This window comes from Heterodontus francisci, chromosome 43 (assembly GCF_036365525.1).
Source record: "Heterodontus francisci isolate sHetFra1 chromosome 43, sHetFra1.hap1, whole genome shotgun sequence".
Classification (NCBI taxonomy): Eukaryota; Metazoa; Chordata; class Chondrichthyes; order Heterodontiformes; family Heterodontidae; genus Heterodontus; species Heterodontus francisci.
Genome location: NC_090413.1, coordinates 9,424,598 through 9,568,776, shown reverse-complemented (window position 1 = coordinate 9,568,776; position 144,179 = coordinate 9,424,598). Strand labels below are relative to the sequence as shown.

The window sequence follows — 144,179 nt, the reverse complement described above, 5'->3', positions numbered from 1 at the left end:
CTGGTGGGAAAGTGGAATTGAATCTGAAGATCAGCCATGATCGTTTTGAATGGCGCAGCAGGCTCGATGGGCCATATGGTCTACTCCTGCTCCTATTTCTTGTGCTCTGGGGATTGAGTGGGTCAAGCAGATCAAGTGTCAGTAGGGGAACATTTAGGGGACAGTGATCAAAGTATCATAAGGTTTTGGTTAAGTATGGAAAAACACAAGGAGCAATTTAGAGTAAATTTCAATAGGGTGAGAACAAATCTAGCCCAGGTAAATTGGAATCAAAGATTGGTAGGAAAAACTGTAATGGAACAATGAGCTGCCTTTAAAGAGGAGATAGTTCAGATACAGTCGAGGTACATAACTGAGAGGGGGAAAGGTAGGACAAACAAAGCCAGAGCTTCCTGGATGGCAAAAGAGATAGAGTGTGAGATGAAGCAGAAAAAGGGCATTTATGACAGATGTCAGGTTAATAATACAAGTGACAACCAAGCTGAATATAGAAAGTACAGAGGGGAAGTGAAAAAACAAATAAGAAAAGCAAACAGAGAGTATGAGAAGAGACTGACAGCTAACATAAAATAGAATGCAAAAGTTATTTATAGGCATAGTAGTAGTAAAAAGTTAGTAAGAGGAGAGGTGAGGCCAATTAAGGACCAAAAAAAAGGATTTACGCACAGAAGTAGAATGCATAGCTATGGTACGAAGTAGTACTTTGCACCTGCCTTTACCAAGGAAGATGATGCTGCCAAAGTCAGAGTGAAAGAGGAGGTAGTTGAGACACTGGATGTAGCATATCTGCATGGAAGTACTTCTGATCCTGAAAACAAAGATATTTCACTTATTTGAGTTGGCCTGCACGCAGGGACAGTAGCAAAGAGCCTGTCCTTGCACCTTGAGGGGCGGTGGGGGGTGGGGGGGGGGGGGGGGGGCTGAGGGACGGCGGTGGGGGGGGGGGGGGGCTGAGGGACGGCGGTGGGGGGGGGGGGGCTGAGGGACGGCGGTGGGGGGTGGGGGGCTGAGGGACGGCGGTGGGGGGGGGGGGCTGAGGGACGGCGGTGGGGGGGGGGGCTGAGGGACGGCGGTGGGGGGGGGGGCTGAGGGACGGCGGTGGGGGGGGGGGCTGAGGGACGGCGGTGGGGGGGGGCTGAGGGACGGCGGTGGGGGGGGGGCTGAGGGACGGCGGTGGGGGGGGCGCTGAGGGACGGCGGTGGGGAGGGCGCTGAGGGACGGCGGTGGGGGGGGGGCTGAGGGACGGCGGTGGGGGGGGGGCTGAGGGACGGCGGGGGGGGGCTGAGGGACGGCGGGGGGGGGGCTGAGGGACGGCGGGGGGGGGGCTGAGGGACGGCGGGGGGGGGGGCTGAGGGACGGCGGGGGGGGGGCTGAGGGACGGCGGGGGGGGGGCTGAGGGACGGCGGGGGGGGGGCTGAGGGACGGCGGGGGGGGGGCTGAGGGACGGCGGGGGGGGGGGCTGAGGGACGGCGGGGGGGGGGCTGAGGGACGGCGGGGGGGGGGCTGAGGGACGGCGGGGGGGGGGCTGAGGGACGGCGGGGGGGGGGCTGAGGGACGGCGGGGGGGGGGCTGAGGGACGGCGGGGGGGGGGCTGAGGGACGGCGGGGGGGGGCTGAGGGACGGCGGGGGGGGGGCTGAGGGACGGCGGGGGGGGGGGCTGAGGGACGGCGGGGGGGGGGGGCTGAGGGGGGGGGCTGAGGGACGGCGGGGGGGGGGCTGAGGGACGGCGGGGGGGGGCTGAGGGACGGCGGGGGGGGGGCTGAGGGACGGCGGGGGGGGGGGCTGAGGGACGGCGGGGGGGGGGCTGAGGGACGGCGGGGGGGGGGCTGAGGGACGGCGGGGGGGGGGGGCTGAGGGACGGCGGGGGGGGGCTGAGGGACGGCGGGGGGGGGGCTGAGGGACGGCGGGGGGGGGGCTGAGGGACGGCGGGGGGGGGGCTGAGGGACGGCGGGGGGGGGGCTGAGGGACGGCGGGGGGGGGCTGAGGGACGGCGGGGGGGGGGCTGAGGGACGGCGGGGGGGGGGCTGAGGGACGGCGGGGGGGGCTGAGGGACGGCGGGGGGGGGCTGAGGGACGGCGGGGGGGGGCTGAGGGACGGCGGGGGGGGGGCTGAGGGACGGCGGGGGGGGGGCTGAGGGACGGCGGGGGGGGGCTGAGGGACGGCGGGGGGGGGGCTGAGGGACGGCGGGGGGGGGGGCTGAGGGACGGCGGGGGGGGGGCTGAGGGACGGCGGGGGGGGGGCTGAGGACGGCGGGGGGGGGGGCTGAGGGACGGCGGGGGGGGGGCTGAGGGACGGCGGGGGGGGGGCTGAGGACGGCGGGGGGGGGCTGAGGGACGGCGGGGGGGGGCTGAGGGACGGCGGGGGGGGGGGCTGAGGGACGGCGGGGGGGGGGCTGAGGGACGGCGGGGGGGGGGCTGAGGGACGGCGGGGGGGGGGCTGAGGACGGCGGGGGGGGGGCTGAAGGACGGCGGGGGGGGGGGCTGAAGGACGGCGGGGGGGGGCTGAAGGACGGCGGGGGGGGCTGAAGGACGGGGGGGGGGCTGAAGGACGGGGGGGGGGGGCTGAGGGACGGCGGTGGGGGGGGGGCTGAGGGACGGCGGTGGGGGGGGGGCTGAGGGACGGCGGTGGGGGGGGGGCTGAGGGACGGCGGTGGGGGGGGGGGCTGAGGGACGGCGGTTGGGGGGGGGCTGAGGGACGGCGGTTGGGGGGGGGGCTGAGGGACGGCGGTTGGGGGGGGGGCTGAGGGACGGCGGTGGGGGGGGGGCTGAGGGACGGCGGTGGGGGGGGGGCTGAGGGACGGCGGTGGGGGGGGGGCTGAGGGACGGCGGTGGGGGGGGGCTGAGGGACGGCGGTGGGGGGGGGCTGAGGGACGGCGGTGGGGGGGGGCTGAGGGACGGCGGTGGGGGGGGGGGCTGAGGACGGCGGTGGGGGGGGGGCTGAGGGACGGCGGTTGGGGGGGGGCTGAGGGACGGCGGTTGGGGGGGGGGCTGAGGGACGGCGGTTCGGGGGGGGGCTGAGGGACGGCGGTTGGGGGGGGGCTGAGGGACGGCGGTTCGGGGGGGGGCTGAGGGACGGCGGTTGGGGGGGGGCTGAGGGAAGGCGGTGGGGGGGGGGCTGAGGGACGGCGGTGGGGGGGGGCTGAGGGACGGCGGTGGGGGGGGGGCTGAGGGACGGCGGTGGGGGGGGGGCTGAGGGACGGCGGTGGGGGGGGGGCTGAGGGACGGCGGTGGGGGGGGGGCTGAGGGACGGCGGTGGGGGGGGGGGCTGAGGGACGGCGGTGGGGGGGGGGGCTGAGGGACGGCGGTGGGGGGGGGGCTGAGGGACGGCGGTGGGGGGGGGGCTGAGGGACGGCGGTGGGGGGGGGGCTGAGGGACGGCGGTGGGGGGGGGGCTGAGGGACGGCGGTGGGGGGGGGGCTGAGGGACGGCGGTGGGGGGGGGGGCTGAGGGACGGCGGTGGGGGGGGGCTGAGGGACGGCGGTGGGGGGGGGGCTGAGGGACGGCGGTGGGGGGGGGGCTGAGGGACGGCGGTGGGGGGGGGGCTGAGGGACGGCGGTGGGGGGGGGCTGAGGGACGGCGGTGGGGGGGGGGCTGAGGGACGGCGGTGGGGGGGGGGCTGAGGGACGGCGGTGGGGGGGGGGCTGAGGGACGGCGGTGGGGGGGGGGGCTGAGGGACGGCGGTGGGGGGGGGCTGAGGGACGGCGGTGGGGGGGGGCTGAGGGACGGCGGTGGGGGGGGGGCTGAGGGACGGCGGTGGGGGGGGGGCTGAGGGACGGCGGTGGGGGGGGGGCTGAGGGACGGCGGTGGGGGGGGGGCTGAGGGACGGCGGTGGGGGGGGGGCTGAGGGACGGCGGTGGGGGGGGGGCTTGAGGGACGGCGGTGGGGGGGGGCTGAGGGACGGCGGTGGGGGGGGGCTGAGGGACGGCGGTGGGGGGGGGGCTGAGGGACGGCGGTGGGGGGGGGGCTGAGGGACGGCGGTGGGGGGGGGGGCTGAGGGACGGCGGTGGGGGGGGGCTGAGGGACGGCGGTGGGGGGGGGCTGAGGGACGGCGGTGGGGGGGGGCTGAGGGACGGCGGGGGGGGGGGGCTGAGGGACGGCGGGGGGGGGGGCTGAGGGACGGCGGGGGAGGGGGGCTGAGGGACGGCGGGGGAGGGGGGGCTGAGGGACGGCGGGGGGGGGGGCTGAGGGACGGCGGGGGAGGGGCTGAGGGACGGCGGGGGGGGGTGTGAGAGGGATGGGCGGAGCGGGCTCAGGTTTGCTCCACCCCCTACCCTCTCGTGCCGGGTTCCTGGGTTAACCTTTCCTCTCCCGGGCAGCTCCATCCTCCCGCGGCCTGCACCCTTGCTCCCGCCCCAAGCTGAGTTTCGGTACCTACCGGCACCTCCTCCTGCTACCAGCGGCCGCCGCGGCCCCTTGTCACAACATCACCTGGTCAACGCACCAGAAACACACGCCCCAATGCGTCTGACTGACTGCCGCTCCAGCCAATAGCTGGGCAGCATGTCGCGATAACTGGCAGCGAGCTGCACCAATAGTAGCGCAGAGAAATGGTCAATTGGCAGGCCCGCTAACCAATAGAGACACGCAGTGTACAGGCCCCGCCTTCCCATCCAGCAATTAATCTTGGAGTGAGGGCGGGATTCTGTTCTTTGATTGACAGTTCGGGTGCCTGGATGCTGCAGGCTGCAGAGATGGAGGCATTTAAGATTGCCAGAGATCCTGGCTCTTGTGACTTTCCCCAAAGAGCCTATCTGACTTGAAATGGTTTCAAAATCCAAAACCTTTACTGGCAATGATAAAATCAAAAAAGGAATTGGATATATACTTGAAAAGGAAAAAAAATATTGCAGAGATCTGGGGAGCAGGGAATAGGGACTAATTGGTTAGATCTTGCAAAGAGCTTGCACAGGGCTGAATGGCCCACTTCCACGCTGTTCCAACTCACTTGTCCAAAATCCCAAATTTGCATTGAAGGTCTCAATACAATACACATGCCGAACATCAGCTTTTTATTACATTTTATGACATCAAAATTTTCCATATCAAGTTATTATTCTAAAGAACCATTAGTATGTTGAGGGGAAGTCTGAGGTGTTTATAATGATAAAGGAAGTGGATAGATTGATAGAAACTATTTCCACTAGTGAAGGAATCCTGAACAATAGCCTTAAAATTAGAGCAAAACGGTAGTGGAAATCTGGAACAAAAACAAGAAATGCTGGATTCACTCAGCAGGTCTGGCAGCATCTGTGGAAAGAGAAGCAGAGTTAACGTTTCGGGTCAGTGACCCTTCTTCGTGGAAATCTGGAACTCTCTCCCCAAAAGGCTATGGATACTGGGTGTCAAGGGATCTGGAGAAAGTCCTGCTAAATGGAGTTGAGATGCACATCAGGCATGTTCTAAATAAATGGCGGAACAGGTTCGAGTAGCTAAATGCCTCACTCTTGTTCCTACATAAAACTCATATGTAGAACTGTTATCCTGTCCAACTATTTTATTTAGCACTATTGCTTTGAGGGGTGGCTTACCCTTTGACCCTAGTGACCCCTGGTAAAGTCAAGGACTGATGGATTGAAGATGTCTGGTTCTGGGCATCCTCTGTGACAGGAGTTCTGAAAGCTCATAATGTGGCATCAAATTTTCAATAACAATCTCACTCAACAGGCTGGATGGACAGGGAATTGCAGTCACATAGTACCGGACCAGGAGGTGGTGCATTTTTAAAATTGAGCGAAGCACCTCATTTCAGGGAATTGAGGGGACTTTACTCTGCTTCTAAACTGTACTACACTTAATTCTGACACTCAATGGGAAAAGTATTGGACGTACAGATGTTTAGTCAGTAAGAACACCATAACACTGAACAGATTATTTGCATAATTCCGTAAGGGGTGACTATGAGCAGATGTGAGTGAGCTATTCCTTCCTGCACTAGCCTCCCAGTGATCTATTACTGCATTTCTTTCACCCAGTCACCAATTTTTCATAAAAGTTTATCTGCTTATAATTTTATTGAGGGTGAAAATTTTGTCCGATGTATAAATGACAAATCCAGCCTGGCTATCTACTACCCCATCAGTCTACTCTCAATCATCAGTAAAGTGATGGAAGGTGTTGCGACAGTGCTATCAAGCGGCACTTAGTCAGCAATAACCTGCTCAGTGACGTTCAGTTTGGGTTCCTCCAGGGCCACTCAGCTCTTGACCTCATTACAGCCTTGCTCCAAACATGGAAAAAAGAGCTGAAGTCAAGAGGTGAGGTGAGAGTGACTGCTCTTGACATCAAGGCAGCTTTTGACCGAATATGGCATCAAGGAGCCCTAGCAAAACTGAAGTCAATGAGAATCAGGGGGGAAAACTCTCCGCTGGTTAGAGTCATACCTAACGCAAAGGCAGATAGTTGTGGTTGTTGGAGGTCAATCATCTCAGCTCCAGGACATCACTGCAAGAGTTCCTCAGGGTAGTGTCCTAGGCCAAACCTAGGCTGCTTCATCAATGACCTACCTTTAATCCTGAGGATAGAAGTGGGGATGTTCGCTGATGAGTGCACAAATTTCAGCAACATTCGCAACTCCTCCGATAGTGAAGCTGTCCATGTAGAAACACAACAAGACCTGGACAATATCCAGGCTTGGACTGATAAGTGGCAAGTAACATTCGCGCCACACAAGTGCCAGGCAATAACTATCTCAAACAAGAGAGAATCTAACCATCTCCCCTTGACATTCAATGACATTACAATCAATGGATCCCCCAATATCAACATCATATCAACCAGAAACTGAACTGGAGTAGCCATATAAATATTGTGGCTACAAGAGCAGGTCAGAGGCTCGGAATCCTACAGCGAGTAACTCACCTCCTGACTCCCCAAAGCCTATCCACCATCAACAAGGCACAAGTCAGGAGTGTGATGGATATTCTCCACTTGCCTGGATGGGTGCAGTTCCAACAACACTTAAGAAGCTCAACACCATCCAAGACAAAGCAGCCTGCTTAATTGGCACCCCATCTACAAACATTCACTCCTTTTACCACCAACGCACATTGGCAGTACCATCTATACAAGATGCGCTGCATAAACTCACCAAGGCTCCTTTGACAACACTTTCCAAACCCGTGACCTCTACCACCTAGAAGGACAAGGGCAGCGGTTGCATGGGAACACCCCCAGCTGCAAGTTCCCCTCCAAGCCACACACCATCCTGACTTGGAACTATATCGCCGTTCCTTCACTGTCACTAGGTTAAAATCCTGGAACTCCCCTCCTAACAGCACTGTGGGTGTACCTACCTCACATGGACTGCAGCGGTTCAAGAAGGCAGCTCATCACCACCTTATCAAGGGCAATTAGGAATGGGCAATAAATGCTGGCCTTGTCAGTGCAATACTGTACCAATGTGCCAATTGGCTTGCCGTAGTCATGTGACCTCTACCATGAGGTACTCTGACTGGGGGCAGTCATTACAGTCGGTTTCATTAAAGACAGAGTCCACACCAGAGTGGTGTCCTGTGAGTTCGTAACATGGTGTCAGAAGTGAAAAGCGGTTGAGGAAGCACAGCTAAGGAACAAAGGCCACAGGAACGGTCAGAACTGATAAAAGCTGCTGAAAGCCACAGGAAGCCACAGAGAAGGAACAAAGAAACAGCTGAAAGCACAGGGTAAGACAATGGCTGCAAATGTTTCTCTGCCTGCACCTGTCGAAATGAAAGGTGATATGAAACAGAACTGACATTTCTTCCACTCACAAAGGCAAAATTATGAAATTGCGACAGATTTAATTTAAGAAACCAGAACAGCTGTGAGTAGCTACACTTTTATCACTGTTAGGGAGAGACTGTTACAAAGTGTATTCCAACCTAAATCTCTCTAAAGAACAAAAAAAAACAACAGAAATTTTGAAAGTCTTGACGGCACGCTTTGAACCCCAAGTGAACGTAACCTATGAACGGTATGTGTTCAATATTAGGGCCCAAGGTGAAAAAGAGTCCACTGATCAATATGTGCTTGTATTCACACAGCTTGCAGAATCCTGTGAATTTGCACAACTAAAAGATAATCTAATTAAAAACAGGATTGTATTAGGCATAAGAGATCCTGCAGTGACATCACAGCTACTGAGAGAGGAGAAACTGACTCTAAGGAAAGCGATTGATATGTGCAGAAGTGCTGAGGTTGTAAATCAACAGCTCGAGCATATTCATGGCAGAACAGATCAGGCCTTGCATCATGCTGATAGACAGTCCAGGCCGAAAGGGCAGAAAGATCACAAAGGGCAGGATGCAAACACTGCAGAGGACATCATGCACAGGAGAAGAAGGCATGTCCAGCGTGGGGAGAGCAGTGTTCTCACTGCAAGAAGCTAAATCATTCTGCACACAAGTGTTTGGCTAGAAGGAAGTACAACAAGCAGGTATGGATGGCCACTGGAGAGATATCAGCCGAAGATTCTGATGAATCACTATACACCATGCAACAGGTTGGTTCAGTCAGGTCGATAGGTGACCAATGGTTTGTGACTGTTGGAATGATGACTGCAGAGGTGAATATCAAGTCAACATAAAGTGTCAGATAGACACCGGTGCTTCATGCAACATCATGACCTTCACAGACCTGTGCCAAGTGGTTCAACATGGCGATCCAAAAATGAAGCCCTCAAAAGTAAGGTTGAGGCTATGTGATGGCACCATATAGTGCCAAGAGGACAAATTACTCTGAGAGCCCAAAGCAATGGCAAGAATGAAGACTTGGAGTTCCAGATCATAGACAGCAAGCAAAAGCCACTCATCTCAGCAGAAGCAAGTCTATAGCTTGGACTGGTAACCGCCAAGGTGCAAAAAGAGATTTGGAATGTGTCGCAGCGCACTAAACCACTGACCGCGGAACAGATCCCAAAGGATTTCTTCTTCTTCTTCTTTTGGCCTCCTTATCTCGAGAGATAATGGATACGCGCCTGGAGGTGGTCAGTGGTTTGTGAAGCAGCGCCTGGAGTGGCTATAAAGGCCAATTCTGGAGTGACAGGCTCTTCCACAGGTGCTGCAGAGAAATTTGTTTGTCGGGGCTGTTGCACAGTTGGCTCTCCCCTTGCGCCTCTGTCTTTTTTCCTGCCAACTACTAAGTCTCTTCGACTCGCCACAATTTAGCCCTGTCTTTATGGCTGCCCGCCAGCTCTGGCGAATGCTGGCAACTGACTCACACGACTTGTGATCAATGTCACACGATTTCATGTCGCGTTTGCAGACGTCTTTATAGCGGAGACATGGACGGCCGGTGGGTCTGATACCAGTGGCGAGCTCGCCGTACAATGTGTCTTTGGGGATCCTGCCATCTTCCATGCGGCTCACATGGCCAAGCCATCTCAAGCGCCGCTGACTCAGTAGTGTGTATAAGCTGGGGGTGTTGGCCGCTTCAAGGACTTCTGTGTTGGAGATATAGTCCTGCCACCTGATGCCAAGTATTCTCCGAAGGCAGCGAAGATGGAATGAATTGAGACGTCGCTCTTGGCTGGCATACGTTGTCCAGGCCTCGCTGCCGTAGAGCAAGGTACTGAGGACACAGGCCTGATACACTCGGACTTTTGTGTTCCGTGTCAGTGCGCCATTTTCCCACACTCTCTTGGCCAGTCTGGACATAGCAGTGGAAGCCTTACCCATGCGCTTGTTGATTTCTGCATCTAGAGACAGGTTACTGGTGATAGTTGAGCCTAGGTAGATGAACTCTTGAACCACTTCCAGAGCGAGGTCGCCAATATTGATGGATGGAGCATTTCTGATGTCCTGCCCCATGATGTTCGTTTTCTTGAGGCTGATGGTTAGGCCAAATTCATTGCAGGCAGCCGCAAACCTGTCGATGAGACTCTGCAGGCACTCTTCAGTGTGAGATGTTAAAGCAGCATCGTCAGCAAAGAGGAGTTCTCTGATGAAGACTTTCCGTACTTTGGACTTCGCTCTTAGACGGGCAAGGTTGAACAACCTGCCCCCTGATCTTGTGTGGAGGAAAATTCCTTCTTCAGAGGATTTGAACGCATGTGAAAGCAGCAGGGAGAAGAAAATCCCAAAAAGTGTGGGTGCGAGAACACAGCCCTGTTTCACACCACTCAGGATAGGAAAGGGCTCTGATGAGGAGCCACCATGTTGAATTGTGCCTTTCATATTGTCATGGAATGAGGTGATGATACTTAGTAGCTTTGGTGGACATCCGATCTTTTCTAGTAGTCTGAAGAGACCACGTCTGCTGACGAGGTCAAAGGCTTTGGTGAGATCAATGAAAGCAATGTAGAGGGGCATCTGTTTTTCGCGGCATTTCTCCTGTATCTGACGAAGGGAGAACAGCATGTCAGTGGTCGATCTCTCTGCACGAAAGCCACACTGTGCCTCAGGGTAGACGCGCTCGGCCAGCTTCTGGAGCCTGTTCAGAGCGACTCGAGCAAAGACTTTCCCCACTATGCTGAGCAGGGAGATTCCACGGTAGTTGTTGCAGTCACCGCGGTCACCTTTGTTTTTATAGAGGGTGATGATATTGGCATCGCGCATGTCCTGGGGTACTGCTCCCTCGTCCCAGCACAGGCATAGCAGTTCATGTAGTGCTGAGAGTATAGCAGGCTTGGCACTCTTGATTATTTCAGGGGTAATGCTGTCCTTCCCAGGGGCTTTTCCGCTGGCTAGAGAATCAATGGCATCACTGAGTTCCGATTTGGTTGGCTGTATGTCCAGCTCATCCATGACTGGTAGAGGCTGGGCTGCATTGAGGGCAGTCTCAGTGACAGCATTCTCCCTGGAGTACAGTTCTAGGTAGTGCTCAACCCAGCGGTCCATCTGTTTGCGTTGGTCAGTGATTATGTCCCCCGATTTAGATTTGAGGGGGGTGATCTTCTTGATGGTTGGCCCAAGAGCTCTCTTCATGCCATCATACATTCCTCTGATGTTTCCGGTGTCTGAGGCCAGCTGAATATGACTGCATAGGTGTTGCCAGTAGTCGTTTGCGCAACGCCTAGCTGTTCTTTGTGCAGTACTTCTGGCTCCCTTGCTGTTCAACTCTATCCATGGCCATCTGCTCCCATCCCTAACGTTTTCTCCCCCAATCTGCCCTCTTAAACTGTTTAAATTCCCCTGGCTCTTTAAATCAGTTCATTTTAGCCCTATCTAAAAGTTAACAGTTAGTTTAGTGTATGTTACCTGGGCCCACTGCCCTCCCCCAGCCACACCTGCTCTTTGTTTTCTCAATGAAATTGATCCGGATGAAACTGACGAGAACAGCTGTCGATACTTTAATCTCCGATCCTGATGTCTTCACAGTCCAGAGTGTCTGCAGCCACGGCATGCGGTAAGTCCATTGAGGTGAAGAAGGAGCTGCGGGACCCGAGAGAAGTCTTGAGAAAAGGTGCCCCGAACACCCAAAAAATCCACGAACGGCCCCCCCGGCCGCAACTTCAAAGCGCCCGCGGGAGATGGCTCGGAGAGCATCTGCAGCGCACTGTCGGCAATGCTGCATGCCTTTATTTAAACCACTGCAAAAAAAAACCCCTTAGCAAATGTAATCACCTCTAAGTCTGCCAAATGATGCTTCACCTCCCGAAGGACGTGGATGAGCTTTCCGGACGTCGATGGTGGGCACTGAGGAAATGGCTTATTACCTGCACCAGCTTTCCCCCCCCCCCCCCTTTACCACCCCCGCCCCGCCCCCCCGTCCCCTTCCCTGCTCCGCCCTCTCAGCTCACCCCCTCACAGTCCCGTCCCAGCCCGCCCCCCCCTCGCACCATCTTCACCCCGCACCCCCTTCCCCTGCACCCCCCCCCCCCCACCCCCTCCCTCTACCCCTCCCCCTTGCATCCCCTCCTCCCACCGGCACCATCCTACACCTGTGTCGGGGCCCCAACAACCCCACTGCCTTGTGGGCGTCTCGGGAGAGACCAAGGCTAAGGGAGTAAACCCTAACAGATAATCCGGAGCGGAACCCCGTAGGCGCTCATGTGTCACCTTTGGCATGTTTCCGGCAGTTCCTGCAGCCATACTGGTGCCAAACGTCGTGTCCTGCACTCCTTTGGACCCCACCAGAAAGGCTGAGAGGGGGGTTTTGACGACTGGGCAACTCTCAACCTCCATAAATTTGCCCAGGCATGCGCCATGGAGAGGTCACTCCATAGTTGCCTCACAGCGACTAAAACAACACGGAAGGCAGCAGTTACGGGTTATAAGTCCAGATAAATTGGCATAGAAACTGGGCGCCACGGGTTGCCTTTGTCGGTGGGAGAGGTCATTGCACCTCACTGGACAGCTACCGCCCGCCTCAAACCGGGCAGCCCCCGGTCAATAAGGTTCTGTCCCGCCACAGTCTGCCTGCTTCAGTGGGTGCTTGGAGCTCAGGGTCATTGCCCGAAAGGTGGACTGATACACCGCACCAAACAACATGAAAAAAGGAAAGAAGGTACCAGCCCTTCGCTTTGCAAGCTGGAACGTCAGAACTATGTGTCCTGGCCTGTCGGAAGACCTTACACAAATCAACGATTCTCGGAAGACCGCCATCATTAACAACGAGCTCAGTAGCTTCAATGTGGACATTGCAGCACTTCAGGAGACTCGCCTCCCCGCGAGTGGCTCTCTAGCAGAGCAAGACTACACCTTCTTCTGGCAGGGCAGGGATCCTGAAGAACCAAGACAGCATGGAGTGGGCTTCGCCATCAGAAACTCCTTGCTCAGCATGATAGAGCCTCCCTCAAATGGCTTGGAACGCATACTGTCCATCCGACTGCTCACCACCTCTGGTCCAGTACACCTACTCAGCATCTATGCTCCAACACTCTGCTCCCCACCTGAAGCTAAAGACCAGTTCTATGAACAACTCCATAACATCATTAGCAGCATCCCCAACACCGAACACCTATTCCTGCTGGGGGACTTTAATGCCAGGGTTGGGGCCGACCATGACTCATGGCCCTCCTGCCTTGGGCGCTATGGCGTTGGAAGGATGAATGAGAACGGGCAGAGACTGCTTGAGTTGTGTACCTATCATAACCTCTGCATCACCAACTCGTTCTTTCACACTAAACCCTGTCACCAGGTTTCATGGAGGCACCCAAGATCGCGTCGTTGGCACCAGCTAGACCTCATTGTCACAAGGCGAGCTGCCTTAAACAGTGTTCAAATCACACGCAGCTTCCACAGTGCAGACTGCGACACCGACCACTCCCTGGTGTGCAGCAAGGTTAGACTCAGACCAAAGAAGTTGCATCATTCCAAGCAGAAGGGCCACCCGCGCATCAACACGAGCAGAATTTCTCACCCACAGCTGTTACAAAAATTTCTAAATTCACTTGTAACAGCCCTTCAAAACACTCCCACAGGGGATGCTGAGACCAAGTGGGCCCACATCAGAGACGCCATCTATGAGTCAGCTTTGACCACCTACGGCAAAAGTGCGAAGAGAAATGCAGACTGGTTTCAATCTCATAATGAAGAGCTGGAACCTGTCATAGCCGTTAAGCGCATTGCACTGTTGAAAGGAGTTCTTCTTCTTCTTCTTTTGGCCTCCTTATCTCGAGAGACAATGTATACGCGCCTGGAGGTGGTCAGTGGTTTGTGAAGCAGCGCCTGGAGTGGCTATGTACAACAATGTAATTACAGGTTTAGGATGTCTTCCTGGAGAATATCATCTCAAACTAGATGAGAGGATAAGACCTATTCAACAGCTGCCGAGGAAGGTTCCAGCTGCCCTCAAGGCCAGCCTGAAAGACAAGATAGACGAGTTGGAAGCGAAGGGTGTAATGAAGAAAGTGACAACCCTTACAGAATGGATTAGCAGCATGGTAGCAGTGAAACAACCTGGAAAGCTGAGAGTATGCATCGACCCAAAGGATCTAAATAAAGCTCTGAAGAGACCATGCCAACCGTCGAAGGAATTTTGCCACAACTTGCAAAGGCAAAAATATCTTCAGTACCTTAGATGCGAAGGATGGTTACTGGCAAGTAAAGCTGGGTGAAAGCAATAGCTTTCTGACCACATTCAGGACACTGTTCGGGAGATATAGATGGTGCGCATGCCGTTTGCATTTCCACGGCTACAGACGAGTATCACCGCAGACAGCATGAAATAGTTAGTGATCTTCCCGGAGTGGAAGCTATAGTGGATGATCTGCTAGTTTATGGATGTGGAGACTCAATGGAAGAAGCCATTGTTGACCACGATCAACATCTCGTGCGACTGCTGGACAGAGCTCACCAGATGAATCTGAAGCGGAACGAGAAAAAATTGCAATTAAAGATGTCCGAAGTCAAGTACATAGGTCATGTACTGACAGCAAAAAGTCTTCGCCCGGATCCTGAAAAGGTGAGAGCAGTAGCAGCGATGAGGCGACTGACAGATGTAAAGGCAGTGCAACGATTTGTTGGATTCGTCAACTGTTTAGCAAACTTCTTGCCCAATTTGTCATCAGAGTGTGAACCATTACACCAACTCACTGCCAAGGACATGCAGTGGTATTGGGGCACGGAACAAGAAGTAGCCTTCACTAAAATCAAGCAACTAGTGACTGCAACGCCAGTGCTGAAATACTATGATATAAATGATGAAGTCACCCAGCAGTGTGACACCAGCAAGACAGGACTTGGAGCAACCCGAATGCAGCAAGAACAACTGGTTGCATTTGCATCCAGGGCATTAACTCAAATGGAACAACACTACGCTCAGATTGAGAAAGAGTGCCTGGTCATTGGCTTTGTTTGTGAACATTTTCATAAATACCTACTTGGAAGAGACAAAGTGACAGTCGAATCCGACCACAAGCCACTTCAAAGCATTTTTCTCAAGCTGCTACTATCTGCTCCAAAGCATCTGCAAAGGATGTTACTCCGGTTACAGAGATATCATGTGGATGTGACATACAACCAAGGGAAACAGACGTACATCACTGACATGCAGTCGAGAGCAGCACTCCCTATGAAGAAAGTAGAGGATGCTACGACAGAGTGTGGAATCTTCCAGGTCCAACATGAAGCTGCAGCTCGACATGCTCTGGAAGTCATCAACCCAACAAAGACACACGCCTTGTTCAAATCAAGCAAACTACCCAACAAGACCCAACTCTACAGGTGTCGCAAGAAGTAGTGATGAAAGGATGGTCTGAGACCATCAAGAACACTCCTGTGGTCACAAGAGTGTATTTTTATTTAGAGAGACAGCACTGAAACAGGCCCTTCGGCCCACCGAGTCTGTGCTGACCAACAACCACCCATTTATACTAACCCTATAGTAATCCCATATTCACTACCACCTACCTACACTAGGGCAATTTACAATGGCCAATTTACCTATCACCTGCAAGTCTTTGGCTGTAGGAGGAAACCAGAGCACCCGACGAAAACCCACATGGTCACAGGGAGAACTTGCAAACTCCGCACAGGCAGTACCCAGAATTGAACCCGGGTCCCTGGAGCTGTGAGGCTGCGGTGCTAACCACTGTGCCACTGGGCTTATAGAGATGAATTGACGGCCCATGATGGCATCTTGTACATAGGAAATAGAGTCATTATCCCTAAGGAGTTGAGAGGAGAGATGCTAAAGCGCATCCATGCAAGCCACCAAGGAACTGAGTCAATTCTGAGGAAGACAAGAGAAGTGTTCTACTGGCCAAACATGAGCAATGAAATCAAGGGCCACATCAGCCAGTGCTTGTAACGAGTACCAAGCTAAGCAGGCTAAAGGCACAGTGGCGCAGTGGTTAGCACCGCAGCCTCACAGCTCCAGCGACCCGGGTTCAATTCTGGGTACTGCCTGTGTGGAGTTTGCAAGTTCTCCCTGTGTCTGCGCCGGTTTCCTCCGGGTGCTCCGGTTTCCTCCTACATGCCAAAGACTTGCAGGGTGGTAGGTTAATTGGCCATTATAAATAGTATAGGTGGTAGGGAAATATAGAGACAGGTGGGGATGTGGTAGGAATTTGGAATTAGTGTAGGATTAGTATAAATGGGTGGTTGATGGTTGGCACAGACTCGGTGGGCCGAAGGGCCTGTTTCAGTGCTGTATCTCTAAACTAAACCACTGATGACACACGACATCCCAGACAGATCACGGATGAAGCTGGGAGTAAACCTCTTCATTCTCACGGGAACTGATTATCTTGTCACCATAGACTACTATTCTGACTCCCGGGAGGTGCATCAGCTGACCTCAATGACTACTGGCGAGATTGTAGAATGCCTGAAAGCACACTTCGGTCCGTACTGCATTCCAGACATTGTGATGAGCGACAATGGCCCTCTGTTCACGAGCAAAGAATTCAGCCACTTCATAAAGGATTGGGAAATTCAACACCATACATCATCTCCACACTGTCCCCAGTCGAATGGAAAGGCTGAGGTGGCAGTGAAAATCGCCAAAGAAATCATTTAAAAAAATCAAGCAAATCTGGCACAGATATATACAAGGCAATCCTCGAGTAGAGAAACACACCTCCCGAAGGCATGGAAAGTAGTCCAGTACAAAGTCTAATGTCACGTCACACCCAAACTACTCTTCCAATAGCAAAAATGCTACTGAAGCCAGATGTAGTAACAGGCGTGAGTGACAAAATCAAGGTGGAACGGCAGAAAGCCAAAGTTCACTTTGACAAAATTGCCAAACCATTGCCAGAATTGAGCATTGGAAAGCCAGTCAGGGTATAAACCTTCAACGCTCTTAACAAGAGTCAGCCCAAGTGGGACCTGCGTAGACCAGTTGTCACCTCGGTCACATGCAGTGGAAGTGAATGACCAAATACACTGTAGCAACAGCAGACACATACGCACAACTGGAGAAGCTGTTCCGTCACACAGCAGGCGGCCAATCAGGAAGATATGAACTCACCAACTGCACTGACCACAGATCAACCATCAGTCCCAGAGCACCCCAACAACGGACGTGGAACAACAACAGTTACCGCAGCAACAAGTGACATGGGAACGACACTCGCTGGAGAAGGAAAATCAACCGAATGAACAACCAATGACAACACGCACGCGGACCATTAAGAGACCGCACGATTTAATAACTATGTGTGCAATACATGTGCAGAGACTGACAAGAATAACGAACTACTAATGCATGAGAACAGTTGTGTGCATAATGGATAACTTGGGCAACTCACAGTGTCAATGATAATGCATTCAAATTATTTTTGTTTTGTTTTGTCTGAAAAGGTGGATGTTTGGGATAGGAATGCAATACTGTACCAATGTGCCAATTGGCTTGCTGTAGTCATGTGTCCTCTACCACGAGGTACTGTGACTGGGGGCAGTCATTACAGTCAGTTTCATCAAAGACAGAGTCCACGCCAGACTGGTGTCCTGTGAGCTTGTAACAATCTGTTTGAACGGCGGAGCAGGCTCGATGGGTCGAATGGCCTATTCCTGCTCCTATTTCCTCTGATCCTATGGTCATGTGATTCCAGATTGATGTGCAACTGAGAGGGAACTTGCTTAATAATGAATTCCAGCCAACTGATGTCAGGCTAACAGGCCCGAATTTCCCTGTTTTCTCTCTCCCTCCTTTCTTGACTATATCTAATTCCCTTTTGAAAGCAATTATTAAATCAATTTCCATTGCTCTTTCATGCAGTTCATTCCAAATTGTAAATGCTAGATAAAAAAAGAAAAATTCTCCTCATCTCCCCTCTGTTCTTTTGCCAATTATCTTAAATATCTCTTGTTTACTGATCGACCTGCCAGTGGAAACAGTTTCCTATTTAGTCACAGAGAGGAAAAATCCTGGCAAGAAGAAAAAAATTGCTTACGTTTATATATAACCTTTCTAAATGTTGCAAAGCACTTTAACAGCAAATGAAGTACTTTCAAAATGTTGCTAATGTTGTATTGTAGGAAACTCAGCAGTCAATTTGTGCACAGCAAGCTCCCACAGAGAGCAACGGGATAATGACCAGATGGTTTGTTGAGGGATAAATATTGGCCAGGGAGAACTGCTCTGCTCTCTCTTTATGCCCACCTGAGAGGACGGATGTCTGCCAGTTTAACGCCTCATCTGAGAAACAGCACCACTGATGAAAGGTCACAGACGTGAAAGGTTAACTCTGCTTCCCTCCCAACAGGTGCTGTCTGACCTGCTGAGTATTTCCAGCACTTTGTTTTTATTTCAGATTTCCAGCATCTGCAGTAATTTGCTTTTATTCCTGATGTCCTTACCTGGTCTGGTCTGTAAGTGACTCCAGACCGACAGGAAAATGGTTGACTCACCTGCCCTCTGAAATGGCCTAGCACTCAGTTATATCAAAAAGGCTGCTCACCACCACCTTCTCAAGGGCAATTAGGGATATGTTGCCCTTGCCAGTGACGCCCACATCCCATGAATGTATTAAAAAAAGTGTAACTTGTTTAAAAATCTAATTGTGGTTACTACTAATTTTTTTTATTCATTCATGGGATGTGGGCGTCGCTGGCCAGGCCAGCATTTATTGCCCATCCCTAATTGCCCTTGAGAAGGTGGTGGTGAGCCGCCTTCTTGAACTGCTGCAGTCCATTTGGGGTAGGTACACCCACAGTGCTGTTAGGAAGGGAGCTCCAGGATGTTGACCCAGCGACAGTGAAGGAACGGTGATATAGTTCCAAGTCAGGATGGTGTGTGACTTGCAGGGGAACTTGCTGGTGGTGATGTTCCCTTGCATTTGCTGCCCATGTCCTTCTAGTTGGTAGAGATCGCGGGTTTGGAAGGTGCTGTCTAAGGAGCCTTGGTGCATTGCTGCAGTGCATCTTGTAGATGGTACACACTGCTGCCACTGTGCGTTGGTGGTGGAGGAAATGAATGTTTGCAGATGGGGTGCCAATCAAATGGGCTCCTTTTCCTTGATGGTGTCAAGCTTCTTGAGTGTTGTTGGAGCTGCACCCATCCAGGCAAGTGGAGAGTGTTCCATCACACGCTTGACTTGTGCCTTGTAGATGGTGGACAGGCTTTGGGGAGTCAGGAGGTGAGTTAGTCGCCTCAGGATTCTTGGCCTCTGACCTGCTCTTGTAGCCACGGTATTTATATGGCTACTCCAGTTCAGTTTCTGGTCAATGGTAGCCCCTAGGATGTTGATAGTGGGGGATTCAGCGATGGTAATGCTGTTGAATGTCAAGGAGAGATGGTTAGATTCTCTCTTGTTGGAGATGGTCATTGCCTGGCACTTGTGTGGCGCGAATGTTACTTGCCACTTATCAGCCCAAGCCTGGATATTGTCCAGGTCTTGCTGCATTGCTACACTGACTGCTTCAGTATCTGAGGAGTCGCGAATGGTGCTGAACATTGTGCAATCATTAGCGAACATCCTCACTTCTGACCTTATGATTGAAGGAAGGTCATTGATGAAGCAGCTGAAGATGGTTGGGCCCAGGACACTACCCTGAGGAACTCCTGCAGTGATGTCCTGGAGCTCAGATGATTGACCTCCAACAACCACAACCATCTTCCTTTGCGCTAGGTATGACTCCAGCCAGTGGAGGGTTTTCCCCCTGATTCCCATTGACCTCCGTTTTGCGAGGGCTCCTTGATGCTATACTCGGTCAAATGCTGCCTTGATGTCAAGGGCAGTCACTCTCACCTCACCTCTTGTGTTAAGCTCTTCTGTCCATGTTTGAACCAAGGCTGTAATGAGGTCAGGAGATGAGTGGCCCTGGCGGAACCCAAACTGAGAGTCACTGAGCAGGTTATTGCTAAGCAAGTGCCGCTTGATGGCACTGTTGATGACACATTCCATCACTTTACTGATGATTGAGAGTAGGCTGATGGGGCGGTAATTGGCTGGGTTGGACTTGTCCTGCTTTTTATGTACAAGACATACCTGGGCAATTTTCCCCATTGCAGGGTAGATGCCAGTGTTGTAGCTGTACTGGAACAGCTTGGCTCGGGGCGCAGCAAGTTCTGGAGCACAGGTCTTCAGTACTATTGCCAAAATATTGTCAGGGCCCATAGCTTTTGCAGTATCCAGTGCCTTCAGTCGTTTCTTGATAACACACGGAGTGAATCGAATTGGCTGAAGTCTGGCGTCTGTGATGCTGGGGACTTCAGGAGGAGGCTGAGATGGATCATCAACTTGGCACTTCTGGATGAAGATTGCTGCAAATGCTTCAGCTTTATCTTTTGCACTGATGTGCTGGGCTCCCCCATCATTGAGGATGGGGATATTTGTGGAGCCACCTCCTCCAGTTAGTTGTTTAATTGTCCACCACCATTCATGGCTGGATTTGGCAGGACTGCAGAGCTTAGATCTGATCCGTTGGTTATGGGATCGCTTAGCTCTGTCTATCGCATGCTGCTTACGCAGTTTGGCACGCAGATAGTCCTGTGTTGTAGCTTCACCAGGTTGACACCTCATTTTGAGGTATGCCTGATGCTGCTCCTGGCATGCCCTCCTGCACTCTTCATTGAAACAGGGTTGGTCTCCTGGCTTGATGATAATGGTAGAGCGGGGGATATGCCGGGCCATGAGGTTACAGATTGTGGTTGAGTACAATTCTGCTGCTGCTGATGGCCCACAGTGCCTCATGGATGCCCAGTTTTGCATTGCTAGATCTGTTTGAAATCTATCCCATTTAGCACGGTGATAGTGCCACACAACACGATGGACGATATCCTCAATGTGAAGGTGGGACTTCGTCTCCACAAGGACTGTGCGGTGGTCACTCCTACCAATACAGTCATGGACAGAAGCATTTGCAGCAGGCAGATTGGTGAGGACGAGGTCAAGTATGTTTTTCCCTCATGTTGGTTTCCCCACCACCTGCCGCAGACCCAGTCTAGCAACTATGTCCTTTAGGACTCGGCCAGCTCGGTCAGTAGTGGTGCTACCGAGGTACTCTTGGTGATGGACATTGAAGTTCCACCCCAGAGTACATTTTGTGCCCTTGCCACCCTCAGTGCTTCCTCCAAGTGGTGTTTAACATGGTGGAGTACTGAGTCATCAGCTGAGGGAGGGCAGTAGGTGGTAATCAGTAGGAGGTTACCTTGCCCATGTTTGACCTGATGCCATGAGACTTCATGGGGTCCGGAGTCGATGTTGAGGACTCCCAGGGCAACTCCCTCCCTACTGTAGACCACTGTGCCACCACCTCTGGTGGGTCTGTCCTGCCGGTGGGACAGGACCTGGGGATGGTGGTGGCAGTGTCTGGGACATTGTAAGGCATGATTCTGTGAGTATGACTATGTCAGGCTGTTGCTTGACTAGTCTGTGGGACAGCTCTCCCAACTTTGGCACAAGCCCCCAGATGTTAGTAAGGAGGACTTTGCAGGGTCGACAGGGTTGGGTTTGCCGTTGTCGTTTCCGGTGCCTAGGTCGATGCTGGGTGGTCCGTCCGGTTTCATTCCTTTTTATTGACTTTGTAGTGGTTAGATACAACTGAGTGGCTTGCTAGGCCATTTCAGAGGGCATGTAAGAGTTAACCACATTGCTGTGGGTCTGGAGTCACATGTAGGCCAGACCAGGTAAGGACAGCAGATTTTCTTCACTAAAGGACATTAGTGAACCAGATGGGTTTTTACAACAATCGACAATGGTTTCATGGCCATCATTAGACTAGCTTTTAATTCCAGATTTATTAATTAATTTCAAATTCCACCTTCTGCTGTGATGGGATTTGAACCCATGTCCCCAGAGAAATACCCTGGGTCTCTGGGTTACTGGTCCAGTGATAATACCGCTACGCCACCGCCTATTCACTTGTTCTACCAGCATGATTGTTTGTCCGTAATATGGTGTGCTGTTATGTTACTCTACTACTTCCTCAAGGTGGTGAGGATTTTGTGAAGGCAAGAGAGAGAAAAAGTCCCTCCGTTCATTACAAACTGTACCTGAATATCTGAGAGACAGCAATCAGCTGATTTACACCATTGCTCCAAGTCAAAATGACCTCTCTTTTCTCTTGTCATACTCGGAATAGATCTGCTATTTGTAGTAGTTTTTATTCATTCTCTTTTACTCTTGAGGCGCTCATGTAAAGTGCAGCGATTGAAACTATAAGAACTCAACCTGAAGATTTATAAAAATTGACTTTTTTTTAAAAAGTGGATAATGTGCTTAAAAAATGGCCTCTGAAGGTTCAAAGACCTTGCCTTTGTCTTTTCAAACTGTCTGGCAAGGACAAATTAATACATTCAAAGCTAAGAAGTGTCAATTACACCCATCCTGAACCCATCAAGAGACATTTTTGAATTGAATGGGTTCTCCTGAAACAAAGAAGGTGTGAAGTAGCCACATCCTGGGCCATTGTCGGTCACCACAGGGAGGAAAATCTCTGCCTCCCAATAGAGGCAAGATGGGAGAGACTGTTAGCTTACAGGTAGATCTCTGGAGAGAGACCCAGGAAGAAGCATCACCAAAGCCTGTCCTGCAGAGAGCTGACAGAAAATCCAGCAAGCCAAAAGGAGAATTGGAAGTGATCCATGTCTTCAAACTGAACTTTCAACCAACAGAGAAATCTGCAAATACCTCAGGCCTGCAACTAAAGAGAACTTGACCTCCTAGAAAATTCAACAGGTTTACCATGAACCCCGAAACCGTACTCACTTCAAACCCCTTACCCCTTTTCCTCTCTATCTGTCTCTTCTGTGTGTGCATGAGTGAATGTGTGAGTGGGTGCGGTTGCAACAATTTCAGGATAAGGCATATTACTCAATAAATAATTAACCTTCTGTTTTAAACCAACAAGAAACCCTGTTGCTGTCTATTTATTTGACAAATAAAACACAAAGAGGTTAAAACCCTAATAAAAACACTATCTGTGGTTAGGTGGGAGTTGAACAGTGGGATCCACCCACACCCCTCACCCCGTGGTTGTAACACTCTTGTTCAATTTTTGATGATTAATTATAGCCAAGTCCTCGAGGAAGTGAGGCACAAGACAACTGAAAGAATTGTACTTTATTTTATTGAAGTTGTCTGATCCACATTGTAAACATTCCAAATAAGCAGGAGTTACATCCTTTCACACATTAACTGCAGAGATTAAGCCGTATTCAAAACAAAAAAGTAAACGCATGGCGAAGTCAGGGATAATTTGCTTTGCAACGTGCTGATGTTTCATTTCAGCATGACTGTCATTTGCAGCCTACGCACATCTGATCTCCAGAACACAAAACAATTGATCCATTAAAAAGAAACCTTTATATAACACTCAGAGTGACAGTCGTGTCGTCAGCAGTGACGTTTGATTATCATAATCTGAATTCCACAGCAGAACTGCTCAGCAACTTGGAAGTTGAGTGTGACCATAAAGGGGAGGTGCCCTGAAGCGATAGGTGTTCATCGTTTGTGCCACTAACCCATCTCTGGCCGATTCTACACACATTGATAAAATGGACGCCGCTGAAAATGCTAAGTTTTTGCTTAAGAGAATTAATCACAGAAACCAACTGTCACAAACCTGGTTTTAATCATCAGAGACATTATTACAGTTATACATTAAGCAGAATTTAAAAAGTCTGGTTGAAATAAGCTTTCTAGCTAGAAAACATACAAAATTAAATTCCATCAAACCTTTTTCCAATGTGCCTGAAACGGGTTAGAAATGTTGAATTTTTTTTGGAACATTTGAGCAATCTAATTTCAAGAGAGCTGTTGTATCTGGGGGTTAGGCTGACCGGTTGCAACGAAGCTTGTATCTGGGATCAGAAAACAGATTCTGAAACAAAAGAAGATTCAGGCCTTTGCCTTTGACTGGGTGAAGAGTTACTTAAAATGACAGAATACCGGTCGTTCACAGATAAAGTTAAATCTTTGACTACATGAGTGAACGTTCCATTTCCCATCGCTCTTCATACCGACACATCCTTCATAACTTCCAATGTCCTTGGGCTCACCCGGAGCCCAAAACCTAAATAATAAAACCATGAGTCAGAAAGACTTGCATTTATACAACACATTTCACAACCTCAGGATTTCCCAAACTCTTCACAGCAAATGAAGTAGTTTTGAAGTGTAGTCACTGTTGTAATATTGAAGACTCATATATTAAAACAGTGCCAAAGCACCTTAGACAGCACCTTCCAAACCTGCAACCTCTACCACCTAGAAGGACAAGGGCAGGAGATGCATGGGAACACCACCACCTGCAAGTTCTACTCCATGTCACACACCTTCCAGACTTGGAACTATATCGCCGTTCCTTCACTGTCGCTGGGTCAAAATCCTGGAACTCCCTTCCTAAAAGCACTGTGGGTGTACCTGCACCACAAGGACTGCTGCGGTTCAAGAAGGGAGCTCACCACCGCCTTCTCAAGGGCAATTAGGGATGGGCAATAAATGCTGGCCTAGCCAGCCATCCCAAGAACGAATAAAACAAAAGCACTGTTGGTTCAATAGTATGGTGACCGTTACAGGACACTTACTGGGTATCCATCTCGCATTGTAAGAATTCCCTTGCACCTGAAGCATTAACTCTCTTTCTCTCTCCACAGATGCTGTCTGACCTGCTGAGTATTTCTAGCACTTTCTGTTTTTGTCAAGGATTTCCACCATTTTGCTCATACACAGGACCCGAGTAGGCTTTTATTGCCATCTCTCTACCCGCTTGACAGCCTTTGGGACTTTGGTTCATATCCAGTCTAAACAGCTGGAATGAATGTCTCTCCTCTGTTAGTTGCATACGGGATCCTGGGCTTGATTAATTGAGGCATAGAGTATAAAAGCAAGGAAATATAGTAAACTTGATAAACCACTGGTTCAGCCTCAGCTGGAGTTTTGTATCCAAGTTCTGGGAACCGCACTTTAGGAAGGATGTCAAGGCCTTGGAGAGGAGATTAACCAGAATGGTAACACGGATGAGGGACATCATTTATGTGCAGACATTAATGAAGGTGTAAACAGTAATGTGATAAATGATCAGGTAAGCTGTTTTTAGTGATGTTGGTCGAGGGATAAATATTGTCCAGGACACCAGGGAGAACCCCTCTGTTAGTCTTCGAGTAGCACTATGGGGATCTTTTATGTCCAGCTGAGAGGGCAGACAGGGGCCTCGTTTTAAAGATGATACTCCCTCAGTACTGCACTGGGAGTATCAGCCTAGACTTTGTGCTCAATTCTCTGGAGTGGGATTTGAACCCGTGACCTGCTGACTCAGTGGAAAGAGTGCTACTCATTGAAACATGCCTCATAGATTCCGAATTCCCACTCGGGAAGGTGCAGGGTGCAGCAGCAAGACTGAAGAAAGGAGGCTGGAGGGTCTCCCCTTGAAGGTACATGGCTATTCAATTCCTGTGCTTGGGTTAAAGGACCATTAACATGGACATAAACCCAGGATAGATGTTTTGAAGGTGGCAAAAAGTGCGAGAAGTAAGGAGCCTTCCTCTGCAATCCACGCTTGACAATCGCAGGCGTCACTTTATTCCCCATCCCCATGAGATGAGTTCACCTAAAAACCTTGCATTCACGTCAAAAGTCAATCTCCCCTGTCCCCATCCATTGTTAGAGAAGGAGGGCGGACCCTGTAAAATTGAACTGGTCTGTGTATCTAGGAGCTTTCCCAGTACAATAATACACGCAGCACAATTCAAAACCAACAGGAAAAACAGCAGAGAGTTGTCCTGCTGATAGGAGGCCACAAAACCTGGCCCCGGATGTGTGAAGAAGACATTGTGAAACAGGAAGTGAAGGCTCCAGGCAGCATGGGGCCATGACAAATATTTCTGTGTGCAAACCTGGTTTTATGCTCCGGCCAATTTCACTTCCCATTGCAGTAAGTGGAGGGTAACATTGAATAAGTTGCAAAAGCAGCCTCCGCCCGATCCTGTGGCTTTCCCGCCCGGTGAGTTGGGTTAAAATGGGCTCCAATTATGTTTCTCCTGATTCTAGATGTGTGTCACAGAGTTACAAATTCAGCAGGAGCATGGCTCCACAGCTTGCTCGAGTGTTTTATTAAAACAACAACTTGCATTTGATATAACACAGTAAATTGTCACAAGGCACTTCACAGGAACATCATCAGTCTCAGTTTGACACTGAACCACAACAGATGATATTAGGACAGATGATCAGAAGCCCGGTCAAAGAGGTAGGTTTTGAGGAGTGTCTTAAAGGAGGAGGGCGAGGTAGAGAAGCAGAGAGGTTTAGGGAAGGAATTCCAGAGCTATGGGACTAGGTAGCTGAAGGCACAGCCGCCAATGGTGGAGCAATTAAAATTGCAAGAGGCCGGAATTGGAGGTGTGCAGGCATCTCGGAGGGTGTTGGGGCTGGAGGAGATTACAGAGATAGGGAGGGCCGAGGCCATAGAGGGATTTGAGAACGAGATGTGGTCCTGCTTAAGCTTTCACTTTCGTTCAAACCTGATAATATTCACAACTGACCATCTAAATAAAGCCGCTCCCATGTTTCTATTTAACGTACAGCAATAGAGCATTACAGGAAGAACCATTTGGGCCATCATACTGCAAAGATTGTGCAATTAAAAAGATAACTTACGTCTGTGTGGAAGCATAGTCTGTACCATCCACCCAAACCCATTCCCCCTTGGTGTCTGACTCATTGAGGCCAATCCAGTATCGTGTTAATTTAATCTCTTCTTTCAGAAATCCCTGTGGTATAAATAAAAGTATATCACCATGAAGCATCCGATACTGTGACAGAGCAATTTGCTAAAACTATTTGAAAATGTTTCAACTCTAACCTGTTCCTCGGCAGTGTCAATCACAGCCAGGTTGGACATCTTTGATGAGCAGAATCTCTGGGACGATGTCCAATCTTCCACGTTTGGTGAAAAATAGTAACATTTTTGACGGAATAATGTCCATTGGTCGGGACATTCGAACCGGGGCTGACCTGTGAAGGATAATCAGTCACTAATCCTCCCCGACAGAACAGTAACAACATGTGCCAGAACCTATGTTACAGCAACACCAAGTCTCAGGTGACTTCCTTACCTGCAGCCGAGAACATTGAATACTGGGGCATTGCCTCGCCTCGTAACAGGTCACTCTTAAAGGAAATAATTCAACCTGGACCAAATCATCACCCAGTGACAGAGTAGGACAAGGTGTAAGGAGATTGGATGAGAACTAGAGAGAAATGCTCTGAGAAGCAGTGACCATTTATGTGCTCAGAATATGTGACAGAAGGAGAGGGGCTGCAGGTAAGAAACAATGAGAAGATGGCAGAGAATTCGACAGCCGCCCAACCTGGCGGTCAGTTGGTAGAGTGATTGCTTGGTGTGCTGATCAGTGCCAGCCCGAGGCCCAGAGGCAAACTCGACACGGACCTCAACCAAATTGAAATAGTAACAGCGGGCACCAGACAGGCGTCATGAAAAGCCACTCACTGGTCGCTAGTTGCTGGTCAGGCAGAATGGGCAGACAGTTGGGAGATGGAATTTAATACAGACAAATGTGAGGTGATGCATTTTGGCAGAAGGAATAGGGCGAGGCAATATATACTTAATGACACAGTTCGAAAGAGCATGCAGGAACAGAGGGACATGGGGGTGCATGTGCATCGATCTTTGAATGTCACAGGACATATTGGGAGAGTAATTAGCAAAGCATATGGGATCTTGGGCTTCATTGATAGAAGTATTGAGTTCAAAAGCAGGGAAGTTATGCTGAACCTTTATAAAGTTCTGGTTGGGCCCCAACTATAGCAGTGTGTCCAGTTCTGGTCACCACACTTTAGGAAGGATGTGAGGGTCCTTGAGAGGGTGCAGAGGAGATTTACCAGAATGGTTCCAGGGATGGGGGATTTTAGTTACAAGGTTAGGCTGGAGAAGCTGAGGTTGTTCTGCTTAGAGCAAAGCAGATTGAGGGGAGATTTGATAGAGGTGTACAAGATTATGACAGGCTTAGATAAGTTCGACAAGGAAAAACTGTTCCCATTAGCTGACGGTACAAGGACTAGTGGACACAGGTTTTGGTCAAGAGATGCGGGTGGGAGTGTGAGGAAGAACTTTTTACGCAGTGAGTGGTAATGACCTGGAACTCGCTGCCCACAAGGGTGGTGGAAGTGGAGACAATCAATGATTTCAAAAGGAAATTGGATGGGCACTTGTAAGTACTTCAGGAGATGCATCAAACAGTTCCGATAGCTATTAACACTCACAGTTCTCCTTCATCTCTGCCAGCTGAGTCGAGATACCACTGTGTGATCTACGTGTTTGATCGGTCAGCCTTGCAACTGAAAATAAAGCTGTGTGTTAATGCTGATTGTAACGTGAGGGCATTTTCATCAGACTTCCAGGTCTAACTTTGCAGACTCCATTAACCTCAGACTTCACATTACAATATTCTGAAGCAGGGTGCCACTGAAACAACACAGGCCCTGAGATAACTAGACAACTAGGTATCTCCTGACAACCCTGGCGACTATTGGAAATATGTGGCAGAGGCATTGATTAAACATTGGAGCAAAACACCAAGGGCTGTTGGGAATCCAACTTCTCCACGTGCAGCGGAGGCTTCCAGACCAGGAGGAGGCCAGATTCCAGAGTCCGAGGATCAACAGAGGTTGAGCAACTGGTCTTGATATCTAAGGGCAAGAGAAAGTTCAAACCAGTCATGGTTCAGCTGTGATGCCACCCATTGCCGAACAGCCTGCTGGCCTTGGTGTCTCAGATCACACGTGAGGAAGGGCCAGGCAGCAGTCCATGAACTCGTACCCAGCCTCACTTTGCATCTTCAGCACGGTGGGGGTGGGGTGCAGTGGCCGGGGTGGGGGGGGGTGGTGGTAATCGAGGGCAAGGCATGTCTATGGTACATTAGTGAACTGATTAGTAGTGTATGTCACCCTGGTATCAGCTGTGGCTCAGTTGGCAGCATTCTCACCTTTGAGTCAGACATGTTGTGGGGTTCAAGCCCCACTCCAGGACTTGAGCACAACAATCTAGGCTCACAGTGCAGTACTAAGGGAATGCTGCACTGTTGGAGGTGCCGTCTTTCAGATGAGATGTTAAACCAAGGTTCTGTCTGCCGTCTCAGGCGGATATAAAATAACTAAATCCCCTTGGCGCTATTTTGAAGAGCAGGGGAGTTATCCTCAGTGTCCTGGTCAATATTTATCCATCAGTCAACATCATAAAAAAACCAGATTATCTGGTCATTGTTGCAGTTTGTGGGAGCTTGCTGTGCACATATTGGCTGTTGTGTTTCTTACATTACATCAGTGACTACACTTCAAAAGCACTTCATTGGCTGTAAAGAGCTTTGGGACATCCTGTGGATGTGAAAGGTACTATAGAAATGCAGGTTCTTTCATTCTTACCCCAATTGCTTGTGGGTAAAGATAATTGTACTTGCCTATGGTATAAGCAACTGTACTGGACAATGAGCATATGATGTTTTACTTATCAATGGCCCATTACTTTGCTGTGTATGTGAATGAGTACCAGTGCACTGACCAGTGGGAGATACACTCTATAAAGAGCAGTTTTCTAGATGTGTGTGTTGTACAGGATGTATACATTTAACCGCAGGGAGACACATACCAAGTTTAAACTCGTGTTTCCATTCATCTCAAAATGCCAATACTTTACACCAATCTCAGTGTTCTGGTTTCAGATTCATCCACCAGTGAGGTAGGGGGGCTAAGAATCTTGGGTGTCCTTGTTCATGAGTCACTAAAAGCTAGTATGCAGGTGCAGCAAGCAATTAAGAAGGCAAATGATATGTTCATTGTCAGGGGATTTGAGTACAGGAGTAAAGATATATTGCTTGAATTATATAAAGCCTTAGTGCGACCCCACCTGGAGTATTGTGTACAGTTCTGGTCTCCTTATCTAAGTAAGGGTATACTTGCCATAGAGGGAGTGCAACGGAGGTTCACCAGACTGATCCCTGGGATGGTGGGATTGTCTTATGAGGAGAGATTGCAGAAACTGGGCCTGTATTTTCTAGAGTTTCGAAGAATGAGAGGTGATCTCATTGAAACTTAGAAAATTCTTACAGGGCGTGACAGGATGGATGTGGATGGGATGTTTCCTCTGGCTGGTGAGTCGAGAACCAGGGGACACAGTCTCAGAATAAGGGGCAGGCCATTTAAGACTGAGACGAGGAGGAATTTCTTTATTCAGAGGGTGGTGAATCTGTGGAATTCTCTACCCCAGAGGGCTGTGGAAGCTCAATCATTGAGCATGTTCAAGACAGAAATCGATAGTGGTTGCTGCTCACTGAATTGCAATATATCCTGAGAAAAGCCTAACATTGAAATAAAACTCCTCTGTTTGCATGTATTGATTATACTGGCATCACACAGAGGGAGTTGAGAACAAGGTGAAATGGAGTTGATGGACACACATACCACATTTTAAAGTCATACATTCAGTCCTTATTTTTATACTTCTAATATTAATGCCTAGGTCCATAATGTAAACCAACTATGTGAACGGTCACACTGCAGTTACATCCTTCTGCCAGTGGTGGCACTGCAGCACCTCAACAGGAAGAAGGGTGTGATTATATTGTGACCAGTTTACATTGGCAATTCCCATTGTACATGGAGACATAGGAATTTAGAACAGAAAAAGTTGATGGTAATTTCAAACAAAGATTTAATTAAAGTTTATCTTAACTCCAGAATTTGGAGGATGGACAGACTGAATAAAATAGAGAAATGCATGTGAAAGAATTGGAAAGAAATCTTTGTCATTAATAACTTACTGTCATTCGTCATCTGTACCTGACCACTTTTCAGTTCCGTGTGCGCACTTCCCACATCTCCAGACAGCATTACAACTGCAAATAAAACCAAATCTTAATGCAGGGTCAGCTGTTTGTATTGTGAGATTATTGTCGCATTTACACTCTAGACCTACAGGGAGAAGTGATTTTCCTCTACCATGCATTTATCTCCCACAGTAGAGTGAAAATGGAGTGTAGACATATTCCACTGCCCTCTGCCCCTGTGTGCATCATCTGAAGGGTATCCAGGGAAAGTGCATAAAGTCAGGATTGTGATGGAATACTCTCCACTTGCCTGGATGAGTGCAACTCCAACAACACTCAATAAGCTCAACACCATCCAGGATAAAGCAGCACACTTGATCGGCACCCCATCCACCACCTTCAACATTCACTCCCTTCACCACCGATGCACAGTGGCAACAGTGCGTACCATCTACAAGATGCACTGCAGCAATTTACCAAGGCTTCTTTGACAGCACCTTCAAAACGCGTGACCTCCACCACCTAGAAGGACAAGGGCAGCAGATGCATGGGAACACCAGCACATGCAAGTTCCCCTCCAAGCTGCACACCAGCCTGACTTGTCAGTATTCAAGAAGGTGGATCACCACCTCCTTCACAAGGGCAACCAGTGATAGGCGATAAATGTTGATCTTGGCAGCAACGCTCACATCCCGACAATGAATTTATCAAATAATTTCCCAGTTTAAGAGCTTGAAATAATTGAAGTGAGGTGGAAGTGATGTCAGCAGACCTCCTGTGTCATTTCCTTCGTCCTTCGGCCAGAGTGGTAGCCTCATATCCAGTTGCCAGGCCATCTGATCGGAGGTTGTGAGCAGGGCTATTAAACCTCCTACCACCTCCATATTCGGATAGTAGATCTAGAGCCCACTGGCTACTGCTTTTGGAGAGGAACCATTAATTGCAGGCTGATACCCCACCCAACACCAGGCTGACTGATCCTGTGTCTACCCTCATGGGGACATGCCTGACCTGAGCTCAATGTCCCCATCCTCCCCACGCCCCGTGGCCCCAATATGTGAAGAGTTGTGGGTTCGATCCCATCAGCTATGACTCAGGGGTTCACAGCCGGGGGTCTGTGATCCCCTTGGGGTCCATGAAAAGGTTTCATTGGCTCACCAATAAAAGACCAAGACAAGTTGAAGCTGATGCTTTAATATCAGTGATTGGACCTAAGATGCTGCCATCCACTGGCTGCCCCTGGGAACTGCTCACATTGAGCATCGTCTCAGTCTCTTGAACAGAATTGCCGAGTGTTCCTCACACTGAACGACACTGGGGTAGAAAATCGATCTACAGCCAATACCCTTAGTTAGTAGTCACCATGATTGGGTCTGGTGAACAAGGAGAAGCAGATTAAACTGCCTCACTGACCTGAAACGTTAACTTTGTTTCTCCCTCTCCACAGATGCTGCCAGACCGGCTGAGTATTTCCAGCACTTTCTGTTTTTATTTCAGATTAAGCTGGCTCTCAGCTTCATCCATTTATTTTGTGTTCTCGATGTCACACCTGATACTTTGTGCAAAATATACTGAAAAAAACATTGGGATTTACAGTCGCAGGGTGAAAGAAAAACTGAACCTATGAATTAGGAGCAGGATTAGGCCACTCGGCCCCTCGAGCCTGCTCCACCATTCAACAAGATCATGGCTCATCTGATTGTAACCTCAACTCCACATTACCACCTACCCCCAATAACCTTTCACCCCCTTGCTTATCAAGAATCTGTCTACCTCCACCTTAAAAATATTCAAAGACTCTGCTTCCACTGCCTTTTGAGGAAGAGAATTCCAAAGACTCTCAACCCCCTGAGAAAAAATTTCTCCTCATCTCTGTCTTAAATGGGTGACCCCTTATTTTTAAACAGTGACCCCTGGTTCTAGATTCTTCCACAAGGGGAAACCTCCTTTCCACATCCACCCTGTCAAGACCCCTCAGGATCTTACATGTTTCAATCATGTCGCCTCTTACTCTTCTAAATTCCAGAAGATACAAGCCTAGCCTCTCCAATCTTTCCTCATAAGACTACCCGCCCCTTCCAGAGCCTGCAATCCCAGTGGCCCCTCTGAATTAATTTTTAAATGTAATTTGATACTCAGGAAAGCTCCAGACAAAGAATGGGAACATGTTGAGGGAGAGTAAAGCAAGAATTCAAAACTCCTCAGATCCTTCCTGGAACTGTGACAATTAAAGACACCAACAGACTTATTCAGAGCTGGACAGTGCGGTGCCAGAGCACAAGACGGGCAACTGAGAGATCAATGGTTCCAGGGTCAAAAAACAAATACAGGCTCCAGATATGGATTCCAAACTCTATCCCTGATAGATTCTATTGAGTGACTTCTGAGAGTTTAGATGTCAGTTGACCCAGAACCAGGGGTTACAGAGCCTCAAATATGCCCAAATGTCCCAGTGGAGTTTGGGGCAATTTCCCAGTACAGAGAATTTAATAGGTGATCTGACTGAGGTGTTTAAGATAACTGAACTATTTGAAAGGGTAGAATAAAAATATTTCCTCTGGTAGGAGAGTCCAGAATGAGGGGTCATAACATTAAAATTAGAGCTCGGCTGTTCAGGGGTGACGCAGGAAGCACTTTATTAATAGGGGCATAGAGTACAAGAGCAAGGAGGTTATGTTGAACTTGTATAAGACACTCGTTTGACCTCAGCTGGAGTATTGCGTCTAGTTCTGGGCACCGCACTTGAGGAAAGACGTGAGGGCATTGGAGAGAGTTCAGAAAAGATCACGAGAATGGTTCCAGGGATGAGGAATTTCAGTTTTGAAGATAGATTGGAGAAGTTAGGACTGTTTTCCTTGGAAAAGAGTAGTCTGAGAGGGGATTTGATAAAGGTATTCAAAATCATGAGGGGTCTGGGCAGAGTAGATAGAGAGAAACTGTTCCCACTTGTGAAAGGATCAAGAACGAGAGGGCCCAGATTTAAAGTATTTGGTAAAAGAAGCTAAAGCGACTGAGGAAAAACTTTTTCAGGCAGAGAGTGGTTAAGGTCTGGAATGCGCTGCTTGAGAACTGGTGGAGGCAGGTTCAATTGAAGCATTCAAAAGGGAATTAGACTGTTATATGAAAGGGAAGAATGTGCGGGGTTACAGGGCAAAGGCGGAGGGAATGGAACTAAGGGAGTTGCTGTTTCAGAGAGCTGGTGTGGACGTGATGGGCCGAATGGCCTCCTTCTGCACTGTAACAATTCAGTGATTCTGTGACTTCTTCACACAAAGGGTAGTGGAAATCTGGGACACTCCCAAAGAAAAAGCTGTTGAGGCTGGAGGTCAAGTGAAAATTTCAAAACTGAGATTGAAAGCCTTTTGTTAGGCAAAAGTATTAAGTATTATGGAACCATGGGTCGGCAACGTGTCCGTACACGGACACCAGTGTCCGTGGTAAAAATGTTGAGGTCCGTGACTGCTAATTTCAGGCATGAGAAATTTCCCATTGACTTCGACTTTCAACCAGACCATTAATAAAAAAATCACAGCCGTCAGATCGATGATCAGAGTGGGAACAGCGGCTCCCAATTTGGACAAGTTCGGGTTTTTCCGACAGGTTCCGAATTTTTTTAAATCCCACCAGAAAACCCGAACTTGTCCGATTTGGAGCATTGATCAGCTGTGAAACTAAAAATGACGGTTGTGGTTTTAAAAAAAACAGACCAATCACAAAGCTGAGAGTTCCCGCTGTCTGTAACTAGTAGAGAGAGGGACAGAGAGAGAGAGAGAGAGAGAGGGAGGGAGAGGGGAGAGAGAGAGGGAGAAGGAGCGAGGGAAAAGGAGAGAGGGAGAAGGAGAGAGGGAGGGAGAGAGGAAGAGAGTGGGGGAGAGGGGCAGAGAGGGAGGGAGAGGGAGGGGAGGGAGAGGGGAAGATGAAGGGAGAGGGGGAGATGGAGGGAGAAGGGGAGAGGGGGAGAGAGGGAGGGAGAGGGGAGAGAGAGGAAGAGTGGGAGGGAAGGGGCAGAGAGAGAGAGAAGGGGCAGAAAGAGAGAAGGCGGAGTGGGGAGAGAGAAAGGGGGGGAGAGAGAGAGGGGAGAGTGAGAGGGGAGAGGTTGAGAAAGTGGGGAGAGAGGGAGAGAGAGTGAGGAGAGGGACAGGGGGTAAGAGAGGAGGAGAGAGAGAGGGAGGGGGAAGAGAGAGTGATAGGGAGAGAGGGATAGAGAGGGGAGAGAAAGTGGGTAGAGAGGAAGAGAGAGGGAAGAGAGGGGAGAGAGAGGGGTGTAAGAGGGGAGAGAAGAGGGAGAGAGAGAGGGATGGGGAGAGGGAGACAGAGAGGGCAGAGAGAGGGGGGCAGAGAGAGAAAAAGGTGGCAGAGAGTGAGGGGGGACAACATAGAGGGGGGCAGAGAGCGAGAGAGGGAGACAGGGAGAGAGAGAAGTGGGAGAGAGAGCGATCAAGATCACTGCTGACAATGGATATCTATCCAGAATACTCTGCATCGCTACAGCAAGTGTGCAAGCAAACAATGACTACTTGTGCAAGCAAATAAATGCCCGGAGTCTCACTAAATCAGTGTCCAACATAGTGACCAGAAAGTAAGTCAATAAATTAATCTTCTCATTTAAAGCTTCTTGACAAAAATGCACCTTTGTTGCTGTTTTGTTGAATAGTAAGATAAATTATTAATGCCTTTATCTTTCTGCAATTGTCTCACCGGTCCTCCATGTAATACAAAAATTGTAATGCTGTCCCCCACATGAAAAAGTTGGGCACCCCTGCTTCAAGCCTTTAACCTTGTGTTCAAAAATAACCTTGCAGCAAAGTAACTGCAAAAGTAATGCAAATTGGGATTGCATACTACTTAACTTGCTTGCTAGCTAATACAATTGTGCTGCTCTCCATTGATGTTTGTATCCTTAGCTACTTTATATATAGGGAGAAATGTGTTTTAAATTGGGCTGTGTTTCGATGGCATTAGATTGACTATATACTTTATATACAGATTAATTGCCCATGCCCATGGCTGAGTCAATAATTTGGTCAAATGTCTGTGATGTGATATGTTGGTGCCTATCCCTGTATGGAACCAGGGTGGGTAAATGGAGATAGGATGCAGATCAGCCATGATCTTATTGAATGGTGGAACAGGTTCGAGGGGCTGAGTGGCCTACTCCTGTTCCAAGATTGATTAAAGTTGATGAGATAGAAAAGCGCTGCCAATCGTTAAGATTCCCCAACTGTGCCAAGGTCTCTCTGTCACCGACAATATTGCACATGATGTTATGATAAGACTGCTGGCACCTCAATACTTGGCCGAGCCATTAATTAGGAACCACCAGGTGTCATAGCAGCATTCCCCTGGTGCAATGTGTGTGATTCTCCCATGAAAAGTTTTCTGGGATGTTTACTATCCAGGACTGGTTTTGAATCATTTGTCCCCCTCAGTTGATTAATAGAGAGGGCAGAGTGGGCTCTGTGAAAAGCTGATCATTATTAACTTACGTTTGTTGTCTATCTGCGTCTGTCCTCTCAGTAACTGGGCGTGTCCATTTCTTATTTCAGTGCTGAGCTCTGCAAAGAAAGTCAAACATTAGTTCAGAACTTCTGCCAACAGCGATCTCCGCACAGTGCGATCCAAACACACTCCACACTGTGCGACCCAAACACACGCTGCACAGTGCGATCCCAATGCACGCCGCACAGTGCAATCCCGACTCACTCCGCACAATGCGATCCTGACAGACTCCGCACCGTATGATCCAAATACTCCCCACACAGTGCGATCCCAACACACATACGAACATATGAATTAGGAGCTGGAGTAGGCCACTCGGCCCTTCAAGCCTGCTCTGCCATTCAACAAGATCATGGCTGATCTGATTGTAAACTCAGCTCCACATTCCTTCCTACCCTAGATAACCATTCATGCCCTTTCTTATCAGGAATCTATCCACCTCTGCCTTAAAAATATTCAAAGACTCTGCTTCCACCACCTTTTGAGGAAGAGAGTTCCAAAGACACAACCCTCTGAGAGAAAAATTTCTCCCCGTCTCTGCCTTAAATGGGCAACCCCCTATTTTTAAACAGTGACCCCTAGTTCTAGATTCTCTCACAAGGGGAAACATCCTTTCCACATCCACCCTGTCAAGACCCCTCAGAATCTTATATGTTTCAATCAAGTTGCCTTTTACTCTTCTAAATTCCAAAGATACAAGCCTTGCCTGTCCAACCTTTCCTCATAAGACAATCTGCCCATTACAGGTAATAGTCTAGTAAGCTGTCTCTGAGCTGCTTCCATTGCATTGACATCCTTCCTTAAATAAGGAGACAAGTACTGTACACAGTACTCCATATGTGGTCTCACCAATGCCCTGTATAGCTGAAGCATAACTTCCCTACTTTTGTATTCAATTTCCCTCGCGATAAACAATAACATTCTATTAGATTTCCTAATTACATGCTGTACCTGCATACTAACCTTTTACGATTCATGCACGAGGACACCCAGATCCCTCTGCATCTCAGAGCTCTGCAATCTCTCACCATTTAGATAATATGCTTCTTTTTTATTTTTCCTGCCAAAATAGACAATTTCACATTTTCCCACATTATACTCCGTTTGCCAGGTTTTTGCCCACTCACTTAACCTCTCTATATCTCTTTGTAGCCTCCTTAAGTCCTCTTCACAACTTACTTTCCTACCTATTTTTGTGTCATCAGCAAATTTAGCAACCATACATTCGGTCCCTTCATCTAAGTCATTTATATAAATTGTAAAGAGTTGAGGCCCCAGCACAGATCCCTGTGGCACACCACGCGTCACATCTTGCCAACCAGAAAATGACCCATTTATACCTACCCTCTGTTTCCTGTTAGCCAGCCAATCTTCTATCCATGCCAATATGTTACCCCCTACACCATGAGCTTTTATTTTCCGCAATAACCTTTGATGTGGCACCTCATCAAATACCTTGGCACTCCGCACAGTGTGATCCCGACACAGTCCGCACTGTACGATCCTGACGCACTCCGCACAGTGTGATCCCGACATTCCAGCATGGATTTATAAAAGGAGGGTCATGCTTGCCGAATCTGATTGAATGTTTTGAAGATATAACTAAAGTAGTGGACAAGGGAATGTCTCTGAATGTTATTTAGATGGATTTCCAGAAGGCATTTGATATAGTCCCGTATAACAGACTGTCAGCTGAAGTTGAAGCTCATGGAATTGAAGGAAAATTATTGAGTTGGTTCGGAAATCAGTTGAGCGGAAGAAGACAGAGTAGGGATAATGGGAGGTACTCCATTTGGCAGGATGCGACTAGTGGTGTCCTGTAAGGATCTGTATTGGGGCCACAACTATTCACTGTATTCATTAAAGACTTGGGTGATGGGATAGAAAGCCACATTTCCAATTGTCAATGACACAAAGACAGGAGACATTGGGTGGAATCTCATGCTCTTAGGGTATGAGCGTGAGTTGGGACCATTTCCAGGTCCTGACCCCTTTCTGGCTGTCAGGGTCCTGAGAGATCTTCCCGGAGGTGGCCAATTAAAAGGCCCTCTCTGGGTCCACCATCCAATCAGTGGGCCGGCAGTCTTGGAAGGGCAGAAGCCATGCTGCCGGAAGTGCAGTCTGCCACTGTCGGAGGGAAACATGAGGGCGCCTCCATCTTGAGGTGCCCTCTGAAGAGATATTAAATCGAATAAAATAAATGGTGGCCACAGCTGCCAGGCCGCTCCTTTGGAGGGTCCACTGATGGCTGCAGCTCCCGTGGGGCGGTGGGCGGGGCCTGGGGGTGAGTGTTGAAGGCCTTGCGGGACCCCCGACACCAGCTGCTGGCAAGCTGTCTCCAGGCACCTGCTGAGCTTGCCCTTCAATAGGGAGCCCATTCACCTTTTTAGAGATACAGCACTGAAACAGGCCCTTCGGCCCACCAAGGCTGTGCCGACCATCAACCACCCATTTATACTAATACTACACGAATCCCAAATTCCTACCACATCCCCACCTGTCCTTATATTTCCCTATCACCTACCTATACTAGGGACAATTTATAATGGCCAATTTACCTATCAACCTGCAAGTCTTTTGGCTTGTGGGAGGAAACCGGAGTACCCGGAGGAAACCCACGCAGACACAGGGAGAACTTGCAAACTCCACACAGGCAGTACCCAGAATTGAACCAGGGTCGCTGGAGCTATGAGGCTGCGGTGCTAACCACTGCACCACTGTGCCGCCCCTGGGAAGATCATAGTGGTGACTTCAATCAGCCCACAAATGGGCAATTAATTATGCAGATTGGCTCGCTGCTGCTATCGGTGGGGTGGGGAGGGGGGGGGTCGTCTCTGCCAGTGACCCACCTCTGGGAAGATCGCCTGGAGGCAGGAACGCCTTGGCCTGCTGATCCAAAGCTTGCATCTCTGAAGTTCCTCTCAGCACTGCCTTCAAGTGCCCCCCCCACCCCCCGATAGGATCGGGAAGATTCCGCCCACTGAAAGCACCGTAGGTGGAATTGTAAAATTGCAAAGAGATATTGATAGACAAATGAATGGCTCAAATGTGATCATTGTATTTCAGTGTAGGCTGATGTGAGGTCATCTACTCTGGACCGAAGAAGAATAGAACAGGGTACTTTGTAAATGGTGAAAAGCTAAAAACACTGGAGGGCCAAAGAGATTTGGGGATTCAGGTACACAGATCTTTAAAATGTCATGAACAGGTACAGAAAATAATCAAAAGGGGAATGGAATTTTGGCCTTTATATCTAGACGACTAGAATACAAGGAAGTAGAAGTCATGCTTCAGCTTTACAAAACCCTGGTTAGACCACACCTGGAGTTACTGTGAGCAGTTCTGGGCACCACATTTTCGGAAGGAGATATTAACCTTGGAGGGAGTGAACATAGATTTACCAGAATGATACCTGGACTCGAAGGGTTAAATTACGAGGAGAGATTACACAGACTGCGGTTGTATTCCTTGCAATTTAGAAGGTTAAGGTGTGATTTGATCGAAGTTTTCAATATATTAAGGGGAACAGATAGATAGAAACTATTTCCATTAGTTGGGGAGTCTAGGATGAGGGACATAGTCTAAAAATTAGAAGCAGACCTTTCAGGAATGAAATTAGGAAACGCTTCAACACACAAAGGGTGGTAGAAGTTTGGAACTCAATTCCGCAAATGGCAATTGGTGCTGGATCAATTTCTAAATTCAAAACGGACGTTGATAGATTTTTGTTAACAAAAGGTAAGAGTAGACCCGGAGACCATTAAAGAGCGGAGGTGATGGGGAGGAGTGAGACAGAGTGAGACCCAGAAACCACTAAAGAGCGGAGGTGATGGGGAGGAGTGAGACAGAATGAGACACAGAGACCATTAAAGAGCGGAGGTGATGGGGAGGAGTGAGACAGAACGAGACACAGAGAACATTAAAGAGCGGAGGTGATGGGGAGGAGTGAGACAGAACGAGACCCGGGGACCATTAAAGAGCGGATGTGATGGGGAGGAGTGAGACAGAGCGAGACCCGGAGACCATTAAAGAGCGGAGGTGATGGGGAAGAGTGAGACAGAGCGAGACCCGGAGACCATTAAAGAGCGGAGGTGATGGGGAGGAGTGAGACAGAGTGAGACACAGAGACCATTAAAGAGCGGAGGTGATGGGGAGGAGTGAGACAGAGCGAGACCCGGAGACCATTAAAGAGCGGAGGTGATGGGGAGGAGTGAGACAGAGAGAGACCCGGAGACCATTAAAGAGCGGAGGTGATGGGGAGGAGTGAGACAGAATGAGACCCGGAGACCATTAAAGAGCGGAGGTGATGGGGAGGAGTGAGACAGAGCGAGACCCGGAGACCATTAAAGAGCGGAGGTGATGGGGAGGAGTGAAACAGAGCGAGACCCGGAGACCATTAAAGAGCGGAGGTGATGGGGAAAGTGAGACAGAGTGAGACCCAGAAACCATTAAAGAGCGGAGGTGATGGGGAGGAATGAGACAGAGCGAGACCCGGAGACCATTAAAGGGCGGAGGTGATGGGGAGGAGTGAGACAGAACGAGACACAGAGAACATTAAAGAGCGGAGGTGATGGGGAGGAGTGAGACAGAATGAGACACAGAGACCATTAAAGAGCGGAGGTGATGGGGAGGAGTGAGACAGAACGAGACACAGAGAACATTAAAGAGCGGAGGTGAGGGGGAGGAGTGAGACAGAACGAGACACAGAGAACATTAAAGAGCGGAGGTGATGGGGAGGAGTGAGACAGAGCGAGACCCGGAGACCATTAAAGAGCGGAGGTGATGGGGAGGAGTGAGACAGAGCGAGAACTGGAGAGCATTAAAGAGCGGAGGTGATGGGGAGGAGTGAGACAGAGCGAGACCCGGAGACCATTAAAGAGCGGAGGTGATGGGGAGGAGTGAGACAGAACGAGACACAGAGACCATTAAAGAGTGGAGGTGATGGGGAGGAGTGAGACAGAGCGAGACCCGGAGACCATTAAAGAGCGGAGGTGATGGGGAGGAGTGAGACAGAACGAGACACAGAGACCATTAAAGAGCAGAGGTGATGGGGAGGAGTGAGACAGAGCGAGACCCGGAGACCATTAAAGAGCGGAGGTGATGGGGAGGAGTGAGACAGAACGAGACACAGAGACCATTAAAGAGCGGAGGTGATGGGGAGGAGTGAGACAGAACGAGACACAGAGACCATGAAAGAGCAGAGGTGATGGGGAGGAGTGAGACAGAGCGAGACCCGGAGACCATTAAAGAGCGGAGGTGATGGGGAGGAGTGAGACAGAACGAGACACAGAGACCATTAAAGAGCGGAGGTGATGGGGAGGAGTGAGACAGAGCGAGACCCGGAGACCATTAAAGAGCGGAGGTGATGGGGAGGAGTGAGACAGAGCGAGACCCGGAGACCATTAAAGAGCGGAGGTGATGGGGAGGAGTGAAACAGAGCGAGACCCGGAGACCATTAAAGAGCTGAGGTGATGGGGAGGAGTGAGACAGAGCGAGACCCGGAGACCATGAAAGAGCGGAGGTGATGGGGAGGAGTGAGACAGAACGAGACACAGAGACCATTAAAGAGCGGAGGTGATGGGGAGGAGTGAGACAGAGTGAGACCCGGAGACCATTAAAGAGCGGAGGTGATGGGGAGGAGTGAGACAGAGCGAGACACAGAGACCATTAAAGAGCGGAGGTGATGGGGAGGAGTGAGACAGAGCGAGACCCGGAGACCATTAAAGAGCGGAGGTGATGGGGCGGAGTGAGACAGAGCGAGACCCGGAGACCATTAAAGAGTGAAGGTGATGGGGAGGAGTGAGACAGAGCGAGACCCGGAGACCATTAAAGAGAGGAGGTGATGGGGAGGAGTGAGACAGAGCGAGACCCGGAGACCATTAAAGAGCGGAGGTGATGGGGAGGAGTGAGACAGAACGAGACACAGAGACCATTAAAGAGCGGAGGTGATGGGGAGGAGTGAGACAGAGCGAGACCCGGAGACCATTAAAGAGCGGAGGTGATGGGGAGGAGTGAGACAGAACGAGACCTGGAGAGCATTAAAGAGCGTAGGTGATGGGGAGGAGTGAGACAGAGCGAGACCCGGAGTCCATTAAAGAGCGGAGGTGATGGGGAGGAGTGAGACAGAGCGAGAACCGGAGACCATTAAAGAGCGGAGGTGATGGGGAGGAGTGACACAGAGCGAGACCCGGAGACCATTAAAGAGCGGAGGTGATGGGGAGGAGTGAGACAGAACGAGACACAGAGACCATTAAAGAGCGTAGGTGATGGGGAGGAGTGAGACAGAGCGAGACCCGGAGTCCATTAAAGAGCGGAGGTGATGGGGAGGAGTGAGACAGAGCGAGAACCGGAGACCATTAAAGAGCAGAGGTGATGGGGAGGAGTGAGACAGAGCGAGACCCGGAGACCATTAAAGAGCGGAGGTGATGGGGAGGAGTGAGACAGAGCGAGATCCGGAGACCATTAAAGAGCGGAGGTGATGGGGAGGAGTGAGACAGAACGAGACACAGAGACCATTAAAGAGCGGAGGTGATGGGGAGGAGTGAGACAGAACGAGACACAGAGACCATTAAAGAGCGGAGGTGATGGGGAGGAGTGAGACAGAGCGAGACCCGGAGACCATTAAAGAGTGGAGGTGATGGGGAGAGTGAGACAGAGTGAGACCCAGAAACCATTAAAGAGCGGAGGTGATGGGGAGGAGTGAGACAGAGCGAGACCCGGAGACCATTAAAGAGCGGAGGTGATGGGGAGGAGTGAGACAGAACGAGACCCGGAGACCATTAAAGAGCGGAGGTGATGGGGAGGAGTGAGACAGAACGAGACACAGAGACCATTAAAGAGCGTAGGTGATGGGGAGGAGTGAGACAGAGCGAGACCCGGAGACCATTAAAGAGCGGAGGTGATGGGGAGGAGTGAGACAGAGCGAGACCCGGAGTCCATTAAAGAGCGGAGGTGATGGGGAGGAGTGAGACAGAGCGAGAACCGGAGACCATTAAAGAGCAGAGGTGATGGGGAGGAGTGAGACAGAGCGAGACCCGGAGACCATTAAAGAGCGGAGGTGATGGGGAGGAGTGAGACAGAGCGAGACCCGGAGACCATTAAAGAGCGGAGGTGATGGGGAGGAGTGAGACAGAGCGAGACCCGGAGACCATTAAAGAGCGGAGGTGATGGGGAGGAGTGAGACAGAGCGAGACCCGGAGACCATTAAAGAGCGGAGGTGATGGGGAGGAGTGAGACAGAACGAGACACAGAGACCATTAAAGAGCGGAGGTGATGGGGAGGAGTGAGACAGAACGAGACCCGGAGACCATTAAAGAGCGGAGGTGATGGGGAGGAGTGAGACAGAACGAGACCCGGAGACCATTAAAGAGCGGAGGTGATGGGGAGGAGTGAGACAGAACGAGACACAGAGACCATTAAAGAGCAGAGGTGATGGGGAGGAGTGAGACAGAGCGAGACCCGGAGACCATTAAAGAGCGGAGGTGATGGGGAGGAGTGAGACAGAGCGAGACCCGGAGACCATTAAAGAGCGGAGGTGATGGGGAGGAGTGAGACAGAGCGAGACCCGGAGACCATTAAAGAGCAGAGGTGATGGGGAGGAGTGAGACAGAACGAGACACAGAGACCATTAAAGAGCAGAGGTGATGGGGAGGAGTGAGACAGAGCGAGACCCGGAGACCATTAAAGAGCGGAGGTGATGGGGAGGAGTGAGACAGAACGAGACACAGAGACCATTAAAGAGCGGAGGTGATGGGGAGGAGTGAGACAGAACGAGACCCGGAGACCATTAAAGAGCGGAGGTGATGGGGAGGAGTGAGACAGAACGAGACCCGGAGACCATTAAAGAGCGGAGGTGATGGGGAGGAGTGAGACAGAGCGAGACACAGAGACCATTAAAGAGCGGAGGTGATGGGGAGGAGTGAGACAGAGTGAGACACAGAGACCATTAAAGAGCGGAGGTGATGGGGAGGAGTGAGACAGAGTGAGACACAGAGAGCATTAAAGAGCGGAGGTGATGGGGAGGAGTGAGACAGAGCGAGACCCGGAGACCATTAAAGAGCGGAGGTGATGGGGAGGAGTGAGACAGAGTGAGACACAGAGACCATTAAAGAGCGGAGGTGATGGGGAGGAGTGAGACAGAACGAGACACAGAGACCATTAAAGAGCAGAGGTGATGGGGAGGAGTGAGACAGAGCGAGACCCGGAGACCATTAAAGAGCGGAGGTGATGGGGAGGAGTGAGACAGAGCGAGACCCGGAGACCATTAAAGAGCGGAGGTGATGGGGAGGAGTGAGACAGAGCGAGACCCGGAGACCATTAAAGAGCAGAGGTGATGGGGAGGAGTGAGACAGAACGAGACACAGAGACCATTAAAGAGCAGAGGTGATGGGGAGGAGTGAGACAGAGCGAGACCCGGAGACCATTAAAGAGCGGAGGTGATGGGGAGGAGTGAGACAGAACGAGACACAGAGACCATTAAAGAGCGGAGGTGATGGGGAGGAGTGAGACAGAACGAGACCCGGAGACCATTAAAGAGCGGAGGTGATGGGGAGGAGTGAGACAGAACGAGACCCGGAGACCATTAAAGAGCGGAGGTGATGGGGAGGAGTGAGACAGAGCGAGACACAGAGACCATTAAAGAGCGGAGGTGATGGGGAGGAGTGAGACAGAGTGAGACACAGAGACCATTAAAGAGCGGAGGTGATGGGGAGGAGTGAGACAGAGTGAGACACAGAGACCATTAAAGAGCGGAGGTGATGGGGAGGAGTGAGACAGAGCGAGACCCGGAGACCATTAAAGAGCGGAGGTGATGGGGCGGAGTGAGACAGAGCGAGACCCGGAGACCATTAAAGAGTGAAGGTGATGGGGAGGAGTGAGACAGAGCGAGACCCGGAGACCATTAAAGAGCGGAGGTGATGGGGAGGAGTGAGACAGAGCGAGACCCGGAGACCATTAAAGAGCGGAGGTGATGGGGAGGAGTGAGACAGAACGAGACACAGAGACCATTAAAGAGCGGAGGTGATGGGGAGGAGTGAGACAGAGCGAGACCCGGAGACCATTAAAGAGCGGAGGTGATGGGGAGGAGTGAGACAGAGCGAGACCCGGAGACCATTAAAGAGCGGAGGTGATGGGGCGGAGTGAGACAGAGCGAGACCCGGAGACCATTAAAGAGTGAAGGTGATGGGGAGGAGTGAGACAGAGCGAGACCCGGAGACCATTAAAGAGCGGAGGTGATGGGGAGGAGTGAGACAGAGCGAGACCCGGAGACCATTAAAGAGCGGAGGTGATGGGGAGGAGTGAGACAGAACGAGACACAGAGACCATTAAAGAGCGGAGGTGATGGGGAGGAGTGAGACAGAGCGAGACCCGGAGACCATTAAAGAGCGGAGGTGATGGGGAGGAGTGAGACAGAACGAGACCTGGAGAGCATTAAAGAGCGTAGGTGATGGGGAGGAGTGAGACAGAGCGAGACCCGGAGACCATTAAAGAGCGGAGGTGATGGGGAGGAGTGAGACAGAACGAGACACAGAGACCATTAAAGAGCGGAGGTGATGGGGAGGAGTGAGACAGAGCGAGACCCGGAGACCATTAAAGAGCGGAGGTGATGGGGAGGAGTGAGACAGAACGAGACCTGGAGAGCATTAAAGAGCGTAGGTGATGGGGAGGAGTGAGACAGAGCGAGAACCGGAGACCATTAAAGAGCGGAGGTGATGGGGAGGAGTGACACAGAGCGAGACCCGGAGACCATTAAAGAGCGGAGGTGATGGGGAGGAGTGAGACAGAGCGAGACCCGGAGTCCATTAAAGAGCGGAGGTGATGGGGAGGAGTGAGACAGAGCGAGACCCGGAGACCATTAAAGAGTGGAGGTGATGGGGAGGAGTGAGACAGAGCGAGACCCGGAGACCATTAAAGAGCGGAGGTGATGGGGAGGAGTGAGACAGAACGAGACACAGAGACCATTAAAGAGCGGAGGTGATGGGGAGGAGTGAGACAGAACGAGACACAGAGACCATTAAAGAGCGGAGGTGATGGGGAGGAGTGAGAAAGAACGAGACACAGAGACCATTAAAGAGCGGAGGTGATGGGGAGGAGTGAGACAGGGCGAGACCCGGAGACCATGAAAGAGCAGAGGTAATGGGGAGGAGTGAGACAGAACGAGACACAGAGACCATTAAAGAGCGGAGGTAATGGGGAGGAGTGAGACAGAACGAGACACAGAGACCATTAAAGAGCGGAGGTGATGGGGAGGAGTGAGACAGAGCGAGATCCGGAGACCATTAAAGAGCGGAGGTGATGGGGAGGAGTGAGACAGAACGAGACACAAAGACCATTAAAGAGCGGAGGTGATGGGGAGGAGTGAGACAGAACGAGACACAGAGACAATTAAAGAGCGGAGGTGATGGGGAGGAGTGAGACAGAGCGAGACACAGAGACCATTAAAGAGCGGAGGTGATGGGGAGGAGTGAGACAGAGCGAGACCTGGAGACCATGGAAGAGTGGAGGTGATGGGGAGGAGTGAGACAGAGCGAGTCCCGGAGACCATTAAAGAGCGGAGGTGATGGGGAGGAGTGAGACAGGGCGAGACACGGAGAGCATTAAAGAGCGGAGGTGATGGGGAGGAGTGAGACAGAACGAGACACGGAGAGCATTAAAGAGCGGAGGTGATGGGGAGGAGTGAGACAGAACGAGACACAGAGACCATTAAAGAGCGGAGGTGGTGGGGAGGAGTGAGACAGAGCGAGACCCGGAGACCATTAAAGAGCGGAGGTGATGGGGAGGAGTGAGACAGAGAGAGACCCGGAGACCATGAAAGAGCGGAGGTGATGGGGAGGAGTGAGACAGAGAGAGACCCGGAGACCATTAAAGAGCGGAGGTGATGGGGAGGAGTGAGACAGAGCGAGACACAGAGACCATTAAAGAGCGGAGGTGATGGGGAGGAGTGAGACAGAACGAGACACAGAGACCATGAAAGAGCAGAGGTGATGGGGAGGAGTGAGACAGAGTGAGACACAGAGACCATTAAAGAGCGGAGGTGATGGGGAGGAGTGAGACAGAGTGAGACACAGAGACCATTAAAGAGCGGAGGTGATGGGGAGGAGTGAGACAGAGCGAGACCCGGAGACCATTAAAGAGCGGAGGTGATGGGGAGGAGTGAGACAGAGCGAGACCCGGAGACCATTAAAGAGCGGAGGTGATGGGGCGGAGTGAGACAGAGCGAGACCCGGAGACCATTAAAGAGTGAAGGTGATGGGGAGGAGTGAGACAGAGCGAGACCCGGAGACCATTAAAGAGCGGAGGTGATGGGGAGGAGTGAGACAGAGCGAGACCCGGAGACCATTAAAGAGCGGAGGTGATGGGGAGGAGTGAGACAGAACGAGACACAGAGACCATTAAAGAGCGGAGGTGATGGGGAGGAGTGAGACAGAGCGAGACCCGGAGACCATTAAAGAGCGGAGGTGATGGGGAGGAGTGAGACAGAACGAGACCTGGAGAGCATTAAAGAGCGTAGGTGATGGGGAGGAGTGAGACAGAGCGAGACCCGGAGACCATTAAAGAGCGGAGGTGATGGGGAGGAGTGAGACAGAACGAGACACAGAGACCATTAAAGAGCGGAGGTGATGGGGAGGAGTGAGACAGAGCGAGACCCGGAGACCATTAAAGAGCGGAGGTGATGGGGAGGAGTGAGACAGAACGAGACCTGGAGAGCATTAAAGAGCGTAGGTGATGGGGAGGAGTGAGACAGAGCGAGAACCGGAGACCATTAAAGAGCGGAGGTGATGGGGAGGAGTGACACAGAGCGAGACCCGGAGACCATTAAAGAGCGGAGGTGATGGGGAGGAGTGAGACAGAGCGAGACCCGGAGTCCATTAAAGAGCGGAGGTGATGGGGAGGAGTGAGACAGAGCGAGACCCGGAGACCATTAAAGAGTGGAGGTGATGGGGAGGAGTGAGACAGAGCGAGACCCGGAGACCATTAAAGAGCGGAGGTGATGGGGAGGAGTGAGACAGAACGAGACACAGAGACCATTAAAGAGCGGAGGTGATGGGGAGGAGTGAGACAGAACGAGACACAGAGACCATTAAAGAGCGGAGGTGATGGGGAGGAGTGAGAAAGAACGAGACACAGAGACCATTAAAGAGCGGAGGTGATGGGGAGGAGTGAGACAGGGCGAGACCCGGAGACCATGAAAGAGCAGAGGTAATGGGGAGGAGTGAGACAGAACGAGACACAGAGACCATTAAAGAGCGGAGGTAATGGGGAGGAGTGAGACAGAACGAGACACAGAGACCATTAAAGAGCGGAGGTGATGGGGAGGAGTGAGACAGAGCGAGATCCGGAGACCATTAAAGAGCGGAGGTGATGGGGAGGAGTGAGACAGAACGAGACACAAAGACCATTAAAGAGCGGAGGTGATGGGGAGGAGTGAGACAGAACGAGACACAGAGACAATTAAAGAGCGGAGGTGATGGGGAGGAGTGAGACAGAGCGAGACACAGAGACCATTAAAGAGCGGAGGTGATGGGGAGGAGTGAGACAGAGCGAGACCTGGAGACCATGGAAGAGTGGAGGTGATGGGGAGGAGTGAGACAGAGCGAGTCCCGGAGACCATTAAAGAGCGGAGGTGATGGGGAGGAGTGAGACAGGGCGAGACACGGAGAGCATTAAAGAGCGGAGGTGATGGGGAGGAGTGAGACAGAACGAGACACGGAGAGCATTAAAGAGCGGAGGTGATGGGGAGGAGTGAGACAGAACGAGACACAGAGACCATTAAAGAGCGGAGGTGGTGGGGAGGAGTGAGACAGAGCGAGACCCGGAGACCATTAAAGAGCGGAGGTGATGGGGAGGAGTGAGACAGAGAGAGACCCGGAGACCATGAAAGAGCGGAGGTGATGGGGAGGAGTGAGACAGAGAGAGACCCGGAGACCATTAAAGAGTGGAGGTGATGGGGAGGAGTGAGACAGAGCGAGACACAGAGATCATTAAAGAGCGGAGGTGATGGGGAGGAGTGAGACAGGGCGAGACACGGAGACCATTAAAGAGTGGAGGTGATGGGGAGGAGTGAGACAGAGCGAGACACGGAGACCATTAAAGAGCGGAGGTGATGGGGAGGAGTGAGACAGAGAGAGACCCGGAGACCAAGAAAGAGCGGAGGTGATGGGGAGGAGTGAGACAGAGAGAGACCCGGAGACCATGAAAGAGCGGAGGTGATGGGGAGGAGTGAGACAGAGTGAGACCCAGAGACCATTCAAGAGCGGAGGTGATGGGGAGGAGTGAGACAGGGCGAGACACAGAGATCATTAAAGAGCGGAGGTGATGGGGAGGAGTGAGACAGAGAGAGACCCGGAGACCATTAAAGAGCGGAGGTGATGGGGAGGAGTGAGACAGAGTGAGACCCAGAGACCATTCAAGAGCGGAGGTGATGGGGAGGAGTGAGACAGGGCGAGACACAGAGATCATTAAAGAGCGGAGGTGATGGGGAGGAGTGAGACAGAGAGAGACCCGGAGACCATTAAAGAGCGGAGGTGATGGGGAGGAGTGAGACAGAGAGAGACCCGGAGACCATTAAAGAGCGGAGGTGATGGGGAGGAGTGAGACAGAACGAGACACAGAGACCATTAAAGAGCGGAGGTGATGGGGAGGAGTGAGACAGAGTGAGACCCGGAGACCATTAAAGAGCGGAGGTGATGGGGAGGAGTGAGACAGAGCGAGACACAGAGACCATTAAAGAGCGGAGGTGATGGGGAGGAGTGAGACAGAGCGAGACCCGGAGACCATGAAAGAGCGGAGGTGATGGGGAGGAGTGAGACAGAGTGAGACCCAGAGACCATTCAAGAGCGGAGGTGATGGGGAGGAGTGAGACAGAGAGAGACCCGGAGACCATTAAAGAGCGGAGGTGATGGGGAGGAGTGAGACAGAGAGAGACCCGGAGACCATTAAAGAGCGGAGGTGATGGGGAGGAGTGAGACAGAACGAGACACAGAGACCATTAAAGAGCGGAGGTGATGGGGAGGAGTGAGACAGAGTGAGACACGGAGACCATTAAAGAGCGGAGGTGATGGGGAGGAGTGAGACAGAGCGAGACCCGGAGACCATTAAAGAGCGGAGGTGATGGGGAGGAGTGAGACAGAGCGAGACCCGGAGACCATTAAAGAGCGGAGGTGATGGGGAGGAGTGAGACAGAGCGAGACCCGGAGACCATTAAAGAGCGGAGGTGATGGGGAGGAGTGAGACAGAGCGAGACACAGAGACCATTAAAGAGCGGAGGTGATGGGGAGGAGTGAGACAGAGTGAGACACAGAGACCATTAAAGAGCGGAGGTGATGGGGAGGAGTGAGACAGGGCGAGACCCGGAGACCATGAAAGAGCAGAGGTAATGGGGAGGAGTGAGACAGAACGAGACACAGAGACCATTAAAGAGCGGAGGTGATGGGGAGGAGTGAGACAGAACGAGACACAGAGACCAGTAAAGAGCGGAGGTGATGGGGAGGAGTGAGACAGAGCGAGACACAGAGATCATTAAAGAGCGGAGGTGATGGGGAGGAGTGAGACAGAACGAGACACAGAGACCATGAAAGAGCGGAGGTGATGGGGAGGAGTGAGACAGAGCGAGACACAGAGATCATTAAAGAGCGGAGGTGATGGGGAGGAGTGAGACAGAACGAGACACAGAGACCATTAAAGAGCGGAGGTGATGGGGAGGAGTGAGACAGAGCGAGACCTGGAGACCATTAAAGAGCGGAGGTGATGGGGAGGAGTGAGACAGAGCGAGACCTGGAGACCATTGAAGAGCGGAGGTGATGGGGAGGAGTGAGACAGAGCGAGACACAGAGACCATTAAAGAGCGGAGGTGATGGGGAGGAGTGAGACAGAGCGAGACACAGAGATCATTAAAGAGCGGAGGTGATGGGGAGGAGTGAGACAGAACGAGACACAGAGACCATGAAAGAGCGGAGGTGATGGGGAGGAGTGAGACAGAGCGAGACCTGGAGACCATTAAAGAGCGGAGGTGATGGGGAGGAGTGAGACAGAGCGAGACCTGGAGACCATTGAAGAGCGGAGGTGATGGGGAGGAGTGAGACAGAGCGAGACACAGAGACCATTAAAGAGCGGAGGTGATGGGGAAGAGTGAGACAGAGCGAGACCCAGAAACCATTAAAGAGCGGAGGTGATGGGGAGGAGTGAGACAGAGCGAGAACTGGAGACCATTAAAGAGCGGAGGTGATGGGGAGGAGTGAGACAGAGCGAGACTCGGAGACCATTAAAGAGCGGAGGTGATGGGGAGGAGTGAGACAGAGCGAGACACAGAGATCATTAAAGAGCGGAGGTGATGGGGAGGAGTGAGACAGAGCGAGACCCGGAGATCATTAAAGAGCGGAGGTGATGGGGAGGAGTGAGACAGAGCGAGACACAGAGACAATTAAAGAGCGGAGGTGATGGGGAGGAGTGAGACAGAGCGAGACACAGAGACCATTAAAGAGCGGAGGTGATGGGGAGGAGTGAGACAGAACGAGACACAGAGACAATTAAAGAGCGGAGGTGATGGGGAGGAGTGAGACAGAGCGAGACCTGGAGACCATTAAAGAGCGGAGGTGATGGGGAGGAGTGAGACAGAGCGAGACACAGAGACAATTAAAGAGCGGAGGTGATGGGGAGGAGTGAGACAGAGCGAGACACAGAGACCATTAAAGAGCGGAGGTGATGGGGAGGAGTGAGACAGAACGAGACACAGAGACCATTAAAGAGCGGAGGTGATGGGGAGGAGTGAGACAGAGCGAGACACAGAGACCATTAAAGAGCGGAGGTGATGGGGAGGAGTGAGACAGAACGAGACACAGAGACCATTAAAGAGCGGAGGCGATGGGGAGGAGTGAGACAGAACGAGACACAGAGACCATTAAAGAGCGGAGGTGATGGGGAGGAGTGAGACAGAGCGAGACCCGGAGAACATTAAAGAGCGGAGGTGATGGGGAGGAGTGAGACAGAGCGAGACACAGAGACCATTAAAGAGCGGAGGCGCTGGGGAGGAGTGAGACAGAACGAGACACAGAGACCATTAAAGAGCGGAGGTGATGGGGAGGAGTGAGACAGAGCGAGACCCGGAGACCATGAAAGAGCGGAGGTGATGGGGAGGAGTGAGACAGAGAGAGACACAGAGACAATTAAAGAGCGGAGGTGATGGGGAGGAGTGAGACAGAGCGAGACACAGAGATCATTAAAGAGCGGAGGTGATGGGGAGGAGTGAGACAGAGCGAGACCCGGAGACCATGAAAGAGCGGAGGTGATGGGGAGGAGTGAGACAGAGAGAGACCCGGAGACCATGAAAGAGCGGAGGTGATGGGGAGGAGTGAGACAGAGAGAGACCCGGAGACCATTAAAGAGCGGAGGTGATGGGGAGGAGTGAGACAGAGCGAGACCCGGAGACCATTAAAGAGCGGAGGTGATGGGGAGGAGTGAGACAGAACGAGACACAGAGACCATTAAAGAGCGGAGGTGATGGGTAGGAGTGAGACAGAGCGAGACCCGGAGACCATTAAAGAGCGGAGGTGATGGGGAGGAGTGAGACAGAACGAGACACAGAGACCATTAAAGAGCGGAGGTGATGGGGAGGAGTGAGACAGAGCGAGACCCGGAGACCATTAAAGAGCGGAGGTGATGGGGAGGAGTGAGACAGAACGAGACACAGAGACCATTAAAGAGCGGAGGTGATGGGGAGGAGTGAGACAGAGCGAGACCCGGAGTCCATTAAAGAGTGGAGGTGATGGGGAGGAGTGAGACAGAACGAGACACAGAGACCATTAAAGAGCGGAGGTGATGGGGAGGAGTGAGACAGAGCGAGACCCGGAGTCCATTAAAGAGTGGAGGTGATGGGGAGGAGTGAGACAGAGCGAGACACAGAGACCATTAAAGATCGGAGGTGATGGGGAGGAGTGAGACAGAACGAGACTCCGAGACCATGAAAGAGCGGAGGTGATGGGGAGGAGTGAGACAGGGCGAGACCCGGAGACCATTAAAGAGTGGAGGTGATGGAGAGGAGTGAGACAGAACGAGACCCGGAGACCATTAAAGAGCAGAGGTGATGGGGAGGAGTGAGACAGAGTGAGACACAGAGACCATTAAAGAGCGGAGGTGATGGGGAGGAGTGAGACAGAACGAGACCCGGAGACCATTAAAGAGCGGAGGTGATGGGGAGGAGTGAGACAGAACGAGACCCGGAGAGCATTAAAGAGCAGAGGTGATGGGGAGGAGTGAGACAGAGTGAGACACAGAGACCATTAAAGAGCGGAGGTGATGGGGAGGAGTGAGACAGAACGAGACCCGGAGAGCATTAAAGAGCAGAGGTGATGGGGAGGAGTGAGACAGAGTGAGACACAGAGACCATTAAAGAGCGGAGGTGATGGGGAGGAGTGAGACAGAGCGAGACCCGGAGACCATTAAAGAGCAGAGGTGATGGGGAGGAGTGAGACAGAGCGAGACCCGGAGACCATTAAAGAGCGGAGGTGATGGGGAGGAGTGAGACAGAACGAGACCCGGAGACCATTAAAGAGCGGAGGTGATGGGGAGGAGTGAGACAGAGCGAGACACAGAGACCATTAAAGAGCGGAGGTGATGGGGAGGAGTGAGACAGAGCGAGACCCGGAGACCATTAAAGAGCGGAGGTGATGGGGAGGAGAGAGACAGAGCGAGACACAGAGACCATTAAAGAGCGGAGGTGATGGGGAGGAGAGAGACAGAGCGAGACCCGGAGACCATTAAAGAGCGGAGGTGATGGGGAGGAGTGAGACAGAGTGAGACACAGAGACCAGTAAAGAGCGGAGGTGATGGGGAGGAGTGAGACAGAACGAGACCCGGAGACCATTAAAGAGCAGAGGTGATGGGGAGGAGTGAGACAGAGTGAGACACAGAGACCATTAAAGAGCGGAGGTGATGGGGAGGAGTGAGACAGAACGAGACCCGGAGACCATTAAAGAGCGGAGGTGATGGGGAGGAGTGAGACAGAGCGAGACACAGAGACCAGTAAAGAGCGGAGGTGATGGGGAGGAGTGAGACAGAGCGAGACACAGAGACCATTAAAGAGCGGAGGTGATGGGGAGGAGTGAGACAGAGCGAGACCCGGAGACCATTAAAGAGCGGAGGTGATGGGGAGGAGTGAGACAGAGTAAGACCTGGAGACCATTAAAGAGCGGAGGTGATGGGGAGGAGTGAGACAGAGTGAGACCCGGAGACCATTAAAGAGCGGAGGTGATGGGGAGGAGTGAGACAGAGCGAGACCCGGAGACCATTAAAGAGCGGAGGTGATGGGGAGGAGTGAGACAGAGTAAGACCTGGAGACCATTAAAGAGCGGAGGTGATGGGGAGGAGTGAGACAGAGCGAGACCCGGAGACCATTAAAGAGCGGAGGTGATGGGGAGGAGTGAGACAGAGCGAGACACAGAGACCAATAAAGAGCGGAGGTGATGGGGAGGAGTGAGACAGAGCGAGACCCGGAGACCATTAAAGAGCGGAGGTGATGGGGAGGAGTGAGACAGAGCGAGACCCGGAGACCATTAAAGAGCGGAGGTGATGGGGAGGAGTGAGACAGAGCGAGACACAGAGACCAATAAAGAGCGGAGGTGATGGGGAGGAGTGAGACAGAGCGAGACCCGGAGACCATTAAAGAGCGGAGGTGATGGGGAGGAGTGAGACAGAGCGAGACACAGAGACCAATAAAGAGCGGAGGTGATGGGGAGGAGTGAGACAGAGCGAGACCCGGAGACCATTAAAGAGCGGAGGTGATGGGGAGGAGTGAGACAGAGCGAGACCCGGAGACCATTAAAGAGCGGAGGTGATGGGGAGGAGTGAGACAGAGCGAGACCCGGAGACCAATAAAGAGCGGAGGTGATGGGGAGGAGTGAGACAGAGCGAGACACAGAGACCAATAAAGAGCGGAGGTGATGGGGAGGAGTGAGACAGAGCGAGACCCGGAGACCATTAAAGAGCGGAGGTGATGGGGAGGAGTGAGACAGAGAGAGACCCGGAGACCATTAAAGAGCAGAGGTGATGGGGAGGAGTGAGACAGAGCGAGACACAGAGACAATTAAAGAGCGGAGGTGATGGGGAGGAGTGAGACAGAGCGAGACCTGGAGACCATTAAAGAGCGGAGGTGATGGGGAGGAGTGAGACAGAACGAGACCCGGAGACCATTAAAGAGCGGAGGTGATGGGGAGGAGTGAGACAGAGCGAGACCCGGAGACCATTAAAGCGCGGAGGTGATGGGGAGGAGTGAGACAGAGCGAGACCCGGAGACCATTAAAGATCGGAGGTGATGGGGAGGAGTGAGACAGAACGAGTCCCGGAGACCATTAAAGAGAGGAGGTGATGGGGAGGAGTGAGACAGAGCGAGACCCGGAGACCATTAAAGAGCAGAGGTGATGGGGAGGAGTGAGACAGAGCGAGACCCGGAGACCATTAAAGAGCGGAGGTGATGGGGAGGAGTGAGACAGAGCGAGACACAGAGATCATTAAATAGCGGAGGTGATGGGGAGGAGTCAGACAGAGCGAGACCTGGAGACCATTAAAGAGCGGAGGTGATGGGGAGGAGTGAGACAGAGCGAGACCCGGAGACCATTAAAGAGCGGAGGTGATGGGGAGGAGTGAGACAGAGCGAGACACAGAGACCAATAAAGAGCGGAGGTGATGGGGAGGAGTGAGACAGAGCGAGACACAGAGATCATTAAAGAGCGGAGGTGATGGGGAGGATTGAGACAGAGCGAGACCCGGAGACCATGAAAGAGCGGAGGCGATGGGGAGGAGTGAGACAGAGCGAGACACAGAGACCATTAAAGAGCGGAGGTGATGGGGAGGAGTGAGACAGAGAGAGACCCGGAGACCATGAAAGAGCGGAGGTGATGGGGAGGAGTGAGACAGAGCGAGACACAGAGACCATTAAAGAGCGGAGGTGATGGGGAGGAGTGAGACAGAAAGAGACACAGAGACCATTAAAGAGCGGAGGTGATGGGGAGGAGTGAGACAGAGCGAGACCCGGAGACCATTAAAGAGCGGAGGTGATGGGGAGGAGTGAGACAGAGAGAGACCCGGAGACCATTAAAGAGCGGAGGTGATGGGGAGTAGTGAGACAGAAAGAGACACAGAGACCATTAAAGAGCGGAGGTGATGGGGAGGAGTGAGACAGAGCGAGACCCGGAGACCATTAAAGAGCGGAGGTGATGGGGAGGAGTGAGACAGAGCGAGACCCGGAGACCATTAAAGAGCGGAGGTGATGGGGAGGAGTGAGACTGAACGAGACACAGAGACCATTAAAGAGCAGAGGTGATGGGGAGGAGTGAGACTGAACGAGACACAGAGACCATTAAAGAGCGGAGGTGATGGGGAGGAGTGAGACAGAGCGAGACCCGGAGACCATTAAAGAGCGGAGGTGATGGGGAGGAGTGAGACAGAGCGAGACCCGGAGACCATTAAAGAGCGGAGGTGATGGGGAGGAGTGAGACTGAACGAGACACAGAGAACATTAAAGAGCGGAGGTGATGGGGAGGAGTGAGACAGAACGAGACACAGAGACCATTAAAGAGCGGAGGTGATGGGGAGGAGTGAGACAGAGCGAGACCCGGAGTCCATTAAAGAGTGGAGGTGATGGGGAGGAGTGAGACAGGGCGAGACCTGGAGACCATGGAAGAGTGGAGGTGATGGGGAGGAGTGAGACAGAACGAGACACAGAGACCATTAAAGAGCAGAGGTGATGGGGAGGAGTGAGACTGAACGAGACACAGAGACCATTAAAGAGCAGAGGTGATGGGGAGGAGTGAGACTGAACGAGACACAGAGAACATTAAAGAGCGGAGGTGATGGGGAGGAGTGAGACAGAACGAGACACAGAGACCATTAAAGAGCGGAGGTGATGGGGAGGAGTGAGACAGAGCGAGACCCGGAGTCCATTAAAGAGTGGAGGTGATGGGGAGGAGTGAGACAGAACGAGACACAGAGACCATTAAAGAGCGGAGGTGATGGGGAGGAGTGAGACAGAGCGAGACCCGGAGACCATTAAAGAGCGGAGGTGATGGGGAGGAGTGAGACAGAACGAGACACAGAGACCATTAAAGAGCGGAGGTGATGGGGAGGAGTGAGACAGAACGAGACACAGAGACCATTAAAGAGCAGAGGTGATGGGGAGGAGTGAGACTGAACGAGACACAGAGACCATTAAAGAGCAGAGGTGATGGGGAGGAGTGAGACTGAACGAGACACAGAGAACATTAAAGAGCGGAGGTGATGGGGAGGAGTGAGACAGAACGAGACACAGAGACCATTAAAGAGCGGAGGTGATGGGGAGGAGTGAGACAGAGCGAGACCCGGAGTCCATTAAAGAGTGGAGGTGATGGGGAGGAGTGAGACAGAACGAGACACAGAGACCATTAAAGAGCGGAGGTGATGGGGAGGAGTGAGACAGAACGAGACACAGAGACCATTAAAGAGCGGAGGTGATGGGGAGGAGTGAGACAGAGCGAGACACAGAGACCATTAAAGAGCGGAGGTGATGGGGAGGAGTGAGACAGGGCGAGACCCGGAGACCATGAAAGAGCAGAGGTGATGGGGAGGAGTGAGACAGAGCGAGACACAGAGACCATTAAAGAGCGGAGGTGATGGGGAGGAGTGAGACAGAACGAGACACAGAGACCATTAAAGAGCGGAGGTGATGGGGAGGAGTGAGACAGAACGAGACACCGAGACCATTAAAGAGCGGAGGTGATGGGGAGGAGTGAGACAGAGCGAGACCCGGAGACCATTAAAGAGTGGAGGTGATGGGGAGGAGTGAGACAGAGCGAGACCCGGAGACCATTAAAGAGCAGAGGTGATGGGGTGGAGTGAGACAGAGCGAGACCCGGAGACCATTAAAGAGCGGAGGTGATGGGGAGGAGTGAGACAGGGCGAGACCCGGAGACCATGAAGGAGCAGAGGTAATGGGGAGGAGTGAGACAGAACGAGACACAGAGACCATTAAAGAGCGGAGGTGATGGGGAGGAGTGAGACAGAACGAGATCCGGAGACCATGAAAGAGCGGAGGTGATGGGGAGGAGTGAGACAGAACGAGACCCGGAGACCATTAAAGAGCGGAGGTGATGGGGAGGAGTGAGACAGAGTGAGACACAGAGACCATTAAAGAGCGGAGGTGATGGGGAGGAGTGAGACAGAGTGAGACCCGGAGACCATTAAAGAGCGGAGGTGATGGGGAGGAGTGAGACAGAACGAGACACAGAGACCATTAAAGAGCGGAGGTGATGGGGAGGAGTGAGACAGAACGAGACCCGGAGACCATTAAAGAGCGGAGGTGATGGGGAGGAGTGAGACTGAACGAGACACAGAGACCATTAAAGAGCGGAGGTGATGGGGAGGAGTGAGACAGAGCGAGACCCGGAGATCATTAAAGAGCGGAGGTGATGGGGAGGAGTGAGACTGAACGAGACACAGAGAACATTAAAGAGCGGAGGTGATGGGGAGGAGTGAGACAGAACGAGACACAGAGACCATTAAAGAGCGGAGGTGATGGGGAGGAGTGAGACAGAGCGAGACCCGGAGTCCATTAAAAGTGGAGGTGATGGGGAGGAGTGAGACAGAACGAGACACAGAGACCATTAAAGAGCGGAGGTGATGGGGAGGAGTGAGACAGAGCGAGACCCGGAGACCATTAAAGAGCGGAGGTGATGGGGAGGAGTGAGACAGAGCGAGACCCGGAGTCCATTAAAAGTGGAGGTGATGGGGAGGAGTGAGACAGAGCGAGACACAGAGACCATTAAAGAGCGGAGGTGATGGGGAGGAGTGAGACTGAACGAGACACAGAGACCATTAAAGAGCGGAGGTGATGGGGAGGAGTGAGACAGAACGAGACCCGGAGACCATTAAAGAGCGGAGGTGATGGGGAGGAGTGAGACAGAGCGAGACACAGAGACCATTAAATAGCGGAGGTGATGGGGAGGAGTGAGACAGAACGAGACACAGAGACCATTAAAGAGTGGAGGTGATGGGGAGGAGTGAGACAGAACGAGACACAGAGACCATTAAAGAGCGGAGGTGATGGGGAGGAGTGAGAGAGAACGAGACACAGAGACCATTAAAGAGCGGAGGTGATGGGGAGGAGTGAGACAGAGCGAGACCCGGAGTCCATTAAAGAGTGGAGGTGATGGGGAGGAGTGAGACAGAACGAGACACAGAGACCATTAAAGAGCGGAGGTGATGGGGAGGAGTGAGACAGAACGAGACACCGAGACCATTAAAGAGCGGAGGTGATGGGGAGGAGTGAGACAGGGCGAGACCCGGAGACCATGAAAGAGCAGAGGTAATGGGGAGGAGTGAGACAGAACGAGACCCGGAGACCATTAAAGAGCGGAGGTGATGGGGAGGAGTGAGACAGGGCGAGACCCGGAGACCATGAAAGAGCAGATGTAATGGGGAGGAGTGAGACAGAACGAGACACAGAGACCATTAAAGAGCGGAGGTGATGGGGAGGAGTGAGACAGAACGAGATCCGGAGACCATGAAAGAGCGGAGGTGATAGGGAGGAGTGAGACAGAACGAGACCCGGAGACCATTAAAGAGCGGAGGTGATGGGGAGGAGTGAGACAGAGTGAGACACAGAGACCATTAAAGAGCGGAGGTGATGGGGAGGAGTGAGACAGAACGAGACCCGGAGACCATTAAAGAGCGGAGGTGATGGGGAGGAGTGAGACAGAGCGAGACACAGAGACCATTAAAGAGCGGAGGTGATGGGGAGGAGTGAGACAGAGTGAGACACAGAGACCATTAAAGAGTGAAGGTGATGGGGAGGAGTGAGACAGAACGAGACCCGGAGACCATTAAAGAGCGGAGGTGATGGGGAGGAGTGAGACAGAGCGAGACACAGAGACCATTAAAGAGCGGAGGTGATGGGGAGGAGTGAGACACAGCGAAACACAGAGACCATTAAAGAGCGGAGGTGATGGGGAGGAGTGAGACAGAACGAGATCCGGAGACCATGAAAGAGCGGAGGTGATGGGGAGGAGTGAGACAGAGCGAGACACAGAGACCATTAAAGAGCGGAGGTGATGGGGAGGAGTGAGACAGAGCGAGACCTGGAGACCATTAAAGAGCGGAGGTGATGGGGAGGAGTGAGACAGAACGAGACACAGAGACCATTAAAGAGCGGAGGTGATGGGGAGGACTGAGACAGAGCGAGACACAGAGACCATTAACGAGCGGAGGTGATGGGGAGGAGTGAGACAGAACGAGACACAGAGACCATTAAAGAGCGGAGGTGATGGGGAGGAGTGAGACAGGGCGAGACCCGGAGACCATTAAAGAGCAGAGGTAATGGGGAGGAGTGAGACAGAGCGAGACCCGGAGACCATTAAAGAGCGGAGGTGATGGGGAGGAGTGAGACAGAACGAGACCCGGAGACCATTAAAGAGCAGAGGTGATGGGGAGGAGTGAGACAGAACGAGACACAGAGACCATTAAAGAGCGGAGGTGATGGGGAGGAGTGAGACAGAGTGAGACCCGGAGACCATTAAAGAGCGGAGGTGATGGGGAGGAGTGAGACAGAACGAGACACAGAGACCATTAAAGAGCGGAGGTGATGGGGAGGAGTGAGACAGAGTGAGACCCGGAGACCATTAAAGAGCGGAGGTGATGGGGAGGCGTGAGACAGAACGAGACACAGAGACCATTAAAGAGCGAAGGTGATGGGGAGGAGTGAGACAGAGCGAGACACAGAGACCATTAAAGAGCAGAGGTGATGGGGAGGAGTGAGACAGAGCGAGACACAGAGACCATTAAAGAGCGGAGGTGATGAGGAGGAGTGAGACAGAGCGAGACCTGGAGACCATTAAAGAGCGGAGGTGATGGGGAAGAGTGAGACAGAGCGAGACACAGAGACCATTAAAGAGCAGAGGTGATGGGGAGGAGTGAGACAGAGCGAGACACAGAGAGCATTAAAGAGCGGAGGTGATGGGGAGGAGTGAGACAGGGCGAGACCCGGAGAACATTAAAGAGCGGAGGTGATGGGGAGGAGTGAGACAGAGCGAGAGACAGAGACCATTAAAGAGCGGCGGTGATGGGGAGGAGTGAGACAGAGTGAGACACAGAGACCATTAAAGAGCGGAGGTGATGGGGAGGAGTGAGACAGAGCGAGACCCGGAGCCCATTAAAGAGCGGAGGTGATGGGGAGGAGTGAGACAGAGCGAGACACAGAGACCATTAAAGAGCGGAGGTGATGGGGAGGAGTGAGACAGAGTGAGACACAGAGACCATTAAAGAGTGAAGGTGATGGGGAGGAGTGAGACAGAGCGAAACACAGAGACCATTAAAGTGCGGAGGTGATGGGGAGGAGTGAGACAGAGCGAGACCCGGAGACCATTAAAGAGCGGAGGTGATGGGGAGGAGTGAGACAGAGCGAGACACAGAGACCATTAAAGAGCGGACGTGATGGGGAGGAGTGAGACAGAGCGAGACACAGAGACCATGAAAGAGCGGAGGTGATGGGGAGGAGTGAGACAGAGCGAGACCTGGAGACCATTAAAGAGCGGAGGTGATGGGGAGGAGTGAGACAGAGCGAGACACAGAGACCATTAAAGAGCGGAGGTGATGGGGAGGAGTGAGACAGAGCGAGACCCGGAGACCATGAAAGAGCGGAGGTGATGGGGAGGAGTGAGGCAGAGTAAGACCCAGAAACCATTAAAGAGCGGAGGTGATGGGGAGGAGTGAGACAGAGCGAGACACAGAGACCATTAAAGAGCGGAGGTGATGGGGAGGAGTGAGACAGAGCGAGACACAGAGACAATTAAAGAGCGGAGGTGATGGGGAGGAGTGAGACAGAGCGAGACCTGGAGACCATTAAAGAGCGGAGGTGATGGGGAGGAGTGAGACAGAGCGAGACACAGAGACCATTAAAGAGCGGAGGTGATGGGGAGGAGTGAGACAGAACGAGACCCGGAGACCATTAAAGAGTGGAGGTGATGGGGAGGAGTGAGACAGAGTGAAACACAGAGACCATTAAAGAGCGGAGGTGATGGGGAGGAGTGAGACAGAACGAGACACAGAGAACATTAAAGAGCGGAGGTGATGGGGAGGAGTGAGACACAGCGAGACACAGAGACCATTAAAGAGCGGAGGTGATGGGGAGGAGTGAGACAGAACGAGACACAGAGACCATTAAAGAGCGGAGGTGATGGGGAGGAGTGAGACAGAGCGAGACACAGAGACCATTAAAGAGCGGAGGTGATGGGGAGGAGTGAGACAGAACGAGACCCGGAGACCATTAAAGAGCGGAGGTGATGGGGAGGAGTGAGACAGAACGAGACACAGAGACCATTAAAGAGCGGAGGTGATGGGGAGGAGTGAGACAGAGCGAGACACAGAGTCCATTAAAGAGCGGAGGTGATGGGGAGGAGTGAGACAGGGCGAGACCCGGAGACCATTAAAGAGCGGAGGTGATGGGGAGGAGTGAGACAGAGCGAGACACAGAGACCATTAAAGAGCGGAGGTGATGGGGAGGAGTGAGACAGAGTGAGACACAGAGACCATTAAAGAGCGGAGGTGATGGGGAGGAGTGAGACAGAGCGAGACCCGGAGACCATTAAAGAGCGGAGGTGATGGGGAGGAGTGAGACAGAGCGAGACACAGAGACCATTAAAGAGCGGAGGTGATGGGGAGGAGTGAGACAGAGTGAGACACAGAGAGCATTAAAGAGTGAAGGTGATGGGGAGGAGTGAGACAGAGCGAAACACAGAGACCATTAAAGAGCGGAGGTGATGGGGAGGAGTGAGACAGAGCGAGACCCGGAGACCATTAAAGAGAGGAGGTGATGGGGAGGAGTGAGACAGAGCGAGACACAGAGACCATTAAAGAGCGGAGGTGATGGGGAGGAGTGAGACAGAGCGAGACACAGAGACCATGAAAGAGCGGAGGTGATGGGGAGGAGTGAGACAGAGCGAGACCCGGAGACCATTAAAGAGCGGAGGTGATGGGGAGGAGTGAGACAGAGCGAGACACAGAGACCATTAAAGAGCGGAGGTGATGGGGAGGAGTGAGACAGAGCGAGACCCGGAGACCATGAAAGAGCGGAGGTGATGGGGAGGAGTGAGGCAGAGTAAGACCCAGAAACCATTAAAGAGCGGAGGTGATGGGGAGGAGTGAGACAGAGCGAGACACAGAGACAATTAAAGAGCGGAGGTGATGGGGAGGAGTGAGACAGAGCGAGACCTGGAGACCATTAAAGAGCGGAGGTGATGGGGAGGAGTGAGACAGAGCGAGACAGAGAGACCATTAAAGAGCGGAGGTGATGGGGAGGAGTGAGACAGAACGAGACCCGGAGACCATTAAAGAGCGGAGGTGATGTGGAGGAGTGAGACAGAGTGAAACACAGAGACCATTAAAGAGCGGAGGTGATGGGGAGGAGTGAGACAGAACGAGACACAGAGACCATTAAAGAGCGGAGGTGATGGGGAGGAGTGAGACACAGCGAGACACAGAGACCATTAAAGAGCGGAGGTGATGGGGAGGAGTGAGACAGAACGAGACACAGAGACCATTAAAGAGCGGAGGTGATGGGGAGGAGTGAGACAGAACGAGACCCGGAGACCATTAAAGAGCGGAGGTGATGGGGAGGAGGGAGACAGAGCGAGACACAGAGACCATTAAAGAGCGGAGGTGATGGGGAGGAGTGAGACAGAACGAGACCCGGAGACCATTAAAGAGCGGAGGTGATGGGGAGGAGTGAGACAGAGCGAGACACAAAGACCATTAAAGAGCGGAGGTGATGGGGAGGAGTGAGACAGAGCGAGACACAGAGACCATTAAAGAGCGGAGGTGATGGGGAGGAGTGAGACAGAGCGAGACACAGAGTCCATTAAAGAGCGGAGGTGATGGGGAGGAGTGAGACAGAACGAGACACAGAGACCATTAAAGAGCGGAGGTGATGGGGAGGAGTGAGACAGAGCGAGACACAGAGTCCATTAAAGAGCGGAGTTGATGGGGAGGAGTGAGACAGAGCGAGACACAGAGACCATTAAAGAGCGGAGGTGATGGGGAGGAGTGAGAAAGAGCGAGACCCGGAGACCATTAAAGAGCGGAGGTGATGGGGAGGAGTGAGACAGAGCGAGACCCGGAGACCAATAAAGAGCGGAGGTGAGGGGGAGGAGTGAGACAGAGCGAGTCACAGAGACCATTAAAGAGCGGAGGTGATGGGGAGGAGTGAGACAGAGCGAGACACAGAGTCCATTAAAGAGCGGAGGTGATGGGGAGGAGTGAGACAGAGCGAGACCCGGAGACCATTAAAGAGCGGAGGTGATGGGGAGGAGTGAGACAGAGCGAGACACAGAGACCATTAAAGAGCAGAGGTGATGGGGAGGAGTAAGACAGAGCGAGACACAGAGACCATTAAAGAGCGGAGGTGATGGGGAGGAGTGAGACACAGCGAAACACAGAGACCATTAAAGAGCGGAGGTGATGGGGAGGAGTGAGACAGAACGAGATCCGGAGACCATGAAAGAGCGGACGTGATGGGGAGGAGTGAGACAGAGCGAGACACAGAGACCATTAAAGAGCGGAGGTGATGGGGAGGAGTGAGACAGAACGAGACACAGAGACCATTAAAGAGCGGAGGTGATGGGGAGGAGTGAGACAGAGCGAGACCTGGAGACCATTAAAGAGCGGAGGTGATGGGGAGGAGTGAGACAGAACGAGGCACAGAGACCATTAAAGAGCGGAGGTGATGGGGAGGAGTGAGACAGAGCGAGACACAGAGACCATTAAAGAGCGGAGGTGATGGGGAGGAGTGAGACAGAACGAGACACAGAGACCATTAAAGAGCAGAGGTGATGGGGAGGAGTGAGACAGGGCGAGACCCGGAGACCATGAAAGAGCAGAGGTAATGGGGAGGAGTGAGACAGAGCGAGACCCGGAGACCATTAAAGAGCGGAGGTGATGGGGAGGAGTGAGACAGAACGAGACCCGGAGACCATTAAAGAGCAGAGGTGATGGGGAGGAGTGAGACAGAACGAGATCCGGAGACCATGAAAGAGCGGAGGTGATGGGGAGGAGTGAGACAGAACGAGACACAGAGACCATTAAAGAGCGGAGGTGATGGGGAGGAGTGAGACAGAGTGAGACCCGGAGACCATTAAAGAGCGGAGGTGATGGGGAGCAGTGAGACAGAACGAGACACAGAGACCATTACAGAGCGGAGGTGATGGGGAGGAGTGAGACAGAGTGAGACCCGGAGACCATTAAAGAGCGGAGGTGATGGGGAGGAGTGAGACAGAACGAGACACAGAGACCATTAAAGAGCGGAGGTGATGGGGAGGAGTGAGACAGAGCGAGACACAGAGACCATTAAAGAGCGGAGGTGATGGGGAGGAGTGAGACAGAGCGAGACACAGAGACCATTAAAGAGCGGAGGTGATGGGGAGGAGTGAGACAGAGCGAGAACTGGAGACCATTAAAGAGCGGAGGTGATGGGGAGGAGTGAGACAGAGCGAGACACAGAGACCATTAAAGAGCAGAGGTGATGGGGAGGAGTGAGACAGAGCGAGACACAGAGACCATTAAAGAGCGGAGGTGATGGGGAGGAGTGAGACGGAGCGAGACCCGGAGACCATTAAAGAGCGGAGGTGATGGGGAGGAGTGAGACAGAGCGAGACACAGAGACCATTAAAGAGCGGAGGTGATGGGGAGGAGTGAGACAGAGTGAGACACAGAGACCATTAAAGAGCGGAGGTGATGGTGAGGAGTGAGACAGAGCGAGACACAGAGACCATTAAAGAGCGGAGGTGATGGGGAGGAGTGAGACAGAGTGAGACACAGAGACCATTAAAGAGCGGAGGTGATGGGGAGGAGTGAGACAGAGCGAGACCCGGAGACCATTAAAGAGCGGAGGTGATGGGGAGGAGTGACACAGAGCGAGACACAGAGACCATTAAAGAGCGGAGGTGATGGGGAGGAGTGAGACAGAGTGAGACACAGAGACCATTAAAGAGTGAAGGTGATGGGGAGGAGTGAGACAGAGCGAAACACAGAGACCATTAAATAGCGGAGGTGATGGGGAGGAGTGAGACAGAGTGAGACCCGGAGACCATTAAAGCGCGGAGGTGATGGGGAGGAGTGAGACAGAGCGAGACACAGAGACCATTAAAGAGCAGAGGTGATGGGGAGGAGTGAGACAGAGCGAGACACAGAGACCATTAAAGAGCGGAGGTGATGGGGAGGAGTGAGACGGAGCGAGACCCGGAGACCATTAAAGAGCGGAGGTGATGGTGAGGAGTGAGACAGAGCGAGACACAGAGTCCATTAAAGAGCGGAGGTGATGGGGAGGAGTGAGACAGAACGAGACACAGAGACAATTAAAGAGCGGAGGTGATGGGGAGGAGTGAGACAGAACGAGACACAGAGACCATTAACGAGCGGAGGTGATGGGGAGGAGTGAGACAGAGCGAGACACAGAGACCATTAAAGAGCGGAGGTGATGGGGAGGAGTGAGACAGAACGAGACCCGGAGACCATTAAAGAGCGGAGGTGATGGGGAGGAGTGAGACAGAGCGAGACACAGAGACCATTAAAGAGCGGAGGTGATGGGGAGGAGTGAGACAGAGCGAGAACCGGAGACCATTAAAGAGCGGAGGTGATGGGGAGGAGTGAGACAGCGCGAGACACAGAGACCATTAAAGAGCGGAGGTGATGGGGAGGAGTGAGACAGAGCGAGAACCGGAGACCATTAAAGAGCGGAGGTGATGGGGAGGAGTGAGACAGAGCGAGACACAGAGACCATTAAAGAGCGGAGGTGATGGGGAGGAGTGAGACAGAGCGAGACACAGAGACCATTAAAGAGCGGAGGTGATGGGGAGGAGTGAGACAGAGCGAGACGCAGAGACCATTAAAGAGCGGAGGTGATGGGGAGGAGTGAGACAGAGCGAGACACAGAGACCATTAAAGAGCGGAGGTGATGGGGAGGAGTGAGACAGAGCGAGACACAGAGACCATTAAAGAGCGGAGGTGATGGGGAGGAGTGAGACAGAGCGAGACACAGAGACCATTAAAGAGCGGAGGTGATGGGGAGAAGTGAGACAGAACGAGACACAGAGACCATTAAAGAGCAGAGGTGATGGGGAGGAGTGAGACAGAGCGAGACACAGAGACCATTAAAGAGCAGAGGTGATGGGGAGGAGTGAGACAGAGCGAGACCCGGAGACCATTAAAGAGCGGAGGTGATGGGGAGAAGTGAGACAGAGCGAGACAGAGAGACCATTAAAGAGCGGAGGTGATGGGGTGAAGTGAGACAGAGCGAGACACAGAGACCATTAAAGAGCGGAGGTGATGGGGAGAAGTGAGACAGAGCGAGACACAGAGACCATTAAAGAGCAGAGGCGATGGGGAGGAGTGAGACAGAACGAGACTCAGAGACCATTAAAGAGCGGAGGTGATGGGGAGGAGTGAGACAGAGCGAGACCCGGAGACCATTAAAGAGCGGAGGTGATGGGGAGGAGTGAGACAGAGTGAGACCCGGAGACCATTAAAGAGCGGAGGTGATGGGGAGGAGTGAGACAGAGCGAGACACAGAGACCATTAAAGAGCGGAGGTGATAGGGAGGAGTGAGACAGAACGAGACACGGAGACCATTAAAGAGTGGAGGTGATGGGGAGGAGTGAGACAGAACGAGACCCGGAGACCATTAAAGAGCGGAGGTGATGGGGAGGAGTGAGACAGAACGAGACCCGGAGACCATTAAAGAGCGGAGGTGATGGGGAGGAGTGAGACAGAGCGAGACACAGAGACCATTAAAGAGCGGAGGTGATGGGGAGGAGTGAGACAGAGCGAGACCCGGAGACCATTAAAGAGCGGAGGTGATGGGGAGGAGTGAGACAGAGTGAGACCCAGAAACCATTAAAGAGCGGAGGTGATGGGGAGGAGTGAGACAGAACGAGACACAGAGACCATTAAAGAGCGGAGGTGATGGGAAGGAGTGAGACAGAACGAGACACAGAGACCATTAAAGAGCGGAGGTGATGGGGAGGAGTGAGACAGAGCGAGACCCGGAGACCATTAAAGAGCAGAGGTGATGGGGAGGAGTGAGGCAGAGTAAGACCCAGAAACCATTAAAGAGCGGAGGTGATGGGGAGGAGTGAGACGGAACGAGACACAGAGACCATTAAAGAGCGGAGGTGATGGGGAGGAGTGAGACAGAGCGAGACCCGGAGACCATTAAAGAGCAGAGGTGATGGGGAGGAGTGAGGCAGAGTAAGACCCAGAAACCATTAAAGAGCGGAGGTGATGGGGAGCAGTGAGACAGAGCGAGACCCGGAGACCATTAAAGAGCGGAGGTGATGGGGAGGAGTGAGACAGAGCGAGACACAGAGACCATTAAAGAGCGGAGGTGATGGGGAGGAGTGAGACAGAGCGAGACCCGGAGACCATTAAAGAGCGGAGGTGATGGGGAGGAGTGAGACAGAGCGAGACCCGGAGACCATTAAAGAGCGGAGGTGATGGGGAGGAGTGAGACAGAGCGAGACACAGAGACCATTAAAGAGCGGAGGTGATGGGGAGGAGTGAGACAGAGCGAGACACAGAGACCATTAAAGAGCAGAGGTGATGGGGAGGAGTGAGACATAGTGAGACCCAGAGACAATTAAAGAGCGGAGGTGATGGGGAGGAGTGAGACAGAGTGAGATCCAGAGACCATTAAAGAACGGAGGTGATGGGGAGGAGTGAGACAGAGCGAGACACAGAGACCATTAAAGAGCGGAGGTGATGGGGAGGAGTGAGACAGAACGAGACCCGGAGACCATTAAAGAGCGGAGGTGATGGGGAGGAGTGAGACAGAACGAGACCCGGAGACCATTAAAGAGCGGAGGTGATGGGGAGGAGTGAGACAGAGCGAGACACAGAGACCATTAAAGAGCGGAGGTGATGGGGAGGAGTGAGACAGAGCGAGACCCGGAGACCATTAAAGAGCGGAGGTGATGGGGAGGAGTGAGACAGAGTGAGACCCAGAAACCATTAAAGAGCGGAGGTGATGGGGAGGAGTGAGACAGAACGAGACACAGAGACCATTAAAGAGCAGAGGTGATGGGGAGGAGTGAGACAGAACGAGACACAGAGACCATTAAAGAGCGGAGGTGATGGGGAGGAGTGAGACAGAGCGAGACCCGGAGACCATTAAAGAGCAGAGGTGATGGGGAGGAGTGAGGCAGAGTAAGACCCAGAAACCATTAAAGAGCGGAGGTGATGGGGAGGAGTGAGACAGAACGAGACACAGAGACCATTAAAGAGCGGAGGTGATGGGGAGGAGTGAGACAGAGCGAGACCCGGAGACCATTAAAGAGCAGAGGTGATGGGGAGGAGTGAGGCAGAGTAAGACCCAGAAACCATTAAAGAGCGGAGGTGATGGGGAGGAGTGAGACAGAGCGAGACCCGGAGACCATTAAAGAGCGGAGGTGATGGGGAGGAGTGAGGCAGAGTAAGACCCAGAAACCATTAAAGAGCGGAGGTGATGGGGAAGAGTGAGACAGAGCGAGACCCGGAGACCATTAAAGAGCGGAGGTGATGGGGAGGAGTGAGACAGAACGAGTCCCGGAGACCATTAAAGAGCGGAGGTGATGGGGAGGAGTGAGACAGAGCGAGACCCGGAGACCATTAAAGAGCGGAGGTGATGGGGAGGAGTGAGACAGAGCGAGACTCGGAGACCATTAAAGAGCGGAGGTGATGGGGAGGAGTGAGACAGAGCGAGACCCGGAGACCATTAAAGAGCGGAGGTGATGGGGAGGAGTGAGACAGAGCGAGACCCGGAGACCATTAAAGAGCGGAGGTGATGGGGAAGAGTGAGACAGAGTGAGATCCAGACACCATTAAAGAACGGAGGTGATGGGGAGGAGTGAGACAGAGCGAGACACAGAGACCATTAAAGAGCGGAGGTGATGGGGAGGAGTGAGACAGAGCGAGACCCGGAGACCATTAAAGAGCGGAGGTGATGGGGAGGAGTGAGACAGAGCGAGACACAGAGACCATTAAAGAGCGGAGGTGATAGGGAGGAGTGAGACAGAACGAGACCCGGAGACCATTAAAGAGCGGAGGTGATGGGGAGGAGTGAGACAGAGCGAGACCCGGAGACCATTAAAGAGCGGAGGTGATGGGGAGGAGTGAGACAGAGCGAGACACAGAGACCATTAAAGAGCGGAGGTGATGGGGAGGAGTGAGACAGAGCGAGACACAGAGACCATTAAAGAGCGGAGGTGATGGGGAGGAGTGAGACAGAGCGAGAACTGGAGACCATTAAAGAGCGGAGGTGATGGGGAGGAGTGAGACAGAGCGAGACACAGAGACCATTAAAGAGCAGAGGTGATGGGGAGGAGTGAGACAGAGCGAGACACAGAGACCATTAAAGAGCGGAGGTGATGGGGAGGAGTGAGACGGAGCGAGACCCGGAGACCATTAAAGAGCGGAGGTGATGGGGAGGAGTGAGACAGAGCGAGACACAGAGACCATTAAAGAGCGGAGGTGATGGGGAGGAGTGAGACAGAGTGAGACACAGAGACCATTAAAGAGCGGAGGTGATGGTGAGGAGTGAGACAGAGCGAGACACAGAGACCATTAAAGAGCGGAGGTGATGGGGAGGAGTGAGACAGAGTGAGACACAGAGACCATTAAAGAGCGGAGGTGATGGGGAGGAGTGAGACAGAGCGAGACCCGGAGACCATTAAAGAGCGGAGGTGATGGGGAGGAGTGACACAGAGCGAGACACAGAGACCATTAAAGAGCGGAGGTGATGGGGAGGAGTGAGACAGAGTGAGACACAGAGACCATTAAAGAGTGAAGGTGATGGGGAGGAGTGAGACAGAGCGAAACACAGAGACCATTAAATAGCGGAGGTGATGGGGAGGAGTGAGACAGAGTGAGACCCGGAGACCATTAAAGCGCGGAGGTGATGGGGAGGAGTGAGACAGAGCGAGACACAGAGACCATTAAAGAGCAGAGGTGATGGGGAGGAGTGAGACAGAGCGAGACACAGAGACCATTAAAGAGCGGAGGTGATGGGGAGGAGTGAGACGGAGCGAGACCCGGAGACCATTAAAGAGCGGAGGTGATGGTGAGGAGTGAGACAGAGCGAGACACAGAGTCCATTAAAGAGCGGAGGTGATGGGGAGGAGTGAGACAGAACGAGACACAGAGACAATTAAAGAGCGGAGGTGATGGGGAGGAGTGAGACAGAACGAGACACAGAGACCATTAACGAGCGGAGGTGATGGGGAGGAGTGAGACAGAGCGAGACACAGAGACCATTAAAGAGCGGAGGTGATGGGGAGGAGTGAGACAGAACGAGACCCGGAGACCATTAAAGAGCGGAGGTGATGGGGAGGAGTGAGACAGAGCGAGACACAGAGACCATTAAAGAGCGGAGGTGATGGGGAGGAGTGAGACAGAGCGAGAACCGGAGACCATTAAAGAGCGGAGGTGATGGGGAGGAGTGAGACAGCGCGAGACACAGAGACCATTAAAGAGCGGAGGTGATGGGGAGGAGTGAGACAGAGCGAGAACCGGAGACCATTAAAGAGCGGAGGTGATGGGGAGGAGTGAGACAGAGCGAGACACAGAGACCATTAAAGAGCGGAGGTGATGGGGAGGAGTGAGACAGAGCGAGACACAGAGACCATTAAAGAGCGGAGGTGATGGGGAGGAGTGAGACAGAGCGAGACGCAGAGACCATTAAAGAGCGGAGGTGATGGGGAGGAGTGAGACAGAGCGAGACACAGAGACCATTAAAGAGCGGAGGTGATGGGGAGGAGTGAGACAGAGCGAGACACAGAGACCATTAAAGAGCGGAGGTGATGGGGAGGAGTGAGACAGAGCGAGACACAGAGACCATTAAAGAGCGGAGGTGATGGGGAGAAGTGAGACAGAACGAGACACAGAGACCATTAAAGAGCAGAGGTGATGGGGAGGAGTGAGACAGAGCGAGACACAGAGACCATTAAAGAGCAGAGGTGATGGGGAGGAGTGAGACAGAGCGAGACCCGGAGACCATTAAAGAGCGGAGGTGATGGGGAGAAGTGAGACAGAGCGAGACAGAGAGACCATTAAAGAGCGGAGGTGATGGGGTGAAGTGAGACAGAGCGAGACACAGAGACCATTAAAGAGCGGAGGTGATGGGGAGAAGTGAGACAGAGCGAGACACAGAGACCATTAAAGAGCAGAGGCGATGGGGAGGAGTGAGACAGAACGAGACTCAGAGACCATTAAAGAGCGGAGGTGATGGGGAGGAGTGAGACAGAGCGAGACCCGGAGACCATTAAAGAGCGGAGGTGATGGGGAGGAGTGAGACAGAGTGAGACCCGGAGACCATTAAAGAGCGGAGGTGATGGGGAGGAGTGAGACAGAGCGAGACACAGAGACCATTAAAGAGCGGAGGTGATAGGGAGGAGTGAGACAGAACGAGACACGGAGACCATTAAAGAGTGGAGGTGATGGGGAGGAGTGAGACAGAACGAGACCCGGAGACCATTAAAGAGCGGAGGTGATGGGGAGGAGTGAGACAGAACGAGACCCGGAGACCATTAAAGAGCGGAGGTGATGGGGAGGAGTGAGACAGAGCGAGACACAGAGACCATTAAAGAGCGGAGGTGATGGGGAGGAGTGAGACAGAGCGAGACCCGGAGACCATTAAAGAGCGGAGGTGATGGGGAGGAGTGAGACAGAGTGAGACCCAGAAACCATTAAAGAGCGGAGGTGATGGGGAGGAGTGAGACAGAACGAGACACAGAGACCATTAAAGAGCGGAGGTGATGGGAAGGAGTGAGACAGAACGAGACACAGAGACCATTAAAGAGCGGAGGTGATGGGGAGGAGTGAGACAGAGCGAGACCCGGAGACCATTAAAGAGCAGAGGTGATGGGGAGGAGTGAGGCAGAGTAAGACCCAGAAACCATTAAAGAGCGGAGGTGATGGGGAGGAGTGAGACGGAACGAGACACAGAGACCATTAAAGAGCGGAGGTGATGGGGAGGAGTGAGACAGAGCGAGACCCGGAGACCATTAAAGAGCAGAGGTGATGGGGAGGAGTGAGGCAGAGTAAGACCCAGAAACCATTAAAGAGCGGAGGTGATGGGGAGCAGTGAGACAGAGCGAGACCCGGAGACCATTAAAGAGCGGAGGTGATGGGGAGGAGTGAGACAGAGCGAGACACAGAGACCATTAAAGAGCGGAGGTGATGGGGAGGAGTGAGACAGAGCGAGACCCGGAGACCATTAAAGAGCGGAGGTGATGGGGAGGAGTGAGACAGAGCGAGACCCGGAGACCATTAAAGAGCGGAGGTGATGGGGAGGAGTGAGACAGAGCGAGACACAGAGACCATTAAAGAGCGGAGGTGATGGGGAGGAGTGAGACAGAGCGAGACACAGAGACCATTAAAGAGCAGAGGTGATGGGGAGGAGTGAGACATAGTGAGACCCAGAGACAATTAAAGAGCGGAGGTGATGGGGAGGAGTGAGACAGAGTGAGATCCAGAGACCATTAAAGAACGGAGGTGATGGGGAGGAGTGAGACAGAGCGAGACACAGAGACCATTAAAGAGCGGAGGTGATGGGGAGGAGTGAGACAGAACGAGACCCGGAGACCATTAAAGAGCGGAGGTGATGGGGAGGAGTGAGACAGAACGAGACCCGGAGACCATTAAAGAGCGGAGGTGATGGGGAGGAGTGAGACAGAGCGAGACACAGAGACCATTAAAGAGCGGAGGTGATGGGGAGGAGTGAGACAGAGCGAGACCCGGAGACCATTAAAGAGCGGAGGTGATGGGGAGGAGTGAGACAGAGTGAGACCCAGAAACCATTAAAGAGCGGAGGTGATGGGGAGGAGTGAGACAGAACGAGACACAGAGACCATTAAAGAGCAGAGGTGATGGGGAGGAGTGAGACAGAACGAGACACAGAGACCATTAAAGAGCGGAGGTGATGGGGAGGAGTGAGACAGAGCGAGACCCGGAGACCATTAAAGAGCAGAGGTGATGGGGAGGAGTGAGGCAGAGTAAGACCCAGAAACCATTAAAGAGCGGAGGTGATGGGGAGGAGTGAGACAGAACGAGACACAGAGACCATTAAAGAGCGGAGGTGATGGGGAGGAGTGAGACAGAGCGAGACCCGGAGACCATTAAAGAGCAGAGGTGATGGGGAGGAGTGAGGCAGAGTAAGACCCAGAAACCATTAAAGAGCGGAGGTGATGGGGAGGAGTGAGACAGAGCGAGACCCGGAGACCATTAAAGAGCGGAGGTGATGGGGAGGAGTGAGGCAGAGTAAGACCCAGAAACCATTAAAGAGCGGAGGTGATGGGGAAGAGTGAGACAGAGCGAGACCCGGAGACCATTAAAGAGCGGAGGTGATGGGGAGGAGTGAGACAGAACGAGTCCCGGAGACCATTAAAGAGCGGAGGTGATGGGGAGGAGTGAGACAGAGCGAGACCCGGAGACCATTAAAGAGCGGAGGTGATGGGGAGGAGTGAGACAGAGCGAGACTCGGAGACCATTAAAGAGCGGAGGTGATGGGGAGGAGTGAGACAGAGCGAGACCCGGAGACCATTAAAGAGCGGAGGTGATGGGGAGGAGTGAGACAGAGCGAGACCCGGAGACCATTAAAGAGCGGAGGTGATGGGGAAGAGTGAGACAGAGTGAGATCCAGACACCATTAAAGAACGGAGGTGATGGGGAGGAGTGAGACAGAGCGAGACACAGAGACCATTAAAGAGCGGAGGTGATGGGGAGGAGTGAGACAGAGCGAGACCCGGAGACCATTAAAGAGCGGAGGTGATGGGGAGGAGTGAGACAGAGCGAGACACAGAGACCATTAAAGAGCGGAGGTGATAGGGAGGAGTGAGACAGAACGAGACCCGGAGACCATTAAAGAGCGGAGGTGATGGGGAGGAGTGAGACAGAGCGAGACCCGGAGACCATTAAAGAGCGGAGGTGATGGGGAGGAGTGAGACAGAACGAGACACAGAGACCATTAAAGAGCGGAGGTGATGGGGAGGAGTGAGACAGAACGAGACCCGGAGACCATTAAAGAGCGGAGGTGATGGGGAGGAGTGAGACAGAACGAGACCCGGAGACCATTAAAGAGCGGAGGTGATGGGGAGGAGTGAGACAGAGCGAGACACAGAGACCATTAAAGAGCGGAGGTGATGGGGAGGAGTGAGACAGAGCGAGACCCGGAGACCATTAAAGAGCGGAGGTGATGGGGAGGAGTGAGACAGAGTGAGACCCAGAAACCATTAAAGAGCGGAGGTGATGGGGAGGAGTGAGACAGAACGAGACACAGAGACCATTAAAGAGCAGAGATGATGGGGAGGAGTGAGACAGAACGAGACACAGAGACCATTAAAGAGCGGAGGTGATGGGGAGGAGTGAGACAGAGCGAGACCCGGAGACCATTAAAGAGCAGAGGTGATGGGGAGGAGTGAGGCAGAGTAAGACCCAGAAACCATTAAAGAGCGGAGGTGATGGGGAGGAGTGAGACAGAACGAGACACAGAGACCATTAAAGAGCGGAGGTGATGGGGAGGAGTGAGACAGAGCGAGACCCGGAGACCATTAAAGAGCAGAGGTGATGGGGAGGAGTGAGGCAGAGTAAGACCCAGAAACCATTAAAGAGCGGAGGTGATGGGGAGGAGTGAGACAGAGCGAGACCCGGAGACCATTAAAGAGCGGAGGTGATGGGGAGGAGTGAGGCAGAGTAAGACCCAGAAACCATTAAAGAGCGGAGGTGATGGGGAAGAGTGAGACAGAGCGAGACCCGGAGACCATTAAAGAGCGGAGGTGATGGGGAGGAGTGAGACAGAACGAGTCCCGGAGACCATTAAAGAGCGGAGGTGATGGGGAGGAGTGAGACAGAGCGAGACCCGGAGACCATTAAAGAGCGGAGGTGATGGGGAGGAGTGAGACAGAGCGAGACTCGGAGACCATTAAAGAGCGGAGGTGATGGGGAGGAGTGAGACAGAGCGAGACCCGGAGACCATTAAAGAGCGGAGGTGATGGGGAGGAGTGAGACAGAGCGAGACCCGGAGACCATTAAAGAGCGGAGGTGATGGGGAGGAGTGAGACAGAGTGAGATCCAGACACCATTAAAGAACGGAGGTGATGGGGAGGAGTGAGACAGAGCGAGACACAGAGACCATTAAAGAGCGGAGGTGATGGGGAGGAGTGAGACAGAGCGAGACCCGGAGACCATTAAAGAGCGGAGGTGATGGGGAGGAGTGAGACAGAGCGAGACCCGGAGACCATTAAAGAGCGGAGGTGATGGGGAGGAGTGAGACAGAGCGAGACCCGGAGACCATTAAAGAGCGGAGGTGATGGGGAGGAGTGAGACAGAGCGAGACACAGAGACCATTAAAGAGCGGAGGTGATGGGGAGGAGTGAGACAGAACGAGACCCGGAGACCATTAAAGAGCGGAGGCGATGGGGAGGAGTGAGACAGAACGAGACACAGAGACCATTAAAGAGCGGAGGTGATGGGGAGGAGTGTGACAGAGCGAGACCCGCAGACCATTAAAGTGCGGAGGTGATGGGGAGGAGTGAGACAGAACGAGACACAGAGACCATTAAAGAGCGGAGGTGATGGGGAGGAGTGAGACAGAACGAGACCCGGAGACCATTAAAGAGCGGAGGTGATGGGGTGGAGTGAGGCAGAGTAAGACCCAGAAACCATTAAAGAGCGGAGGTGATGGGGAAGAGTGAGACAGAGCGAGACCCGGAGACCATTAAAGAGCGGAGGTGATGGGGAGGAGTGAGACAGAACGAGTCCCGGAGACCATTAAAGAGCGGAGGTGATGGGGAGGAGTGAGACAGAGCGAGACCCGGAGACCATTAAAGAGCGGAGGTGATGGGGAGGAGTGAGACAGAGCGAGACTCGGAGACCATTAAAGAGCGGAGGTGATGGGGAGGAGTGAGACAGAGCGAGACCCGGAGACCATTAAAGAGCGGAGGTGATGGGGAGGAGTGCGACAGAGCGAGACCCGGAGACCATTAAAGAGCGGAGGTGATGGGGAGGAGTGAGACAGAGTGAGATCCAGAGACCATTAAAGAACGGAGGTGATGGGGAGGAGTGAGACAGAGCGAGACACAGAGACCATTAAAGAGCGGAGGTGATGGGGAGGAGTGAGACAGAGCGAGACCCGGAGACCATTAAAGAGCGGAGGTGATGGGGAGGAGTGAGACAGAGCGAGACCCGGAGACCATTAAAGAGCGGAGGTGATGGGGAGGAGTGAGACAGAGCGAGACCCGGAGACCATTAAAGAGCGGAGGTGATGGGGAGGAGTGAGACAGAGCGAGACACAGAGACCATTAAAGAGCGGAGGTGATGGGGAGGAGTGAGACAGAACGAGACCCGGAGACCATTAAAGAGCGGAGGCGATGGGGAGGAGTGAGACAGAACGAGACACAGAGACCATTAAAGAGCGGAGGTGATGGGGAGGAGTGAGACAGAGCGAGACCCGGAGACCATTAAAGAGCGGAGGTGATGGGGAGGAGTGAGACAGAGCGAGACACAGAGACCATTAAAGAGCGGAGGTGATGGGGAGGAGTGAGACAGAGCGAGACCCGGAGACCATTAAAGAGCGGAGGTGATGGGGAGGAGTGAGACAGAGCGAGACTCAGAGACCATTAAAGAGCGGAGGTGATGGGGAGGAGTGAGACAGAGCGAGACCCGGAGACCATTAAAGAGCGGAGGTGATGGGGAGGAGTGAGACAGAGCGAGACCTGGAGACCATTAAAGAGCGGAGGTGATGGGGAGGAGTGAGACAGAGTGAGACACGGAGACCATTAAAGTGCTGAGGTGATGGGGAGGAGTGAGACAGAGCGAGACACAGAGACCATTAAAGAGCGGAGGTGATAGGGAGGAGTGAGACAGAACGAGACCCGGAGACCATTAAAGAGCGGAGGTGATGGGGAGGAGTGAGACAGAGCGAGACCCGGAGACCATTAAAGAGCGGAGGTGATGGGGAGGAGTGAGACAGAACGAGACACAGAGACCATTAAAGAGCGGAGGTGATGGGGAGGAGTGAGACAGAACGAGACCCGGAGACCATTAAAGAGCGGAGGTGATGGGGAGGAGTGAGACAGAACGAGACCCGGAGACCATTAAAGAGCGGAGGTGATGGGGAGGAGTGAGACAGAGCGAGACACAGAGACCATTAAAGAGCGGAGGTGATGGGGAGGAGTGAGACAGAGCGAGACACAGAGACCATTAAAGAGCGGAGGTGATGGGGAGGAGTGAGACAGAGCGAGACCCGGAGACCATTAAAGAGCGGAGGTGATGGGGAGGAGTGAGACAGAGTGAGACCCAGAAACCATTAAAGAGCGGAGGTGATGGGGAGGAGTGAGACAGAACGAGACACAGAGACCATTAAAGAGCGGAGGTGATGGGGAGGAGTGAGACAGAACGAGACACAGAGACCATTAAAGAGCGGAGGTGATGGGGAGGAGTGAGACAGAGCGAGACCCGGAGACCATTAAAGAGCAGAGGTGATGGGGAGGAGTGAGGCAGAGTAAGACCCAGAAACCATTAAAGAGCGGAGGTGATGGGGAGGAGTGAGACAGAACGAAACACAGAGACCATTAAAGAGCGGAGGTGATGGGGAGGAGTGAGACAGAGCGAGACCCGGAGACCATTAAAGAGCGGAGGTGATGGGGTGGAGTGAGGCAGAGTAAGACCCAGAAACCATTAAAGAGCGGAGGTGATGGGGAAGAGTGAGACAGAGCGAGACCCGGAGACCATTAAAGAGCGGAGGTGATGGGGAGGAGTGAGACAGAACGAGTCCCGGAGACCATTAAAGAGCGGAGGTGATGGGGAGGAGTGAGACAGAGCGAGACCCGGAGACCATTAAAGAGCGGAGGTGATGGGGAGGAGTGAGACAGAGCGAGACCCGGAGACCATTAAAGAGCGGAGGTGATGGGGAGGAGTGAGACAGAGCGAGACCCGGAGACCATTAAAGAGCGGAGGTGATGGGGAGGAGTGAGACAGAGCGAGACCCGGAGACCATTAAAGAGCGGAGGTGATGGGGAGGAGTGAGACAGAACGAGACACAGAGACCATTAAAGAGCGGAGGTGGTGGGGAGGAGTGAGACAGAGCGAGACCCGGAGACCATTAAAGAGCGGAGGTGATGGGGAGGAGTGAGACAGAGCGAGACCCGGAGACCATTAAAGAGCGGAGGTGATGGGGAGGAGTGAGACAGAACGAGACACAGAGACCATTAAAGAGCGGAGGTGATTCAGTTTCAGGGTGTCTAAGCCTAATGCTTTCAACTTAAATAAGGTAATTTTGAGGGTTTGAAGACCGAGCTGGCTAAAGTAAATTGGGAAATTAATTTAAGGGATAGGTCATTAGAATGCAGTGGCAGACATTTCAGGAGATATTTTATAACACTCAGCAAAGATACATTTCAGTGACAAAGAAAGATTCTGGGGGAAGGATATACCATCCATGGCTAGTGAAGGAAGTTAAAGATAGTATCAAATTGAAAGAAAAAGTGCACAATTCAGCAAAGAGTAGTGGCAGGTCAGAAGATTGGATTGAATATAAAAAAACACTAAAGAATGACTAAACGAATAACGAGAGAGAAATTAGACTACGAGAGAAAGCTAGCTAGAAATATAAAAGTGGATAGTAAGAGTTTCTACAGGTATTTAAAAAGGAGAAGAGTAAATAAAGTGAGTGTTGGTCCTCTCGATAGTGCGTTTGGTGAGTTAATAACGGAAAATAAGGAAATGATGGAGGAATTTTTGCATCTGTCTTCACTGTCGAGGATACAAATAACATCCCAGAAACAATTGTGAATCAAGAGTTGAAAAGGAGGGAGGAACTTGACCTAATTACCATCACCAGCGAAAGGATACTGAGAAAATTATTGGAACTAAAAGGCTGACAAGTCCCCAAATCCTGATGGACTTCATCCTAGGGTCTTAAAAGAAGTGGCTGCTGGAATAGTGGATGCATTGGTTTTAATTTTCCAAAATTCCCTAGATTTTGGAAATGTCCCATCAGATTGGAAAATAGCAAATGTAACTCCACTATTCAAGAAAGGAGGGAGACAAAAAGCAGAAAACTACAGGCCAGTTAGCTTAACATTTGTCATAAGGAAAATGCTGGAATCTGTTATTATGGAGATTATTGCAGGTCATTTAGAAAATCTCAATGCAATCAGGCAGTGTCAACATGGTTTTGTGAAAGGGAAATCATGTTTGACTAATTTATTGGAGTTCTTTGATGGAGTAATAAGCAACATGGATAAAGGGGAACCTGTGGATGTGGTGTACATGGAATTCCAGAAGGCATTTGACAAGGTGTCACATCAAAGGTTACTACACAAAATAAGAGCTCATGGTGTAGGGCATAACAGATTAGCATGGATAGAGGATTGGTTAGCGAACAGGAAACGGAGAGTAGGCATAAATGGGTCATTTTCAGGTTGGCAAGATGTAACGAGTGGAGTGCCACAGGGATCAGTGCTAGGGCCTCAACTCTTTACAATCCATATCAATGACTTGGATGAAGGGATCAAATGTATGGTTGCTAAATGTGCTGATGACACAAAGATAGGCAGGAGAATAAATTGTGAAGAGGGCATGAAGAGTCTGCAGAGATACAGACAGGTTAGGTGAGTGGGCAAAGATTTGGCAGATGGAGTATAATGTGGGAAAGTGTAAAATTGTCCACTTTGGCCATAAAAATAGAAAAGCAACATATTATTTAAATGGAGAGAGATAGCAGAACTCTGAGATGCAGAAGGATCTGGGTGTCCTAGTACACAAAGCACAAAAAATTTATATGCAGGCACAGCAAGTGATTAAGAAGGCAAATGCAATGTTGCCATTTATTGCAAGGGGAATGGATTGTAAAAGTAGAGGTGTTTTGTTACAGTTGTACAGGGCATTAATGAGGCCACATCTAGCACATTGTGTATAGTTTTGGTCTCCTTACTTAAGAAAGGACAGAATTGTGTTGGAAGCAGTTCAGAGAAGGTTCATGTAACTGATTTCTGAGATGAGAAGGTTAGCTTATGAGAAAAAGTTGGACAGGGTGGATGTTGAAAGGATGTTTCCCCTTGAGGGAGAGATTAAAACTAGGGAGCACAGTTTAAAAAGAGGGGGTCTCCCACTTAAGACAGAGATGAGGAGAAATGTTTTCTCTGAGGGTCGTGAGTCTGGAACTCTCCTCCCCCGGACAGCGATGGAGGCAGGGTCATTAAATGTTTATAAGGCAGAGGTAGACAGATTCTTGACAAACAAGTGAGTCAAAGGGTATCAGGGAGTAGACAGGAAAGTGGAGTTGAGTCCACAAACAAATCAGCCATGATCTTATAGAATGGTGGAGCAGGCTCGAGGGGACGAAAGCCTACTCCTGCTCCTAGTTCATATGCTCGTATTAGTGGATAAGGGGCAAAGGTGGTAAATGGAGTTAGGTCCAGATCAGCCATGATCTCATTGAATGATGGAACAGGCTTGAGGGGCTGAATGACTGAATTCCAATCTGCAATATCATAGACATGTTAGAAATTCTGAAGCCAATGAGTTTAAAGGGGCAGTGGCTGTGTGGAGATAAATTTGGCTAAGGGACAGAAAGCAGCGAGTGGTGATAAACAATTGTTTATCAGTCTGGAGGGAGGAATGCAGTGGTGTCCCCTAGGAGTTGATGCTGGGACCATTGCTCATTTTGATATATATTAATGACCTGGACTTGTGTATACAGGGCATTACTACAAAGTTTACAGGTGACATGAAATATGTGGAGGATTGTAGCAGACTTCAGACGGACTGGTGAAATGGACAGACATATGACAGATGAAAAGGTTGGATAAATGAGGAAAGGCGATATAAACAAAATGGTACAATTTTACATGGGGTGCAGAAACATTGAGACCTGAGGGGGTGTGTATTTGAAGGCTTTGAAGGTTGCAGAGTCAGGTTGAGAGAGGATCCTTGGCTTTATAAATAGAGGCAAAGAGTACAAAAGCAAGGCAGTTATGGTCAATCTTTATAAAACACTGGTTAGGCCCCAGCTGGAGTACTGAGGCCAGTTCTGGGCACTACACTATAGGAAGGGTGCCAAGGTCTCCGAGAGAATGCACAGGATATTTACTAGAATGGTACCAGGGATGAGGGACTACAGTTATGCGGAGAGACTGGAGAATCTGGAATTGTTCTTCTTAGCGCAGAGAAGGCTAAGGGGAAATTTGATAGAGGTGTTCAAAATCATGAGCGGTTTTGATAGAATGAATAAGTAGAAACTGTGTCCAGTGACAGAAGGATTAGTAACCAGAGGGTGCAAACTTAAGGCGATTGGCATGAGAACCAAAGGTGGGTGGAGTGCCTTAAACTTTCTATGATTCTAAAAAATTCTATACAGTAAGTTATTGTGATCTGGACTGCACTACCTGAAAGGGCAGATTCAATAATAACCTTCAAAAGGGAGTTGGATAAATAATTGAAAAGGGGACATTGACAGGACAATTGGGAAAGAGCGGGGGTGTGGGACTAATTGGATAGCTCCTTCAAAGAGTTGGCACTGGCATGATGGGCTGAATGGCCTCCTTCTGAGTGGTGTCATCCTATGGTCACATTGCTGTATGTGGGAGCTTGCTGTTCTTAATTAGCTGTAAAGCATTTGGGACATCTTAGGTCATGAATGATGCTGTATAAATGTGAGCTATTTCTTCCATTCAGCATCCTAACAACAATCGTGTTAGGCTGACTAGTCACTAGTTACTTAATTTAACCCTTTCTCCTTCTTTGAAAAAAGATGTTACCTTGACAACCCTCCAGTTCTCTAGCACAGCTTCTATATCCAAAGCTGTTTAAAGATTGCGGTCAGGGCCTCTGCAAATTCCTCCCTGACTTCGCTCACTATTCTAAGATACAAACCATCAGTGCCAGATACCATTCCCCCTATACATTCGATGAATTTATTAAAAATTCATGCTCTGCAGCACTAATCCCTCGACACTCCACCTACTACATCTCCGAGCACCAATGCTTGGGACACTCCACACAGTACATCGAGTATCGATTCCTGGGACACTCCACTCAGTACATCGAGTATCGATCCCTGGGACACTCCACTCTGTACATCGAGTATCGATCCCTGGGACACTCCACTCTGTACATCGAGTATCGATCCCTGGGACACTCCACTCAGTACATCGAGTATCGATCCCTGGGACACTCCACTCTGTACATCGAGTATCGATCCCTGGGACACTCCACTCTGTACATCGAGTATCGATCCCTGGGACACTCCACTCAGTACATCGAGTATCGATCCCTGGGACACTCCACTCTGTACATCGAGTATCGATCCCTGGGACACTCCACTCAGTACATCGAGTATCGATTCCTGGGACACTCCACTCAGTACATCGTGTATCGATCCCTGGGACACTCCACTCAGTACATCGAGTATCGATCCCTGGGACACTCCACTCAGTACATCGAGTATCGATCCCTGGGACACTCCACTCAGTACATCGAGTATCAATTCCTGGGACACTCCACTCAGTACATCGAGTATCGATCCCCGGAACACTCCACTCAGTACATCGAGTATCGATCCCTGGGACACTCCACTCAGTACATCGAGTATCGATCCCCGGGACACTCCACTCAGTACATCGAGTATCGATCCCTGGGACACTCCACTCAGTACATCGAGTATCGATCCCTGGGACACTCCACTCAGTACATCGAGTATCGATCCCTGGGACACTCTACTCAGTACATCGAGTATCGATCCCTGGGACACTCCACTCAGTACATCGAGTATCGATCCCTGGGACACTCCACTCTGTACATCAAGTATCGATCCCTGGGACACTCCACTCAGTACATCGAGTATCGATCCCCGGGACACTCTACTCAGTACATCGAGTATCGATCCCTGGGGGACACTCCACTCAGTACATCGAGTATCGATCCCTGGGACACTCCACTCTGTACATCGAATATCGATCCCTGGGACACTCTACTCAGTACATCGAGTATCGATCCCTGGGGGACACTCCACTCAGTACATCGAGTATCGATCCCTGGGGGACACTCCACTCAGTACATCGAGTATCGATTCCTGGGACACTCCACTCAGTACATCGAGTATCGATCCCTGGGACACTCCACTCAGTACATCGAGTATCGATCCCTGGGACACTCCACTCAGTACATCGAGTATCGATCCCTGGGACACTCCACTCAGTACATCGAGTATCGATCCCTGGGACACTCCACTCAGTACATCGAGTATCGATCCCTGGGACACTCCACTCAGTACATCGAGTATCGATCCCTGGGACACGCCACTCAGTACATCGAGTATCGATCCCTGGGACACTCCACTCAGTACATCGAGTATCGATCCCTGGGGGACACTCCACTCAGTACATCGAGTATTGATCCCTGGGACACTCTACTCAGTACATCGAGTATCGATCCCTGGGACACTCCACTCAGTACATCGAGTATCGATCCCCGGAACACTCCACTCAGTACATCGAGTATCGATCCCCGGGACACTCCACTCAGTACATCGAGTATCGATCCCTGGGACACTCCACTCAGTACATCGAGTATCGATCCCCGGAACACTCCACTCAGTACATCGAGTATCGATCCCTGGGGGACACTCTACTCAGTACATCGAGTATCGATCCCTGGGACACTCCACTCAGTACATCGACTATCGATCCCTGGGACACTCCACTCAGTACATCGAGTATCGATCCCTGGGGGACACTCTACTCAGTACATCGAGTATCGATCCCTGGGACACTCCACTCAGTACATCGAGTATCGATCCCTGGGACACTCCACTCAGTACATCGAGTATCGATCCCTGGGGGACACGCCACTCAGTACATCGAGTATCGATCCCTGGGGGACACGCCACTCAGTACATCGAGTATCGATCCCTGGGACACTCCACTCAGTAAATCGAGTATCGATCCCTGGGGGACACGCCACTCAGTACATCGAGTATCGATCCCTGGGGGACACGCCACTCAGTACATCTTCCCATATGTGCAATCGTGGCTCACGCTGCAAGTGACATTCAGACCACGCTCAAACTCTTCGACTCTGCATACAGAAGGGCTAGTCTCGCACTCAACATCAGCAAGATCAAAGTCCTGCACCATCCCTGCCCCTGACGAGCACCTGCATCTCCAGCTTTTGTTATTGATTAGATTTTAGAAGTTGTTGATCACTTCTTGGCAGTTACATTTCTCAAAATGTCACCATTGGGGTGGAGATCCAACACAGAATCAGCTCTGCCAGCGCAACCTTCCAAAAATTGCGTAACCGTGTCTTCAACAACAGAGATCTCCATAAGAGGACAAAGGCTTTCCTCTATAATGCTGTTGTTGTCACCGTCCTTCTCTATGGCAGGGAGACTTGGGTCACCTACCAAAAGCACCTCTGGTTACTGGAGAATTTCTACCAGCAGGGTCTCTGCAGGATACTCAAAGCAGAGTGCATGGACAGGTGAACAAACTCCAGTATCCTCACTGAAGCCAAGTCCTGCAGCATTGCAACCATGATCATGGGAAATTAGCTCCGCAGGTCTGGATATTGCATCTGCATGTCAAATAACCTGCTTGTGAAGCAGTTTCTTTTTTCACAATTACAGCTAGCACCCGATCTCAAGCAGGACAGAGAAAATATTTTAAAGACACCCTGAAGGTCATAGTCATAGAGTGCCTCTGTCATAGAGAGTTAAAGCACTGAAACAGGCCCTTCGGCCCACCGAATCTGTGCCAACCATCAACCACCCATTTATACTAATCCTACATTAATCCCATTTCCCTCAATTATCCTACCACCTACCTACACTAGGGACAATTTACATTGGCCAATTTACCGATCAACTTGCAAGTCTTTGGCATATGGGAGGAAACCAGAGCACCTGGAGGACACCCATGCGGTCACAGGGAGAACTTACAAACTTCGCACAGGCAGTACTCAGAACTGAACCCAGGTTGCTAGAGCTGTGAGGCTGCGGTGCCAACCGCTGCGCCACTGTGCCGCCCCATTGGTCTTATTGAAAAGGGGACGACTTGACATCGGTGTATGGGAGGAACAAGCCACAACAGAATCGGAAACTGACCGCATAAACTCTGCTGCGAAGAAGAGTTGAAAGCTCTTTAGGAGAGAAAGCAGGACCCTGGCTCGAGAACCGCCCTTCCTCAGGGCAATACATGTCCTCTCTGCACAAAGACCTGTGGCTCCAGTGTGGCCTCCTGAGTCACCTGAGGACACAAATCGTGAACCCTGGCAAACATCATCGTCATCTCGAGGGACTTACAATGACAAGAACAGGAAACAGAAATATACACAGTCACTCACACAGATACAGGGAACAGAGATATACATAGTCACTCACATAGATACAGGAAACAGAGATATACACAGTCACTCACACAGATACAGGGAACAGAGATATACACAGTCACTCACACAGATACAGGGAACAGAGATATACACAGTCACTCACATAGATACAGGAAACAGAGATATACATAGTCACTCACAGAGATACAGGAAACAGAGATATACACAGTCACTCACATAGATACAGGAAACAGAAATATACACAGTCACTTACATAGATACAGGAAACAGAAATATACACAGTCACTCACATAGATACAGGAGACAGAGATATACACAGTCACTCACATAGATACAGGAAACAGAGATATACACAGTCACTCACACAGATACAGGGAACAGAGATATACACAGTCACTCACACAGATACAGGGAACAGAGATATACACAGTCACTCACACAGTTACAGGGAACAGAGATATACACAGTCACTCACATAGATACGGGAAACAGAGATATACAATCACTCACATAGATACAGGAAACAGAGATATACACAGTCACTCACATAGATACAGGCAACAGAGATATACATAGTCACTCACAGAGATACGGGAAACAGAGATATACACAGTCACTCACATAGATACAGGAAACAGAAATATACACAGTCACTCACACAGATACAGGAAACAGAGATATACAGTCACTCACATAGATACAGGAAACAGAGATATACACAGTCACTCACACAGATACAGGGAACAGAGATATACACAGTCACTCATAGATACGGGAAACAGAGATATACAGTCACTCACATAGATACAGGAAACAGAGATATACGGTCACTCACATAGATACAGGAAACAGAGATATACACAGTCACTCACACAGATACAGGGAACAGAGATATACACAGTCACTCACATAGATACGGGAAACAGAGATATACAGTCACTCACATAGATACAGGAAACAGAGATATACAGTCACTCACAAAGATACGGGAAACAGAGATATACAGTCACTCACATAGATACAGGAAACAGAGATATACAGTCACTCACATAGATACAGGAAACAGAGATATACGCAGTCACTCACACAGATACAGGGAACAGAGATATACACAGTCACTCACATAGATACGGGAAACAGAGATATACAGTCACTCACATAGATACGGGAAACAGAGATATACAGTCACTCACATAGATACAGGGAACAGAGATATACATAGTCACTCACATAGATACAGGAAACAGAGATATACACAGTCACTCACACAGATACAGGGAACAGAGATATACACAGTCACTCACACAGATACAGGGAACAGAGATATACACAGTCACTCACATAGATACAGGAAACAGAGATATACATAGTCACTCACATAGATACAGGAAACAGAGATATACACAGTCACTCACACAGATACAGGGAACAGAGATATACATAGTCACTCACAGAGATACGGGAAACAGAGATATACACAGTCACTCACATAGATACAGGAAACAGAAATATACACAGTCACTCACACAGATACAGGAAACAGAGATATACACAGTCACTCACATAGATACAGGAGACAGAGATATACACAGTCACTCACATAGATACAGGGAACAGAGATATACAGTCACTCACATAGATACAGGAAACAGAGATATACACAGTCACTCATACAGATACAGGAAACAGAGATATACTCAGTCTCTCACACAAATACAGGAAACAGAGATGCACAGTCACTTACACAGATACAGGGAACAGAGATATACACAGTCACTCACATAGATACAGGAAACAGAAATATACACAGTCACTCACACAGATACAGGAAACAGAGATATACACAGTCACTCACATAGATACAGGGAACAGAGATATACAGTCACTCACATAGATACAGGAAACAGAGATATACTCAGTCTCTCACACAAATACAGGAAACAGAGATGCACAGTCACTTACACAGATACAGGGAACAAAGATAAACACAGTCTCTCACACAAATACAGGAAACAGAGATACACAGTCACTCACATAGATACAGGGAACAAAGATATACACAGTCACTCACAGAGATACAGGGAACAGAGATATACACATCCACTCACACACATACAGGGAACAGAGATATACACAGTCACTCACACAGATACAGGAAACAGAGATATACACAGTCACTCACATAGATACAGGATACAGAGATATACACAGTCACTCACATAGATACAGGGAACAGAGATATACAGTCACTCACATAGATACAGGAAACAGAGATATACACAGTCACTCATACAGATACAGGAAACAGAGATATACTCAGTCTCTCACACAAATACAGGAAACAGAGATGCACAGTCACTTACACAGATACAGGGAACAGAGATATACACAGTCACTCACATAGATACAGGAAACAGAAATATACACAGTCACTCACACAGATACAGGAAACAGAGATATACACAGTCACTCACATAGATACAGGGAACAGAGATATACAGTCACTCACATAGATACAGGAAACAGAGATAAACTCAGTCTCTCACACAAATACAGGAAACAGAGATGCACAGTCACTTACACAGATACAGGGAACAAAGATAAACACAGTCTCTCACACAAATACAGGAAACAGAGATACACAGTCACTCACAGAGATACAGGGAACAGAGATATACACATCCACTCACACACATACAGGGAACAGAGATATACACAGTCACTCACATAGATACAGGAAATAGAGATATACACAGTCACTCACAGAGATACAGGGAACAGAGATATACACATCCACTCACACACATACAGGGAACAGAGATATACACAGTCACTCACATAGATACAGGAAATAGAGATATACACAGTCACTCACACAGATACAGGGAACAGAGATATACACAGTCACTCACATAGATACAGGAAATAGAGATATACACAGTCATTCACACAGATACAGGAAGCAGAGATATACACAGTCCTACACACAGATACAGGAAGCAGAGATATACACAGTCATTCACACAGATACATGCGCAGGAAATAGATATACACAGTCACTCGCACAGTTACGGGAAACAGATACACACGGTCCTACACACAGATACATGCACAGGAAATAGATATACACAGTCATTCGCACAGTTACAGGAAACAAATATACACTGTCCTGCACACAGATACATGCACAGGAAACAGATATACACAGTCCTACACACAGGTACATGCACAGGAAACAGAGATATACACAATTGGACACATAATGTTCCAGGAGGGGTCACAGGTTAGGATAATTCCCTCTCCAGCAAAGGAACGTTGAGGTCGCATGAGGTCACATGCACATCTCTGGCTGATTAGCTATCTAAACACATCCCAGAGACTGGGCCTGGTCTCAATGGGTAGGATCTTAACGTGGGCTTTGGGAACCCGACATCGGGACCAAATAGGGGCCCCGAGCCCACACTTGCCGGCAGCAGGACTGGCTCAGCATTTCCTGGCGGCGGCCTCCTGATTGGTCGCCTCCAGGCTCACTGTCCAATTAAGGATATAAATGCTTCCGGCCCAATCAGAGGGCTGGCATCCCTGAAGTCTCGGCTGCCCTATTGGAAGAGGTGGCCGCTTTTGAAGCAGATCCAGGGATCGGGAAGGTGCCTCTATTTTGAGACGCTCCTAGTTAGGTTAGACAAAAATTAAAAAACAGAGGGGCCAACAGGCAGGCCCCTCTGGGGCCACGAGGATGTCCTTTCCTGTCCCCGGCCCCCTCTTTGCTGCATGGAGCCTCCAGCTCCAATGGTCCCCCCACCCCCTGGATGGCTGCAGGGAAGTTCCCTCAATGAACTGGCATCCTCCCCACCCAGGGGTGGGAAAATCATGTCCAATGTCTCAATCTGATACCACACATTGCATTTCCTCACAAGGCCATCGGGAGCACTACTGAGCCACTGTGAATGTCTGGAATGCTGTGCAATGTCGAGTGTCCTCCAGATGGCGATGATAGGCTCATACTGAAGCTGGACATGCTCACAGGGACTTACCATGCTTCATTTTTGCAAGCTGCATGGTGACATCATCCTTCAAATCTTTGATTTCACTGGATATCTGTTTAACTGAAAATGAAACAGATATTTATCAGCATCAATGGATTCCCGCCTCCAACTTTCTGAAGCAACAGAACTTACTCCAAATGTACGTCACTGGAGTTGATGGTCGAAATTGAACTAGACAAGTAGTGAACTCAACAATGTTTCAAAGTTCGGGCTATTTTAGGAACATAGGAACAGGAACAGATGGTTCAACCCCTCAATGAAGTGACATCAGCCGTTTAATTAGATCATGGCTGATCTGTATGTTAACTTCATTAACCCATCTTTGTTCCATATTCCTTGATACACTGACCCAATAAAAATCTAGCAAACTCAGAACTGAAATTTTTATTTCCCCACCCCCCCCGCGCAATCTCAGTAGCTTCTTGGCAGAGAGATTTCCACTACCCTTTATGCGAATAAATGCTTTCTGACATCACCCCTGAATGGCCCAGTTAATTTTAAGATTATGTTCATTTCCTTATTTATAATAGTGACTGCACTTCAAAAAGTACTGCATTGGCTGCAAATCGCATTGAGACGTCAGGTGGTGTTTACAGGTGCTATATAAATGCAAGTCTTTTTTTTCTTCTGGACTCCCCCACCAGAGGAAATAACTTAGAACCGTAGGACCATAGAAAAGTTTCAGCACAGAAAGAGGCCATTCAGTCCATCCTGTCTGCACCAGCTGAAAAAACTAGCCGCCCAATCCCATCCCACCTTCCAGCACCTGGTCCATAGCCTTGCAGGTTACAGCACGTCAGGTGCATGTTCAGGTACCTTTTAAATGAGTTGAGGGTTTCTGCCTCCACCACCGTTCTGGCAGTGAATTTTAGACACCCACCACCCTCTGGGTGAAACTGTTTTTCCTCGAGTCCCCTCTAATCCTTCTACCAATCACCTTAAATCTGTGCCCCCTGGTAACTGACCTCTCCGCTAGGGGAAACAGGTCCTTCCTGTCTACTCTATCGCGGGCCCTCATAATTTTGTACACCTCAGTTAAGTCACCCCTCAGCCTCCTCTGTTCTAAGGAAAACAACCCTAGACTATCCAATCTTTCCTCATAGCTGCAACTTTCAATCCCTGGCAACATTCTTGTAAATCTCCTCTGTACTCTCTCCACAGCAATTATGTCATTCTTGTAATGTGGTGACTAGAAATGTACACAATACTCCAGCTGTGGCTTAACCAGCATTTTATACAGTTCCAGCATTACATCCCCGCTTTTGTATTCTATACCTCGGCCAATAAAGTAAAGCATTCCATGTGCCTTCTTCACTACTTTATCTACCTGTCCTGCCACCTTCAGGGACCTGTGGACATGCACTCCAAGGTCCCTCACTTTTTCTACCCCTCTAAATATCCTCACATTTATTGTGGATTCCCTTGCTTTGTTTGCCCTCCCCAAATGCATCACCTCACACTTCTCTGGGTTGAATTCCATTTGCCACTTTTCCACCCACTCAACCAAACCATTGATATCATTCTGGAGTTTACAGCTATCCTCTTCACTATCAACTACACGGCCAATTTTGTGTCAGCAGCAAATTTTCCAATCTTGTCTCCCACATTTAAGTCCAAATCATTAATATATACCACAAACAGCGAGGGACCCAACACTGAGCCCTGTGGAACACACTGGAAACCGTTTTATATTTGCAAAAAGATCCGTCGACCATTACCCTTTGTTTCCTGTCATTGAGCCAATTTTGGATCAACCTGCCACATTCCCCTGTATCCATGGGCTTTCACTTTACTGACCCGTCTGCCATGTGGGGCCTTGTCAGATGCCTTACTAAAATCCAAGTAGACCGCACCCACTGCACTACCCTCATCAATCCTCCTTGTTACTTCCTCAAAAAATTCAATTAAGTTAGTAAGACACGACCTTCCCTTAACAAATCTATGCTGACTATCCCTGATTAATCTGTGCCTTTCTAAGTGACGGTTTATCCTATCTCTCAGAATTGATTCTAATAATTTGTCCACCAGCGAGGTCAGACTGACCGGTCGATAATTATTTGGTCTATCCCTCGGACCCTTTTTAAACAATGATACAATGTTTGTAGACCTCCAATATTCTGGTACCTTGCTTCTCTCTATTTACCTAATCAAATACTTTAATATCTTAAACACCTCAATTAGATCACCCCTTAAGCTTTGCTGCATGGGGGAATATAAGCCTGATCTATCCAAGCTAGTCTTATAACTTAACCCTTTTACCCCCGTATCATTCCAGTTTAATTTTAAGGAAGTCCATGAAAGAGGTGAAATTACTGAATAATTTCTCCCCACCTCGGGGGCTTCTTTTCTTCAATGTAAACAATCCCAGGTTCTTCACCCTCACCAATTCCTTGCCTGTTTGGTTGCATTAAGGTTAGTGATGGGAAGGAAGAGATTTGGAAGTTTTTTTTATTTGTTTGTGGGAGTCAGCCAGCATTTATTGCCCATCCCTAATTTCCCTTGAACAGAGTGGCTAGGCTATTTCAGAGTCAAACACATTGCTGTGACTCTGGAGTTACATGTAGGCCAGACCAGGTAAGGACAGCAGATTTCCTTCCCTAAAGAATATTCGTGAACCATATGGGTTTTTACAACAATTGACAATGGTTTAATGGTCACCAGATTTATTAACTGAATTCAAATTTCACCATCTGCCGTGGTGGGATTCAAACCCACATCCCCAGACATTAGCCTGGGCTCTGGATTACTAGTCCAGTGATGTTACCACTACACCACCGGCTCCCCGGTGATGTGGGAGAAGCTTTTAGAATTGTAAAGGAGATGAATAAAGTCCCCACAATGGGCGTTAGACTAACTGGTCTATAATTGCCGCTTCCCTTCCCTAACTTCTTCAAAAGAATGTTGCAATAGTTACAATTTTCATTTTGAAGGAGGATTGAAAACTTGTGAGCACAGCCTCTGATCTCCTCTCTCACTTCCCTCACTAGCTTCAGGCAATGCCACCAGAGCTCAGTGACTCATCCAGCATGAGTTCTGCTGATCTTTTCAGAATCAATTCCTTCTCTACAGTTTTCCAATGACGCAGATTTGTCTGCCTTCCCTCAGATTCCCAACACCATCCAGGTGTTACACGTGTTCAAGAACTTACATTTCAGCATTCCCACGACGAATAATACAGTCAGCAGAATAAAGAGTCCCAGGAGGATGTAGGCAACGAGATTGGGGTATTTCCCCTGAGCTACTCCCGATGTCCCCTTTGCAGGTCCTGAAAGAAGAAATAAAGATCAAAAAGTATGTAAGCCTTGTTTGCAGAAAAACAGATTGCCTATGTGTCGAGGATTAAAGGGCTGAAATTCTGCTCGTGTTTTTCTGGCTATCATCTCATGATTGGGTGCTCAGAGGGAGCGGAAAACTGGCATGAGAATCTATGTGCCAGTTCTGTACTCCCAGATGCTCTGGTGGGAGCAGAAGGGTAAAGCTTGGCACGTGCCACATACACATTTAGGGGCACTGCCCCTTCAATTCCAATACACCCAGTCGGCACTGAGAACCTGTGAATCTTGAAGAAAAGCAGATTCTTATTGAGACAATGATCAGACGTAATTTGGAAACTGGCCCTGTTGAACATTTGAAGGGGTTAGTCCCCATCTTTGGTATGATGGCATTGCCCCAATTCTTGTTTCTTTAGATGATAATTTGTTCCCTTTGTTTGGACTGAATTTTACTTCACCATGCTGTTCAAAATCTTCATAAGATTAGAAGATAAACATAAATAAGGAAGAATCAGCTCCCATATGTTCACTCATCCACGAGCATCCTAAAAACCCCAGTGTCATGTCGAACTACCTCGAAGTGATTCCACGGTATATCTGACCGGAACTGGACACGGTGCTCAGTCTGACCGGAACTGGACACGGTGCTCAGTCTGACCGGAACTGGACACGGTGCTCAGTCTGACCGGAACCGGACACGGTTCTCAGTCTGACCGGAACCGGACACGGTGCTCAGTCTGACCGGAACTGGACACGGTGCTCAGTCTGACCGGAACCGGACACGGTGCTCAGTGTGACCGGAACTGGACACGGGGCTCAGTCTGACCGGAACCGGACACGGTGCTCGGTCTGACCGGAACTGGACACGGGGCTCGGTCTGACCGGAACTGGACACGGGGATAAGTCTGACCGGAACTGGACACGGTGCTCAGTCTGACCGGAACCGGACACGGTGCTCAGTCTGACCGGAACCGGACACGGTGCTCAGTGTGACCAGAACTGGACACGGTGCTCAGTGTGACCGGAACTGGACACGGGGCTCAGTCTGACCGGAACCGGACACGGTGCTCAGTCTGACCGGAACCGGACACGGTGCTCGGTCTGACCGGAACTGGACACGGGGCTCGGTCTGACCGGAACTGGACACGGGGATAAGTCTGACCGGAACTGGACACGGTGCTCAGTCTGACCGGAACCGGACACGGTGCTCAGTCTGACCGGAACCGGACACGGTGCTCAGTGTGACCGGAACTGGACACGGTGCTCAGTGTGACCGGAACTGGACACGGTGCTCAGTCTGACCGGAACTGGACACGGGGCTCAGTCTGACCGGAACCGGACACGGTGCTCAGTCTGACCGGAACCGGACACGGTGCTCGGTCTGACCGGAACTGGACACGGGGCTCGGTCTGACCGGAACTGGACACGGGGATAAGTCTGACCGGAACTGGACACGGTGCTCAGTCTGACCGGAACCGGACACGGTGCTCAGTCTGACCGGAACCGGACACGGTGCTCAGTCTGACCGGAACCAGACACGGTGCTCAGTGTGACCGGAACTGGACACGGGGATCAGTCTGACCGGAACTGGACACGGTGCTCAGTGTGACCGGAACTGGACACGGGGCTCAGTGTGACCGGAACTGGACACGGGGCTCAGTGTGACCGGAACTGGACACAGTGCTCAGTGTGATCGGAACTGGACACGGTGCTCAGTGTGACCGGAACTGGACACGGGGCTCAGTCTGACCGGAACTGGACACGGTGCTCGGTCTGACCGGAACTGGACACGGGGCTCGGTCTGACCGGAACTGGACACGGGGATAAGTCTGACCGGAACTGGACACGGTGCTCAGTCTGACCGGAATTGGACACGGTGCTCAGTCTGACCGGAACTGGACACGGTGCTCGGTCTGACCGGAACTGGACACGGTGCTCGGTCTGACCGGAACTGGACACGGGGCTCGGTCTGACCGGAACCGGACACGGTGCTCAGTGTGATCGGAACTGGACACGGTGCTCGGTCTGACCGGAACTGGACACGGTGCTCGGTCTGACCGGAACTGGACACGGGGCTCGGTCTGACCGGAACTGGACACGGGGATAAGTCTGACCGGAACTGGACACGGTGCTCAGTCTGACCGGAATTGGACACGGTGCTCGGTCTGACCGGAACTGGACACGGTGCTCGGTCTGACCGGAACTGGACACGGGGCTCGGTCTGACCGGAACCGGACACGGTGCTCAGTGTGACCGGAACTGGACACGGTGCTCAGTCTGACCGGAACTGGACACGGTGCTCGGTCTGACCGGAACTGGACACGGTGCTCGGTCTGACCGGAACTGGACACGGGGCTCGGTCTGACCGGAACCGGACACGGTGCTCAGTGTGACCAGAACTGGACACGGTGCTCAGTGTGACCGGAACTGGACACGGTGCTCAGTTTGACCGGAACCGGACACGGTGCTCAGTCTGACCGGAACTGGACACGGGGATCAGTCTGACCGGAACTGGACACGGTGCTCAGTCTGACCGGAACTGGACACGGTGCTCAGTGTGACCGGAACTGGACACGGGGCTCAGTCTGACCGGAACTGGACACGGTGCTCAGTCTGACCGGAACCGGACACGGGGCTCAGTCTGACCGGAACTGGACACAATACTCAGTCTGACCGGAACTGGACACGGGGCTCGGTCTGACCGGAACTGGACACGGGGATAAGTCTGACCGGAACCGGACACGGGGCTCAGTCTGACCGGAACTGGACACAATACTCAGTCTGACCGGAACCGGACACGGTGCTCAGTCTGACCGGAACCAGACACGGTGCTCAGTGTGACCGGAACTGGACACGGGGATCAGTCTGACCGGAACTGGACACGGTGCTCGGTCTGACCGGAACTGGACACGGGGCTCGGTCTGACCGGAACTGGACACGGTGCTCGGTCTGACCGGAACTGGACACGGGGCTCGGTCTGACCGGAACTGGACACGGGGATAAGTCTGACCGGAACTGGACACGGTGCTCAGTCTGACCGGAATTGGACACGGTGCTCAGTCTGACCGGAACTGGACACGGGGGTCAGTCTGACTGGAACTGGACACGGTGCTCAGTCTGACCGGAACTGGACACGGGGATCAGTGTGACCGGAACTGGACACGGGGCTCGGTCTGACCGGAACTGGACACGGGGATAAGTCTGACCGGTACCGGACACGGGGCTCAGTCTGACCGGAACTGGACACAATACTCAGTCTGACCGGAACCGGACACGGTGCTCAGTCTGACCGGAACCAGACACGGTGCTCAGTGTGACCGGAACTGGACACGGGGATCAGTCTGACCGGAACTGGACACGGTGCTCGGTCTGACCGGAACTGGACACGGGGCTCGGTCTGACCGGAACTGGACACGGTGCTCAGTCTGACCGGAACTGGACACGGTGCTCGGTCTGACCGGAACTGGACACGGTGCTCGGTCTGACCGGAACTGGACACGGGGCTCGGTCTGACCGGAACTGGACACGGGGATAAGTCTGACCGGAACTGGACACGGTGCTCAGTCTGACCGGAATTGGACACGGTGCTCAGTCTGACCGGAACTGGACACGGTGCTCAGTCTGACCGGAACTGGACACGGGGGTCAGTCTGACCGGAACTGGACACGGTGCTCAGTCTGACCGGAACTGGACACGGGGATCAGTGTGACCGGAACTGGACACGGGGGTCAGTCTGACCGGAACTGGACACGGGGGTCAGTCTGACCGGAACTGGACACAGGGGTCAGTCTGACCGGAACTGGACACGGTGCTCAGTCTGACCGGAACTGGACACGGGGATCAGTGTGACCGGAACTGGACACGGGGGTCAGTCTGACCGGAACTGGACACGGGGGTCAGTCTGACCGGAACTGGACACAGGGGTCAGTCTGACCGGAACTGGACACGGTGCTCAGTCTGACCGGAACTGGACACGGGGATCAGTCTGACCGGAACTGGACACGGGGGTCAGTCTGACCGGAACTGGACACGGTGCTCAGTCTGACCGGAACTGGACACGGGGGTCAGTCTGACCGGAACTGGACACGGGGGTCAGTCTGACCGGAACTGGACACGGGGCTCAGTGTGACCGGAACTAGACACGGTGCTCAGTGTGACCAGAACTGGACATGGTGCTCAGTCTGACCGGAACCGGACACGGTGCTCATTGTGCGGTCTGACCCAAGCACGGTACAGTTTGACCTTGTATTTTTCAAACATGTTTTCAAATCATCTGGCTACACAGCTCAACATACTATTGGCTTTGCTTACTGCTCTCCATTGGCTGGACATAATTAGCACTAAATCTATTCTAATTCTAAGCTCTCTTTCAGCTTCATTCTCAGTTAGTAATCTCTTCAGGAATTTATGTGTTACTACTTTTCCATCCCAAGTGTGGTGCTTTGCATGAAATTCTAGCTGTTGTTTATCCACCGATATACTTATTTTATCCACCTCACTGTAATTTCTGAGCTGCTTCTACTGATTCCACTGCCCCTCCCAGTTCAGTGTCATCTGCTAATTTAACCACACAGTATGTTCTGAATTTCTGACTACACTTCACTTACATACATTGGAAATAGCAATGGTCCTATCTCTGAGACATGAGTATCCTACTCAGAAAAACCAATGTAACTCTTACAGTGAGTATTTGCTGCTTTCATCCCTCAACCACTTCCATTCCCAGAGTTTATCCTAAATCTGTACAGCTTTGATTTTAACTGATAACCTCCCCCATGGACAGGGGCAGTAGAGGGTTCTAGAGAGGTGGTAATGAGGTCAGTGTACATGTGAAAACTAACGCCGTGCTTTTGGATGATATGACCGAGGGGCAGCATGTAGATGATAGATAGGAGGGGGCCAAGGATAGATCCTTGGGGGACACCAGTGGTAATGGTCCGGGAGTGGGAAGAGAAGCCATTACAGGAGATTCTCTGGCTACGATTGGATGGATAAGAATGGAACCGGGTGAGAGCAGTCCCACCCAGCTGGATGACAGTGGAGAGGTGTTGGAGGAGGATGGTGTGGTCAACTGTGTCAAAGGCTGCAGACAGGTCTAGAAGGATGAGGAGAGAAAGTTTATCCTTTGTCACAGTCACAGAGGATGTCATTTGTGACTTTGATCAGGTCTGTTTCAGTGCTGTGACAAGAGTGGAAACCTGATTGAAGGGGTTCAAATATGGACTTCTGGGAAAGATGGTGTTACAACCAGGTGAGAAAGGGGTCCAGGGGTTTCCTCTCAGCCTTTGCCTGGTTTAGCCGTGACAGAGTTTAATTTTAAGAACACTGTGTTTTTAGCTCTTTGTTCATTGCTTTCCAATTGTAAGGCAAAGAAATCAACCAGACAGGTTTTCTTAGATTTAAACAAGACAGGTGGAAGTTTATTAATCTTAAACACTAATTTGGTTAACAACTATGAATATGTGACTCGACCACGCCAGCATGCATATGCAATAATTACACACGCAGATAGAGACAGAAGTAGAAAGAATAAAGGGGAAAAGTTTCAGTCAATAGCTGGGTTCTATTTACAGTCCTTTGAGTTCGATGTAGAGTCTTTGGTTGTCGGTAAGTCTTGCCGTTTTGTTGGGGCCCAGTTCACACTTTAAAACTTGTTTCAATGTAGGAGTCTTTTCTCTCTTGAGGTGTAAGTGACTTCAGTGGATCCGGAGATTAGTGAGGGAGAGAGAGAGAGACTCTCTTCTTCCAAGTTCAGTTGCAATCTGCAGTCTCTGTCTTTAAACTGTCCTGTGAGCACAATTCAAAACTCCAAGTTGGCCAGCAGGTTAGTCATGTGACTAACCCCTTATTTGGGAACAACTGCTCCTGCGGTTTGTGGATTTCAAGTCTCTCGGTGGGGTGCGGGGGGGGCGGGGGGTGTAGTGCTGTCTCTTACACCGATAAGATGTGGATCACCATTGTCCAGACCAATCTCTGTTAATTGAATCAGTGAGCAGTTCCCATTGTCTTTTCCAGGTGACTGTCTCTTAGAATGCTAATCTTTTTTCAGCCACTGCTGATCTCTTGAAATCACCAGGGGTGAGAAATTGCTTGGTGCAGAGGCTGAGAGATGAAAGCAATAAAGATACTGTAGTGTTCAATGGGTTTATTGATCTGTGTTTGATTGTGTTAGTCTGTTCACTGATCAATGTTCACTCTTCTTAATTGCTTAAGCCTATGGGTGGAGTTTGAAATTTAATGAATGGAAACCATTGAGAAGGTTCTGGATAAAGAGACAGAGTTCAGTAGAAACAATGTGTAGAAATCTTGTAAGTGCTGAGATATTTTAAAGTACTGTAAATAAACTAGTTGTTGACTTAGAACTAGTAAAATCTCTGCATTGTTCTGAGATAAATCATATATATAAAATATCCAGCAAACCGAGGAATACATAACAGATATAAAAACAAGAAATGCTGGAACCACTCAGCAGGTCTGGCAGCATCTGTGGAAAGAGAAGCAGAGTTAACTCCGAAGAAGGGTCGCTGACCCGAAACGTTAACTCTGCTTCTCTTTCCACAGATGCTGCCAGACCTGCTGAGTGGTTCCAGCATTTCTTGTTTTTATTTCAGATTTCCAGCATCCGCAGTATTTTGCTTTTAATACATAACAGATACCTTGGTGATAAACTTAGAGTGGTACTTGGAGGGATCAGTAAAGAACGTGGATTTTGAAGGAGGCATGGAACACTGAGTGAAACAGGGTGAGATGCTGAAAGGAGGGGAAATTGCCTGAGGAGTAGGTGGACAGATTGAGGTGTGATTGGTGATAAGAGCCACACTGCCACCGATGGTCTGGAATAGGTAAGTGGGTGAGTGGTGGAAGGTCCAAGCAGGTGGGGAGGCTTCAGTAAAGGGGAAAGTGTCATCACCTGTGGACCAAGTTTAGATCAAGGCTATGATGTCAACACAATCATTCACGATAAGGTCAAGGATGGCAAGGACCTTGATTGCATGTGAACAGATGAAACTCAGGTTGCATTGGCTGAACATAAACCAGTCTGTTCCTCTTACTGATAGGAAGATTACTTGCCCAGATGGCCTTGTGGGTGAGCATGTGGGTCAACTGCAGTGCTGATCCTGTCTGGTTTGGAAGTAAAGATGGCACATTTTGGGTCAGGGCTAGGGAGGGGAATATAGTCACGTTCTGGATCCTAGTCACCATGAGTGAATCCTGATTGCTAACCAATGAGCTCTACTGGAGAGTGTGTATGCGTGATATAGGGTGCAGATACTTAATGTGATGATTGAAATTACATAAGCAGTGATTGTTATTGGTGGTAGTGCGTCTGATTGGGTGGGTCTGATTGGGTGGTGATCGTGGAGGATGGCTAGGGTAAATAGAGGATCATGGATGAGACCTGGGGGTGAGAAGGTGAAGGGAGTTACGAGACCCCCCCTACATAGTCCACACAAGTACCATTCGCATGGGACTCAATGGCAGTTCCAAGCTCTCAGGCTCACTGCTGTTCTGTTACTTAACATTTTCCAAGGCTTGACTGCCTCGAATCTTTGATTTGACTCGTCTGGAGCTCTTTGCCTCAGTATCAGTGGAGCTGGGCAAGGCACAAATCCCGAAGAACCTGAGCAACTGATTCAGGGCAAGAAATGGGAACTGATCTTCAATTCTTCAAGCTTAGCCCTCTCACCTTTGAATCAGTAAGTCATGGGTTCAAGTCCCACTCCGGAGATGTGAATATATAATCCAGGCTGACACTCCAGTGCAGTACTGAGGGAGTGCTGCACAGTCAGAGCTGCTGCCTTTCAATGCGATGATAAACTGAGGCCCTGTCTGACCTCTCAAGTGGGCATAAAAGATCCCGTTGCACTCTTTTGAAGAAGAGCAGGGCAGTTATCCCCAAAGTCCTGGCGGATATTTATCCCTTAACCAACATCACAGAAAAACAGATTATCTGGTAATTGTCACAATAATATTTGTGGGAACTTGTTGTGCACCAATTTGCTACCATAGTTCTTACATTACAACAGTATCTACACTTCAAATGTACTGGTTCTAAAGTGCTTTGGGATGTCCTGTGGTTATGAAAGGCGCTACATAAATGCAAGTCTTTCCCTCTTGAGAATCATCGATTGATACAGTACAGAAGGAGACCATTCAGTCCATCGTGCCTGTGCTGACTCTTTGGTAAAGCTATCTAATTAGTCACACTTTTCCTGCTCTTTCCTCAAACCCCCGCAGATTCTTCCTCTTTAAGAACTTATCCAATTTCCTTTAGAATGTTACTATAGAATCTGCTTCCACTGCCCTTTTAGGTAGCGCATTCCAGATCACATTTACTGGGTAAAAACAATTTTATTAATGTTGCCTCTGGTTCTTTTGCCAATTACCTTAAATCTAAAATGTAGAAAATGTAGCTGGTTTGATTAGTAAGTTTGCGGACGACACAAAGGTTGGTGGAGTTGCAGATAGAGTTGAGGATTGTCAGAGGATATAGCAGGATATAGATCGGTTGGAGACTTGGGCGGTGAAATGGCAGATGGAGTTTAATCTGGACAAATGTGAGGTAATGCATTTTGGAAGGTCTAATACAGGTGGGAAGTATACAGTAAATGGCAGAACCCTTAGGAGTATTGACAGACAGAGAGATCTGGGCGTACAGGTCCACAGGTCACTGAAAGTGGCAACGCAGGTGGATAAGGTAGTCAAGAAGGCATACGGCATGCTTGCCTTCATCGGTCAGGGCATAGAGTATAAAAATTGGCAAGTCATGCTGCAGCTGTACAGAACCTTAGTTAGGCCACACTTCGAATATTGCGTACAATTCTGGTCGCCACACTACCAGAAGGATGTGGAGGCTTTGGAGAGGGTACAGAAGAGGTTTACCAGGATGTTTCCTGGTCTGGAGGGTATTAGCTATGAGGAGAGGTTGGATAAACTCGGATTGTTTTCACTGGAACAACGGAGGTGGAGGGGCGACATGATAGAGGTTTACAAAGTTATAAGCGGCATGGACAGAGTGGATAGTCAGAAGCTTTTTCCCAGGGTGGAAGAGTCAGTTACTAGGGGACATAGGTTTAAGGTGAGAGGGGCAAAGTTTAGAGGGGATGTGCGAGGCAAGTTCTTTACACAGAGGGTGGTGAGTGCCTGGAACTTGCTGCCGGGGGAGGTGGTGGAAGCAGGTATCATAGAGACGTTTAAGAGGCATCTTGACAAATACATGAATAGGATGGGAATAGAGGGATATGGTCCCCGGAAGTGCAGAAGGTTTTAGTTTAGACAGGCATCAAGATCGGCGCAGGCTTGGAGGGCCGAATGGCCTGTTCCTGTGCTGTACTGTTCTTTGATCTTTGTTCTTTGTTCTATGCTCTTTGGTAACCGACCCTCCTGCCCTTGGAAACAGTTTTTCCTTTATACTCAAGAGTTTGAACCTTCTCTGCTTTGAGGAGAACAATCCCAGCTACTCCAGGCTCTCTACATAACTGCAGTCCTTCACCCCGGTACCATTCTGCTAAATCTCTTCTGTACCTTCTCTAGAACGTTGACATTATTCCTAAAGTGTAGTGCCCAGAATCAGTCACAATATAGACAGGTGCAGTGATTGTGTAATAAGGTGACAGATGGTATATCATATGGGGAAGTGTGAGATTATTCACTTTGGTAGTAAGAATAGAAAAGTAAAATATTTTTTTAAATAGTGTGGAACTTTTAAATGTTGATGTTCAGAGAGACTTGGGTGTATTCATACAAAGAACACAAAAGGTTAGCATGCAGGTACAGCAAGCAATTAGGAAGGCAAATGGCGTGTTGGCCTTTATTGCAAGGGGGATTGGAGAACAGCAATAAGGAAGTCTTGCTACAATTGGATGGAGCTTTGTTGAGACCATACCTGGAATATTGTGTGCAGTTTTGATGGAAGGATATAATTGCCTTGGAGGCAGTACAGCAAAGGTTCACTAGATTGGTTTCTGGGATGAGAGGGTTGTCTTATGATAGGGTGTGTAAATTGGGCCTCTACTTTCTGGAGTTTCGAAGAATGAGGGATGATCTCATTGAAACATACAAGATTCTGAAGGGGCTTGACAAGGTAGGCACTGAGAGGTTGTTTCCCCTGGCTGGGGAATTTAGAACACGGGGGCACAGACTCAGGATAAGGGGTCGATCATTTATGACTGAGATGAGGAAAAATTACTTCCCTCAGAGGGTTGTGAATCTTTGGAACTGTCTACCCCAGAGGGTTGTGGATGCTCCATTGTTGACTGTTGTTAAGGCTGAGATAGATGGATTTTTGATCTTTCAGGGAATCAAGGGATAAGGAGAGTGGGTGCTTCAGGAGCTGTATGGTCTACTCCTGCTCCTGCTTCTTATGTTATGTTCTTAGTCCTGCTGGGATATAACCAGTGTTTTACAAACATATAGCATAACTTCCTTGCTTTTGTACATTTTGCCTTCCATTATAAAACCAAGAACCTGTAACTTGTTTTTTAAAAACATTTGTTCATGGGATGTGGGTATCGAGTGTTTATTGCCCATCCCTAATTGTCTTTGAGAAGGTTCTGCCACCTTCAGAGGCTAGTATACACCGAGGACTCTCTGTTCTGACACACCATTTTAATTTCTAATACCTCTCTTCATTCCTCCTCCCAAAATGAAATAGTTCACCTCTCTGCATTAAACTTCATTTCCTAGGTGTCTGCCCATTTCACCAGCATGTCAATGTCCTCCTGACTACACTTCTGAGATTTATGTCACCCGCAAACTTTGCGGCTGTGCCCTGTATGCCTAAGTGCAGTGGGGGGCACCACTTCATAATTTCCTCCAGTTTGAAAAACAACCATTCACCACTACTCTCTACTTTCTGTCCCTTAACCAATTTCATATTCACATAGTCAATGCCCCTTTAATCCCATGAGCTTCAACTTTGGCAACAAGTCTATATGTGTTATTATATCAAACTCATTTTGAAAGTCCATATATATAATATTAATTGCGCATCAACCCTCTCCTTTAACTTCATCAAAGAACTCAATCAAGTTAGTCAAATCCTTGCAGACTGTCATTTCTCACCCATAATTTTCCAAGTGCCAAGTAATTAATCTTGTCTCGGATTATTGTCTCTAAAAGTTGCTCCACCACCAATGTTAGGCTTGCCTGGCCTGTCATTGCTGGGTTTATCCCTCTCCCCTTTTATAAACAGGGGTGTAACATTTGCAATGCCCCAGTCCTCTGGCACCACCCACATATTTAAGGAGGATTGCAGCCAGAGCCCCCGCAATTTCTGCCCTTACTTCCCTTAGCAAACTGAGATGCATCCCATCCATGCGGCTTTCCTACTTTGCTGCCAATTAAGTACGCCCTCTTTATCTATTCTTGTCCTATCCAATTTCTCTACCACCTCCTGCTTTACTGCTAGATTGACAGCATCCACCTCTCGAGTGAAAATAGATGGAAAGTGCTCATTTAGTACCTCAGCCATGTCCTCTGCCTCCACAAGAAGATCTCCTTTTATGGTACTTCAATAGCTCCAGCCTTCCTTCGACAACTCTTTTGCTATTTAAATCTTTATAAAAAAAACTTTTGAGTTCCTTTTAATGTTACTGGCGAACCTATTCTCAAATTCTTTCTTGGTCTGTCTTATTTCATTTTTCAGTTCTCCTGTGCCCTTTCAGCTTGGTTCTCTATTGAACTATGGAGAAGAATTCTGTCTTTCTGTTGGGGGGTCAGTAAAATAACAAAAGTAATGATCTCTCGATGCGGCCTGATGTGGAATGTAACCCGAACAAACCTCTATCACATCGTGACCTACAGCATTGGAGAAGGGAACAGCAGACGCCAGAAGTTTTATTTCACTTTTGTTTGGAACTGCGGACTTTGTGGCTTTGTGTTAACTGAAAAAAAATTCTTGTCTTTCCAAAACAGAAGCATACAGAGAAGTATTTTGGCAGTCAGCCAGGCAGAACTAAGATTCCATTTTGGAGCCCATCCCTATTTCGGGTTTTCTGTTTCCTTATAGAGAATAACAGCCTGAACGAGCTAACATTCCATTTCAGGCATGGAGCTTGTTCATTCTCGACGCTTTTACATCAATATGATGTCAAGCTAAATTATTTATGCCAAGGGGTTGCCACCTCCAGGATGGTCCTGCAAACTCCAAGGATTAAAGATTAACCTCCTGGATTCTGTTGTAAGCAACCCGAGAGAAAAATGATAAGGTTATTTAAAAAAAAATTTAATTTGCTTTGTATACTTTTGTTTAATTGTTAGAAAAATATTGGTGATGGGGAGAGAGGTGATTGGTGGTTCAGAAATATGTCCAACCGCCATTGGTAACCCTACTTTCCCCTGGTGAAAAGCCTTGTGATCAGTAGGTTTTATACATGGTTATATAACTCACATTCTGACTGAACTGAAAGTTCTGCTTGACCATTTATTTTAAACTAGTTGTTAACCCTTAGAAGTGATAACTTCACAAGAACCCTGAATATGCGATAGAGAAACGTTCATCATACCTATCACAAAAATATATTTGGGACATTTCGAAGTATTTCTTCAAAGTGCTTACGGTCATAGAATCATATAGCCCATAAGGAGGCCATTCAGCCCCTCATATCTGTGCTGACTCCCTGAAAGAGCTGTCCAATTTATCCCACTGTTCCGTTCCTTCCCCATAGCCCTGCATATTCCTCCTTTTCAAATTTATACCCAATTCCCTTCTGAAAGTTACTATTGACTTTTCTTCCACCATTCCAAGCAGAGCATTCCAGATAAAAATGTTCAGAAAAATCATTCCGCTTCCCTCCTGGATTTTTTATTTTTGCCTGTCACTTAAAATCTGTGACCTCTTGTTACCAATCTTTCTGCTGAAACACAGCTACTCTTATCAAAGCCCCTTATGAGCTTAACCACCCCTATTAAATCTGCCCTTAATCTTCTCGACTCTAAGGAGAACAATCACCAACTTCTCTGGTTTCTCCTCATGACTGCAGTCCCTTACTCCCCCGAAGCATTCCAATAAATCTCTTCTGCACTGTCTCTAACAGTGGCACCTTTCCTAAAGTGTGGAGCCTGGAATTAGACACAATACTCCAGCTGAGGCCTCACCAGTGATTTATAAAGTCTACAATAACTTCCTTGCTTTTGTATGCTTTGCCTCTATTTACAAAGCCCAGGATTCTATATGCTTTTTTAAACAGAATTCTCAACTTGTCCTGCCACCTCCAAAGCTTTGTCCATGTTAAACCCTCATGACTCTCTGTTTCTGCACCCCTTTTAAAATTGTATAATTTCATTTATATGGCCTCTCCTCATTTTACCACCCTACCCCCCAAAATCCACACATGCTTAAATAGCTTCTCATTTACTTCAAATTATTTACATGCAAAAATCAGCAATGACAACAAACTGTGTTTATATAGTTCCTTTAACGTAGTAAAATATCTCAAGGTGCTTCACAAGAGTGATCAGCAATAGTTGACACTGAGCCAAAGAAGAGGTTAGAACAGCTGAGCAAAAGTTTGGACAAAGTGATAGATTTTAAGCAGGGTCTTAAAGGAAAGAGAGAGAGATGGAGAGGCGAAGAGGTTCAGGGAAGAAATTCCAGAGATTAGAGTTTAACTGGCTGAGGCATGGTAACATAGTGGTAACATTACTTGGCTTGTAATCCAGAATCCTGGATTGCTCTGATGACACTAGTTCAAATCCCACGACAGCAGCTGGTGGAGTTTAAATTGAATTAATTAATAAATCTGGAGTATCAAGCTAGTCTCAGTAATGGTGACTGTAAAACTACTGGATTGTTGTAAAAACCCATCTGGTTTCGGGAAGGAAATCTGCTGCCCTTACGTGTGACTGCAGAGCAACAGCAATGAAACAGTACTGCTCTATGTTGAACACCACTTGGAAGCAGCACAGAATGTATGCTGGGTGGGGGACTTCAATGTCCATCACCAAGAGTGGCTCAGCAGCTGTCCTTGCTCTTCTAGGTGGTAGAGGTCACGGATTTGGAAGGTGACGTTGAAGGAGCCTTGGTGAGTTGCTGCAGTGCATCTTGAAGATGGTACACACTTCTGTCGGTGTGAAGGGAGTGAATATTGAAGGTGGTGGATGGGGTGCCGATCAAGCGAGCTGCTTTGTCTTGGATGGTGTTTGAGCTTCTTGAGTGTTGTTGGAGCCGCACCCATCCAGGCAAGTGAAGAGTATTCCATCACACTCCTGACTTGTGCCTTGTAGATGCTGGACAGTATCACACCAACGTGCTTTGTTGAATGATAATTTTATTTAATCCACTGACTGGAGACCTGAATTTATATTTTTTAAAGAAATTTAAAAAGGAACAGATAAAAGATGACTTGCCAGCAGCTTAACATGGCTACCTAATTTGCAACACTGTATCCTACATTACAAGGCCTGTGAGGTGGAAATGAAATGTCTGCTCATCCCAGCAAGAACCAAGACCCAGGAAGTTTAAGGGAACTGCCTGTTATTTTTAGCAAGAAGAAATACAGTGCTAACTACCATGCTTGAATCACTGGGTGACTGTCATGTGACACCATTCCCACCCCCCCCCCACCCACATCTGTTGTTTTTAAGCTGTGTTTCTCTGCAGCAGCAAGGAGAAGCATCTGGACCCTGACATGAGTAGACCCAAGTGCGGAGTCCCCCTCTCTCTCTCTCTCTCTCTCTCACTCTCCATTCCAGCTTGCAAGCTTCGAACTCTGCCTGTTGACTGACCACCGTTGCATACTCTGGCTACAACTAGAAACCCCTTTGGAGGAAATCATCTGCGTTGCTGTCTCCAAGAGACTCACCGCATCAGCCATTTATCTTTTCAAACTAAAAGACTCAGGACCACCAAATTCAGCTAGAAGTCAGCTGAATCACCAAATTCCACAGATTGTACACTCCTTTATTCTATGGACTCTAATTTAAGCAATCTACACTTCTCCACTCTGTAACCTATTTGAGTGTGTGTGTACCTCTAGTGTGTGTGTATATGTGAAAGTTGGTGCATAGTTTATTATTTTACTTAGTTTGATTTAAATACATTAACGTTAACCTCTTTCTTTATTAAACTTAGGAGAACCTGTCCGATTGGGAGTTTCATGGTCAACAATGCCGACTAGCTTTCAATTCCAGCTTTTCATTAATTAATTGAATTTATTAATGAATGGAATTTAAATTCCACCAACTGCCATGGTGGGATATGAGCCCATGTCGCCAGAGTATTAGCCTGGGCCTCTTGTTTACTAGTCCAGTGACATTGCTGCTATGCCACCATCTTCACTCAGTGCAGTTAAAACCATTCCCACTGCCCCTCAGTGTACTTTCTCTTTCTCCCTGTTCCACTCCCCATCCCCTCCCTGTACCGGCCCCTTCCCTCCCTGTCCCCCTCCCATCCCTCTCCCTGTTTCACTCCCCCTCCCCTCCCTGTACCGTCCCCTTCCCTCCCTGTCCCCCTCCCCTCCCTCTCCCTGTTTCACTCCCCCTCCCCTCCTTGTACCAGCCCCTTCCCTCCCTGACCCCCTCCCATCCCTCTCCCTGTTCCACTCATCCTCCCCTCCCTGTACCAGCTCCTTCCCTTCCTGTACCAGCCCCTCCCCTCCCTGTACCGCTCGCTCTCCCTCCCTGTTCCACTCCCCCTCCCCTCCCTATTCCAATCCCCTTGCCTCCCTGTTCCCCTCCCACTCCTCACCCAGTCCTTTGCCCAGCCCCAAATCTACCCCTCCCACTCCCATTCCTGCCCCATCCCACCCCCCCCAACTGCACCCCCCCACCCACTGCCCAATGTAAATCCCGCGGATTTACCTCCAACTGGTGCCTCTTGCTTGCCATCTTGCTGTGCATCCTCACCTTTAAAGATAAGGGATAAAAATGAAACAGATATAAGTAAGGGAATGTAGATGAAAACATACATGGAATGTCGCTCCATTTTTTCAGGGTTGTATAAATCAATCCTCAAAGCACCAGGGGACGCCTTTGAATGGAAATGTAATAAATATGGAATTTGACCCAGTGCGACACTGGATCCGACATCATCCTTTACAAGATATCAAAACTCTTTTAGTTATAAACTGACTCCATCGACTCACGCAGGGCAATGGAAGATGCTTATTCATTCTTGGGATGTGGACCTTCCTGCTCTGATCGGCCTTATTTGCCTATCTCTAGTGTGATGGTGACTCGCTGGTGGTAGTTTCGATACAACTAACAGTCCTGGTGCACCAATTCAGATGGTCAGATTTTCATTTCCCGATTTTGAAAACTGATTTCACATTCTCAAACTGCCCTGTTGAGCTCCTGTTCCCTGGACTGTTCTCCAGGCCTACGGATTACAATCACTGTGCTAGCACTCTCCCAACAATCCCAATCAGTTTGTATAAATCCTTCTCTGTTACAAAGTCCCTCAGCATTTATTCAAATTCTGCTACTACTAGGAGGTTAGACAGCTATTTTCGGGTCTCTGTGTGTAATGCGTTCCACATGGTTAAGGCAGGATTCTGAATAATGAGAAACATTTGTGAAATATGTAACTCTTGACTGCTCTCAATGAGTCACAGACTCTTCCGCTGTTCTGCCTAAAGATCTTCTGTAAAGTTGGAAGGGATGGGGGGAGGGCGGGCCAGGGGAGTTAGAGAAGGGGTGGGGTGAGCGGGGGGAGGGGGAAGAGGGGACGTTGGGGGCGGGGAAGAGAGGAGTTGCGAGGGAAGTGGGAGAGTGGGAATGAGGGAGGTGAGGGATAGTGGGAGGGAGGGCCTGGGGAGGGCAAGGAAGAGGGGAGGGGCTGGGGAGGGGGAGTGGGGGTAGGGGTGTGCAGGAGGGGCAGGGGAAGAGGGGGAAAGAGAGGGGAGGAAAGGGAAAGAAAGAGAGGAGGGAGAGAGGGACAAAGGGAAGGAGAGAGGGGGAGGGAGAGAGATGGACAGGGAGTGGGAAGGGAGAAGGAGGGAGGGAACTGGGGGAGAGTGGGAAGGGAGAGAGAGGAGAAGAAAGGGAGGGAAAGAGGGCGAGATAGAGGGAGGGAGGGAGGGAGAGGGGTAGAAAGGGAGGGAAAGAGCAAGAGTTGGAGGGAATGGAGAGAGAGGGATGGGAGTGGGGGAGGGAAAGAGGAAGGGAGGAGGGGGAGTGGGGGAGGGGAGGTGTTGGCAGGAAGCAGCTGGGCACTCGGTTAGAAACAGGCCTTGAATCCAGGTCAGTCACTTGGCTGAAGCTGTCCTGTGTTCTGGCTTGGGGCTCTGTGTGCAATGAGCTTGTGCAGCCTCAGTCCAGGAACTATTAGTCATGGGGCTCCAGCCCCAAACTGTGCCTAATTCAACACTAATTAACATTCTGACTCAGAGAGCAGACGGGAAAGCTGGTGCGGGGAGCAGATCAAATATCACACGAGTCAAAGGGTTTCATTCCCCAGCACGGCCATCCTTCACCTTCTTGAGTACAGATTTAAAAAAAACACAAAAAGGAAAATCCCAGAGAACCCAGAAAAGGGTTTATTAAAAATCAACAGAAAGATCTGATATCTAACAGCAACATTGAACGTCAAGACAGTCCTGCATCCTTATTTTAACACTCCTTGGTGATTGTGTAGAAACCTCCTGCTTGGTTCTTGAATACGACACTATAGTCAGTAACTTTGATGATGTGATACTGAGATGTTTGTGACTGCACATTTATTCAATGTACTGCAGTTTGCCTCAGCACCCTTGGGCTACAGAGAAGATTCTACTGGCATTCCCACTTCTGATCACTGCCTCACTACAAAGTGTGGCATGGAAATCATCGAACGATATAACACAGAAAGAGGCCATTCGGCCCACTGCGCCAGTGACAGCTCTTTGGAAGAGCTTCCTTGCTGTTTTCCCGAGCCCAGCAAATTGTCTTTTGAAAGTCACTATTGCATTTGTTTCCACCACCCTTTAAGGCAGTGCATTCCAGATCACGAAACCTCACTGCGTAGTGTAAAGTCTCCTCATCTCCCCCCTGGATTTTTTGACAACTGCCGTAAATTAATGTCCACTGGTCACCGGGCCTCCTGCCAATTGAAGCTTTGACAAAAAGTAAATTTGATTCAAAATATATGGATTTATTATTTTTTTTAAATGTACCCCCCCCCCCCCCCCCCATGTTTCTGTGTGACCAGAGTTTGGGAGACTCAGGAGGGAAGAATGAGAATCAAAAGGAGCGATGGAAATGGGACTGAGGCTTTGTGCTGAGGGACAAGCACGGAGAAAAAGTGGTGAACTGAGTGACCACAGCTATCTGTGTGACAGCAAGCTCTGGTGTTCCAGTGATAGCTCCCATGACTGAATAGCCCGCAGCCAGTCTCATTGCCAAGGCTCACATGTTAAGATTGGCCATTTGGGTCAGGTATCGTGTGCCCGTACTCCGGTCAGTGTTATGGCGGGAAAGGGTAGATTTTAAAAGCCCATCAATCAACTTTGAAATTTCAGAGCCAATTTTCCGAATGCAGACTCCCAGTACGAAGCCTTGCCCACCGTGTCAAGAAAGCCCTATATGCCAAATGAGAAATATTAATTTCATTGGTTGGAAACTTGCATTAGATTCTTAATGGGAAAAATCCAACAGTAACTTTTAAAAAACTAGCAGCCAAGATGGCCACTTCTATTTGCATCTGAAATACCAGGAGATTGAACTGGAAACAAAAGTCTAACAAAAAGCTGAGCCAGGACAATGGCTTGCTCTAAGTGATTGAATTACTTTGAATAGCCTCATTAGCATAACAGTCAAGGCAATGCTCAAATACTGACTTTGAAAGACCAAACCGCCTTCAAGTGTAAATTGACATCCTGGGGCATGTGAAACTTTGAAAGTTTCATTAGAAAGTTCCAAAAAAACCTGAAGAACCATGTGACTGTCCATCTCTGAAGAAACTGGGAGTAGTTACACAGATAAAGGACACATGCCGTATCTGAGTATGCAGCAGCAGAGAAGGCTGCAGGCTTCCCCCTCTCACTCTCTCTCCTCCCAGAAAACATCAAGTTTGAAAACCGTCTGCGACTGTGAACCCTCCAAGCCTACAGACTGCTACAGCCAGCAACCAGGGGAAGACAGCCAACTACAATTCTGCCTTCAAGGAAACCTAAGCAGAACAGACCAACCTTTGAGCAGTGAGGACTTCAAAAATACAGCTTCAAATACTGGATCGTCCACTTCACAGACTGTGTATTTAAAAGTTCCATTTATTCTGGACTTTAATTCAACTACCAAATCAATTTCCCCTCTGTAATCTATTTATGTGCGTGTGATTCTCATGTGAATGTGTGCATGAATTTGCAGCGATTTTTTTTTAGTATTTTAAAATCGGAGTTAGAGTGTTAAGAATAATAAACTTACCCTTTTCTTGTTTAAACTCAAGAATAGGCCCATTATGGGTGGCACAGTGGCACAGTGGTTAGCACCTTAGCCTCACAGCTCCAGCGACCCGGGTTCAATTCTGGGTACTGCCTGTGTGGAGTTTGCAAGTTCTCCCTGTGCCTGCGTGGGTTTCCTCCGGGTGCTCCGGTTTCCTCCCACATGCCAAAGACTTGCAGGTTGATAGGTTAATTGGCCATTATAAATTTCCCCTAGTATAGGTAGGTGGTAGGGAAATATAGGGACAGGTGGGGATGTGGTAGGAAAATGGAATTAGTGTAGGATTAGTATAAATGGGTGGTTGATGGTCGGCACAGACTCGGTGGGCCGAAGGGCCTGTTTCAGTGCTGTATCTCTGAACTAATCTAAACTTTAAAAAAACCTGACCGATTGGTTCTTTCGCGATCACTGTAAAAGGTTAAAAGGTAAAACGCTCACAGAGGTGGTAAGCACATCCATTGTTTAAAAAGGAATAAACCCTGTTGTGTCAAATAAGAGGAATGGTGAGAGGGGGCAACTATGACCGCCTCCTCCGGAACAACTGGGATAGACATTGGAAATCAGGTGGCGTGCTCCCCAGTAATGTGCCCTCCCCATGTCATGGAGTATAGTGAGGAGCCATCCTCCTGTTTCCTCATACATGCTCCCTCTGCTTGTGGTTCCTCTCCATGAATAGGCCCATTCATTTGGATGGAAACAGAGGGGATTAGAGATCTGGGACACATTCCTTCAAAGGGCTGTTAAAACTGGGGGACAATTAGAACTTTCAAGACTGAGATTGGTAGATTCTTGTTGGGTAAGGGTACCAAGGGATATGAAGCTACGGCGGGTAAATGACACCAGTGTGTCCTATCTACAAGATGCACTGCAGCAATTCAACCAAGGCTTCACAACGGCTTCTCCCAAACCCATGACCTCTGCCGCCTAAGAGGTCAAGGATTGAAGGCTGTTGGGAACACCACCACCTGCAAGTTCCCCTCCAAGCCACACATCATCCTGACTTGGAACTATATTGCTGTTCCTTCACTGTCACTGGGTCAAAGTCCTGGAACTCCCTTCCTAACAGCACTGTGGGTGTACCTACCCCACAAGGACTGCTGCGGTTCAAGAAGGCTGCTCACCACCACCTTCTCAAGGGCAATTAGGGAAGGGCAATAAATGCAGGTCTTGATAGCGACCATCCCAGCAATGTAATAAATAAAAAATATGATCACAGAATATTACTGCATGGAAGGAGGCTGTTTGACCCATCCAGTCTGTGCCAGTTGTCTCAAAGAGCAATCTTAGCATTTGGAATCCACAGCCTGACTGGGTGATTGACATTATTTCAATTGTAGCCTTCAAAAGGGAATTGAATAAATATTTAAAGGAGATAAAAATTGCATGGGGATTGTGAAAGAGCGGGGCAGTGAAATTAACTGAATTGCTCTTCGTAGGTGCCAGCACAGACTCGATGGGCCAGATGGCCTCTCTGTACCGTGCTATTCTATGATTCTATGGTGTGGTTCGACAACCTGTCCTGCCTTCTTCAAAGATTTGCACAGACGCACCCCCAGGTCTCTCTCTCTCTCTCTCTTCTTGCACCCCTTTTAAAATTGTAGTGTTAAGTATGTATTGTTCCTCTTCATCTTCCTACCCAAATATGCCACCTCACACTTCTCTTTGTTGAAATTCATCTGCCAAATGCCCGCCCATTCCACCAGCCTGTCTATGTCCTCTTGACGACTAGCTAGCAGCTCCACAATTTCTACCTCTATGTCCCTTGGCAACATGTGATGTTGGACTGAGTGATTTGTCAATGGTAAGTACTGCTAGCCTTCCTTGTTTCTCCTCTTTATTTTCTTTAACGCATCCAGTTTCCTGGCAACCTCTGCATTTACCATAGCTTTGGCAAGGTCCGCTGACTTGGTGGGCACTGATTCAGGATGCTCACTTGGTATCTTGGCCATGCCTTCTGCCTCCAACATTTTGGTCCCTGATTGGCCCTACCACTCCTCTGACAACCCTTTTATTTTGAATATGGCGATCGAGGAGATCCGTTCCCTTCTGTGTTGGTCTCCAATCTGTTCTCATACTGCCTCTGTGTCTCTCTCATTTCTTTTTTTAAATCTCTCTTGTATTAACACATGACACATGTCATATATCCCTTTATTCTGTTTCATCTTGCTCTCTGGCTCCTTCGTCATCCGGGGTGCTCTGGCTTTGATTGTCCTTCCTTTCCTGGACTGTACCCGGATCACTTCCTCTTTAAGGGCCTTCCGTTGCTCCATAACATTTCTACCTGCCTGTCTTTTGCAAGAGTAGAAATAGGATGATAGGGAGGATCAATGCAGGAGGCATGGGACAGGACAGAGGGCTTTAGATTCCTGGGGCATTTGGACCAGTTCTGGCGCAGGAGGCACCTATTCAAAAAGGGACGGGTTGCACCTCAACAGGACTGGGATCAATGTCCTCGTGGGGAGACTCACTCGTGTTTGGGGAGGGTTTAAACTAAACTGGCAGGGGAATGGACACCAGGACATAGAAGTAGAAAAGAGGAATAATGTGCCTACAGGAGTGAGAGTGTTGGATAGTACTAGACGAGAAATACAAGGACATGTTTACAATGCATGTATGTAAATGCATAAAGTGTGGTGAATAAGGTTGGTGAGCTACAAGCACAAATAACGGTGTGGGAATATGATATAACGGCAATAAAGGAAACATGGTTTAAAAATTGTAAGGACTGGGCACTTAATATTCATGGATACAAAGTGTTTAGAAAAGACAGAAAAGGGAAAAAGGGAGTCGGGGTGGCAGTACTGATTGGGGACGACATTGTGGTGCTTGATAGGAAGGGGGCAAAGACAGAATCTGTTTGGTTAGAATTGAGAAGAAAAAAGGGAATGATAAAATAGTGAGAGAGGGAGAGATAGAGGAGCAAATCTGCAGGGAAATGACAGAGATGTGCAAGAACTAAAGAGGGGTGATATTGGGGGACTTTACTGACCCAAATATCGATTGGGAGAACTTCCTGGACCAGTATGTTAATGGTCCAACTAGGAAGGGGGCATTTTTGGATCTGGTGCTGGGAATTGAGGAGGGCCAAGTGGACCAAATGTCTGTGGGGGAACACTCGGGTAAGAGTGATCATCTTATCATAAGGTTTGGATTAGCAATGGAGAAGAGCAAGGAACAATCTAAAGTAGAACTTCTAAATTGGAAGAGGGCTAACTTCAGTGGGATGAGAGGGGATCCAACCGGGGTAAAATGGAACGAAAGATCGACAGGAAAAACTGTAATGGAACAATGGTTATCTGTAAGGAAGAGAAGCTTCAGGTACATGCTAGGTGCATTCTAACAAGGGCGAAGGGTGGGGGAAAGCAGGGCTGGGGTTCCTTGGATGGTGAGGGAGGTGGAGAATGTGATGAAACAAAAAAGAGGGTGTATGATACATGTCAGGTGAATTTTTTCAAGCAAGAGCCAGGCTAAATACAATAACTTAAGAAGGGAGGTGAAGAGGAAAATACTGCCAGGGTGAGAAAATGAGAATAGAGTAGCAGTCAACATAAAAGGGAATCCAAAAATCTTCTACCGGCATGTAAATAGTGGGTGGGTTGTAAAAGGTGGAGTGAGGCCTATTAGGGACAAAGAGGGTGATATATGCTTAGAGCTGGAGGGCAGAGCTCAGATGCTTGGTGAGTCCTTTTCTCAGAGTTTACTCAGGAAGATGAAGCTGACAAAATATTGGTAGAAGCAGTTATGGTAGAAGTAATGGATGAGATGAAAATTGATAGGAAGGATGTACTGGAAAGGCTGACTATGCTTAGAGTGGATAAGTCACCTGGTCCGGATGGCTTGCATCCCAGGTTGTTTAAGGAAGTGGGGGTGGAGATAACGAAGGGCTTGCCATAATCTTCCAATCTTCCCTAGATATGGGGGATGTGCCAGAGGATTGGAGAGTGGCTAATATGACACCCTGATTCAAGAAAGGCTTTTTAAAAATGTGTTCATGGGATGTGGGCATCGCTGGCCAGGCCAGCATTTATTGCCCATCCCTAATTGCCCTTGAGAAGGTGGTGGTGAGCCGCCTTCTTGAACCTCTGCAGTCCATGTGGGGTAGGTACCCCCACAGTGCTGTTAGGAAGGGAGTTCCAGGATTTTGACCCAGCGACAGTGAAGGAACGGCGATATAGTTCCAAGTCAGGATGGTGTGTGACTTGGATGGGAACTTGCAAGTGGTGCTGTTCCCATGCCTTTGCTGCCCTTGTCCTTCTAGTTGGTAGAGGTAACGGGTTTGGAAGATGCTGTCTAAGGATCCTTGGTGCACTGCTGCAGTGCGTCTTGTAGATGGTACACACTGCTGCCACTGTGTAACAGTGATGGAGGGAGTGAATGTTTATGGATAGGGTGCCAATCAAGTGGGCTGCTTTGTCCTGGATGGTGTTGAGCTTCTTGAGTGTTGTTGGAGCTGTACCCATCCAGGCAAGTGGAGACTACAAGACTCCTGACTTGTACCTTGTAGATGGTGGACAGGCTTTGGGGAGTCAGGAGGTGAGTTACTCACCGCAGGATTCCGAGCCTCTGACCTGCTCTTGTAGCCACGGTATTTATATGGCTACTCCAATTCAGTTTATGGTCAATGGTAGCCCCTAGGATGTTGATAATGGGGATTCAATGATGGTAATGCCATTGAATGCCAAGGGGAGATGGTTAGATTCTCTCTTGTTGGAGATGGTCATTGCCTGGCGCTTGTGTGGGGTGTAGTGTAAAGACAGTCCTATCAACTACAGGCTGGTCAGTTTAACATCAATAGTGGGGATGGTTATAGAAACAATAAACAGGGAGAAAATCAACAGGTTTCAGTTCTCCATTTTGTATATTTGTGATCCTGTAAATGTCTCCAGCAAAGCCCTGGAAGGAACCAGAGACAATAAAGCTGAGGGTGGTGGTGACTTTGGCAGTCACTGGTGAATCATGGTCACCAGGTCCAGCTGGCAGCAGGTCTGTTTCCAGCAGGCTGTAAAAGTCTGCCACCTCCTGACGCGACACCCTGAGCCTCCGGAGACGCTGGTGCTCCGACATGTCCTGGAAGCTGATCCACAGTCTGTAGACGTTGGGTGCCAGGTATGGCCTCCTGCTGGCTGCACCTCTCTGCCGCTCCCCTCTCTACTGTGGAGCTGCGGGTCTGTGAGCAGCAGGCGGCTGCCGGTGCTGCGGCTGGTGCTGGTCATCTTGGTTCTCCCTGAGGTCCAGTCTAACACAGTGTAAGCAGCACCCATACTGATGTGATAAATCAGAGCTCCAAAGTGAAGATCAAACCTCTGATCATGTATAAAGTAAGATCTCAGCCCAGCTTCTGTGAACACTCTCTTTCCCACAAGCAGACAAGAAAGCAGCTGTTAGCACTGATTATTTATTGACATAGTTCCCTGACGTGTCTTCAGCCTGCTCAATTTCCACTGTGTTCTCGCCTTCATTTTCACTGCCAAGTTCCAGGAGCCTGGGAAACCCATGGACCCCAAAGTGCGTGTTGGAAAACCCATGTCAATATCACTTTAATTGGACGATTAACCTATAGTCAATCCTGTATCTCTCCCGAGGGGACAGCCTATTGCGCTGGAGTGAAAGGTGGAAGTTGGTGGGTCAGAACATTATTGCTAGATTTAACACCGTTCCCCATTCCCCCACTCCCTCCAACCAATACCACACACTCCTTGAGGTTAAAGTCTCTCCATGGTGTTCAGTTCCAGTGTGGAAATGTACCTGAGTTCCTGACTTTCATCTTGATTTCTTCTTTTCCCTGTTGATCCCCCGTGCCGTCTTTCATCATGTTACTTGCTGCAAAAACTGTTGGTGCTTTAAAAAAAGGAGAGAAGGAGTTAAATACGATGTGGGGGGTTATCACACGCAGGAGTCTGCTCGCGCTGCTGTCACTGTCACACCCAGGGTGGTTACCACCCTCCCTTCCCGAAGGAACCCGGTCAGGATCAAATCAACTCGGGTGTTTACCCACTGCTGTCCCATCCTGATCCCACCAGTCTCCATTTTAACCAGCTCCTCCTGAGCAGGCTGGTAATACAGTCCCGACTGCAATTTTAACCCTGATCTAAGCAGGGGCAGGGGCGGGGGGATGGGGGTGGAAAAGCTGCTTCATATTTCAGTGGCTCGGGAGCAGCATTCTCGCCTCAGAGGCCGATAGTTATGGGTTCAAGTCTTGGGCCAGACACTTGGGCCTAAGACTGAGGCTGACACACCAGCGCTGTACTGAGGGAGTGCTGCACTGACTGGAGGTGCTGTCTTTCAGATTAGATGTTAAACTGAGGTCCTGTTTGTCCTCTTAGTGGATGTAAAAGACAACATGGCACAATTTTGAAGAAATTATCCCTGGTGTCTTGTACAATATTTATCCCTCAACCACTCAACATCTAAAAAGATTATCTCATTGTTACCACGTTGCTGTTTGAGGGAGTTTGCTGTGCGCAGATTGGCTGCTGTGTGCCCCCGCGTCCTGCCCCTGCCCCCACGTCCTGCCCTGCCCCAACCCAATGCCCCTGCCTCCACCCACTGCCATGTAAAGGCCGGCTACCCGACCCGAACCCGATGGGACCCGACGACATGTGTCGGGTTCAGGTCGGGTTGGGTCGCACTCTGGGTTCAGCACTCGGGCTCGGGTTGGGTTGGGTTGGGTCGGACACACTCTTTCACCACCTCCAATGTTAATGTACTTTTTGGACTTTAAAGGTGGTTTTGTTACAGTTTTTTTAAGCTTGTGCAGATAAGCAACAAAGTGAAAAACGGAAGGTAGATTAACTGATGGTCGGGACGGGTGCAGGAAAAAATGAAAGGACTCGAGCCGGGTCTGGTTCGGGGTCGGGTTTCATTTACAGACCCGAGCCGGCCTTTACTGCTATGTCCCCAACCTCTGCCCCGACCCCCTGCCCCCATCCCCTGCCCCGACCCCCTGCCCCCACAACCAAGCCCCGACCCCCCTGCCCCCACCCCCTGTCCCGACCCCCTGCCCAGACCCCTTGCCCCCACACCCTGCCCCCACACCCTGCCCCCACCCTCTGCCCCCACATCCTGCCCCCACCCTCTGCCCCACACCCTGTCCCCACACCCTGCCCCAACACCCCGCCCCCACGCCCTGCCCCCACACCCTGCCCCCACACCCTGCCCCCACCCTCTGCCCCCACATCCTGCCCCCACCCTCTGCCCCCACACCCTGCCCCCACACCCTGCCCCCACCCTCTGCCCCCACACCCTGCCCCCACACCCTGCCCCCACCCTCTGCCCCCACCCCCTGCCCCCACACCCTGCCGCCACAACCTGCTCCCACTCCCTGCCCCCACAGCCTGGTCCCACACCCTGACCCCACACCGTGACCCCACCCTCTGCCCCCACACCCTGCCCCCACACCCTGCTCCCACACCCTGCTCCCACACCCTGCCCCCACACTCTGCCCCCACACCCTGCACCCACACCCTGCACCCACACCCTGCCCCCCACCCTCTGCCCCCACACCCTGCCGCCACAACCTGCTCCCACTCCTTGCCCCCACCCTCTGCCCCCACACCCTGCTCCCACCCTCTGCCTCCACACCCTGACCCCACACCCTGCTCCCACACCCTGACCCCACACCCTGCCCCACCCTCTGCCCCCACACCCTGCCCCCACACCCTGCCCTCACACCCTGCCCCACCCCCTGCCCCCACACCCTGCCCCCACACCCTGCCCCACCCCCTGCCCCCACCATCTGCCCCCACACCCTGCTCTCACACCCTGAACCCACACCCTGTCCCCACACACTGTCCCCACACCCTGCCCCCACACCCTGCCCCCACACCCTGCCCCCACACCCTGCCCCCACACCCTTCCCCACACCCTTGCCCTGCCCCCATCCTTGGCCCACCGTGCCCGCCCTGCCCCCACACTCTGCTCCACCTGCCCAGCCCCCTTCCCTGCTCACCCTGCCCCACTCCTGCCTGCCCTACCCTAGCTATACCCAACTCTGCCACCCAACCTCACCCTGACAACTGTCATGCCACACCCCTAAACACCTACTCCACCCGCTGTTGGCTCTGCCCTGTCCCCTGCCTCTCCTGCCCCTCCCTCACCTGCCCTTTCCCCACCCCTACCTGAATCCCATTCCCAGTTAAAAATCCCCCTTTATTCACATTCATATGACTGACAGCAGGGATTGTTTAAGTCACAGATAAGCCACACTGTGGATTTGGAAGAATATTTCAATCCTACTGATGCCAAATAAACTTTCTGAACCAGCAGATCTTTCGCAAATGCCCTGTATTCTGGAGTCAGGTGGGTTGTCCGCCCAGAGCCAGAGCGCACTGGCAGAGCGTCCACTTGTGAAGGAGGCACAAGTCAAGGAGTACTCATGGGAGATCAGCCCCCACACCGAGAAATCAGCAAAGCCGTTGCCCGCCAATGCTCAGTATCTCAAGAACTGCGCTGACGTGGAACCTCATGGTCCAGGCGGGTGTCAATCACAACTTTCTGTCACTAAAGGTGACATGTTTCAAGGACTGTGGGAGCTCCCCTGAAATGTTATACTTTTTACCTCAAAGACGATGGCTCCTGGTTCATTTTTAGCATTTTCATATTTCACAATTAGTAGATTTTTAGTATTTAAAAACTAAGAACTTGAAACTAGTTTGTAGTATTCAACCCAACTTAACTCTCTCTTGCTCCAGAGTAGCGGGAATTTCCACTCTTCCATTGCTTAACGGTTGCTTCCTCTGGAATAAAGCCTGTTACTGGTTACCCCCCTCTCCCCTCACACCCTCACTCATTAACCCCCTCTCCCCTCACACCCTCACTCATTACCCCCCTCTCCCCTCACACCCTCACTCATTACCCCCTCTCCCCTCACACCCTCACTCATTACCCCCCTCTCTCCTCACGCCCTCACTCGTTACCCCCCTCTCCCCTCACACCCTCACTCATTACCCCCTCTCTCCTCACACCCTCACTCGTTACCCCCTCTCCCTTCACACCCTCACTCGTTACTCCCCTCTCCCCTCACACCCTCACTCATTACCCCCTCTCTCCTCACACCCTCACTCGTTACCCCCCTCTCCCCTCACACCCTCACTCATTACCCCCATCTCTCCTCACACCCTCACTCGTTACCCTCTTCTCCCCTCACACCCTCACTCATTACCCACTCCCCCTCACACCCTCACTCATTACCCTACTCCCCCTCACACCATCACTCGTTACCTCACTCCCCTCACACCCTCACTCGTTACCTCACTCCCCCCACACCCTCACTCATTACCCTACTCCTCCTCACACCCTCACTCATTACCCACTCCCCTTTATAACATCACTCATTACCCTACTCCCCCGCATACCCTCACTCATTAACCTCACTCCTCCTCACACCCTCACTCATTAACCCACTCCCCCTCACACCATCACTCATTAACCTCACCCCCCCCACACCATCACTCGTTAACCTCACCCCCCCCACACCCTCACTCGTTACCCACTCCCCCTCACACCATCACTCATTAACCTCAACCCCCACACTATCACTCATTAACCTCACCCCTCCCACACCCTCACTCGTTACCCACTCCCCCTCACACTCTCACTCATTACCTCACTCCCCCTCACACTGTCACTAGTTACTCCACTCCTCTTCACACCATCATTCGTTACCTCACTCCCCCTCACACTCTCACTCATTACCTCACTCCCCCTCACACCCTGGTTGATGCTATGGGTGAGTTATAACAAGGATGCAGCTTTCATACATAAATCTGCCATTTACTTTGTGAACTAAACCATGGAATCTGTCAAACTCCAAAGTGACCAGGATCCAGTGTAAATCACAAGACCCCGAAAGCTCAGGGGGCATGAGGAGATGGAGAACTCCACACCCCAGAGGTCTGCTCTCTGCTGCCCTGACCTCTATGAGCTATCTCACCCTCCAATACAGTGACACATTCCACCCTAGCTCAGGTGGCATGGTGACCATCCAAATACTGAAGAAAAATGAAAGGAAAATATCACTTGCCCGCTCAGAGTTCGCAGGACAACTGCAGAGCGGAGGATGGGGATAATATTAACCTAGTCACCAGGTGGGAATAATAAGGGATTGGACAGAGCACGGGTTTTACACCCTCACCCAATATTACTACTCGCCATTAGCCCAACGAGTGATTAAAATTGCCTCCTGCTGCAGGCTGGCAGGAACCGTAGGCACTGTGCCAACTTGGCTCAGTGGGTCGAACTCTCCACTCCGAGTTAGCAAGGCTGTGGATTCCAGTGCACTCCAGATTACACAATGAGCACAAATTACACACACACACACACACACAGAGGAAATTGCATGTTTTGCATTGGGATTTGAAGTCGGCAGCAATTGAACCGTTCCAGCCAAAAATCATTTCTCTTGGTCAGCTTTTGGATGTTTAAAATGTGGAAATAATAGTAACTGCTTAACTTTCGATCCAACTTTGCAGGGTCTGGTTCCGTGAAATGAGCAGCCTCTGTTATTATATTCCCTTGCTGCAGCCACCACCAGCCATTCCCAGACTCTGCTGCACTTTGACCCCCCCCCCCCCCACTAGCAAATTGGGTATTTTCTTATGCTTGGATTCAGTCTGTCACACATTGCATTCATTAATGCAAACAAATGTGTATCAAAAGCCAGTTTGCAGGAACAGGCATTGGGGAGATGGCGTTTATCCTTTCAGGTGGACCTGACGGACAGTGCAGAGTTTTAATTGGTTCAAAACTTATCATCACCTGATGCTGCCTGCCAGAATGTAGAGGCTGTTGGAATTACATAGACTGTGCAGTATAGAAACAGGCCATTCGGCCCAACTGGACTGTACTGGTGTTTATTCTCCATACAAGCCTCCTCCCACTCCTCTTCAATGGACTTTATCAATAAATCCGTATATTCCTTTCTCCCTCCTTCATTTCACTGTTTTCCTCCCTCAGCCTCTGCACTGAACGGGCTTCACATCATCGGGTGATTTCAACCTCCATCTCAACTCGTCTTGCTCACTTTCCTCTGAGTTTACTGCTCTTTTATCCTCCCTAAGTCTCTTCCTGTATGTAAACTCCCCAACCAATATTCACTGTCACCTCCTTGACCTTGCCATCTCACTTGGTCTTTCTTGTCCAATCGTATCAATTACAGATAGTAATCTCTGATCACTTCCTTGTATCACTTTCCAACCGCATCCCCCTCCGACCGCCCCAACCCATCCTGGAAAAAACTATCCCCAATTCACTTACAACTACGATTTCAAAATCTCAACTATCCAGTCTTTGGCCCTCCATTTGCCTCAATATTTCTGCAGCGACTGATTTGCTCTCCCCTCCACCTTTGATTCCTAATCCCCAGTAAAAAAGATCAGTCTCTCTCACCCTTGCCGTTCCCCCGGTACGGCCCTCATCTCTGCTCCTTTAAGTCCGTAGGAAGCAGACTTGAACATATATGGCAGACAACTCGTTTAGCCATTGTTTAGCTGAACCACTTAAAACACCATTGAGTCTTGCTCTTGTCTGCTAAAACTGCTCACTATTCCAGGATCGTCCTGGAATGCAAAGATAACCCCCAGTTTCTTTTCTGTACTGCAAACTGTCATCTTAAACCCCTCTCCCCTGTCCCCTCCACTCTCACCTCCAATAATAAGTGCAAGGAGCTCATAGACTTTTTTGTCACTAAGATCAAGATCATCTGATCAGCTGCTTCTGTGTCCCTCCCTTCCACAAGCCCACCTGGCCAAACTTTCTATAATGCTTGTCCCCTGCCCTAGCCCTGAACTTGCATCTTTCTCTAGTCTTTCTCCTATGTCCCTTCATGCCCCCTCTGAGCTCAACTTGTCCATAGGATCCACCACCTGTTACCTCGATCCTATTCCCATTAAACTGCTGATCACCCAACTTCCCCTCCTGGTCCCCATGTTAGCCGATATTGTAAACGGTTCTCTCTCTTCAGGTGTTGTCCCTCTCTCCTTTTAAATTTGCCCTCGTCACACCTTTCCTCAAAAAACAACCCTTAGCCCCACCATCCTTGCAAACTGTCATCCCATCTCCAATCTCTCTTTTCTCTCCAAAGTCTTTGAACATGTTGTTGCCTTTGAAATCCATTCCAATTTTCCCAGAACTCCAGGTTTGAATTCCTCACATCAGATTTCCACCCCTGCCACAGTACCGAAATAGCTTTCATCAAGGTCACAAATGACATCCTGTGTGATAGTGACAAAGGTAAACTTTCCCTCCTTGTCCTTCTAGACCTGTCTGCAGCCTTTGACACAGTTGACCACACCATCCTCCTCCAACACCTCTCCACTGTCATCCAGCTGGGTGGGACTGCCCTCACCTGGTTCCATTCTTATCTATCTAGTCATAGCCAGAGAATCATTTGCAATGGCTTCTCTTCCTGCTCCTGCACTGTTACCTCTGGTGTCCCCCAGGATCTAACCTTGGCCCCCTCTTACATCTTGTCTATGTGCTGCCCCTCAGTACATCATCCGAAAGCACAACATTAGTTTTCACATGTACTCTGATAACACTCAGCTCTACCTCATCACCACTTCTCTAGACTCCTCCACTGTTGCTAAATTATCAGAGTGTTTATCCAACATCCACTACTGGATGTTGTTATAACCAAGGCAGTAGTAATGCACTGTTAATTCAGTCCCACTACTCCACAGGCCACAGCATGTTAGTAAAGCTTCCCACCTACAGGAAAATAGCTAAATTAAACACTCTATTTGTCCCCCAGAATAAAGCACACCAAACCAGGTTTCTTTAAACAACAACAAAATTAACTATTTATTAATAAACTAAGTCTTAAACAATAATGAGATAACTCTATATATGAAAAGATTTTATAACTCCTTATTCTTCCTAACCCTCATGTGCACACACATACATTCAAAAACTGGTTAACTGGAGAAAAGGGCTTTTTTTGGTTTACTACTGTTTCTTAGGAATAATAAAATAATTGGGTCTGTCATGGTCTGATAGGATATCTCCATGTGTCCCGGAGTCGAATAGGCAGATGCCACTGGAAGTCTCTCTAGCCAAGGCTGATGAACAGTCTGTGATGGATAGGCATTCAAGGCAATTTGTCTATAGCAGGCGATATACAGATCTTTCAGCAAAGGGTGTAGCAAAAGGTCTACTTGGATTTTGAAGTAGCAGTTGAGCAATAGAAGCTTTCTTGAGCTTTCAGGATCTCCCAAAGCACAAGGGGCAAAAGGAATCACTCTTGAGACAGGGATTCTTCAGAAACTGGAGGCAGTAAGAATCTGCCACCTTTAAAAATGCAGGGCTTCCTTTCTGCAAATGAATCTTCCTCCACAGAGAGCAGCAACTCCTCTTTTCCTGGGTCTTTTCCTCTCTCCAGGGGTCTTTTCCTCTCTCCAAGAAGACCACGGCCACACTTCAAATGTAGGATTTATTTCCAAGAGATGCAAGTCTTCTTTTACAGAGAGTAGGTCTTTTTATCTGGTCTGCAAAACAGGTCTAGCCAGCTCCCTGCATGCTGCTCGTCCAGGCCACACTTCTTTCACAATGCAAAGTGAAACTAAACCCACAATCAAGTTATGTGACAGTCATAAATCTTCTTATCATTTCCCTGTTGAGCTGCTTGGAAACAGGTGCCTTGCAGTCTGCACACACTCAGTTCAAACACCAAGTTTCAGCATTCAATGTTCACAGAAAAATCCTTTTTCTCAGTTTTTAAAACACACCGAATTCTAAGCTTTCAAACAGAAAAAAAAGCTCTTGTGACCATGTGTAGAAATTTCCTCCAATTAAATATTGGGAAAACTGAAGCCATTGCTTTCAGTCCCTGCTCCAAACTCTGTTCCCTAGCTACCAGCTCCATCCCTCTCCCTGGCAACAACCTGAGATTAAGCCGTTTGTTTGAATCCTTGGTGTCACATTTGACCTTGAGATGAGGTTCTGACGTCATATTCATGCCATCACTAAGACCGCCTATTTCCACCTCCATAACATTGTCCCACTGCCCCTGTCTCAGCTCATCTGCTGCTGAAACCCTCCTTCATGCCTTCATTACCTCTAGACTTGACGATTCCAAAACACTCCTGGCGAGTCTCCCATATTCTATTCTCTGTAAACTTGAGGTCATTCAAAACTCTCCTGCCCATGTCTTAACTCGCACCAAATCCTGTTCCTCTATCACCCCTGTGCTCGCTGACCTACATTAGCTCCCAGTCAAGCAACATCTTGATTTTAAAATTCGCATGCTTGTTTTTAACTCCCTCCATGTCCTCGCCCCTCCCTATCTCTGTAATCTCCTCCAGTTCCACAACCCTCCGAGATATCTGCACTCATCTAATTTTGGCCTCTTGTGCATCCCTTATTTTAATCGCTCCACCATCGGTGTCCGCACCTTCAGTTGCCTCGGCCGCAAGCTTTGGAATTCCCTCCCTACTCCTCTCTGACTCGCAACCTCACTTTCCTCCCTTAAGACACTCTTTAAAACCTTACCTTTTTAACTGGGCTTTTGGTCATCTGACCGATATAGCTCCTTTTGTGACTTGGTGTTATACTTTGTTTTATAATGTTCCTGTGAAGCACTTTGAAATATTTTATTCTGCTCAAGGTGCTATATAAATATGGGTTGTTGTTGTTGATGTACTTGTCGAGCTTCTCTTAAAAACATCTATACTATTCACCTCAACTACTCCATGTGGTTCCGAATTCTGCATTCTAACCACTCTCTGGGTAAAGAAGTTTTCGTCTGCCTCACAAGTGGAAACATCTTCTCTATGTCTACCCTGTCAAACCCCTCCACTGTTTTAAAGGCCACCATTATCCCTCTCCCTGGATGCTGCATGGTAACAGACTGCCCTCCACTACAACAAGTACGGATACAAGCTGAAAACTGCATTCAAAGTTATAGTGCATAACTAGACACTGCAATCTGCACATTAACTGCTCAATGGTTCATATTACATTGAGACACTGCAGTAAAATACTCAATGTGGAGATCTGTCATTGTTTGTCACTGAAGTTAAATTCATCACCATTCCCAAGAGCAACAACTTGCATGATCACAGTCCTTTGAAGATAATAAGTGCCCCAAGGCACTTCTCACGAGTGTTATTAAACAAAATTTGACATTGAGTCACACAGGGAGATATTAGCTTTTAAGCAGTGTTTTAAAGGTGGAAAGAGAGGTAGAGAGGCGGAGTGGTTTAGTGCTTGGGGCCGACGGAGCTGAGGGTGCAGCCACCAGTGGTGGAGTGATTAAAATTGGGGATGCTCAAGAGGCCAGAATTGGAGGAGGGCAGATATCTCAGAGGGTGGTGGGGCTGGAGCAGATTACAGAGATAGGGAGGGGCGAGTAAATGGAGGAGTTTCTCGCCCTGCTCCCTATTTTATCTCCAAACACTGGAGTTTAATTAGAGAAGCTGGGATCGTTCTCCTTCGAGCAGAGAAGGTTAAGGGAAGAGTTAATTGAGGTGTTCCAAATTACGAGGTATTTTGTTACAGTAGAGAGAGAGAGAAATTGTTTACAGTGACAAGAGGGTTCTTAATTGGAGGACACATATTGTAATCGGTAAAATAAGCCAGGAAGGAGATGCAGAGATTTTTTTTTCCCCGGCGAGTTGTTGTGATCTGGAATGCGTAACCTGAAAGGGTGGTGGAAGCAGATTCAATAATAAATTTCTAAAAAGAATTGGGTAAGTACTTGTAAAGGAAAGATTGGCAGAGCTATGGGGAAAGAGTAGGGGCAGTGGGACGAATTGGAAAGCTCTTTCAAAGCGCCAGCACAGGCTTAGACGGATTGAATGGCCTCCTTCTGTGCTGGAATGATGAGTTGATCCTATGATAAGTGCATTGTCAGAAATGCTTAAATGAAGTCAATTAAGGAAAATAAAAATTCATATAAAGCAACTGTAGGTTGAACGTGAGAAACCCCTTTGGGTGAATTTGGAGACTTAAAGATGCAGTTTGGCCAATTAATTGTAACTTCCCTGGAGCCGAAGAAATTGAATTTATGACTGCTGGACTCAGGAACCATCAACTTATCTTAAAAAGGTCCTGCCTCAAGTTAATTTACAACCAACTTTGAAGAAAGTACCGTTCTGCCAGTGTGACTGTTATTCATTCCACACTGCACAATATTGCTATTCAGAGACCTAAACTTGGAGGAGGTGGAGAGTGAGGGAATGTGGAGAAAGAGGAAGAAAATAAATAGGAGCAGGGGTGTAGGGGGAGGGTAGGAGGAGGATATGGAAGCAGAAGAAAGGGAGGAAAAGGAGGAGGAGGGACAGAGGAGGTGATAGAAGAGGAAGATCAGGAAGAGGATGAGGGGTCGAGGATAGGAGAATGGAAGAGGAGAAAGACGAGGAAGAGGAGGAATCACCAGATAATCTGGGGAGAGCTCCTCTGTTTATTTTCAAATAGTGCCCTGGGATCTTTTACATCTGCTAGGGCAGGTGGGGCCTCAGTTTAATATCTCATCTGAAAGACAGAACCTCCAACAGTGCAGCACTCCCTCAGTACTGCACAGGAGTGTCAGACTGGATTCTGGGCTCGGGTTTCTGGAGTGGAGTGGGAGGCGAGAGGTTAACCCCCTGAGTGACAGCTGATACATTAGCTGAAGATAAAGACTCTCCAGTAACCGTCAGCCTTGATTTCTGCTTTGCCGCCAGGGATAGGAATACCAGAAGCAGACAGGTCGACACTGAGAGCCACGTTCACTGCGGGGAGCGGCTTGAAGGTTAATGTCTCGGGCTCATTTTGAACAATCACAGGGATAATCGGGCAATCGCAGAGATGTCAGTGTGAGCCCTTCATCCCACTAGAAAAGCACTGCTGCTCCGTCCAAAGTGTTGGTTATGGCACCAGCTCCTTACACACACAATCCTTCATGAACCACAGGGACATGTGAATGTGAAAGCAGTCAGAGACCAGCCCACGTGATCAGGCAGTCCAATGCCTGTTTCCAGCTGGCAGTTCCAATTCCTTGCTCTACTCCAATGCTCTGAGACTGTCTCCCTCTTCAATCCCTGTCCAGGGCACACAATATTTCGGAAAGACAGACAGAACGGCAAAGGAGGAAGAGTAGCTTTGATAATAAAGGATGACATAAGGACAATAGTGAGAAAGGATCTGGCCTCAGAAGATCATAGAAACATCGAAAAAATAGCAGGAGTAGGCCATTCGGCCCTTCGAGCCTGTACTGCCATTCAATATGATCATGGCTGATCATCCAAACTCAGTAGTAGAATCATGAAGTAGAATCAGTACGGGTGGAAATTAGGAATAGCAAGAATCAGAAAACACTGGTGGGAATAGATTATAGGCCCCCTAACAGTATTTATACCGTCGGACAGTGCATTAAACAAGAAATTATTGGAGCTTGTAACAAAGGCAATGTAATAATTGTGGAGGACTTTAATCTTCATATAGACTGGAACAATGAAATTGGCAAGAGTGGTCTAGAAGATGAGTTTGTAGAATGTTTTCAGGACAGTTTCTTGGAGTAATATGTTGTGGAAACGACTAGGGATAAAGCTATTTTAGATCTAGAATTGTATAATGAAGCAGGGTTAATTAGTAATGTCATAGTAAAAGATCCACTGAGAAATAGTGAGCTAGTACCATTGACCTCCATGTTAAGTTTGAAAGTGACATACTCCAATCGCAAACAAGAATCTTAAACTTACTGTTCCGGTCAGGTGAGAAAGGGGTTTAGGTGTTCCCTCTCAGCCTTTGCCTGGTTTAACCACCGCCCCCCCTCCCCTCCGCCACCCCCCCAGTGAATCCTTGTTCACTGCTTTCCAATTGCAAGGCAACTAAAATCAAATCAGACAAGTTTTCTTAGATTTTAACAAGAAAGGTGGAAGTTTATTAACCTTAAACTATAATTCAGTTAACGACTCCGAATACATGACGCAACCATGCTAGCATGCATGCGTGATAAACACACACGCAGATAGAGACAGAAAAAGTAGAAAGAATAAAGGGGAAACATTTGAGGTAATAACTGGGTGTAGTTACAGTCTTTTGAGTTCAATGTGGAGTCTTTGGTTGCCGGTAAGTCTTGCTGTTCGTTGGGGCCCAGCGCACACTTTAACTTGTTTCGATGTAGGAGTCTTCTCTCTCTTGATGTTTAAGCGACTTCAATGGGTCTGGAGGTTTGTGAGAAAGTGAGAGAGAGACAGCCAGGAGAGAAGCCCTCTTGTTCCAGGTTCAGTTACAATCTACTGTCTGTCTTCAAACTATCCTGTGTGCACAATTCAAAACCAGACCTGGCCAGCAGGTTAGTCATATGACTCACTGTTAAACAAACTCCTGTGTTTGTGGATTTCCAAGCTCTCAGTTGAGGGGGCGGGTGGGGAGGTGGTGTAGTGCTGTCTCTTACCCCGACAAGATGTGGATCACCATTGCTCAGCCCAATCTCTGTTAACTGAATCAGTGAGCAATTCTTTTATCTCTCCAAGCACTGTCTCTTAGTATTCAAGTGTTTTTCCAGCCCAATGTCTGGCGATCTCCTTAAACAAGTAATTTCTTCACTCCAGCAGCAGTTTAATATTAATGTTCATATGATGAAATTAATATGCCTCATACTTGGCAGGTGGGGATCTTCATGACACTTAATCAAAGTCAATTATGTAGGTATGAGGGGAGAACTGGCTCATATAAATTGGGTAAATAGACTAAAAGGTATGGTGGTAAATGAACAGTGGAAAACCTTTAAAGAAGCAATTCAAAATGTGCAACAAAAATACATTCCTTTGAAAAACAAAAACTCAGCAAGTACGACCCATCAGTGGCTCACTCAGGAAGTTAAGGATAGTAGATTAAAAGAAAAGGATTACAACGTTGCATAAAAGAGTCACAAGTCTGAGGATTGGAAGTGTTTTAGAAACCAGCAAAGGGCCACCAAAAATTTGATAAAAAAGGAAAAAAATATATTATGACGGTAAACTAGCCTGTAATATAAAAACAGATTGTAGGAGCTTTGATAGATATAGAAAAAAGGAAGAGAGTAGCTAAAGTAAACATTGGTCCCTTAGAAGCAGTGACAGGAGAAATTATCACGGGGAATGAGGAAATGGAAGAGGCATTGAACAAATATTTTGTGTCTGACACAAGTTCCATACCAGAAATAGACAGTAACCTAGGGGCTAAAAAGAGTGAGAAAATTAAGGAAATTAATATCAGCAGGGAATAAGTATTGGAGAAACTTAAGGGACTAAAATATGACAAATCCCTGGGACCTGATGGGATCTGAAGAAGGGTCACTGACCTGAAACGTTAACTCTGCTTCTCTCTCCACAGATGCTGCCAGACCTGCTGAGTATTTCCAGCATTTCTTGTTTTTATTTCAGATTTTAAAGGGGCTGGATAGGGTACACGCAGAGAGATTGTTTCCACTGGCCGAGGAATCAAAACAGGATAAGGGGCCGATCATTTAGGACTGAGATGAGGAAAAATTACTTCACTCAAAAGTTTGTGCATCTTTGGAATTCTCTACCCCCCACCCCGTACACCCCTACACCACATGTACACCCCTTCACTCCCTGTACACTGTCACCCCTGTATGCCATGTCACTCCCTGTATACTCTGCCAACTCCCCGTACACCCCTTCACTCTCTGTACACCCCGTCACTCCCTGTACACCCCACCACACCCTGTACACTCTGTCACCCCTAATGTCATGTCACTCCCTGTACACCCCATCACTCCCAATACATCCTGTCAGTCCCTGTACACTCCATTACTCCCTGTACACTCTGTCACCCCGGTACGCCATGTCATTTCCTGTACACCCCGTCACTCCCTGTACACCCCGTCACTCCGTATACACCCCGTTACTCCCTGTACACTCTGTCACCCCTGTATGCCATGTCACTCCCTTCACAAGCTGTCATATCATGTACACCCCATCACCCCGTAAACTCCGTCACCCCTGTACACCCCGTCACTCCCTGTACACCTTATCACTCCCTGTATACTCTGTCACCTACCCCCCGTACACCCCATCACTCCCTGTACACCCCGTCACTCCCTGTACATCCTGCCACTCCCTGTACACTCTGTCTGCCCTGACACAATGTCACTCCCTGTACACCCCATCACTCCCAATACACCCTGTCACTCCCTGTACACCCCATCACTCCCAATACACCCTGTCAGTCCCTGTATACCCCATTACTCCCTGTACACTCTGTCACCCCTGTACGCCATGTCATTTCCTGTACACCTCGTAACTCCCTTTACACCCTGTTACTCCCTGTACACCCTGTCACCCCTGCACACCCTGTACACCGTGTCACCCCGTACACTCTGTAGACTCTGTAGACTCTGTCACCCCTGTACACTCTGTCACCACCCCCCCCCCCCAGTACACCCTGTCACTCCCTGCAAACCCTGTCATTCCCTGTACACCCTATCACCCCCTTTGCACCCTGTCACCCTTGTACACCCCGTCACTCCCTGTATATCCTGTCACTCCCTTCACAAGCTGTCATATCATGTACACCCCATCACTCTGTCACTTCCTGTACACTCTTTCACCCCCTTTACACCCTGTCACCCCCCTCTACACCCTGTCACCCCGTACACTCTGTCACTTCCTGTACACTCTGTCACCCCCCCTGTACACCCAGTCATCCCCTGTACACCCTGTCACCCCTCTCTACACCCCGTCACCCTGTACACTCTGCCACCCCTGTACACTCTGTCATCCCTGTACGCCCTGTCACCCTGTACACTGTGTCACCCCTATACACTCTGTCACCCCTGTACACCCTGTCACCCCGTACACTCCGTCACCCGTGTACACCATGTCACCCCCTGTACACCCTAGCCGTTGTGTAACTCAGGGCTGACACCATTTCTGATTATTCATTCTGTTGGGTCCTGAGGTCAAGTACCAATCCAGAGACATGAGCACGAAATTTAGGCTGACTCGCCAATGCAGTACTGAGGGTGTGTTACACTGACAGTGGTGCCATCTTTTAGATGAGGTGTTAAACTGAGGTCCTCTCTGCCCTCTCAGGGTGCATAAAAGATCTCATGGCACTGGTTCTATCCTGTCCCCTGGCCAATATATATATCCCTCAATTAACAGTTCGATAAAGCAGATTTGCGGAGACTGATCTCAGAGCTGTTTGTGGGATCTTGCTGTGTGCAAATTGGCTGCTGTGTTTCCTACATTACAACAGGGGCTGTACTGCAAAGAGTCCCGAGGGTGTGAAAGGGGCAGTTTAAATGTTCTTTCCTTCACTCCCTAAGCTAGGATGGAGAGTGGAGGAATTGCTGGTCCTGTGGGATGGTGGAACAGGAGGTGGGGGTCGGTGACCGGACTTACATCAGAGAGGTGGGTTTTGTGGAGGATTTTGGAGGCTGGGGAGTGAGGATCTAGGAAGAGGATCCACAGAGTGAAGGTGTGGTGACTGGAGGCTCTGCTAGTAATGAAGAAGGGATGGGATTGGGAGGGCATGAGATCGACCCAAGAAACTGAAAGACAGAAAGGAAGAAAAATAAAATGGCAGCTAAAGAATGTATGTCTGCCTCTCATAAGATGATGATCAGGTCTCAATTTTACAGTTTTGGATATTTGTCTGTTTTATCTCTTCTGAATAACTAACCAACACTGGCTTAATGGCGTAACACCGGCAGTCTTGCGGTTGGCCCATGTGATGAGCTCTCCATTCCCCAGGGTCCCTTCTCTCATTCTGTGCCCAATTCATCTCTCAATATGCCAGCCACATTTATTCATCTTAAATATACCACAAGCTTCAACCACATCAGCACCAACACTTGCGGCATCTCCAGGGCGGGATTGAGCTTTGGTCCTCTGCCCAGCTGTGTTGAATTCTTCCTTAGTATGTGGTCTGGCCTGATTTTGGCTTCGGACCTTTCCCTAGGACCCTGCTGTAATAATTGAAGTAACTGCTGCATTTGACTCGTTCCTCTTAAAGGTGTAGATTTTCTATCTTTTCTTGTTCGGGGGCAGGAGATTGTCTATGACACATTTTTGCCCCTTTCAAAACAATCTCAACAAGGGAGATCCAACTTTGTGTTGCAAATCTGATTGGCTCTCCCTATTCATCTTTGATCTCTCCCTCTTTTAGTAAATATCCCACATGTTCCCTTAGTGACCCTGAGCTCCGTACAGCACAGATTTGTTTGAGGAAACTAACCTGGCCAATCAGGAGGGAGAGACAGTAGTGGGGATGGGAGCAGGAAGCGACTGATTGGTTGGGTGGGCAATCATATATTGAGCTGGATGCCCAATGGATTCAGGGTCTCTCAGCTTCTCCAGCAGATTATTCACCGTGAGAGGCAGTGATAAAGGGTGTACCATTTACCAGCTGTGGGAAGATAGCACAATAGCTGCAGCTGAGTGGAGCCACGTTGCCGTGAAGGGATTGTTTCCTGTGCTCGCTGATAATACCAGCTCATACCTGGAGTCTAGGATCAACCAATGGCTCACTTGCCACACCTGGTTTTCAAAGTCTTCTGCTCAATTTGTGACCCTCCCCATCAGTCCCACCCTCACTGACCCCTACTCACTGCTCACCCCCAGTTAACAGATTTGACAATCCTCATTCCTTGTTTATAAACCCCTTCACAGGCTCACTCTCTCTGACTCCCGTCACCTCCTCCACCCCCACACCTTAGATTCTGCACATCTCTCCCTCAACACAGCCATGGATTTCTCCTAATGGGTGGAGGAATCGAATGCCTATAATGGGCAGCTTGATTGTGTGGGTTGACTATTGTTGGAGGCCAATTATCTCAGCCCCAGGACATCACTGTAGGAGTTCCTCAGGGCCATTTCCTAGGCCCAACCATCTTCATCACAAATGACCTTCCCTCCATCATAAGGTTAGAAGTGGGGATGTTCACTGATGATTCCACAATGTTTCGGTCCATTCAGAACTCCTCAGATACTGAAGCAGTCCGTGTCCGCACTGCTTGCAGCAAGACCTGGACAACATTCGACTTGGGCAGATAAGTGGCAAGTAACATTCACGGCACTCAAGTGCCAGGCAATGACCATCTCAAACAGGAGAGAATCTAACAATCTCCCCTTGACATACAACAGCTTTACCATCACTGAATCCCCTATCTGGGGGTTACCATTGACCAGAAACTGAACTGCAGTAGCCATATAAATACCGTGGCTACAAGAGCAGGTCAGAGGCTGGGAATTCTGCGGCGAGTAACTCACCTCCTGACTCCCCAAAGCCTGTCCACAAGTCAGGAGTGTGATGGAATACTCTCCACTTTCCTGGATGGGTGCAGCTCCAACAACACTAAAGAAGCTTGACACTATCCAGGATAAAGCAGCCCGCTTGATCGGCACCCATTCATTACCTTCAACATTCACTCCCTCCACCACCGAGGCACCGTGGCAGCAGTGTGTACCATCTACAAGATGCACTGCAGCAACTCACCAAGGCTCCTTCAACAGCACCTTCCAAACCTGCGACCTCTACCACCTAGAAGGACAGATGCATGGGAACACCACCACCAAGCCACACACCATCCTGACTTGGAACTATATCACTGTTCCTTCACTGTCACAGGGTCCCTTCCTAACAGCACTGTGGGTGTACCTACACCACAAAGAATGCAGCGGTTCAAGAAGGCGGCTCACCACCACCTTCTCAAGGGCAATTAGGTATGGGCAATAAATGCTGGCTTTGCCAGTAATGCTCATATCCAGTGAATGAATACAAAATAGGTGGTGGGTGAAAGGACACACCTGTAGTGAGCAGGCTGAGCTCTGGGTGTGCAACACCTCCGGATCCGACTTTTCCATATGAACTCCGCCCAGTTTGATCAGTGACGCCCCAAGTGTAATTAAAGGGGAAGCTTCCCCAATACCTGCATCATCATGGGAACGCTGCAGCCTGCTCCCAACGAGTTAACATCTGAATGCTGCCACATCCACCCATTCCAACATCAATAAAGCTCGGTCATTTAAAGGGGCACTCCCCTCACGCTCACAAAAAAAATTGTTTGACGATCTGATTTGTGTGGCGGACGCTGGTGGGGTAGGTGTTTCTTCTTGTTGAGATGTGTAATGTGACGAAGTGTTTCTTTGTTACTTGGATCAGTGCATTGAGATGAAGGCAAGGAAAGTGCCTTCTTTGTAAGAGAATCTTGGCCCCTTCAAAGGCCTCTTTGAGGTCAGAACCACATGCAGTTAATAGGATGACATAGGACCCTCCTGATTCACATTGTTCCCTGCAGCTAGAAATCTTTCCAGTGCCTGAGTTTGTATTGGGTATATTCTGGCCCATCTTTTCTGTGAATTTTGCAGCTGCAGTATTGTATTGTGCTCCTCAGAGTCTGATATCACTTGACTCCTTTACACAGAAGTTACAAAACAGAAACTGGACATTCAGCCGAACCAGTCCATGTCAGCATTTACCATCCACACGAGCAAATAGTTCGAATCACATTTACTCGCCCCGTTCCTACACCCATCATGCATCTATCCAATCGAATTGGGCGGCAATTTGGCTGTTAGCACCATCACGGAAAAACATAGTTCGACCTACTTTATAAAATAAAGTCAAGTTTTCTAAATGCTGGTTGCTAGTTGGTTATATGCAGACTAATATTGTGGGCAATGTGCCAGGTATCTCCACCCTGTGCCAGCGCAGAATGTAATATTGCAGGCAATGTACCAGGTATCTCCACCCTGTGCCAGCACAGAATGTAATATTGCAGGCAATGTGCCAGATATCTCCACCCTGTGCCAGCACAGAATGTAATATTGCAGGCAATGTGCCAGGTATCTCCACCCTGTGCCAGCGCAGAATGTAATATTGCAGGCAATGTGCCAGGTATCTCCACCCTGTGCCAGCACAGAATGTAATATTGCAGGCAATGTGCTAGATATCTCCATCCTATGCATGCACAGATTGTAATATTGTGGGCCATGTGCCAGGTATCTTGGCCCCGTGCCAGTGCAGAATGTAATATTGCAGGCAATGTGCCAGATATCTCCACCTTGCGCAAACTCAGACTGTAATATTGTGGGTAATGTGCCATATATCTCCACCCTGTGCCAGCACAGAATGTAATATAGCAGGCAATTTGCCAGATATCTCTGCCCTATGCATGCACAGATTGTAATATTGTGGGCCATGTGCCAGGTATCTTGGCCCCGTGCCAGTGCAGAATGTAATATTGCAGGCAATGTACCAGGTATCTCCACCCTGTGCCAGCACAGAATGTAATATTGCAGGCAATGTGCCAGGTATCTCCACCCTGTGCCAGCACAGAATGTAATATTGCAGGCAATGTGCCAGGTATCTTGGCCCCGTGCCAGTGCAGAATGTAATATTGCAGGCAATATGCCAGGTATCTCCACCCTGCGCCAACCCAGACTGTAATATTGTGGGTAATGTGCCAGGTATCTCCACCCTGTGCCAGCACAGAATGTAATATTGCAGGCAATGTACCAGGTATCTCCACCCTGTGCCAGCACAGAATGTAATATTACAGGCAATGTACCAGGTATCTCCACCCTGTGCCAGCACAGAATGTAATATTGCAGGCAATGTACCAGGTATCTCCACCCTGTGCCAACCCAGACTGTAATATTTTGGGTATTGTGCCAGGTATCTCCGGCCTGTGTCAGCACAGATTGTAACAGCGAAGGAAATGTGCCAGGTGTCTCCGCCCTGTGCCAGGGCTTTGGAATATCTCAGGAAATGTCCAGGTATCTCCTCCCTGTGCCAGAACATTGAAATATCGCAGGCAATGTGCCAGTAACTTCACCCGGAGCCAGTTCAGACTGTAATATCGCAGATAATATGTCGGGTATCTTCACCCTGTGCCAGCACAGATTGTAATATTGCAGGAAATGTGCCAGGCATCTCCGCCCTGTGACAGGGCATTTGAATATCGCAGGCAATGTGCTAGTAACTTCACCTTGGACCAGCGCAGGCTGTTATGTTTAGTTTAGTTTTAGTTTAGTTTAGAGATACAGCACTGAAACAGGCCCTTCGGCCCACCGAGTCTGTGCCGACCATCAACCACCCATTTATACTAATCCTACACTAATCCCATATTCCTATCACATCCCACCTGTCCCTATATATTTCCCTACCACCTACCTATACTAGGGGCAATTTATAATGGCCAATTAACCTATCAACCTGCAAGTCTTTGGCATGTGGGAGGAAACCGGAGCACCCGGAGGAAACCCACGCAGACACAGGGAGAACTTGCAAACTCCGCACAGGCAGTACCCTGAATCGAACCCGGGTCCCTGGAGCTGTGAGGCTGCGGTGCTAACCACTGCGCCACTGTGCCGCCCTATATCGCAGACAATGTGTTGGGTATCTCTGCCCTGTGCCAGTGTGCTGGAATATCGCGGAAAATGTGTCGGATATCCCGGCTCTGTGCCAGTGAGGATCAGAATATCATGAGCAATGTGCCAGGTAGCTCCCCAGCGAGTCAGACTTACAAAACATACCCAGACAAATTCAACTCGAGATAAAACAAACGATTTCCATTCTCAAGCCGAGTAACTACAAAGTTATATGTTACTGAAAGCCCTTGACTACTTTAAGTCTTAGCACAAGAAAGTCTGATTCTCCCAGTCTATTTGATGAGACATTAGCACATGTAAGTTATAGCAGACTTTCTAGCATTACCTCATACGTTACTATAAATGCTATTGAACAGTCAGGAAGCCATAAATTAACTGGCTTTCCCCCTTTTGCACCCCTCAAATTTGCAGACTAAGAGTAAGAGGAAAGGGTGCTTTAAGAGTCCTGTTTCAGTCAAGTACAATTTTAACATATTTAAGATTGCAAACAGAATTATTACATTTTGCTTTCAAAAGTTTTGCATTGTTGTAACGTCTGTTTAAAGTAATTTTATACTTACAGTTTTACCCTGGTCTCTGAGCACAATCGCTCTGAAGAGTTTTCCAATAAGTTTCTTTCTCTCTCTCTGAGTCTGAATTAATAGGTGCTGGTCAGTATCAGATGTGAAAATCTTCAGGCAATAACTGCTATTTTACACATGAGTGTGTTCAGTCTGACCATTAACACAAAGGATATCACACAGGCTTGTTCCGATCTATTTGTCGATTCACACTGAGTCACCAAGCCCTGTTTCTCCTTTGTTTCCCAGTTTCTTCCTCTAGCCAGTGCTCTCCTGCCACTCCTACTGAGTGATGTACCCGTCTGTTACACAGCCCCACTATCCCACACCAACTTCGTAAATTCTTGGGACTTTAACGACTTCTGGAAGTTCTTTTACTGGCTTTGCTTTCCAGCTGTTAGGAGAAAAGTTTTAAAATGAACTTAAATTTCCAACATACCCTTACATGTTGTTGCAGTCACAATCACCTCGTGTCTGTATAACCAGCTCCTCCCTAACTGTGGCAGCAATGTGTACAACTGCAAACTGCAACTCACTAAGGTTACTTTGATAGCTCTTCCTGGACCCACCACCTCCACTATGGGAGAAGGACAAGGGTAGCAATGCCATGGAGACACCACTGCCATCAAGCTCCCTCTTTGTCACATACTATCCCTGAGTTGGATATCTACTGCTGTTCCATCAACATCATTGAGCACTCACTCCCTGTGGGAGCACCAACAGCAGTGGGTCAACAAGATGGTCCAACACGCACTTCTCAGGGCAACTAGGGATGGGCAATAAATGCCAGCCTTGCCAGCGACACCCACATCCTGAGAATGAATTAAAAAGAATCAGATCACGTTGTAACCATGTAAAATGTTGGGTCTGGATGAACTGCACAGGCCCAGATATAAAACCAGGGATGTTACATTCTCTTGGTACCACAGTGGGGAGTGCATTTACCTACTGAGTCACTGGGGCGCCCCTCTTCAGACTCAGCAGGTCCATTTTCCCAGAGATGATCAGTATCTCTTCATATTTTACCCATTTTCTCATTCATGCGCTGTGGAATGTTCCAGAATCAAGTGTTAATCTAGGAGTTGCAAGCACGGTCACAGAGAATGTTCCAGAGTCGCTGCTGCTGGAAGCCTCACTTGCCGATGGTGAAAATGTGGCTGTGTTCTGCCCTCGATTATCTGCCCCTTAATGAGTCAGCACCTGAATTGAATGGTCCCAGTGGGGGAGGTGTCTTTATCACAGCAAAATGCTGCATCAGATGAAAGAGTTTTCCTTCTGCCGTGATGTTCTTCTATATGATGCCCAAGTAATTAGTGTTCAGGTGATGAATTACCTGCTCCAAACCTCACATCCCCCCCCCCACCCTCCCTTTGCACCTCTCCCCCCGCATACCAGCACTAAGATTCAGGTCATTGCCACTGAGGCAAATGGGGCTGACATTGAATGTTTGCAATATACATGCTGCCTGGTGAGGGGGTCTAGGGGTCTCTCAGTCGGAGCGGTCAGTCAGGCCTCTCGGTCAGGACCATCAGTCAGTTTTGTCTGTTGGTCAGGGTTGTCACTTGAGCCTGTCGGTTGGACCTATTGGTTTGGACCATCAGTTGGTTGGAGCTGTAGTTTGGGCTTGTCAGTTTGCGGCTGTCGGTTGGGACTCACTGACTCTGAGCCAAACAACCCCGGGATAATCCGCCACATTCCTTGTATACACTTTCCTCCCTCGCTGAGATACTGCAGAGACCCTAACTCCAGAGGAGAGCCTTGGCTATCAGAAGTCACTTGTTGTTGGCAGTCAGATATTGCTGGGCCCTGGAATGCTATGAAGTGATGGTATCCCGACAGCTGCCTGGGAAGCAAGCATTGATTTGCATATTGCAGTGAAGAGGGTTGGAATTGAGTTGAACACTCAGAGCAGAAACCTATCCATTTCATGTGAGCAATGGCGTTACAACAGGCCAGCATGTAACCATGGCATTGAATTTATAACCCTGGTCCTACAGGAATCCTATCATTCAGTAGAATTGCATAACCGTCTCATGTTGCTGTTCGTGATCTATGGAGAAGGAGCTGCAATTGTTTGAGCAATGGTCATTTGGTTTATACATCTATGGATTACCCACAAAGAGTGAGAAACAGACCTCGTGGATGTAGAAAGGTGCCTCCATCCCTGGGAGAGAGTCAACTTAATCTCCTTCAGTTCCCCAGGATGCTGGCCTGTACATTTTACAAACCAGTTGAGATTGATCACTTCAGACCGTGAAGACCTTCATTCAGTGCGTCCATGTCAAGTTGATTGAGTTGCGTGGATTTGCTGTGAAGATTTCCAGATGTTCCTGGAGCTTCCGTTTCCCCCAGGCTGCCCAGTGGGAGGTTGAACCCTCTCAGATGTTGGCAGAGGACACCACCATGAACCTTGCCATTGGCTGCACACTTTGGGAGAGGCCATGCAGAATGTCCACTTGCATTAAATGCTCGGCTGGCATATGTGACACGACCCCTGAGACCATTACCCCTATGTTCTGTGTCTGGGGGCAGACATGCCTCATGCCTCCACTCCATGGCTGATTTGATTGTAACCTCAACTCCATATTCCTGCCTATCACCAATAACCTTTCACCCCCTTGCTTATCAAGAATCTATCTCCCTCTGCCTTAAAAATATTCAAAGAATCTGCTTCCATCGCCTTTTGAGGAAGAGAATTCCAAAGACTCAAGACCCTCTGAGAGAAAAAAATTCTCCTCATCTCTGTCTTAACTGGGCGACCCCATATTTTTAAACAGTGAGCTCGAGTCCTGTTAATCGTGGCATTCTTGAGCCACCGATCTCAGTCAAATACTGTGTGGATCTCATCTGAGGAAAGGGTTAGCTGGTGAAGAAAGCAAAGAATACATAGACATTCTTGCAAATACGCTGAAGGTACAGAGACTCCCATATTTCCATTGCCAGACCAGAGACAAATCCAGTGGTGTCCACTGCTTCCTCTTCATGTGGTGTTAAATGCCATGTTTGGGAAACCTTCTCCTCCAGTGGCCTTGGCTGTGTCCCATCTTCCCTAGGAGGAATGCACAGTTATGACCATTCGACCATACGAACTAGGAGCAGAAGTGGGCCATTCAGCTTGTCGAGCCTGTTCCACCATTTAATAAGATCATGGCTGATCTGTTTCTGTCTCGAATTCCACACTCCCATCTACCCCCGATAATCTTTGATACGGTTGTTAATTGGATGCTGCAGTCTCCAGATCCTGGAGTCACAATTAATCAGGATTCACAGGATGAATGGCAGTAATGATTAGTGTAGGGGCACACGGAGCTAGGGAATGAGATATCAGTCCGCGAACAGGCATTTGAGAATGGCAGATACTTAACATAAGTTATCTTATTGGACAAAGGGACATGATATCCCAAAAGGCAATGTATGACTACTAAAATAATACCCTTGTGTTTCTATGTGATTCATTTATTTGTTTTATTATTTATCACTTCTACCTTTGCTGACCTGGTGAGGTTATTAAACGCCTTCTGACAATGCAAAGGGGTCATGGCGGTTAGGTTGTGTGATTGCCTTTAATAGTGATGAGCCTTTAAGATCTTATTATGCTAATGAGATAATTACATGGATGTGATCATGTGACTATGTGCCAGTCTCACTCTGTAACTGTACCACCAAGAGACATGTCCTGTAAATGGTTAGCTCTGCACTGTATATACTTGTTAGCTGTTCATAAAGCTGTTTGAGATCTTCAGTCAACTGAACTGCACGCATCTCATTTATGTTGCATCAGACAACAGAAAAAGCTTCTCATTACATGGTGGCAGTTGTAGAGAGAAGACAGAATCCAAGATTGAAGACTGCAGGAAAACAGCTTTAAAAACCACTTGCAGCTAAAAGAGAGGAAGTTAAAAGAAACACTGGCCCAAATGGTGTAAAGAAGAAAAAAAATCTCACCTCCAGCATAAATATTTCACTCACTGGCACATGATCCATGACTCAGCCTGTGCTGAGCAGCTCCTCAGTTCTCTAGCTATCGATTCTCTCTGTTCTCCAACTTCAAATCAGCCTCTCAGAAGGTAAATGCTCGGGTTTTCTCATGTGAAGTTCCAGCTGGTTCAGACCCTCATCCTACCTTTTAACCGCATGGGGCCCTTTAAATGGGG

At 50.0% G+C, this 144,179-nt stretch overlaps 1 protein-coding gene across 1 annotated transcript; it reads right to left on the bottom strand.

The window, feature by feature from the left end:
* Window positions 1-22,871: 22,871 nt before the first annotated feature.
* Window positions 22,872-140,651, bottom strand: LOC137355640 (asialoglycoprotein receptor 1-like). Its single transcript, XM_068021015.1, has 11 exons — window positions 140,465-140,651; window positions 118,890-118,982; window positions 109,587-109,631; window positions 93,662-93,778; window positions 90,502-90,573; window positions 36,073-36,141; window positions 30,581-30,655; window positions 28,029-28,103; window positions 26,608-26,759; window positions 26,403-26,515; window positions 22,872-23,820 (listed from the first exon to the last, which is right to left on the bottom strand). Exons 1-11 carry the CDS (start codon window positions 140,649-140,651, stop codon window positions 23,676-23,678), a joined length of 1,143 nt encoding a protein of 380 aa, XP_067877116.1. The 3' UTR covers window positions 22,872-23,675.
* Window positions 140,652-144,179: the final 3,528 nt, after the last annotated feature.

Coding starts and splice junctions, on each gene's coding strand:
- LOC137355640 (XM_068021015.1), bottom strand. CDS start 140,651: ATGGCAGTGGTGTCTCCATGGCATTGCTACCCTTGTCCTTCTCCCATA. Junction 118,983..140,464: donor GACTGCAACAACATGTAAGG/GTATGTTGGAAA, acceptor CTTTTTTTAAAG/CACCAACAGTTTTTGCAGCA. Junction 36,142..90,501: donor GCTTGCAAAAATGAAGCATG/GTAAGTCCCTGT, acceptor CTTTCTTTGCAG/AGCTCAGCACTGAAATAAGA.